The sequence below is a fragment of the Schistocerca nitens genome, chromosome 2, assembly GCF_023898315.1.
Source record: "Schistocerca nitens isolate TAMUIC-IGC-003100 chromosome 2, iqSchNite1.1, whole genome shotgun sequence".
Classification (NCBI taxonomy): Eukaryota; Metazoa; Arthropoda; class Insecta; order Orthoptera; family Acrididae; genus Schistocerca; species Schistocerca nitens.
In genome coordinates, this window is record NC_064615.1 from 202,552,186 (window position 1) to 202,691,012 (window position 138,827).

The window sequence follows — 138,827 nt, forward strand, 5'->3', positions numbered from 1 at the left end:
AACATGGTAAAAGAATAAGAGGAATAAAAAAATGCAAGTGAATATATATGAGCAAATGTGATGACCGAGTATATGAGTGGCCTATGAGCTACAAAACGCAATTAGTTTTTAAGTTCGTTATAACTTTTTTTATATTGCAGTGACCAGTGCATGGACATGGCGCAGAAGAAGAGATTTACGATGGGTCATATAAGTACCAATAAAAAACGGGCTGCACCTCAGAGAAATGATTTAGTTATTAGTATGTCTATGTGTATATTTTGGTCATCAAGCAAATGAAGAATAAGAATATACATTGCCGCAATACAACCATAAAACATTTTTCCTGTGCATACTGAATGCAAAACACACATAAACATGGAGGCATATGAAGGGCTTATTTCAATAGTGGTACAAGTCCATTTTTAGTCATTCAGTATATAAAACGTTAACCATTCAAAGGATTGATAAGTTTTACAGTTCTGAGGGAAAAATCTATGGAAAACATACTGTCACTTATCATGGAAAAAGTGTATTTTCGCATTGGAAAAAGTATATTTTTTAAATGGGATATCTGGGAATAATCCAGGATTTTTTTTCTTGTCCATGTATAAACCCTGGAATAAATTTGTACGAGATGTGCGGACGGTAAAGTGTTAATAAATTTTGCTCTGAGCAGCACTTACAAGCTTGTGCAATAGTAGTAGTGTTTCATGATAAGTCCTTTATAATAGTAGGTATATACAGATCACCTTCAGAAAATTTTAACTTCTTCATAAAAAATCCTGGAAGTCCTGTTGTCCTGTTTCACAGTAAAAAAAAAAAAGGAAGTAGTGGTTACTTGTCATTTTAATGTGGTTTTATTGAAAATCCCTGTCAATGAACAATTATCACAATCAGTAACACTATCATTCAATTTAGTTTACCGTGAACTTTGCTGCTAGGATATGTAAATGCTTTGAGACTGCTGTTGCCAATATCTTTGTAAACAAATCTAGGAAAAAACTTTTATCACAAAACCAATAGTAAATGGGCTATCTGCTCATGACATGCAGCATCTAGCGTTAAATGTTGAAACTTGTCAGTATAAAAAATCTGTTAAATCTGATTACAGGAGGGTCATAAATAAGTCAAAAATTGAGTAATTCAGGAAATTGCTCAAAGACATGAACTGGATGGATGTTTACAATATTTCTGACTCAAATGGAAAGTACAAAACGTTCATTAATAAAGTTCCCACCACTTTTGAAAATTATTTTCCCCTAAAGATAACTCAAATCACACATAACTCAAAAAATAAACCATGGATTACTCAAGGAATAAAGATGTCATGTGGGACAAAAAAGGAGACTATCTACTATCTAGGAACAGCATTGTAATGCATTATAAAGAATACTGCAAAATATTGAAGCAAGTAATCCAGAAATCAAAGCAACTTTATTATGATAAGAAGATAATTACATGGGGCCTCTAAATAAAAACTGTATGGGATATAGTAAAGAGAGAGACAGGTGGGGCCAAAAACGAAGAGGAACAGATAACTCTAAAAATAAATGAGACTTTGGTAACAAGTGTACATAGTGTTGAAAATCTCTTAAACAAGTACTTCATTACTGTTACTGACAGCTTGGTGTTATCAGGTTTGGTGAACAGTGCAATGAAGTATCTGAGACTAATCTTTAAAACTAACTTCAGTAAAATGAAAATGAACACATGTCTCCCAGAGAAGTAGTATCCATCATAAAATCTAAGTATTCTAGTGGGTATGATAACATATCGATGAAGTTAATCAAAGAGTATTCATGCGAGTTGAGTTCCAGCTTAAGTTATTTCTGTAATCAATCTCTTATCAGTGGAATACTTCCAGAAATTCAGCCTCTTTACAAGAAGGGGATAAAGAAAGATCATCAAACTATTGACCAATTTCACTTTTGCTGGCTTTCTCAAAAATATTTGAAAAGATTGTGTTCAAACATCTCTTTAAGCATCTGACTGCAAATAATATATTGTCCAAGTCACAGTTTGGATTTCTTAGGGGTTCTGATATAGAGAAAGCTGTATACACTTACAGTGAAAATGTACTTAATTCATTAGATAATAAATTAGAGGCTACTGGCATTTTCTGTGACCTGTCAAAAGCCTTTGACTGTGCAAACCGCACCATTCTCTTAAGTAAATTAGAATATTATGGTGTTACTGGCAGTGCTGCGAAATGGTTTGAGTCTTATCTAAGTAACAGAAAACAAAGGCACCTTGCCTTGGTTCGGGCGGCTCCCCCCCCCCCCCTTCCCCCATCGGAGGTTCGAGTCTTCCCTTGGCAAGGGTGTGTTTGTATTGTCCTTACTTGTAATTAAGAGTGGTTTGAAAATGAAATGGCTGGCCAAAGTTCGATTACATAGTGTGTAAACCTAGGGAGCGATGATCTCAGCAATTTGGTCCCATAGGAACTTACCACGAAGAGTGTCATTGTGAAATACCTGTGCAGTAAGCGGTCAGTCTTGTTCTGATTGGGAATTAATTACATGTGGTGTTCTTCAAGGTTCCATCTTGGGTCCAATGCTTTCTCTTGCATTCATTAACGACCTCTCGTCTGTTACATTGCCAAATGCTAAATTTATTTTGTTTACATATGATACAAACATTACAATAAGTAGCAAGTCGAGTACAGATTTAGAAATAGCTGCTAATCAAATTTTCACTGAAATTAATAAACGTTTTAAAGTTATGAAACTTCCTGGTAGATTAAAACTGTGTGCCCGACCGAGACTCGAACTCGAGACCTTTGACTTTCGCGGGCAAGTGCTCTACCATCTGAGCTACCGAAGCATGACTCACGCCCGGTACTCACAGCTTTACTTCTGCCAATATCTCGTCTCCTACCTTCCAAACTTTACAGAAGCTCTCCTGCGAACCTTGCAGAACTAGAACTCCTGAAAGAAAGGATATAGCGGAGACATGGCTTAGCCACAGCTTGGGGGATGTTTCCAGAATGAGATTTTCACTCTGCAGTGGAGTGTACGCTGATATGAAACTTCCTGGCAGATTAAAACTGTGTGCCCGACCGAGACTCGAACTCGGGACCTTTGCCTTTCGCGGGCAAGTGCTCTACCATCTGAGCTACCGAAGCACGACTCACAATGCGGCACGAAAATTTTGTTTTATTTCCATCTTTTTCCTCTCTAGTAACCTCTGTTGTTCGAATTGGATCATGGAAGTTGAAAGCAGATAGATGGATCTCTTATATTTCCACTTCATCATACTCAGGCCTGTATTGCTAGTAGCCCAATCATAGTCACCTCTTTTCATTTCTTGTCACATTTCATCATGGGTAAGGACTTTCTACTTGGATTCACCGTATCACAAGCATTCATATTGTACTCTATCAAATCTTGAAGGAGATCTGGGCTATTGAAGTAATTATCAAAATAAACCCTGCGATCCTAAATTTAATGTTTTCAGTGAGGTCTTTCACAACTATTTCTCCTAATTTCTTTACTACAGCATTATCTGTCTTTCCAGTGTAAATTTCAAGTTCCCAGGCATAGCCCGATTTGCCCACTAGTACCCAAACCTTGTAGTCTCTCTTGATAGGCTTGTTTAGCAAGTACTGTTTTGGAGAAGATCTGCCTTTAAATTTAATCATGGATCCGTTCACTGCCATGCAATCATTTGGATTTAGTGCTTTCTGAAAGATATGTGCAACATTTTCTAGGAAAGGACGCTACTTATGAAGTTTGTGTGCCATTGTTGTTGCATTTTACTGTTGTCATTCAAATGCAGGTTGGTGAGAAACCACTTGAAACATCTCCTTAACATTAGCTGACTCAGAAACTATCATGTAGGTCAGCACCTGACCTCCAGTAACCTCTGTAACTAGGAAGTGGTTTTATGCTCATCATGCTATTACATAAGCTTTACCAGTAGTCAGAGATGACTGTTGAGCATACAAGTTCATCTGAAATAAAATTAACTCCATAATATCATATGAATGCAGAATGCCAAATAACCAAGATGGTAATAGTGTACCTAACTCCACAGTAAAATCACTGAGACCACACTGGGAAGTAAATGCAGGGGCATCAGTAGGGCGTTCAGTTTTGCTCCACTTATGTTCAGTCTCCGATTGATCATCAGCAGTCTCAGATGGAGTCTGATGTGCTGTGACAGTATAGCTTGGCTCAGTGTTTGGTGGCCTAATCACTAAAACGGTAGCTAGGCACTCATCCTCAGAATCAATTGACGTATCAGAATCAAACAGAATATTTTTGGATGTGGTCACTGCTGTCATCATTTTCCCCAGTATCAAGGGCTTTCAAAATTTCAGACCCACTCAGTTTTCTGTGGACCCTCATTATCACGAAAAGTAAAGAGTAAGATCTACCCATGTTTGAAGTAGACTGAGTGTTATGATATTGTATGGAACTGGGGACCTAGACACTATGGAGAGGCCTCGTTCCTGCCAAAGCCCTCAGTGGTTCACAACCACACAACAGGCTACAGCAGTCCACTCATCCCAGCGCCGCCCCACACCGAACCCAGGGTTATTGTGCAGTTCGGCACCCAGTGGACCCCCCACCCCCCTGGAAACGCCTCATACCAGACGAATGTAACCCCAATGTTTGCGTGGTAGAGTAATTATGGTGTAAGGATACATGGAGAAAGTGTTTGCGCACAGTCACCGACATAGTGTAACTGAGGCGGAATAAGGGGAACCAGTACGCATTCGCTGAGGCAGATGGAAAACCGCCTTAAAAACCATCCACAGACTGCCCGGCGCACCGGACCTCGACGCTAATCCGCCGAGCGGATTCGTGCCAGGGACCTGTACACCTTCCCGCCCGGAAAGGAATGCATTAGATCGCACAGCTAACCGGGCGGCCGAGTGTTATGCTACGGCGGTACATATTTTGAATCGATGAATAATTAGCTACATTTTAATAATTTTTCATAGAATTAGTCTGAACAACACAAAAAATTGTAATAAACAAATGTACTTACATATTACAAATGAAATTTTGTTGGTAACTTCACTTAGCAGCTAGCAAAAAACAATGTTGCACAAACAATGCCTTCACAGTGTTCTTGAGCGCGACTGACGTAGATACACGAAGTACTAGCGCTGTTGCAAGAACTAAATTACTACTGCCATCTGATGCATACATCTTAAGAACTACACAGAACGTGCCCTGCTAGTAGTTCAAGTAATTTAGTAATCTGTCACGAGGAGTGTTGTTATACGCATCCAGAATGGTGGTACAAATACTGTACCAGAATCCAACTGCGGCCCAGCATCCTGTGATCCATTTACTAGATAACTAACATGTTGACAGAGGTGAGAGTAGAACTTTTGGTTTGGGCACCACGTTGGTGCGGGCATAAAGGGGTCCCATCTCTCTTCAACTGCGGTGTAACAAAGTGTGGTACACAAATTGTACCACCAGACTTGAAAGAGTTAACATGGTGACTGACGTCACGTGTCAAGCTTTGCTTCGCGTAGTAGTGTCTCTCCGGTTTAGTATTGAGCTCACTGTTTAATAATAATGTCAAAGCGTGAATATATTGAACGTCTAAAGGTCGCACTAAAGGGGGCATGTTGATGTACCGTTAGTACTAGAAATATGAACAAGCAGTATTGGTGGCATTCAAAATATTCTCTGTACTGTCAATACATACTGAATGCGTGAGGTCAAGTATTGACGGTTTGACAATATTCTCCATTGTGATGTTGACAGCTTCGTGTATCAGTCACGAGGCGTTTTAGTGTGCGCCTTTTGTTTTCAGTTCGCCTTTGTTCATATCATACATCAGATTCAATTTTTCAAGTGGTCTTTTAACATAAAACAAATTTAATAGACCTACGAGAGGCAAATCATAGCACATACCACTTTCGGATGGTGAACGGAGGGGTCTCTATGACACTGCTTACATTAGGACAGAATTACACAGCAGTTTGGAACAACGCTTCCGCTTCGAAAAGTACATCATATATCTGCAATTACTAGTATGAGGTGTGCGAGATACACTTCAATTTCACCAAATTATTACAAAATGTAAAAAAAATATGTTTTACGCCTGTTGTCAGAAAATATTTTTGCTAGTCGGGTATAATTATTTCACAAATTTAATAGAATTATAGTAATTGTGTTTCCTGACGTAGAACAAGACTTCGAGCATTCGAATGATCAGAACGTTCGCCAGAAATATCACATATACTCCTAATCTCTCGTTGACTGCGATTGCGTCTCTCATTTACGTATCTTGCTTCCCTGTTTTATCTCGTTTCAAAATTAATAACTTGTTGAGCCGATACGGACCAGGACTCGTCGGAAAAAGTGTGAAATCTTTAGGATATATGGTTCTGATTGTCAGTAAATTAATACGTGGCTAATCGCTCCTTTTTTCAGCCATTGTCGGATCCATTTCCTCTTTTACTCTGTCTTCTGTTGTTGCAAGTTATAGCTAATATAATTGCAACACACGCTTTCTTTTGGGTGTTCGACATCGTGGCCTTGTAATACCGCGTCGTCCATTGACAATTTTTGTCAATGTTATTGATGGTGTGAGGTCGCTTCAGTATAGTATTGTCAATAAATTCCGAACGTGTGCAGGCCCCTTAAAATACGAGTGCATTGTTGATATGGTTTATTTCTTGATCAGTTCTTTGACCATTCGTTAAAAGACACCGTGAAAATATATTAACGTTAGAAATGCAATATAATGGTGCTTTACATTCTGCCAACATTTCCCTATTCGGTACTAAGAACCACAAGATTTTTCATAGGCCATAACAAGCTAAAATAAAGTACATTACCGTCTCTAAATTGGTTACGACCTCCTAAATTTTCTCGCTAATAATGTATAGAGAAAGTGTAGAAGTCGTATAGGAAGGAAGGTACGCGCCAATAAAGTTTGTCTGTGGTATTCACCAAACACCCGCGGTAGACGGGCGTCTAAGTTTTCATGGAGTGAAATAAGAGAGGAAATGATGGTTTTGGAACCGGAAATTGATCCGAATTTGTGCCGACTTTGTGGTAAAGCAGATGGCCTTAAAGTTGATATATTTGATGAAAAACACAATTATCAGAAGAAAATCCATTCATTGCTACCAGTTGCGGTAAGGTTCTGTAATGTATGCCTTCTTTTGTTGTGGTAGGTGTCCTAGTTGTAAATGAAACAAAACTGAGTTTTATAATCCGTGCAGTGTAAAATTGCGATAAGTTCGAAAATATGGTCATACGTCGAGAGTTTTAAAGTAATTTGTCAGCTGTTTGCGAGATCATCGCCCTAGTGAAACAGGCTGTCAACACACTTTATAGTCAATAATTATGTACATTATATTCCCGAATACGGTCGCTCTAATGCCATTTTAATATCACCACACTCGAAAGCAAAACTCTAAATTCACAGTTAATTATAGCATTTATAGAATATTACTTTGTTCGTATATGACCTCAGCTTGCATTTGGTGGATATCACATTTAAATGAAATTGTAAAAAAGGCAGTGATAATTGTTTGTTCAAAGTCCACTTAGGATAAATTCGTGCCTAGCTACAACAGATCAGATTTTATTTGATGCGAACCAACAATACAGTTACACTAAATATTGCTCGTGGCAAAATATATAGTCAAATTAGTTGCACACGTGATTAGCACCAAAAATGAAATACCCATTAATTTTACACATTTACTTTGAATGTGGTATACATAATCTGAAGGCTTCGGGTGATACACTCTAAACAGTGACACTGTTTGAAATGTTGTTTATTTCTGAGAATTTATGTTATAGGTCCAGAAAGTTACATTTTAGCCCATAAATGATGTATGGAATAAGTATGTAGCTTTTCTGTGAAATAATAATTGACAGAATGTTCACATGTAGATTGTTTGGTGTCTGAAACTATATGTACCTGTTACATAACTGAGCATTGCTTAAGACAACCCTGTAGATACAAAAATGCCATCACATTGTAGTTTATTTAATAGGTTTCTTAAATCTGCTTGTGCAGGGCTGGTTCCATTGAGGAAGTAACAATTGTTGTTTCGTAGCCTTGTAAGTATTGGGCTTTAATTGATAATGTAACATACAAACAGTTGCTTCTCTGTTCCATACCTCAATCCACACCTTTGTTTTTTCTTCTTCATGCTGAGATCTACAAAACACAAGCGATGACTTACAAACTTCCACCATCAATCTTGATGAAAATGACGATGAGTCTCATTGGTAGTGCAAAATTCATTGCTTGTGTTTCATTGATATTAGTGCCAAGAAAAGGAAAAAAAAACCAAGTGTGTGGGTAGAGGCATGGAATGGAGACACAGCTACTTATATGCTTCACTATTAATTATACTTATTTAAGTATTCATATATGATGTTAATCAAGAGGGGAATGCTTCATTCTACTTGGAAGAAATATTAGCTTATTATGTACCCACATTCTTCAAAAAGCACAAGTTTGAAAGACAGTGATCAATGAATAGGCTGTCTCTTCCTCTAACACATCAGTATAAGGAGAATGCCACAAAAGAATTATGTAAACATTTAGAATTAGTAATCTGTAATGTTGCACTGGGAAATGGATGGGAGCACAGTGTGTTCTGAATGTCAAGAGTATGCATATTGGGTGTCCCTCATATAGGCCTCCCTTATCAGCCTCATATTCAAAAACTGTATGTCTGAGAGTTTTCAGCTAAATGTGTTTCAAGCAAACAGACAAATTGAATAACAAACCCTACATGGTCTGAAAGAAAAGCAAGAAACGAAGTTAATTTCAATTGGGCATCTTGGTTTAAAATATACATAGCTGAACAGAGCTCTCAGAATTAAACTTTTTTGGTTTGGAAAGCTTTTGATACTTAGAATTCTTATGAAGACAATATTATTGACAATGACAGATTAAATGATGACTAGAGAATAGCCTACAAAAAGTTTTATAGAATAATATATGTGCTTAAAAATTGTTTCTAAACTCACACAGAGGAAGAGGGGTTTTTAAATTCCTATTTTAAATAAATGTGTGTTACAATAATACATAAGAATTGTAAAATTTGATGTGTTCTTTGTCTTTTGTCTATTTGGCCATGATATGTTTGGTCCATTGTTTGGTGGCCAGCTGTAAATTTTTGTATTTCGTGTGTTGGTAGGAGGGGCCAGCCAGACTTTATGTGATTAGCCATGACCCTTTTTTGTTGAGGTGACAGTCTATCAGCAGTGATCAGCCATAAGAGTTGACATGACGAGGAAGCATGCTGGTCACTAGTAACTACAGAAATACATCTGGATACTAAAGGTGCCACAGAAGTGCACAGAACAAGATGTAAAGCATCTTATTTTGAAGATCTGAACAGTTAAAAAAAAGGGGGGGGGGAGGAGGAGGGATGAACTTAAATTTTCAGTGCAGAGTCAACTGTCTCGCCTATAGTGAATGAGGCAATATGGCTTGTGTAGACTGTTCAGTCCTTCAGTGTGCCTTGAAGAGTCATTTCCACTGATGACTTTCTTAATAGGATGAACTGATGTGTATGTGTTACTAATAATATTTACTGATACAAGTATTATGTACAATCTGACTTCTGTTCAAATTTAGCACAGTAATGCACTCATTGTAAATAATTGTTGTAAAATGATTTTTCTATGACAATGAAAATATTCAGTTATTGATAACATAATGTAAATGGATATATAAAAAATCTATTCACCGGGTGGTGGGAGGGGAACACACACAAAAAGGTTCAAGTTATACAAGCTTTTGGAGCCAGTGGCTCCATCTTCTGGGAGAAGAGTTTAAGGGGGAGGAAGAGGGGTGAAGGAAAAGGACTGGAGAGGTTTAGGGAAAGGGATACAGTTCAAAGAAGTTACCCAGAAGCCCGGGTCAGGGATGACTTACCAGGTGGGATGAGAAGGAAAGACCAATTGTTGGGAACTGCACCAGACAAGATTTGAAAACCTGAGAGCTTAAAGATGGAAGACAGGGTAATATGCACAACAGAGATTTCTACTGAAATATCGTGCACAAGTTTATAAGAGTGAAAAGCTATGTGCATTGTAAGTAACAAGAGGTGGGAGGGGGTATGGTAAAAAATAGAAAATGAAAGATGTAGAAAACTAAAATGGAGTGGAGAAAGGAGTAGTTACTATGAATAAATGCTGAGACAGAAGAAATTAACATAAACTAAGGCCAGGTGGTGGTGAGAACCAAGGGCATGTTGTAGTGCTAGTTCCCACTTGTGGAGTTCTGAGAAACTGGTGTGTGGGGGAACAATGTAGATGGTACATGTGGTGAAACAGGCACCAAGACCATGACTGTCATGTTGTACAGTATGCTCTGCAACAGGATATTGTCTCTCCTGGCTGATAACTAGGTGCTAGTCATGCTAACATAAAAGGCCAAACAGTGTTTACATATCAGCTGGTATATGACACGTGTTGTCTCACAGGTGGCTCTCCCCTTGATAGTACATGTTCTGCCAGTTACAGGGTTGGAATAGGTGATGGTAGGAAGGTGCATAAGGCAAGTCTTGCAGTAGGGATGGTCACAGGTGTAGGAGCCATAGGGTAGGGAGATCGGTGCAGAAGGATCATAGGGTCTGACAAGGATATTGTGGTGATTGGGAGGGCGATGAAAAGCTGTTCTAGGTGTGCTGGGCAAAATCTCATACAGAATGGATCTCATTTCAGGGCATGATTTTAGGAAGTCATGGCTTTGTTGAAGTTCCTGGTTAATATGTTCGAGACCAGGATAATACTAGGTGACAAGTGGTGTGTTCGTAAGTTGGTTTTTGGAGGGATCAACAGTACCAGGATTGGATATGATGGCCCAGGAAATCTGCTTTTGAACTAGCCTGTTGGGATAATTATGTCCAGTGAAGGCTGAAGTGAGAGTGGTGGTGTATTACTGTAAAGAGTCTGCATCTGAACAAATCCGTTTGCCTCAAATGTCAAGACAGTATGGGAGGAGCATTTGATGTGAAAAGGATGGCAACTGTCAAAATGTAAGTACTGTTGTTTGTTAGTGAGTTTGATGTGGTTGGAAGTGTGTAGCTGGCCCTCGGTGAGGATGAGATCAACATCAAGGAAAGTGGCATGGGATTCAGAATAGGACCACGTGAAATTTAATTGGGTGAATGTATTTAGACGTTCCAGGAATGTTAACAGGTCAGCCTCACCATGAGTCCATACGGCAAAGATGTCATCAAGGTATCTGAACCAGATCTGGGGCTGAAGGCTTATGGATCCTAGGAAAGCTCCTCCAAGCAACCCATGAAAAGGTTGGCATAGGAAGGAGCCATCCTGATTCCCATGGCCGTACCCCTGATCTGTTTTTATGTCTGCCCCTCTAAGGTGAAGTAACAATTTGTAAGTATAAAGTCTTTCCTTCTCATCTTGTCTGGTAAGCTTCCCCTGACCGATGTTATGGGTGACTTTTCTGATCTGTACCCCTTTCCCTAAACGTCTCCAGTCCTTCTCCTTCAGCTCCCTTCCCCTTCAAATCTTCTGCCAGAAGAAAGAGCCGCTGGCTCCGAAAGCTTATAAAAGTTAAACCCTTTTGTGTATGTGTTTCCCTGCTGCTGCTTGGCAAGTAGATTTATTATCTATCCATTTACAATATAAAATGATTTTTCTGTTTTTAATGATACAGGGCTACAATAGCCTAAGAATTATCACTTGCACTTCAGTGTATTGAATATTTATATGTTTTTTGAAAAGTTTGTTGTTTCCTTTTAGATGAAAACAACCTTAAGATTTTTTGACTTATTTCACACCAGTGAGTACCATTTCACTTGGTATCTGTGGAAGGTATATTAGTATATCCATTTGTCTTTGTAAACATTTATTGTGTATTTGTGTTTTCTGACATGTTTTACATCCTGGAGTAACTCTTCCCTATGTGTCTATCGGAACAAAAAATGCATCTAATCTAATGTAATCTATAATGTGTGTATTGTCACTTTACAGCAAGAAGGTTTGATAACGTAAGTTGTCGCTCCAGATTGTCACACATCACAGCTACCTGATGTGAACATTCAGCTGTTATCACGTGATGCACCACATTGAAGATATGCCTAATACTGGTCGTCCACACTCAACAACCCTAGTGAATGACTCTCCACTGTTCACAAACCACTCCACATGAGCAAGTTGTTCTCTAGGCATCCCTTACAAGTCCGCAGCACTTTAGTGCAAGAAGGGTGGGAAAGGGAACTACTGGAATAGAACCAGGGTCAGTGGTATTGGGGGGGGGGGGTAGTGCAAGAAAGGTGGGACAGGGGGAACTACTGGAATAGAACCAGGGTCAGTGGTATTGGGGGGGGGGGGGGGATTTATTCGCTGCCTGAGAATCGTCGTGGAAGAGAGCTTATAGGACCAGGTACCAGTTCGTGTCTCAGGCATGCAGTTTCAAAGGTTGAGCAGAAACAGTGGCCAGCCAGCCAGCTTATCATTTAAGGATGTTGTATATCATTCATTGCTGTCCTGATGAAAGCATCCTCCGGCATACTGTCAAGGCTTAAAATAGACGTATCGGTTATGGGTTATTCTTTCAATATAATGCACAACCACACTATGCACAGCTCATGAACACCTCCCTCTATGAGGTAGGATTCAGCTGAATGGAATAGCCTGTAGCATCTACTCACGTTAACCTATTTTAGCATGCATGGTAAATGAACACATTCAAAAGAGGCAGTATAGAAATTATTGTGAGCATTTTGTATGGAAACAAATAATTTCCCTGTATTACACCCCCACACAGGAAAGATGACTTCAGTAGCAAAATGACTAAAAGTGACTCTGCATTATTCATTATAAACAGGCATATCACGTCAGCTTTTCCACTCATTAACATAATTTAGAGATTAACTGTTTTCATTCATTTATCACAGAGAGTAACTGACGCACAGCATATTTCCCATCTCATGATTTTCTTTATGAAGAGGTGGTGTTTACAATATGCCGTGGGCTCCAGCAATAGCTGCCTATAGATGAAGTTCTCAACAGTCGTATTGCATCAGAAAACATTGTCTAATGAACAAAAGGCAAGTGATTCACCTTGGCCAGATGGTTGTTATTGGCTCTTTGACTGCCTCTCACATAGCACACAGAAGTCCTGAAACATGCTGGTGTTCAGACAGGGAACGTTCAGATTGTTGACTGACTTCATGTTGCAGCTTCCATTTGTGCAATAGTTGCGCAGCTTGATTGGACATTCGCTCAATTTTGTACCGTTGTATTTCCATTTGTTCCCCTCAATGATTAAAGTTTTCGACAACTGGTCAGATGCTAGATTCATATGTTTCTGGCTATGCATCCAGCCTATAGAATTCTATAAACAGGGCATTTGAAACTTGTTTCCGGCATGGAAAAGTTGTCAAGAGACTTGGTGTATTTGTTGAGACTGCTGCTTGTAGCAGTCGTGACATATCAGAATCGACTGTCACCTTTGCCTGCATCATCTGTATCATTATGATCCTCTCCTGGGGCCACTGTTTACGTGAACAGCATAGGCTTGTTTACATAAATATTACGCAATGTTAGGCAGTAGTATTTTTAATGCAGTACTACTTTTAATGTTGTATAGTGGGTTAGTTGATTTAGAAAATACAAGTAGCATGGAGCGTATGATATTCAGATTGTGTTTTGCTTTGGAAACTATTTGGAAATTCCACTGATTTGGTCAGATATATCGGTGGAAGCAGACATAGTTGTACTAAAAGTAAATTGAGTTACTGCTACTAATAATGGAAGTAGATCGATGCTGGCATATAAACAGACCTTAAATTTTTTCTAGACTGCTCCCATAGCCCGTAGGCTATTGGCTGAAATGTGTAGATTATCATCATCTTTTGTTTTCTGTTTATAGGGTCATTAATTTTGTATTGGAAAGTTTGATGCATGGAGAGCTGCGTCAAATCAGTCTCTAGACTGAAGATCTTAACAACAATAACAAAGTTTGATTTTTAATTTTTGGTTTCTGATCTTGTTTGTTCATTCTGGGTGATGAAAGGTTTTAAGTACTGTTGGCTACAAATTTATTGAAATAATGAAACAAGTTATATGGTGTAATTTTGTCCAACACATTTTTAGAATTGAACCAATTGTAGATAACAAGTTTAACAAAAACAGTATAAACAAATTTAAAAATTTTGAAATAATATATCACTTTTCTGTCCAAAACATTGGATGTCCTGATAATTAATTTCTATATGTAATTTTTTGACCATTCTTGTACTGTAAGTTTGGGAGATCTCAATTTAAGGTGACAGTAACTTAAAAGACAAATGATTGTCAATACAATGCATAAACGTGTGATAAAAAAGTAATGAGAATTTTTGTTTTTCTTAAAGAATATTTTTTTATTCATCAACAACAACTTTGTCCCCTTCAAAGTAATTCCCCTCAGATATAATGCACATGTGCCAGCAGTTTTTCCAGTCTTGGAAGCACTTCTGGAACACACTTTTCATCATGATGTTCAGCTCCACTAGTGATCCTGTTTTTACATCATCATTGGTGGCAAACTAACGCCCTTTCATGGTTCCCTTCAGCCCTGGGCATAGAAAGAGGTCGCAGAGGGTCATGTCCGATGAATGCAGTGCCTGAGGCAACATAATGGTTTTGTTTTTTTCCCCAAAAAATCCTAAATAAGTATTGAGGTGTGAACGGGAGCTCTGGCATGATGCGATTTCCATGAGTGGTTTTTCCCACAATTCTTGTCATTTTCTTCAGATTGGTTCATGCAAACGGCGCATAACTTTTAGGTAGTATTCCTTAACGGCGCATAACTTTTAGGTAGTATTCCTTATTGACAGTACAGCCTTAGGTCAGGAACTCATAATGTACCATCCCATTGTAATTGAAGAAAACAGTAAGAAGAACTTTCACATTAGATCGAACTTGTTGAAATTTTTTCGGTCTTGGTTCTTCAGGCAGTTTCCGCTGGGGCAATTGGGCCTTGGTTTCAACGTCATACCCATGTACTCATGTTTTGTCACCTGTTACAAGCTTCTCTAGAAGTTCTGGATCATTGTTGACTTCATTCAGGAATTCCTGAACAATGTCTATGCAACATCATTTTTGGTTGAAATTCAACAATTTAGGAACAAACTTGCTACTACGTTTCGTACCCAAAACTCCCCAAAACATTGCTTGGCAAGAGCCAGAGGATAGGGTGACATCATCAGAAACCTCTCTAATGGTGATTCGGCAATTTTCCCAAAACCGTTTTCTTTACACCTTTCACATTGTCATCGGTAATTGATGTAGTAGGATGTCCAGGGTGGTCGTTGTGCTCATCTTCTTGACTCCATTTGAAATGTTTATATCACTCTTAAATTCTTGTCATACTCATAGCAGATTTGCCAAAAGCCACAGGCAACACTACGCATGCAATATTGTACTTTATTCCATTTTCAATCAAAATTTAGAGCAAATTCTTTGATCCATCTTTTACAAAGGTAAAAATTCGCTGAACACTTGTAAATATACATAACCTTTCAGACTGTCAGCAATAAACTAAATATTCAAAACAGCTGAAAATGGCAGCATACACCAGGATCATGTGTACCAACAAGACTTTAAAAAAAATTTTGTGTGCAACCTGTGAAATTAAAAAATTTCCGGAATTAAATTTTAACTCTGCAGTGAAGTGTGCAATGATATGAAACTTCCTGGCACATTATAACTGTGTGCCAGATGGAGACTTGAACTAGGGACCTCATATTTGTTCTTTGAGTACACAAGTAATCCTCCTCCCAGTCTTGATGCAGGTTTCACTCACACACACACACACACACACACACACACACACACACACACACAGAGTTTCAGCACAATTTAGTCGGCTGGGACTATGTCACAGTTTTGAAATGTTTATATTCCATTGACTCTGAAGAATGAATCTTTCAAAAGCTAGAAACATTCTCAGTTTTCTTTATGTGTCTGTTGATGACTATCATGTCAGCTATTCCTCAAATTGTTACATTTAATCATGTGTTGCAGTTTAACAATGGCATTCGTAAGTAGCTGGGGATTGTGGGGCATAAATATTTGTCACTGTCACTACTTTTATTTATAACACAACCCACATAATCAGAACACATCAGCTTGAATAATGAAGTAAGAAACAGCAACGGCAAAAGGACACAGAAGTTTCACACACTTAGGTATTAGCAATACGCAGCCTCACCCTACTAGTGGTTGTTGTGCAACAAGAGTTCAGAATGGTATGTGGTGGGGGGCTGTGGAGGCATAAGTAATTACCAGCTTCAATACTTTTATTTATAATATAACCCATCTAATTAGAGCACATCAGCTTAATCCCGTAAGTGGACATTTTTCAAGCATGCTCCTCTGCCTCAGTTGGCAATTTCTGCTAGCACTGGCTAGTGCCATGTGTCTTGACCAGTCATTGAAACATTTCTTTCTTCATTTTAGTTTTTGGACCAGTACAGAAGACAGTTAGGTTGAAGTGCTATGGAATGAAAAAGAGAAATTAAATTTCATTTTTTGCGTTACTACAGATTGTTTTCTGTGTGAAATATTTTAAAATGTGGTGTTGCACGTAGGACTCTTAATGCATACTACATACATCCTTGTTGGTCTTTCCATCATTGTGCATGGCAAAACCTCTAGAAAATGCCTGGCTGCAAGACTGTTCACTTTTGGTGATTGAGATGCATGTCCAATTGGTAACCCTTGTTGTGGAGAGGATTCGGACAGATATTCCCCAAGATTAATAATGAATTCCAATCTGCTTTTTTCACTGCCATATTTTTTGTGCAGAATGTGTGCATTGAAACATGCAGTGAATCGCAAAACACACTCTGATAATATTTTTTCAGTTTGTTTCTAGTCATTTGCTGTCACTGCAACTGGGAGTCAGTGCTATTGAGCTCTCCCGTATCCCGTAATCCTTGATAACAATTGGCTTTATCTGATGGCATTCTTCAAAATTACTTCTTGAAATGTATCATCATGAAACCTCCTGACTATAACAATGTCCCTCTTGCTTTCCATACACTCAACATCAGTTTGTTTCTGTAGACAGTTCCCCCCTGGCGGGGCTCATGGTTCTTTTGTGAGTTCGTGCATGTTGCACATGGGGCTCTGAGCTGTTACGGCCCATTCTTCGCCCCCTGGCTGCAATTCCTTCAACCTGCCCCCTCTCTCCTTATCCTCGCTTCTTCCACGTTGCCACCTTCCCCTCTCTCGGTGTTTTGATTTATGTCGACCAGGCTATCCATCTGGTTACCTGTATTGGTTGCAATTTTGTTTCTCTTGCCTGTTCTTTCACCCTTTTGGCTTTTAGATCCCCACTTGAGGTTTGACCTCCACTTCAAAATTTCCTGTTTTTAGTGTGAGCCATATGGGGAAGAACTCCCTCTCTAGCATCTACGGTGTGGATTCCTCTCCCCCCTTCCTTCCCCTCTCCCTTCCCCACTGTAGCCCCCTTCCACTCTTCTAGGTCACCAGCACGTGTAGCCAGTCCATGTGGTGGGGCTGTTATTTACCCATATGGCTAAGCCCCCTGACAACACAGGGATCACACTACTGATACCTGAGCTGTTCCCTCCCCATGTATTCCAGGGAGTGGTTGCTTATCTTGTTGGAGCATCAGAACTCCCTGCAACGGCCACTGTGCCGGATGGCCCTCGCTGTGGGTGGGTGGAATTCGTGGGGAGAGCCCCTGATCGGAGTGGGTGGTATCATGGCAGATGCTTAGTGCATGAAGTGTATCGAGCTGCAAAAATCTGGCCATTCTCAAACAGCCGTCTCTTCGAATGCTGAATTATCATTAAATGCTGCTTCATATGATCCGGCAACCTTCCCCTCCTTGACTACACCATGGGAGGAGGGCCAGGCTCGCCGTCTTGGGATGAAACCCTTTTCCCGTTACTTTATCTGTACTAGGACGGTTGAGGACAAATTCATCACCACAAAGCCATTGTTTTTCGTGGGAAATATCGAGGACAAGTTTGGTAAAGTGGAGTCTCTTAGTGAGATGCGATTGGGCTCCCTGTTGAGCAAAGAGTCTTCTGCCACCCAATCTGCAGGTCTTCATGCCTGTGATAGTCTTGGCAATGTTCCGGTGTGTATCACTCCTCACCAGTCTCTGAATATGGTCCAGGGAGTAATTTTCCATAGGGACCTCATCCTGTAAACTGATGAGGAACTCCAGGCTAATCTGGAGCGGAGTGTTCATTTTGTTCGACGTGTGCGAAAGGGTCGCAGAGACAACAGCACTGATTCTGGTGCCTTCATTCTGGCTTTCGAGGGGGATACCCTTCCAGAGAAGGTCAAGGTTATGTGCTACAGATGTGATGTGAAGCTGTACGTCCCTCCACCTATGCGGTGCTTTTGGTGCTTGCATTTTAGGCATATGTCTTCCCACTGTATGGCGGACCCTTTGTGTAGTGACTGTGGCCACCACTCCATGAGAGAAGCCCCTGTGTTCTACCATCTGTGTGTGTCAGTTGTGCTGATGGCCACTCCCCTCGCTCGTTGGATTTCCCGGCTCACAAGAGAGAAAAGAAGATCCAAGAATACAAATTCCTGGATTGTCTGTCTTATGCTGAGGCCTGCCAAAAGAATGAGACACTCCATCCAGTGTCACTATCTTCAACTTTTGCCTCCGTTACTTCCTTTCCTCCTCCTCCTCCTCCTCCTCTCCCCCCCCCCCCTGTGTTCTTACTCCAGCCTTACCCCACTGTCCTCTCCCCCTCCCCTGCAGTTCCCATGACCTCACTTCAGGGAGCTGCTCCCCCTCCCTGGCCAAAGAAGTGCCCCCCTTCTTCGGCATCTGCCGGTGATCGGGCTCCCTCCTGGGACCCCTCTCCCCACCATTTCTCCTGCCAGAAGACTGTTACCACCACTCGGCCACGAGGTGCACAATCTGTGCACCCCAAGGTCGCCCGCTCTCTTTTGGTTCCCAATCTTGCAGAAGCCTCTACTCCCCCTGTGCCCCGCTCTCCTCCACCTCAGACAGAGAAGAAGAAGTAACATGAATCAAACGCAGGGGACATTGGTCCCCTCCCCCCTACCAGAGAAGCAACAGCCTCCTCCAGCTCCTCTCATGTGGAAGGGGTCCATTGGGACCCTCTCTCCCAAGGTCTCCACTAATGCCATGGCGGACACTCACCAGCGGCTCAAGGAGCCAAAAGATGCTGGACGAAGAGCTTCACAGTCTTGCTCCATGCCTGAAGCTGCTTCGGAGAAATCTTCCTAGCAAGTCCCTGAAGAGAAGTGAGAGAGCAAGCAAACTAAGAACAAGTCTGCTAAGAAACAGGGCCCTCTCATGGCTCCACCACCATGCCCTATCCATTCTGCATCTCAGGATGCAGTGGAGATCTTAGTGTCCCCTGCTGACGTGGAGCTCACTGATGCCTCATCCACCGTAGAAATGGCTACAAATACTCATTCAGAGGCAGCAGGTGACCTTGAGGCATAACCTGCCTCCTTGTGTGGCTTCCCAGCCTCATGATAACGTCATCCTCCAGTGGAATTGCGGGAGTCCGGCAATGTGGACCCCTGCCCTCCGTAGCTATAAGGGATATTACAGGAACCGTAACAACTATAATAGAGTGTCAGGTGTCTGTGTCCTGAACTCAATATGCAGTGAACCTGTGCCCCGTCAAACCCCTCTTGAAGCTGTGGCTGTCAGGTTAAGGACGATGCAGAAAATAACTGTCTGCAACATATATCTTCCTCCAGATGGTGTAGTACACCTGAATGCATTGGCTGCACTGATTCATCAACTCCCTAAACCTTTCCTACTTTTGGGAGATTTTAACGCTCATAACCCCTCATTGGGTGGCACAGTTCTTACTGGCCGAGGCAGAGATGTCGAAACTTTACTGTCTCACAGAATGAGATTTTCACTGTGCAGCGGAGTGTGCGCTGATATGAAACTTCCTGGCAGATTGAAACTGTGTGCCAGATTGACACTCGAACTCAGGACCTTTGCCTTTCGCGGGCAAGTGCTCTACCAACTGAGCTACCCAAGCACGACTCATGCCCCGTCCTCACAGCTTTACTTCTGCAGTACCTCGTTTCCTACCTTCCAAACTGTACAGAAGCTCTTCTGTGAACCTTGCAGAACTACCACTCCTGAAAGAAAGGATATTGCGGAGACATGGCTTAGCCACAGCCAGGGGGATGTTTCTAGAATGAGATTTTCACTCTGCAGCGGAGTGTGCGCTGATATGAAACTTGAGGACGGGGCGCGAGTTGTGCTTGTGTAGCTCAGTTGGTAGAGCACTTGCCTGCGAAAGGCAAAGGTCCCGAGTTCTAGTCTCGGTCCGGCACACAGTTTTAATCTGCCAGGAAGTTTTACTGTCTCAGTTCAACCTCTGCCACACATTTCAGTGTGGCACATGGCACATAATTGGCCATTGATCTTTCAGTTTGCAGTCCTGGCCTTCTCCCATCAATCCACTTGGGAGCACATGACGACCTGTGTTGTAGTGACCACTTCCCCATCTTCCTGTCACTGCCCTGACATCAGGCCTGTGGACGCCTCCCCAAATGGGCTTTAAATAAGGCAGACTGGGAAGCCTTCACCTGTGCTGTCACCGTTGAATTTCCCCCACATGCTTACATCGATCTGGTGGTTGAGCAGGTAACTACAACGATCGTTTCTGCGGCGGGAAATGTGATTCCTTGTTATTTAGGGTGCCCCCGGTGAAAGACAGTCCCTTGGTGGTCGCCGGAAGTTGCTGAGGCAATTAAGGAGCGTCAGCGAGCTCTACAGTCTCATAAGTGGCGCCCTTCACTGGAGCACCTCGTAGCCTTTAAACGGCTCCGAGCTCACATTCGCCAGCGTATCAAAAGGCAGAAACAGGAGTGTATGGAGAAGTGTGTGTTGGCCATTGGGTGCTATACGTTACCTTCCCAAGGCTGGGCAAAGATCAAACGAGTTTTTGGGTACCAGACCCCAACAGGTGTTCCCAGTGTTAACTTAAATGGCGTGTTATCTACCGATGCAAACGCGATTGCTGAGCACTATGCTCGTGCATTTGTGTCGATGAATTACTCCCCAGCTTTTCACACTCACAAACTGTGGATGGAAGGGAAAGTCCTCTTGTTCTCTACATGCCACAGTGAACCCTATAACGCCCCATTTACAGTGTGGGAGCTCCTCATTGCCCTTGCACATTTCCCCGACACAGCTCCTGGGCCCGATCGGATCCACAATCAGATTATCAAACATCTGTCATCTGACTACAAGCGACATTTCTCGTGATCTTCAACCGGATCTGGTGCGATGGCGTCTTTCCATCACACTGTTGGGAGAGCACCATCGTACCAGTGCTCAAGCTCGGCAAAATCCCACTTGATGTGGATAGTTATTGGCCCATCAGCCTCTCCAATGTTCTTTGTAAGCTGCAGAACGTATGGTGCGTCGGCGGTTGGGTTGGGTCCTGGAGTCACATGGCCTACTGGCTCCGTGCAAGGGCAGCGTCCGCCTGGGTCGCTCTACTACTGATAATCTTGTGTCCCTTGAGTCTGCCATCCGAACGGCCTTTTCCAGATGCCAACACCTTGTTGCCATCTTTTTTGATTTACGAAAAGTGTATGACACCACCTGGCTACATTATATCCTTGGCACATTATACGAGTGAGGTATCTGAGGCCTGCTCCCGATTTTTATCCAGAATTTCCTGTCACTTCATACTTTCCGTGTCAAAGTTGGTGCCTCCCGTAGTTTCCCCCCATATCCAGGAGAATGGCATCCCGCTGGGCTCTGTATTGAGTGTATCTATTTTTAGTAGCCATTAATGGTCTAGCAGCAGCTGTAGGGCAGTCTGTCTCACCCTCTCTCTATGCAGACGACTTCTGCATTTCGTACTGCTCCACCAGTACTGTTGTTGCTGAGCAGCACCTACAGGGAGCCATCCACAGGGCTGTAACCCACGGCTTTCAGTTTTCGGCTGCAAAGTTGTGTGTTATGCACTTCTGTTGGCATCGTACCATTCATCCGGAACCAGAACTTCATCTTACTGACGATCCCCTCACCGTAGTCGAGACGTAACGATTTTTAGGACTGGTTTTCGATGCCCGATTGACTTGGCTTCCTCACCTTCATCAGCTTAAGTGGAAGTGCTGGCAGCACCTCAATTCCCTCCGCTGCTTGGACAACACCAACAGGGGTGCAGATCGCTCTACGCTGCTGCAGCTATACAGAGCCTTTTTCAATCCCGCCTTGACTATGGGATTCTGGTTTATGGCTTGTCAGCACCCTCAGCATTGCATTTACTCAACTCTGTGCACCACTGTGGTGTTCGAATAGCAATGGGAGCTTTTAGGACGAGTCCAGTGGCCAGCGTCCTTGGGGAGGCTGGAGTACCTCCATTGCAGGTCAGGCGTGCACAATTGCTCACCAGTTACGTTGCACACGTTTGTAGTTCTCCTGCTCATCTGAATTACCAACTCCTTTTCCCACCCATGGTGGTTCATCTCCCGCCTCGGCAGCCTAGGTCAGGGCTTGCAATTGCATTTCATGTCAGATCCCTTCTATCTGAACTGGAGTCCTTGCCTTTACCACCGATATTCGAGGTCCAATCGCGTACACCTCCATGGTGTACACCAAGGCCGCAGCTTCGCCTGGTCCTTTCACACGGCCCAAAGGACTCGGTTCATCCCGCGGCTCTCCACTGTCACTTCATCTCGATTCTTGACATGTACCATTCCAGGAAGTGGTTTACACCAATGGCTCAAGGGCTGATGGTCACGTTGGCTTCGCATATGTCCATGGAGGACATATTGAACAGCATTTCTTGCCCGATAGCTGCAGTGTTTTCACTGCAGAGCTGGTGGCTACATCTCGTGCTCTTGAGCACATCTGTTCATGCCCTGAAGAGTCGTTTCTTCCGTGTTCTGACTCCTTGAGCAGCCTACAAGCTATCGACCAGTGCTACCCTTGTCATCCTTTGGTAGTCCATCTACGCCCCGGAACAGTCTGGTCGTTCAGTGGTATTTGTGTGGACCCCAGGACATGTCGGAATCCAAGGCAACGAACTTGGTGACAGGCTGGCCAAACAGGCTACATGGAAACTGCTTATGGAGGTTGGCATTCCAATAACTGACCTGCATTCATTTTTACATCGCCAGGTTTATCGGCTTTGGGAGACGGAATGGCATATTCTCAGTACACACTACAGACTGTGTGTCATTAAAGAGACTATGAATGCGTGGCAGTTCTCCATGCGGGCCTCTCGCAGGGACTGTGTGGTTCTCTGCCGGCTCCGCATTGGCCACGCTTGGGCGACCCACAGCTACCTCCTGCGCCGTGAAGACCCGCCTCAGTGTCGATGTGGCGCCTGGTTGACAGTGGGCCATATCCTGGTGCACTGTCCCACTTTGACTGCCCTGCGACGAAATCTTCTGTTACTGGACTCATTGCTGCTAATTTTATCTGACAACATCCCATTGGCTGATTTAGTTTTATGTTTTATTGATGAGGGTGGGTTTTATCATTTGATCTAAATTTTAGCACACGTCCTTTGGCCCTCTGTGTCCTTCATCATAGTGCTTTTAGGGTGGAGGCTCTAATGTGTTGCAGAGTGGCTGGCTTCTCCTTTTTATTCTTATGGTCAGCCAGCCATGGTAATCTGTTTTGTTGTTTTAATCTCTTCTACCTGTTTCTTGCGTTGCTGTGGTTTTCTTCTCCCTTTTCTCCATTTAAGTGTTTGTTGCTCTTCCATCGTTCTTGTGGTTTTTCCTTTCTGTCCATTATGTGTTGTCAGTCTTGCTTGTTTTATTCTCACCCTTGTGGCATTGTTTTACTCGGAACAAGGGACCAATGACGTAGCAGTTTGATCCCTTCCGCCCTCTTTTAAACCAACCAACCAACCAACCTTAGCTCTTCACGAGACACAGGCTGGATTCCATCCACAACCAGATGATCCAACACTTGGATGTTCCCCAGAGGCAACAGCCCCTCAGGGTCTTCAACTACATTTGGCTCACAGGTGATTTTTCTGTCACAGTGGTAAGACTGTATAGCTATTCCTGTCCTTAAGCTCGGGAAAAACCCAAAGTTTCTCGAGAGCTACCGCCCCACCCCCCACCCCATTTAGCCTTACGAATGTACTCTGTAAACTGCTCAAAAGAATGGTCAACTTCAGATTATGTTGGCTACTCGAATCTCAGGGCCTTTTGTCTCTGTAGCAGTGTGGCTTCCGGCTAGGGCGATCTCCAACTGACCATTTACTCTGATTGGATTCAGCCATTCGACAGGCTTTGACTCACTGCCAGCACCTTGTCGCAGTCTTCTTTGACCTACATAAGGTGTATGACAGGACTTGGCGCCATCACATTTTATTTACCCTCTATGACTGGAGCTTCCGTGGTCCCCTTCAGATTTTTATCCACGAGTTTTTATCTTCCGGGTTTGAGTTGCAGCGCCCACAGATTCAGCAGAATGGTATCCCACAGGCTTCTGTGCTAAGTGTCACAGTCTTCCTCATTGCCATCAGTGGGCTTGCGACCTCTGTTGGGCCTCTGTTTGCGCTGGCGTTGTACGTTGACGATTTTTGCATCTGGTGCAGCTCCCACTCAGTAACATCTGCTGAGCGCCAGCTCCAATGTGCCATCCGATGAGCCTCTGTGTGGGCCACTGCCCGTGGCTTCCAGTTTTCTCCCTCCAAAATGCAGGTTATGCATTTTTGTCATCGACCCACAGTGCACCTCGATCCAGAACTTTATTTTGGCAACCAGCTCCTCGGTGTTGTAGCACAGTCCCGTTTCTTGGGCCTTTCTGATAACAAGCTGACATGGCTTCCCCACATTCGCCACCTAAAGACTACATGTTTGCGGAAGCTTAATGCTCTCTGCCTCCTGGCCCACACATTTTGAGGTGCAGACCGTTCCACTCTTCTCCATCTTTACCGAGCACCGGTCTTGATCAGACTAGATTGTTATAGTCTGGTTTATGGCTCAGCAGCTCCTTCCAGTTTGAAACTCCTTGACCCTGTCCATCATTGGGGAGTGCATCTGGCTATTGGAGCCTTTCGCACCAGTCCTGTTGATAGTCTCCTCACAGAAGCAGGGATTCCCCTTCTACACATTCGATGGAGCCAACTCCTTGTTTCTTATGCAATTGCCATTCGCCAGGTCCCTGACCAACTTGTGTACCCTTTGCTCCTCGCCAATGAGAGATGTCTCCTTCCTAACACCCACCCATGGGTGGGATTGCTGGTTGGCATGCTTCTCACTTTTCTCTGTCGGGATCTCCATCTCCACTCCCTGGACTGCACCTTGTGTTTTTCCTCCCCTCCCCACCCCTCCCCTCCCCTCCCCTCCCCTCCCCTCCCCTCCCCTAGCCCACGGATTAGGACCGATCTATTCCAGGGTCCTAAGGTCTCTGTTGCTCCTGTGGTTTACTGGCGTCTTGTATGTGCTATCCTTGCAGAGTTCCAGGGTGTCACCATCTTTTACACTGATAGTTGTAAGACTGTTGATAAGGTGGTATATACTTTCACCCCTTCTACTGGCTTTGAGCATCATTTATTGCTGGGATCATGTAGTGTGTTCACAGCAGAGCTTCTAGCTATTCACAGGGCCCTCCTTTTTGTTTCTCAGGCCTCCCTGCAATGTGTTTTAATTTGTTCAGACTCCATGAGCAGCCTGCAGGCAATCAACCGATACTACTCTTGTCACCCATTGGTCTATGCTATCCATGACCTTCTCTCTGCCCTTGGGCGTGCCGCCTGTTCAGTCGTCATTCTCTGGGTCCCAAGTCATGTGAGCATCCCAGGGAATGAATTGGCTAACCGTTTGGCTAGAGAAGCAGATACTTACCCCCCATTTCCTTTCATGATTCCAGCTGCAGATATGCGGATCTACGTCAAATCTCTCTTTGCCCAACAGTGGAATGCCATCTGGACTGCTACTACTCATAATAATAAAACTCCACACAATCAAGGAGTCTACTGCAGTTTGGCGCTCTTCTTTCCGCTCCTCTCGGAAGGAGTCCACTGTTGTATACCATTTACGCATTGGTCATATCTGGCTCACCCATTGTTTCCTCCTATGTAACCACCCACCCCCAAAATGTGGTTGTGGAGCCAGACTGATGATATCTCACATATTGGTGGAATGTCCCCTTCTTTCAGCTCTTCGTGTTAAGTATAGTCTTCCTGATTCCTTAAATTTAATATTAGCAGATGATCCACAGATGCTTGACCTGGTCCTCAGTTTCCTCCATGAAAGTGGTTTTTATTTCAAGATATAAGGTTCTCCTTTAGTCTTGGAGCAGGGGCAAGTTGGTTGTGATTGGGACTACTTTTGCAGTCTTCTCAGTCTGTAACCCCATGACCGCGCCCCCTTTTTTCCCAGTTTTTAGATCTGGTCTCACTTTTTATGCTTTTACTGTGTGTGTTTAATGTTCATTATTTTATAATTTGAGTCCCTTGACTGGATCTGTCCACTTGTAGCATGACTGGATCTGTCCACTTGTAGCAGACACCCTTCCTTCTGTAACTCACTTTGGAACTGTGGGACTAATGACCTCTCCACTTGGTCCCATACCCCTCTCAATCAATCAGTCAATCTGTACACAGTTACGTATTCACCTCTTCAATTTTTCATTTTTCGTGAAATTGGGAAACTTCTTTGTGTGTCACCTCATTGGGCCATCAACTTCGGTGTTCTTACTCGTTAGTTTATCAACCTCATATAGTCTAGTGCACCAGTTTTCGAGGTAAACAGAGCACGCAGCAAATCAAGAGTAAGGTAGAGGGGGAGAGAGAGGGGGGGGGAGGGAAAGGGGGAGGGGTCGATAAGTTATTTTCTCTGCAAGAAAGACTGACAGAGTTCATGCCTTTGCCAGTATAAAAGCTGAATACTGTTATAACTTTTAATTGGTCAATAATGCATTGCCTCGACTGATAAGAGGTACCATATAGTACAGGAATCATCAGCTATTAGCATTATAACACATGCTGACCTGATCTCGTCATTCGCACAGGATGCTGTGGATGGATACATCCGACAAATCCACTGAGAATGAGAAGGCCATGGATGTATATATCTGTTATGTCCACTTAAAGGTTTAAATAACAAAATAAGGAAATATTACTTGCACATGACTCCAACAAACAAAAAAGAAGCAGTATATCTGATGTTAATGTTCAGATAAATCTTGATCATTTAAGTAAATGGTGCTTTAAGCTAAATTAACTTTATAAGCTGGAAAATAACTGTAATAAAACAAAGTTGCTGGGCACAAGCTCAAAGTAACAGGTGATGGGAGAGGACAGAAACATCCAAAAGCTAAGGCTAAATCTGCAAAACAAAACTAAATTAGGAGGAAATAGTTTCAACAGCACAGGAAAGTGCTTACACTACACTCAGCCTAGATATTAAAAAAGTTACCGAGTTAAAATAACATAACAGTAATATAAGACCATGCCCCCAGGGCCTAATTTGACACTGAACCTTCTGTAACTGCAGTGTATTTCAGGCAGGCACAACCTGTCTTTGCAGTGGCTCCACCATTAAGACAATAGTACACAGGAAAACACTAAATACTACAACTGTTAAAATAGCATAAAGGTGAATCACAGCTAAACCACTGGTGAATTCACAACTTATTTTTTTGTCGAGCACAACCGGTACAATACTCATCTAGTACACAGCTGTTCAAGTGCGCACACCATATGTGGTATTCAGTTATGTACGGTCTTCACTGGAGGCAAGATGCCAGGAACCCATGTCTGTGTGCATATAAGTTGCCATTAGCTCAGGCCTAAACTTCATACCAGTCTGCCCCACTGCTGACCAAGTGAACTTGCAGCTCTGTCCATATCACGCACACTGCTGTCTCTATTGTTCTCTTATTGAGTCTTCCGTCTTTGGCTCTCCACAGACTGACTGCTGCAGTTGAGCCTACCATTAGATTGATGTCTGAAATACTCCTCTGTGATACAGACAAGGGGGAGATTGAGTCAGTAATTACATCACTGAAGACTAAGGACTCTCATGGATGTGATGGAGTGCCTAGCAGAACATTAAAGTACTGTGCTTCACTTGGTAGCCCTATAGTTAGACGTACTTGTAATTTTTCCTTTAGGAATGGCCAGTTTCCTGAATGATTAAAGTAGTCAGTAGTAAAGCCACTGTATAGAAAGGGAGAATGGGATAATGTAGACAATTTAGACCTATTTGTATGCCATCAGTGATGCTAAAGTTACTGGTAAGGCTGTATGTAAGGATAATTGATCATTTTATATCACATAATTTGCTATCAAATGTACAGTTCGGCTTTAGAAGTCAGTTTAACAACTGAAAGTGCTATATTCTCTTTTCCCTGTGAGGTACTGGATGGGTTAAAAAAAGTTTAGAACGCCAGGATTTTTTTATTTTTTAGTTTTATTTATTTATTTTTTATTTTTATTTTTTTTTAACTAAGGCATTTGATTGTGTTGATCACAAAATATTGCTCCGGAAATTGGATCAGTATGGAACATGAGGAGTAGCTCACAATTAGTTCACCTCTTACTTTAACAACAGACAGCAAAAGGTCATTATTCACAGTGCTGAGAATGGCTGTGATGTGAGGTCTAATTGGGGCACAGTCAAATTGAGAGGAGAGGGGGGGGGGGGGGATGATGGTGCCCCAGTGATCAGTGTTAAGGCCATTCCTGTCCCTTATTTATGTAAATGATATGCCATCTAGTATTACAGGTAATTCTAAAATATTTCTGTTTGCTGATGACACTAGCTTGGTAAAGGATGTTGTGTGCAACATAGGCTCTGTTTCATATTGTGCAGTTCATGATATAAGTTAATGGCTTGTACAAAATAAACTAACACTAAATCACAGTATGACTCAGTTTTTCCTTTCTAACACACAATTCAACAAAACCCGACATTTTAATTTCACATAATGGGCATATGATTAGTGAAACTGAACAGTTCAAATTTCCAGGTGTTCAGATAGATAGTAAACTGTCATGGAAAGCCCATGTTCAGGATTTGTTCAAAGACTTAATGCTGCCATTTTTACTGTTCGAACAGTATCTGAAGTAAGTGATCGTTTGACACAAAAATTAATTTACTTTGCTTATTTTCATTCAATTATGTCGTATCGTATTATATTTTGGGCTAACTTTTCCCATTCTCAAAGAATATTTTTGGCTCAGAAACGGGTAGTTCAGGAAATAAGTGGTGCAAGTTCGCAAACCTCTGGTCGACCCCTGTGCACTGGTCTGGTATTCTGACTTTGGCATCTCAATTTATATATTCTTTACTGTTGTTTCTTGCTAACAATATCAGCTTACTCCCAAGAATTAGCAGCTTTCACCCAGTTAATACTAGGCAGAAATCCAATCTGCAATTGGATCACACTTCCTTAACTCATGTGCAGAAAGGTGTGCAGAATACTGCTGCATCCATTTTTCAATAAGCTACTACAAGAATTCATCAGTCTTAGCAGTAATCCACTCACTTTCAAATTGAAACTGAAAAATTTCCTCATGGTTCACTCCCATTCTGTTGAGGTGTTCCTTGAAAAATTAAGATGATTCTTATGTTATATTGTTGATTGCTTTACTTAAACTTATGGCTTGACTTTTTTTGGGTTCATAAATATTCTATTTACATCTTTATTACTTTTATGTTGTAATTTCATGTAGTGACACGTTCCATGACCTTGGAGATTTGCTGCTCTGTTTGGTCCTACAGAACTTGAGATGTGTAAATAAATAAATAAATAAATAAAAACACAGCTAGTGCAGGCTGGCTCTGTCAGCAAACTACCACATTTGACATGTCCATTTTAGTAGGTAGAATTCAATGTGCTGCATTCCACCAAGGACATTGCTTTACTTTATTTATATCCATTCTTTTTCATGCTGTTCAGCACTGCTATTTTGGTGAGTTGTGACATGTTCTCATAGATTATTTCAGAACATGAACTTTTCAATGGCAGTTCAGTTCTGATAATTAGAGACACAAAACATCTGAAAGTGTGTGAATTATTATGTAGACAATGTGATGATTTTTTAGTGAACAATGTTAGTTGTAAGAAAATTGGTTTTCCTAAAAACAACTACAATGTTGGTACATAGTCAAAACTCACCCACAGTATTTATTGTTGCAGATATACGAGTATGACCCTCTTCCAAAGAAAATGTGCCATCGCTGTATGTTCCAAGTTGATGGCTTTTATGAATTTAGAGAAAATTGTTTGAAGACTGAACAGTACTTAAAATTACAGCTTCCATGGATGCCACGTAAAGCAAGTAATGGGAGCACTGATGTGAGTTTCAATTTTTTTTAGCTCGTTTACTAACACTTTTGAGGACAGCATAGTCCTCTGTAACATAGAGCAAGATGGCTGAGGCAATGTTAATGCACTTACATTCAGGAGAAGTGGAGTTGGTATCCTTTGTGGCCATTTTCTACGGTTTTCCCAAGTTGAATATTGGGATGGTTCGATTGATAGCATCATGCCAGCTTCCTGCCCTATTCTCACCCTGTTGTATCCTAGTTTGTGTATGTTTTATATATGTGTGTATATTATTTCTGTGATATATGTGACATGGCATGTACTGTTGTGCCAGTTGGTGAAACAATGGATGGGTGGATGGATGAGTGAATGAATGAATGAATTAATTAATTAATGAATAAATAGATAGATAAAAGTACCACAAGGTGATTTTGTTGACAAGCTTCCATCATGTGATTATCTAACAAGTATTAAAAATGCACCAAGTTTGCCAAAGAGGACATTTTAATTCAGCAGTGAGGTTGAGACTTTTGCATGCAGCATGTTTCTATAAATACACATGTTAGAAATTCATTTTAAGTAAATTGTATTATAGGTCTTGAATGTTCTTACAGCTGTGAAAAAGCCAATCTCTCCACCAATCTGGTATTCCAAGAATACTAAATCTGTGAAGTTAGCAGGAGCCTCCGTTGAGGCTGGAATGGAAGGAGAATGATCATATAGGCTCACTCATATTTAAAGAAAGTGGATGACTTCAGGATACTGGGAAAATGCAACCAGTCTGCAAAGGTGATTGCTAACTAAACACCTGTGCAATCCATCCTAAGATATTGCTCAGGTGTGTGGGATCCATATCAGTTAGGACTAACAGGGAGCATTGAAGGCTCACAAAGAAGGGAACAACACATGTTTACAGATTTATTTGACTTATGGGTGAGCACTGTCGAAATGTTGAAAAATCAGAAGTGACAGACACTTGAAGACACAACCCCGTAACCCTACTTACATTTAAAGAACTTGCATTAAGCGAGGGATTTAAGACTATGCAACAGCTGCCTATATGACATTCCCCTAAGGACCTTTCTAGTAATTGATCAAACTTATTGACACCACCCATTATTTTGTTGTATACTGCCACAACTTCAGGACAAGAAATCTCTGTACTAGTACCATCCTTGTTTTTCCTTTTCACTGTGGCTGTTTCTCATGGGTCATGAATTGAGGACAGGAAAGTGACTGGATGGTTATCCGTCCATTTTACTGCAGAAATGGCTCCTTTTGTTTCAAACTGGAATTCTCCTCGTTCCAATTTTACGTTTTCCTTCATAAATTTGGGTAAATCAAAAGTATTTACCTTATATTATAGCTTTGAGAAAAAAATCACAAAATGTCACGCAAACAGCAGAGAAAGGCTCCTCTACAGAGCAACACTCAGCTATACAATGCCTGTGCGCGAAGGTACAGCAAAAATTGGAAGTAGTACCCTATACTAGGTGGTAGCACCGTACAGAGGTGGGAACTGTGAATCCCACGGGACTAGGAGCGAGTTCATTGTAGTGGGAAGCATGTTTCCCATGGCTCACGAAAGGGTTAAACTGGACTTTATGTGCACAGATCAGTAAGAGACATGTTAAAAGAATGCAAATCAGTAAACAGTTGAATCTCTTGTATAACTGTAATGGCCCAGATGTTTTGTATGACTTTTCTGAATATAAATGCTCCTTGTAACAATGAAGAAAAGCTAAGGGATCAGGTCTGTAGCCAAGTAGACTTATTCAAAACACAATGTTAAGATGGAATGTAATGCAACTACCATTGCTCAGGTGTCATATAGAGGTGGGCTACATACAAGTTTTAGTGGTCGCAGTTACTTATCTGTACTAACTGTCTGACCGAACCATGCCCGCTGAAAATCTCAAATACCAGTCACTACAAAATAAATTCCTTGACACACATGTATTTCACCTCCATTATACACATTCCATATTACAGCATATGACTTCAACAGAATTATTATGCACAGCAAGGTTCTGTGGTCCATGGAAAACCTCTGAGGTGGGTGAGTGTTTTCAAGTAATAACCGCCCCCAACCAGCAGGTGTTGATATGAAGTCCAAAACACTTACTTATAAAATAACAGATGCTTGGTCAGGGTCATGACGGCCCATTGTCGATTACAGAGACAGACAGAATAACACATCACTTTCTCCAAAGTGATATGTTAACAGCTCATATCCCCCCCCCCCCCCACTTAGACAAAGGATGCGACAATTCAATTGTGTAAATGGCTAAAAATATGTTTAACAATATTATGAAAAGGGTAGTTGCTACTAACTATATAGGAGAGATTCTGAGCTGCAGATAGGCACAATAAAAAGACTGTTGAAAAGTGAGCTTTCATCCAACAAGGCCTTTGTCGAAAATAGACCCCCCCCCCCCCCCCCACACACACACACATTTTCGGGGAAACACAACTCACAAACACATGACCACTGTCTGGCTGCTGAGGCCAGACTGCCAGCAGAGGCGCATGATGGGAGAGGAAAGGCAATTGGGGTAAGGAGGAACGTGGGGATGGGGAGGGTAGCAGGGTAGGAGTGGGGGATGGTAAAGTGTTGCTCGTGGGAGCGAGCAGGGACAAGGTGGAGAGAGGGTAGGGCACCTAGGTGCAGTCTGGAGGCTAGACAGAGGGCAGGGGGGAGGGGGTAATAGAAAAGGAGAGGAGTAAAAAGACAGTGCATTGGTTTAACAGAGGGCTATGTAGTGCCAGAATGGGAACAGGGAAGAGACTAGATGGGTAAGGACAATGACTAGCAAAGGTTGAGGCCAGGAGGGTTACAGGAACATAGAATATGTTGCAGGGAGAGGTCCCACCTGTGCAAGTTGGGAAAATCGATGCTGGTGGAAGAATCCATATGGCACAGGCTGTGAAGCAGTCATTGAAATGAAGAACTTCAAACTGGGCGATGTGCTCAGCAACGGGTTGGTCCAGCTATTTCTCGGCCACAGATTTTCGGTGGCCATTCATGCAGACGGACAGTTTTTTTTCTTGCCATGCCCACATAGAATGCAGCACAGTGGTTGCAGCTTAACTTGTAGATCACGTGACTGGTTTCACAGGTAGCCCTGTCTTTGACGGGATAGGTGATGCTTGTGACGAGACTGGATTAGGTGGTGATGGGAGGTTATATGGGACAAAACTTGCATCTAGATCTATTACAGGCATATAAGGCTTGAGGCAAGGGGTTGGAAGTAGGGGTTGTGTAGGGATGGACAAGGATGGTGTGTAGGTTCAGTGGGCTGTGGAATACCACTGTGGGAGGGGTGGGAAGGATAGTTGGCAGGACATTTCTCATTTCAGGGCACGACAAGAGGTAGTTGAAACTCTGGCGGAGAATGTAATTCAGTTTCTCCAGTGCTGGATGGTACTGAGTCATCAGGGGAACGCTTCTTTGTGGACTTTGGGAGGTGGTGGGTGACTGGAAAGATAAGGCGTGGGAGATCGGTTTCTGTACAAGGTTTGGAGGGTAGTTACGATCTGTGAAGGCCGCAGTGAGACTCTCGGTATATTTTGAGGGGGACTGTTCATCACTACAGATGTGACGGCTATGGGTGGCTAGGCCATACGAAAGGGACTTCTTGCTATGGAAAGGATGGCTGCTGTCGAAGTGGAGGTATTGCCGGTGGTTGGTAGGTTTTATACGGTCAGAGGTATTGACGTAGCCATCTTTGAGGTGGAGGTCAACACTGAGGAAAGTGGCTTGTTGGGTTGAGTAGGACAAGGTGTGGAGGAATGTGGATAAGGTGTCCCTACCATGGATCCAGATCACAAAGATGTCATCACTGAATCTGAACCAGGTGAGAGGTTTGGAATTCTGGGTGTTCAGGAAGGATTCTGTTAGATGGTCTGTGAATAGATTGGCTTAGGATGTTGCCATTCGGGTGCCCATAGCCGTACTCCGCAGTTGTGTGTTGGTAATATCTTCAAAGGAGAAATAATTGTGGGTGTGGATATAGTTGGTCATGGCGACTAGGAAGGAGGTTGTTGGTTTGGAATCCATCGGGTGTTGGGAAAGGTAGTGTTTGATAGCGATAATGCCATGGTCATTGGGTATGTTAGTGTAAAGGAAGGTGACATTAATAGTGACGTGCAGGGCACCTTGTAGTAAAGGAACAGGAACTGTGGAGAGTTGGTTGAGGAAATGGTTGGTATCTTTTGTGTAGGAGGGTAAGTTGCAGGTAATAGGCTGAAGGTGTTGGCCTACAAGAGCAGAGATTCCCTCAGTGGGGCCATGGTAACTGGCCACAATGGGATGACCTGGGTGGTTGGGCTTATGGATTTTAGGAAGCATGTAGAACGTAGGATTGCTGGGAGTGTTAAGGGTGAGGAGAGAGATGGACTCCGGGGAGAGGTTTGGGATGGGCGTAAAGGTTTAAGGAGAGACTGGGGATGCTGCTGTATTTTTGGGAATGGGGCATTGTGGCAATATTTGTAGGTGGATGAATCTGACAGCTGGCGGAGACCTTCTGCCTGTCCCATACAGCCTCCCACCACCACCACCACCACCACCACCACCACCACCACCACCACCTACTCCAGTCCAGTCACAAAAATCATGTATTCCATCAAAGGCAAGGCTACATACGAAACGAGTCATGTGATCTACAGGTTAAACTACAAGCACTATGCTATGTTCTATACTGTGTTCGTCATAAGAATAAACCTGATGAAAATATTACACTATGTATTTTTCTGTGTTTGCTTGAATCTCATTGGATTTCATTTTATGTGGAGCAGAAACCAAGCCATGTCCAGTATAGTCAGGTATGATCATAGGGATATGTTTTATGCTATGTTACAAGCACATAGACTGAGCTATAATTCGGGGTAACTTCGTTACTGGCACATTTAAATTGGACAGCACTGGCCGGCCACCTGGTCCAGCTGACCGGTAATAAACTGCGCAGTTGCAGTTCAGATATAAAAAGAGATGAGTAGAGAGTGTCATTTAATTGGTAAAGAGAATGAAATAATATTCGGCAAAATTGCAGCACTACCACACACTTCTTAAGTGTCTAAACAGAATGCATAAGATTCTTCATTCTCATCTAACATAGTATTTTAAGAAAGCATCGCTCCTGCGAAACGCAACTCACCCTTTTTTCACATGATATCTTGCGAACCATGGATGAAGGGTATCAGATGGATGCCGTATTCCTTTACTTCCAGAAAGCGTTTGACTTGGTGCCCCACTGCAGACTCCTAACTAAGGTACGAGCATATGGGATTGGTTCCCAAATATGTGAGTGGCTCGAAGACTTCTTAAGTAATAGAACCCAGTATGTTGTCCTCGATGGTGAGTTTTCATCGGAGGTGAGGGTGTCATCTGGAGTGCCCCAGGGAAGTGTGGTACGTCCGCTGTTGTTTTCTATCTACAGAAATGATCTTTTGGATAGCAATGTGTGGCTGTTTGCTGATGATGCTGTCGTGTACGGGAAGGTGTCGTCGTTGAGTGACTGTAGGAGGATACAAGATGACTTGGACAGGATTTGTGATTGGTGTAACGAATGGCAGCTAACTCTAAATATAGATAAATGTAAATTAATGCAGATGAATAGGAGAAAGAATCCCGTAATGGCAGTTGTGGGGAAGGCGGATAGTCATCTTCGGTTCATTTGTGGAATTTTGGGAAGATGTGGTTTATCTGTAAAGGAGACAGCTTATAAAACACTAATACGACCTATTCTTGAGTACTGCTTGAGCGTTTGGGATCCCTATCAGGTCGGATTGAGGGAGGACATAGAAGCAATTCAGAGGCGGGCTGCTAGATTTGTTACTGGTAGGTTTGATCATCACGCGAGTGTTACGGAAATGCTTCAGGAACTCGGGTGGGAGTCTCTAGAGGAAAGGAGGCGTTCTTTTCGTGAATTGCTACTGAGGAAATTTAGAGAACCAGCATTTGAGGCTGACTGCAGTACAATTTTACTGCTGCCAACTTATATTTTGCGGAAAGACCACAAAGATAAGATAAGAGAGATTAGGGCTCGTACAGAGGCATATAGGCAGTCATTTTTGTTGTGTCGATTCCCTAAGGTCTCGACACAATGAGTGGCTAGGTGCACGCGAAACTAACGCAGACGGGCGTAAATTCTGAAACAGGAGACTGGATGAAAAACTATAAAGAAAAGAAGAGAGATTGTCATCTACTTAACTTTTAATGATGTTCTTCTTGTTGAAATACATCTCTTGCATAGTAGTAAGCAATTAGCAATGATACACATGGCGCCTTGCTAGGTAGTAGCGATGGACTAGCTGAAGGCTATTTAATCTGTCTCTCGGCAAATGAGAGGAATACTTGGTAGGTCTAGTCGCAAGCTATGTCGTCCGTACAACTGGGGCGAGGTGAAGTCCGTGTCTTGTGACCTGCCCTGTGGTGGCGCTACGTTTGCGAATACACAGTGGCGACACGCGGGTCCGACATGTACTACAGGACCGCGGCCGATTTAAGTTACCACCTAGCAAGTGTGGTGTCTAGCGGTGACACCACATTCCTCCCCCGCAAATCGGCGAACGGTCGTGAGATAAGGCTTCCGCCCGCCGTGGGGAGGACCCCATGTTGACGTATGCGATGAGGTGGGGAGCCTAACAACAGGCGAGGCTGTGCCACCCGCACCCGGCCATTCGGTCCGAGGGGAGCTAGGAAACGCCTGCAAACCTAGTCCAGGGTGCACGTCAACATGAGGTGTTTGCGCACGGAATGATATAAGAGGAGCCGCGGGGTCGACCTCCATGTGGTCGGAGCACCCGACGGGCGAAGACGACATCTGGTCCGGAGCGGGCAAGAGGTCCATGGCGGAGGACGGCTGGTCACGGGAAGCAAGCGGCGGCGCGTGACCCAGGGAGGCGCGAGGCGGCTGCAGCGAAGCGTCCGCTGCTGGCGGCGCCGGCGGCGGCTGCGGCGGCGCGACGCCATGAGGCAAAATGGAAGGCATCGTCGGTAACACCTGGGGATGAGGCGAGCCAGTAGATGGGTCCCCAAGGCGCTGACCGGACGGCTCCGTCGCTGAAAGCAGACGGGGAGCGGCAGAACCCAGGCGACGACAGAGGCGCAGCTGATTGAGATGCCGACGCACCTCACCAGAGGCCCCCAAAACCAAATACATCGCGCGGCCGAGGCAGCGAAGAATGCGCCCTGCGATCCAACGCTGTGAACCGCGAGAGGTGCGATAATAGACAACGTCGCCAGGAGCAAAAGCAGGAGTCTGCCGCTGCACAGGAACCTGATGTGGCGGATGCAGCAAAGACATCAGAGTTCGATGAGGACGACCATGGAGCAACTCAGCCAGCGAGCGACCATCGCGGGGCTGAGAGCGATATGAGGACAAAAAGAGCAACAAAGCGTCCTCCCGAGAATGCGACTCTTTCAACTTCAACATCTGCGACTTGAAAGTCCGGACCAATCGTTCCGCGGCACCGTTTGACTGAGGCGAAAACGGCGCGGATGTCAGATGTTGAATACCATTGGCCTTGCAGAACGACTGAAATTCTGCGGACATGAATTGTGGGCCATTGTCGGAAACAATAGTCTGCGGAAGACCTTCAATGCAAAAGATAGCAGACAAGGCTTGGATGTTGGCAGAAGACGTCGTGGAAGACATCCGGACAACAAAAGGAAAATTACTAAAAGCATCGACCACAACCAACCATCGAGCATTCCAGAACGGCCCAGCAAAATCGATGTGCAATCGTTGCCAAGGGGAAGTGGCTTTCGGCCAAGCAAAGAATTTCCGCGGCGGTGCGGATTGGTGTTCGGCACACGCCACGCAAGAGGAGCACATATTCGTAATCGCAGCATCGATTCCGAACCAAGTACAGTGCTGACGAGCAAGCTGTTTCGTACGCACTATACCCCAATGTCCTTGGTGAAGAAGCTTTAAGACAGAGGACTGTAACGAACGTGGGACTACGACTCGAGACTGATCATTATCGGAACGCAACAACAAAACACCACGTCGGACAAAAAGTCTCTCCTTGTGAGCAAAAAAACGGCGAACCAAAGGATCCTCGATCCGTGACTTTGACAAGGGCCATTGCGTAGCAACAAAACGCAAAACAGTAGCAAGGACAGGGTCAGCAGCTGTGGCTGTAGCTACACGACGAAAATCAATCGGAAACGATGCGACCACGTCATCGGCTTCCGAATCAATGAACATGCAAGCAAGTTCGGAAGAATCGAATGCTTTATCCTCAGCAACAGGCAAACGGGACAACGCATCAGCGTTTCCGTGCTTAGCAGTGGACCGATACAAGATATCGTAGCGGTACTGCGAGAGAAAAAGCGACCAGCGAATGAATTTCTGCGCTGTACGTGGAGGTACAGGCTTGTTCGGATGAAAAAGCGATGTCAAAGGCTTGTGGTCCGTGATGATGGTAAAGTGACGACCATACAAGAAATCGTGAAACTTTGTTACACCAAACACAAGAGCCAAAGCTTCCTTCTCTATTTGTGAATAATTTCTTTGCGCAGATGAGAGCAATTTTGACGCAAAGGCAATAGGGCGATCATGCGAACCATCCTTGTGCGCAAGCACAGCACCGATCCCGAAATCCGATGCATCGACCATCAACAAAAGGGGTTTTCGGGGATCGAATGGCGTAAGGCAAGTAGTTGAAAGTAACGCCGATTTCAACTGACGAAAGGCGCGTTCGCATTCCGTCGTCCAGACGAACGGAACACCTTTACGGCGTAAGCGATGAAGCGGAGCTGAAATGGAAGAAGCATTGCGCACAAATCGGTGATAATAATTTACCTTACCCAGCACACTCGGTAGCTGTTTTAAGTTCTGCGGTGACGGCAAGTCCTGAATGGCACGAAGGTGCTCTGGACTCGGATGTATACCTTGGGCGGTAAGGACATGGCCCAGGTACGGTAAGTCACGAGCAAAAAACACACATTTGTCCTTCCTCAAGCGAAGACCATTCTGACGCAAGACCTGAAATAAGGTCCGGAGATTCTGCAAATGTTCGGCTTCTGTCTTTCCTGAGATCACAATATCGTCCAGATAGTTCGCAGCCGTAGGGACCGACGCACAAATAGTTTGTAAATATTGCTGAAATAAAGCAGGGGCGGATGCACATCCGAATGGCAGTCTTTTGAAGCGATACAAGCCAAGATGCGTGTTTACCACCAAGACGCGCTGGGAGTCTTCGTCCACAGGTATCTGCAAGTACGCATCTGCTAGGTCCAATTTTGAAAAATATTTTCCCGGGCACAGTTTGTCAAAAAGATCTTCCGGGCGGAGCAAAGGAAAAGTAGCAGTCACAAGTTGTGGATTCCAGTTGCCTTGAAGTCCACGCAAAGTCTCAATTTTCCGGAAGGTTTTGGCAAAATTACTAAGGGTGAGGCCCAGAGAGAAGCCTGCACACGTTCAATGACACCTTGAGATTCTAATTCGGCTAATGTTCTTGCGACTTCATCACGCAATGCGTGGGGAACATTGCGCGCTCTGAAAAATTTCGGTTGCGCGGTGTCTTTCAGTTCCAAATGCGCTTCATAGTTCTTAGCGCAACCAAGGCCCGGTGCAAAAATGTCTGCAAATTCTTCACAAAGACTAGAAACACTGGCGGAAGGCACAGTCTGATTCACTGATAGGACCTGATTCACTATAGACAAATTAAACAATTGAAACAAATCTAAACCAAACAAGTTCACGGCACTAGAGGAACGAAGAACATAAAATGACACAAGTTTTGTCTGTCCCTTGTATGTGGCAAGAAGGCTGCACTGTCCCAACACAGGTATATGCTGTCCTGAGTAACTAGTTAACGTAACATTTGCGGCACGCAATGGCGGGGCGCCCAGTTGTTTGTACGTGTCGTGATTGAGCAATGAAACAGCAGCTCCGGTATCGAGCTGGAATGGGATCACTTGTCCTGCAAAGTCTAAGTCCACAAAAAGTTTATTGTCTTGTTGACGACAAGAGCGACCGTCTCGTGCAATTTGAACTGATACAGGTCCAGAAGCACTTGCAACTTTACGGGATTTCCGGCGACGCCGACGCACACTTTGGGTGGGACGAACACAGTCACTGTTAGCTAAAGTGTCACTGGACGGGTGGGAATGTACTACATGGATGTCCATGGGTGAAGGTCCACGAGCCTGATTGTCCTGGGTTCGATTCCGGCGCGAAGCAAAGGGCCTGGAATTTGTGTGATTGTCTGATCTTAACTTTTTCTGGCAAACACTTTGTACATGTCCTTTCTTTTGACAGTAAAAGCAAATAGCTTGGCGTGACGGGCAATTTTCACGCGAATGTCTAGTTGCACACCGCGGGCAAGATTTCACTGCATTTGCTTGCTTACGCGGCGCACGTGGTTGCAAGCGAGGCGGCCGCAGCGAAGTCGGGCGCGAGGGCCGCTTAGCGTCCCGTGCAGCGGGCCCGGCGGGCCGATTAATGTGACACACTGCTGGCGAAGTTTCAAATGATGCCTGAGCAAAGTCAAGTGTGTCTTGCCTGTCCAATATGTCTATCACTTGTTGCAGGGAGGGATTAACTAGCTTCAAAATCTGTTCCCTTATGCGAACATCAGAAACGTTCTGTGCAATTGCATCACGCACCATAGTATCTGAATATGGGAGGCCACATTCACAGGCAAACGCGCAGTCTCTAGTAAGGCCTTGCAAAGTTGCTACCCACTCCCTGTTAGTCTGACCGGCCGTACGTTTTGTACGAAAAAACGTATACCGTTTGGCAACTACATTTACTGTTTCTTTGAAATAGGCATCCAAAGCAGACAAAATTTCTTCGTAGGACAGAGTTGCTACGTCGCGTCGGGGAAACAATTTCACTATCACACGGTAGGTAGACACACCGACACAAGAAAGCAAAAACGGCTGCCGCTCTTTACCTTGAATTCCATAAGCAGTGAGGTGGAAGTTGAACTGATCGGCCCACTCAGTCCAGCTCTCGTTATGGGCCTCAAAGGGCCTAAATGGCGGTGCGACAGCGTTGTGTGGCTGCGGTAGCGATGAAGCGGCTGCCGCCGCATCGGTTTGCAGCGCACGTTGACCCTGGACGAGCTGTCCAAGGGCTTCCAATAACGCCTGCGTCTGCTGATTCTGCAAGCGAAAAAATTCGGACAGTACATCTGGAGAATGCGGCGAAGCCATGACTCAAGCAAATTAGAGCAAGTAGAACACAAAGACTGCAACGTGGGCGCGGCACCACTCCTCGGCGCCAAAATATTGTTGTGTCGATTCCCTAAGGTCTCGACACAATGAGTGGCTAGGTGCACGCGAAACTAACGCAGACGGGCGTAAATTCTGAAACAGGAGACTGGATGAAAAACTATAAAGAAAAGAAGAGAGATTGTCATCTACTTAACTTTTAATGATGTTCTTCTTGTTGAAATACATCTCTTGCATAGTAGTAAGCAATTAGCAATGATACACATGGCGCCTTGCTAGGTAGTAGCGATGGACTAGCTGAAGGCTATTTAATCTGTCTCTCGGCAAATGAGAGGAATACTTGGTAGGTCTAGTCGCAAGCTATGTCGTCCGTACAACTGGGGCGAGGTGAAGTCCGTGTCTTGTGACCTGCCCTGTGGTGGCGCTACGTTTGCGAATACACAGTGGCGACACGCGGGTCCGACATGTACTACAGGACCGCGGCCGATTTAAGTTACCACCTAGCAAGTGTGGTGTCTAGCGGTGACACCACAATTTTTCCCTCGTTCTGTTTGGGAGTGGAACAGGGAGAGAAGATGCTAGTTGTGGTATGAGGTACCCTCCGCCATGCACCGTTTGGTGGATTGCGGAGTATGTATGTAGATGTAGATGTAGATGAATGGGGCCAACAATGACTGAAGAGAATCGTTCAGTGTGACAGAAGTGCATGACAGAAGTGCATCCCTTCCGCAAATTGCTGCAGATTTCAATGCTGGGCCATCAACAAGTGTCAGTGTGTGAACCATTCAATGGAACATCATCAATATGGGCTTTCGGAACCCTAGGCCTGCACGTGTTCCCTTGATGACTGCACTACACAAAGCTTTATGCCTTGCCTTGGCCTGTGAACACTAACATTGGACTGTTGATGACTGGAAACGTCTTACCTGGTCGGATGAGTCTCATTTCAAATTGTATCAAGCTGATGGACGTGTATGGGTATGGAGACAACCTCATGAATCCATGGTCCTTGCATGTCAGCACGGGACTGTTCAAGCTGGTGGAGGCTGTCTGTAATGGTGTGGAACATATGCAGTTGGGGTGTTATGGGACCCCTGATACGTATGGATACAACTTTGAAAGTTGATGTGTACATAAGCATCATGTCCGATCACCTGCATCCATTCAGGTCCATTGTGCATTCCGACAGCCTTGGGCAATTCCAGCCAAAAAATGCAACACCCCACACATCCAGAATTGCTACAGAGTGGCTCCGGAAACATTATTCTGAGTTTAAACACTTAAGCTAGCCATCAAATAACCCAGACATGAACATTAATGAGCATATCTGGGATGCCTTGGAAGGTACTTTTCAGAAGAGATCTCCACCACCTCATACTCTTACGGATTTTTGGACAACCCTGCAGGATTCGTGATGTCAATTCCGTCCAGCACTGCTTCAGACCTTAGTCGAACCCATGCCACGTCACATTGCGGCAGTTCTGCATGCTTTTGGGGGCCCTTCACGATATTATGCAGGTGTACCAGTTCCTTGTACTTCTTATATTCCACAGAACTAGAAAATTTCCCATGTGCAAGCAATTAATCCCCTTATAACAGATAGTCTGCCTACTAAGACACATATATTCTCTAAACTAAAAACTCCTTCCGAACAGGCCTTGGAAGGCCCAACGGTACCGACTGGCTGCCGTGTCATCCTCAGCCCACAGGCGTCACTGGAAGCAGATAGGGAGGGGCATTTGGTCAGCATACCGCTCTCCCGTCAGTTTGCGAGACTGGAGCTGCTACTTCTCAATCAAGTAGCTCCTCAGTTTGCCTCACAAGGGTTGAGTGCACCCCGATTGCCAACAGCACTCGGCAGACTGGATGGTCACCCACCCAAGTGCTACCCCAGCCTGACAGCGCTTACTTCAGTGATCTGAAGGGAATCGCTCTTACCATTGTGGCAAGGTCGTTGGCATATATTCTGTACATTGGATAAAATAAAACTTAGTAATTCTTTATTATTGAGGTAGGTTTGACCCCAGATGATTCCCTGAGATGTGCTCTGCAACATATACTTATGGAAGTATAATTGAATTCATTATTGCCCTGTTCTCAGTTCAGGGGTTTTAAATGCTGATTGGTATTTGCATACTTTTAGCGCTACTGATTCACTTTATGCCACGATTGGGTAACAGAGATCAGATGCCTGCCTCTTCCTTTTTATCTAACTTTTTCAAAGTTACAGACTGTCAGTTAGTCCAACTTCGTATTTCCATCTGTTCATTCAAGAGCTTGCTAGCTAGCAAAAAAAAAAAAAAATTAATGGTGGTGTACTACCCTTATAAACAGTGTTAAATACACTTATTGCAGAAAGATACTTATCATTCTTTACAGAGATAGTGTCCCCTTCACTCCTCTTTTGGTGTTGGTCATCCTTTTGGTCCATGTCCACTTTTCTCTTACACAAATATAGTGTATATTATCTCGTGCCATATGAAGCATCTATCTACCTTGCATTTTATGTAACCTAGACCCTACTCCTTTTGGTATCTAAGACCCACTACATCTTGAATTTGAACATCCACTAAGGCTGCTCAGGAGCAGACCTCCAAGTGTTAAGAAACTGGAATCTCGGATATTCATACAACTTCTTCATTTGAGTGTAGCTTGGATGTTACCAGGCCATTAGCTATGGTACATGCTTCTATTGGCCTGTGTAACCCTTCTCTGTTTTATGTGATGTCAGTAACACTTTTTTTTTTGCCCCCCCCCCCCCCCCTGTGAACACATGAATAACAGCCAAGTATTATTTCAAAATTGTTAAGGCTTTCGTGGCCACTTGTTGACAAACTGCCTATTAGCTTCTGTCTCGGGTTCTTCGGCCGACGTTCATCTAAGAACCCGAGACAGAAGCCAATAGGCAGTTTGTCAACAAGTATTATTTGTTTCTTAATTGAACTGTGCATCTGGGATACAGTGGCAGGATTATATTTTGCATTGTTAATATCTAAAGTTAAATATCATGTACTTTCTAAATTAAAGTTATTCATAGATTTGGCTGACGCTGTTTGTGTAGTTAGCTCATTAATTTTATGCAATTCATCTTATTCTTACTTTACTTTTTTCATGATCTAATAGCAGTATCTAATATAATGTAGTGTGTAGAATATGTTGAAGAAACAATACTATTTTATCACCAGTTAAACCATTAGTTTGCTAATGGCCATGCCGCAGTGGCAACACTGGTTCCCGTCAGATCAGCCAAGTTAAGCACTGTCAGGCTGGGCTAGCACTTGGATGGGTGACCATCCAGTCTCCTGAGCGCTGTTGGCAAGTGGGGTGCACTCAGCCCTTGTGTGGCAAACTGAGGAGCTACTTGATTGAGAAGTAGCGACACCAGTCTCGCAAACTGACATACGGCTGGAAGAGCGGTGTGCTGAGCACATGCCCTGCTGTTTAACAATTTTCCACTTATTAGTAATAAATCGCATATGTAGAGCGTGTGTGTGACACAATGTGGGTAATCCTTGTTGAATGTTCCCAAAATTTAGCTAGTGACCTAGAAAATGCCCAAAAAATACTTTGTGTTTTCATCTCCCTCCAGTTTTAACTCTGGAAATTTGCTTGGAAAACTTGTTCCATTTCCTAGTTGCAGTTCCTCAATTAGTTCTCCTGGCAGTCTGCTACTCCTCTTTTGTTTTTGAAAGCTTGTCCCAGATTTTCTGGAGTTCCTCACCGTGCCTATCTGAGAGTACTTGCATACTGTGTTGTATTGACAGTTGATTCGATTTTCTTTTGTGCTTTGTGCTTTTCTAAGTCTGTTAATTGATCCTCCAAAATAGCAAAGGCGGAACCGGGAATAACTGTTAAATTTGATTATTTGGTTTGTTCTAATGCAGTAAACCTCAATTGTGTGTCTGAGATTTGTTGCTGTACTGTTTTAAATTGCTCCATCATAAATTCTTGCATTTTCATTATTTACTTCATGAAACTTCATTGACCTGTCTTACTAGATCGAACTGTTTATGTATATTGTCATGTAACTCCCCACTTAACATCCTAATTTCAGTTTGTAACTATGTAAGATTGAGAACAGCACTTGTCACCCCAAGTTGTCAGTGAAAAGTTGATACGCCAGACGAGGCAGACCATGTCGCCAGCTATTAGTCATTTTGCGACTGCAGCCTTGGTGGAATTTTCTGCCGATGCAACTGTGGTTGACTGCAGGTGTGTTGGCACTGTGCCAAGGAGACGATAGCAGCATACAGCTAATTCATATATTGTTCTTCCCATTTGTGTACTTATTTGTTCCTTTAATGAAGTCGCTCTTGAGGGATTCAGCAATATCCCTGCAACATATTTATTTTTTGTAGAATTCGTTTATTTGCAGCACAAACAACAGTTTATACACTGTCGGAAATCCAAGTTGTTGCCTCCATTGCTATGGTCAACAGCATCATGTACTGACAACACTGTTCTTCTTTGATCCTTTTTTTGCATTTTAAATCAAACATATTCTTTTTCTTTCAATTAAATCTTCTTATCCACTGGCATAAGCCCATCCAAAAGTCCTGTTTCAAAAGGTGCCAGAATGTCATAAAATGAGCCAACCGTTGTTCAGGTGTCTTATCGAGGTAGACTGTGTACAAGTTTTTGTGGTCACTATTACTTACCTTTAATAACTGTTTGGCTGGACCGTGTTGCTGTATCTTGAGGCAGCAAACTCTTGAAAATGCCAAGTCCGTGCCAGCCGGTAATCCCAAATGCCAATCACTGCAGAATAAATTGTCGTGTTCCTTCTTTATTGTGTGTGATTTCACCTCCATTACATACATTCCACGTTACAGCATACAATTTAACAAGGTTCATAATACGTATTAGCCTTTGTCATATCCGCTCTGTATCGCGTCTCTGAATTTCCCTGACAACTGATGTCATGATCATTGTCATGCATGTCAAGGTTCTGTGATTTGCAGCGAACCTCCGGGGTTGTACATTGTTTTCATGGAATAACTGCCGTGACCAGCAGGTGTGTCTATGTGTTGGAATCCTTGTGCTCATCGCCCCTACCTTGCAGATATAATTTGCTCACGGTTGCTCTCAAATGACATGTGCAAAAGAAACAGAAAATTTTGTGCATAATCTGCAGTCCAAACCAACACTTCACTTTCTCCAAAGTGATATGTTACGTCTCAAGTCCTGCCAATTGTAGGGAATGCTAGTGTCCATTAAACTAGTAGTGACATTGGCATTCAGCTAATTAGCTTTGCAATAGATAACAACAAGGGGATCCGTAATGTCCGCCTGTGGGCATACTTTTACATGGTAGATGATATTTCAATTCAGAAACTGTTTCTCTAATAGCAAAATTCATGTCGTAATTTACAGAAGTGCATACTGTGATATATGTGTCTTGAAAGAGTGAAAGGAAATCTGAAAAGAGCTGGTGAGTAACTTTCCAGAAAAGTTAGGTGTGAGTTACTCAGCTTCAGCAACCTGTAAGTTCAAGTGTGTTTTGAGGATGACAGAATCCTCCATGTAGCTAATAGAGAGAGGGAGATTGTGAAAAAGACGTAAACCTCAGCAGAATAGAAATAGAAGATGTAATTTCTGGAGTAATCATATAGTTGTGGAGAGATGAAAAATACCTAACAAAGTATAGGTCAGCTAAAATAGGAGTGATTAAAATTTAGTTTTGAAATTCACCTGGCTGTAATAGATTTCAGAATGGCACAGCAGAACATTCCAGTTCCCACTAAGATAATTCTACTAGCCATTGACAGTATTATGAAAAGGGTACATTTCTACTCACCATGTTGAGAAGATATTGAGTCTCATACAGGAACAACAAAAAGACTATCATTGGATGCTTAGAACATTCTTCAGAGTTAGAACCAGCGGGGGAAACTTAGAGTGTTGAAAGTCAAAACATGCCTCACAAAAAGAGGAACATTATCCTGAGTTCTACTCAGTTTAGAGCTAGAAAGAAACTGAGTGAGAATTTCAGAATGCCAACCAAAATGAGTAAAAGCAGGAAGAGTAACTCTATTCCACTTCGCCGAAGCTGATGATGACATTGTACTAATAAATGAAAGTAGACCCAGCTTCATGAACGTGATGTTGAAGACAGGACTGTAAAGCAGTGAAGGGAAAATAGAGTACATGGTCATCAGTAAGAGCGACTATGAAAAGCATCCGTAGCAGTTAGTGATCTGACATAAAAACATATTGCTTTAAATAGCTGTGAAAACATAATTAAAGCAAGACTATCAGCAGCTAATAGAGCATGTTTTGAATTACCTCATATGCTAAGAAATGGATCAGTGGACTGAGTCATTAAAATGACTGTGCTAATTCTCTGTTCAACTAGTATCCTGTATTCAAGTGAAAGATTAACCTTCAGAGAGGCAATTGGATATAAACAGGCAGTTTCTGAATGAAAGTCTCCCAGGGGGAGGGGAGGGGGGGGGGAGGTCTCTGTGGGGGACCTTGTAACGCTAGTAGAATATGTTGTTGTTGTTGTGGTCTTCAGTCCTGAGACTGGTTGGTTTGATGCAGCTCTCCATGCTACTCTATCCTGTGCAAGCTTTTTCATCTCCCAGTACTTACTGCAACCTACATCCTTCTGAATCTGGTTAGTGTATTGATCTCTTGGTCTCCCTCTACGATTTTTACCCTCCACGCTGCCCTCCAATGCTAAATTTGTGATCCCTTGATGCCTCAAAACATGTCCTACCAACCGATCCCTTCTTCTAGTCAAGTTGTGCCACAAACTCCTCTTCTCCCCAATTCTATTCAATACCTCCTCATTAGTTATGTGATCTACCCATCTAATCTTCAGCATTCTTCTGTAGCACCACATTTTGAAAGCTTCTATTCTCGTCTTGTCCAAACTATTTATCGTTCATGTTTCACCACTTCCATACATGGCTACACTTCATACAAATGCTTTCAGAATCGACTTCCTGACACTATACTCGATGTTAACAAATTTCTCTTCTTCAGGAACGCTTTACTTGCCATTGCCAGTCTACGATTTATATCCTCTCTACTTCGACCATCCTCAGTTATTTTGCTCCCCAAGTAGCAAAAATCATTTACTACTTTAAGCGTCTCATTTCCTAATCTAATTCCCTCAGCATCACCCAGTTTAATTCGACTACATTCCATTATCCTCGTTTTAGTTGATGTTAATCTTATATCCTCCTTTCAAGACACTGTCCATTCCGTTCAGCTGCTCTCCCAGGTCCTTTGCTGCCTCTGACAGAATTACAATGTCATCGGCGAACCTCAAAATTTTTATTTCTTCTCCATGGATTTTAATACCTACTCTGAATTGTTCTTTTGTTTCCTTTACTGCTTGCTCAATATACAGGTTGAATAGCATCGGGGAGAGGCTACAACCCTGTCTCACTCCCTTCCCAACCGCTGCTTCCCTTTCATGCCCCTCGGCTCTTGTAACTGCCATCTGGTTTCTGTACAAATTGTAAATAGCCTTTCGCTCGTTGTATTTTACCCCTCCCACCTTTCGTATTTGAAAGAGAGTATTCCAGTCAACTTTGTCAAAAGCTTTCTCTAAGTCTACAAATGCTAGAAATGTAGGTTTGCTTTTCCTTAATCTATTTTCTAAGATAAGTCATAGGGTCAGTATTGCTTCACGTGTTCCAACATTTCTACGGAATCCAAACTGATCTTCCCCGAGTTTGGCTTGTACCAGTTCTTCCATTTGTCTGTAAAGAATTGCGTGTTAATATTTTGCAACTGTGACTTATTAAACTGCTAGTTCAGTAATTTTCACATCTGTCAACACCTGCTTTCTTTGGGATTGGAATTATTATATTCTTCTTGACATCTGAGAGTATTTAGCCTGTCTCATACATCTTGCTCACCAGATGGTAGAGTTTTGTCAGGACTGGCTCTCCCAAGGCCATCAGTAGTTCCAATGGAATGTTGTCTACTCCGGGGGCCTTGTTTCGACTGAGGCCTTTCAGTGCTCTGTCAAACTCTTCACGCAGTATCGTACCTCCCATTTCATCTGCATCTACATCCTCTTCCATTTCCATAATATTGTCCTCAAGTACATCACCCTTGTGTAGACCCTCTATATACCCCTTCCACCTTTCTGCTTTCCCTTCTTGGCTTAGAACTGGGTTTCCATCTGAGCTCTTGATATTCATACAAGTGGTTCTCTTTTCTCCAAAGGTCTCTTTAATTTTTCTGTAGGCAGTATCTATCTTACCCTAGTGAGACAAGCCTCTACATCCTTACATTTGTCCTCTAGCCATCCCAGCTTAGCCATTTTGCACTTTCTGTTGATCTCATTTTTGAGACGTTTGTATTCCTTTTTGCCTGCTTCATTTACTGCGTTTTTATATTTTCTCCTTTCATCAATTAAATACAATATTTCTTCTGTTACCCAAAGATTTCTACTAGCCCTCGTCTTTTTACCTACTTGATCCTCTGCTGCCTTCACTACTTCATCCCTCAGAGCTACCCATTCTTCTTCTACTGTATTTCTTTCCCCCATTCCTGTCAATTGTTCCCTTATCCTCTCTCTGAAACCCTGTACAACCTCTGGTTTAGTCAGTTTATCCAGGTCCCATCTCCTTAAATTCCCACCTTTTTGCAGTTTCTTCAGTTTTAATGTACAGTTCATAACCAATAGATTGTGGTCAGAGTCCACATCTGCCCCTGGAAATGTCTTACAATTTAAAACCTGGTTCCAAATCTCTGTCTTACCATTATATAATCTATCTGATACCTTCTAGTATCTCCAGGATTCTTCCATGTATACAACCTTCTGTTATGATTCTTGAACTAAGTGTTAGCTATGATTAAGTTATGCTCTGTACAAAATTCTGCCAGACGGCTTCCTCTTTCATTTCTTTCCCCCAATCCATATTCACCTACTATGTTTCCATCTCTCCCTTTTCCTGCTCTCGAATTCCGGTCACCCATGACTATTAAATTTTCGTCTCCCTTCACTGCCTGAATAATTTCTTTTATCTCATCATACATTTCATCAATTTCTTCATTATCTGCAGAGCTAGTTGGCATATAAACTTGTACTACTGTAGTAGGCGTGGGCTTCGTGTCTATCGTGGCCACAGTAATGCGTTCACTATGCTGTTTGTAGTAGCTTACCCGCACTCCAATTTTTTTATTCATTATTAAACCTACTCCTGCATGACCCCTATTTGATTTTGTATTTATAACCCTGTATTCACCTGACCAAAAGTCTTGTTCCTCCTGCCACCGAACTTCACTAATTACCACTATATCTAACTTTAACCTATCCATTTCCCTTTTTAAATTTTCTAACCTACCTGCCCGATTAAGGGATCTGACATTCCACGCTCCGATCCCTAGAACGACAGCTTTCTTTCTCCTGATAATGATGTCCTACTGAGTAGTCCCGGCCCGGAGATCCAAATGGAGGACTATTTTACCTCCGGAATATTTTACCCAAGAGGACACCACCATCATTTAACCATACAGTAAAGCTGCATACCCGCTGGAAAAATTACGACTGTAGTTTCCCCTTGCTTTTAGCTGTTCGCAGTACCAGCACAGCAAGGCCATTTTGGTTAGTGTTACAAGGCCAGATCAGTCAATCATCCAGACTGATGCCCCTGCAACTACTGAAAAGGCTGCTGCCCCTCTTCAGGAACCACACGTTTGTCTGGCCTCTCAACAGATACCCCTCCGTTGTGGTTGCACCTACGATATGGCCATCTGTATCGCTGAGGCACGCAAGCCTCCCGACCAACAGCAAGGTCCATGGTTCATTGGGGGTGGGGGTATTAGAATATATTAAAAAACAAAGGACTGTTGAATCAGCAGTCAAGTCCCAGCATTGTAAATAAAGTGAAATAGTGTTGATATAGTTAGGCTGGGTGCATATTGAGGATGCCAGAAAACAAATTTGTACTATTGACATTTAGAGGAGCTGTGGATGGGAACAGGAGACACGGAGGCCTCAGACGATGTGGAAAGACTACATTGATGAAGGTAAAAAAAAAAAAAAAAAAACATGGACGACAACGATTTAGATCCAGCATATGATAGATAGTCTGAAGCAGCTAGTAAGAAGAATAAGAAAGAAGGGTTGGACACAGGTTTTAAAAACAAGCTTAATTAAATTTGTGAGATTTAATAAGATTTGAAGTCGTCACATATTATGGAGCAGTGTAAAGGAAGTGAAAAACAAGTATCTCATGTTCTTCCCTTTGTCGTTGTTGTTCCTAACCCCCTCCCCCAGCCCCCCACACCTTCTCTCTCTCTCTCTGTCTGTCTGTCTGTCTGTCTGTCTCTGTCTCTCTCTTGGCCCTTCCTCCCGCTTTTCTTGCCATCCAGTTTTTCCCTCTTACTATATTTATCAGTCCCTCATATGCTTCCTGCCCCACTCCACATTCTGCCTCTTTACCCCCGGCCCCCTCCCCCCTCTACCTTCATGCTCTGTTCATCACTTCTGATTTTCCCATGTACATTATTCCTCATCCTCCCCTCTTTTTCTCTCATACCATATTTATCAGCTCCCATCACAACCCTCCACCCCCCCCCCCCCCCCACCAACCATATTACCAAACGCCTTTCTTGCACTCTTTCTCCAATTGCCCTTCTCTCTCACCTGCAATCTCAAACTGTAATAATATCAACATAAGACTAGATGCACATTTCAGTTCATACGGTTTTATTTACTACATATAGTATCTGAATATGAAACCTCATGCTGTGAATGTTGGGTATTCTTACTATTTGGTGAATAATTATCATTGAAATATGTTTATTTAATTTTTCATATCATGATGATGTGAATAGAACAATATACTGCTTTGAAGTTTATTATTCAAATTATAGTACTTTGATTTTGGTATATAATGTTGTTACAGGATTCAACACTGAATAAAGAGCCAATGGTACACATAAGTTCACCAACACTGAATGCGTTCACCATGGACCAGTGGTTTGTTGCTCGCAACATGATAGAGGCCGATGATGATGATGTTCAAATAGTGGATGTATTTTGCCGACCTCGTCAATCTAATGATAGGACTGCCAGTTCAGACCAACCCGAGGAAAGGCAGCTAGACGCAAATGGTTCAAGACCTACCAGCAAAACTAATGATGGCAAAGCTGGGTATGAAATTATGTCCAGTTCATCTCTATTTGAGGTTGTTAGTATTAAGCGAGGGTATTATCTTAAAAATAGCATTGTTCCAAAGATGAGTACATATATCAGATTGCAGCTGATTCTTTTAACAGTAATTGCCCTAGTGTAAAAGGTAAAAATATATTCATAAGTTATTTTGCGCACCAAGTGTCAGTAACTTTCTTGAAGGAAATTTGAGTAGGTTATTTCTAAGTATCTAGTACTTCTCACACTGACAGTAGAGTAAACTTTACAACACAATACAATACAATACAAAAGAACAGAAGCTGTTACCAAGTTACAGGAGCTTAATCAACTCTAGGATAGTTGTCCTGGCTGTAGAGTTACCATTATATTCTGTAAATAATAATGTTCACAAATTCATTAATGTATTGGTTTTCATTCATAAGTGATACAATTTCATGACATGATTAAATGCCTTTCTGCTAAGAAAGTGGTTTAGTTGCCACTCCTCAAAAGATTGGAGATCCTCCACAACAGTTAATAGAATGTTTATTGAAATCAAATGCTGTAGTTGTCAGTTAAGCTCAAATTTTATTCACATAACTAGTTTCAATTAAAATACAAATCATTCTCGTGTGTATTATGCACAGCCACACAGCAGAAAGTATGAAATAGAATTAAATGCCTTAGTTTGAGGAGAAGTAAAAATCATTTTAGTATGTGACTACTGTTCTTTGCATACCATTGAATACACTTCAGAATGATTCATAACTCTGCCAAAACTGGTTTTGTGAGTGAAATTGTCACTTAATTAACAACTGGAGCCTTTGATTTCGATAATTATGATTTAAGTAAAATCTATTATCCATACAAAAAACTTGCTTACAACTTATCAGCTGGGAAAGGTGTGGGTACAGCAACTTGCAAGGTTCTACTTGATTCTGTTGGTTTGATGACCATGGCCTATGACTCTAAGACATAGCCTATTTACAACCACCCTGTAATAACTCCCACACAAGTAGATTCACACAACTCCTCATAAGAGAAATGTCTCTAAAAGCAGTTTCAGTTGTAATGTCTTTCCCTTCATTTGAAGAGATTTAATTAACATTAGAGTGAACTGATTTTATTGTCATTAATATTTAAATATTCTCGACATACTGTTGGTTAAAAAAGGGACCAATACATTTCAGAAATAATAGTTGTAGTTTTTTGTTTTGCCTATTGACTACCTCTTTTGGTACACAGACCCTCTTCAGGCCATCCCCTGGCATACATTGTCACACTTTTTGACGAAAATAGGATGGATCCTCAGTAAACACAAAGTGAAAGTGATTTTTCACCCTCCATCAAAGACTGCAGCTCTCTTGGGTTTCGTTAAAGTTGATTTGGTGCTTCGGAAGCCTGGGGTTTATAAGATCTCCTGTGAGTGCAGCCGTTCATACTTCGAACAGACGACACATACAGTCCAGGAGAGATGCACAGAGCACCGCAGGTACACCCGTCTCTTACAACCTTATAAATCTGCGGTGGTGAAACACTATTGACACTGGGCACTCTATGGTGTGTGATAATGTCGAAATTTAAGCCTTGACTTCATCTTTATGGAACTCTGTAGTGAAAGAAGCAATTGAAATTTGGTTGGTGACGAATTTAATTAATAGAGATAGTGGCTTCAGCTTGGACAAATCGTGGAATCCGGCAATTTTTGTAATTAAATCACAAAGATGTCATGATGGTACAGCTCTTCGTGACACATCGATATCACCGTGTGGATAGACTGTGCAGCCATAGATTTAATTTCCATGCATATGTTACACCTCTTTGCTGCCTATCTACATCTCTGGCACCTTGTGTATCTTTGCCCAGATACGCAGTGGTTCGGTCCTCGGGTTTAAAAGGACGGAGCAAGTGCTGGAGCGCTAGTCACCTTGGCTCACTCCGAAGATGGCTGGGCGGTATTCAGCCTAAATATTAGAAGAAGAAGCTGAATTTATACAGCAGCATGCCCAAAATTTTATGGAACACTTAGAACAGTTTCACGTGATCCTCTGTCCCTACCATCCATCATAATCACGACTCTCCTAGTTGAACTGGTATGTTAAAATTTCCACTTAAAAATATAATGTGACCAGGAAATGTACATGAAGTATTCTTGAAGTTTCCCATCAACTCTTTCACCACTACTGCTGGCGAGGCAAGAGTCTATAAGAGCATCCAATGACCATGTTTGATCCGTCTTTAACACTTGTTTTCACCCAAGTTATTTCACATTTGGAATCTGTACTAATCTCGGTAAATATTATCATATTTTTTTGTGGTTATAAACATGCTTCTGCTACCAGCCTTCAGCCTATTCCAGTTGGGATTTAGAATTTTGTTGCTGCTGAATTCTGGTTTCAGCCAGCTTTCTGTCCCTAGTAGTCTGTGGGCATTGTTACTGTTAATAAGCGAGATTAGTTCGAGGACCTCTCCATGGGTGCTCCTACTGTTAATTAATACTGTGTTAACATTTTCTTTTTCCAGTATGCTGTGATGAATGCTACTCTTTCTGGACTGAGAAGACATCTCATCAAGGCTGTCAGGGATTTCACTATCCTTAAAAAAAACCACATGTGCTCACCACCTACACTCTACTACCCTCATAGCTACTTCCTGCATGCAGTGTATGTGTGACCTATGAAAGAGAACCTGACAGCTCTGCACCTGATAGTAGAGGTCAAGAAATTTGCATCTGATGTAATTGCAGAATCCCCTTAGTCTCTGGTTTACTTTCCACTCTGCTCCAAACCAGAGGACCGCAATCAGTTCTTGGAACAATGGTGCAAAACAATAGCTTTGCTTCCACCCCATGTGCGAAGCTAGCTGTCTTCACCCATACAGTCAACCACGTGTGGGAACAGAGGATGGCCTCTGAACTCAGACGGTAGTCATCATTTGTACTTATGTGAACTGCAGTTTGCTGCTAGCTGCACCCACATCCTCCACATCTTGGATAAGACCCCCCACCACCACCACCACCAACGGCTAGCATACAGAGTGGATAATGGCCTTCTTTCCTGATCAGCCCACTATTTTCCTGAGGGGGCTCCATCACCCACCTAAAACTGGAGTTTCCAGTGACAGGCAATCACACCCTGTGAGGTGTCCCATGCTGGCTCAGACATACTTTCAGCAGTAGGCAGTAACTCGAACCTTTTTTTTTAAGACTTAAGGGGTACAGCCATGTGGCTGGTACTTATGTTACCCTACAGCCCACAGATTCGCAACCCCACCTCTCATCACAAATCACTGTCAAGTAACCTACAAATCCAGATGTTAAATGGTAGCTATTCAGACGCATATTTTTGTAGATACACCAAATTGTCACATAAATGTCAACTGAGTGATTACTGGGAGCAGAATTGATGTAGGTGTTGTTTGTTTACTTGTTGACCAGGACTCTCACAAAGGTGTTAGTATGTTCACATTTGGCAACTGACTTTCACAATGAAGATGTTATGCACTTCCTTCCCGACTACAGACCGACTATTTTGGACGATGTCGGCTGTTTAAAGAGTAGGGTATGAACAAATAGTTGTTTTGCAACTACACAATCATTTCAAATACTGCTAGGTTACATTTTGCTACTCACAGAAGACTGTAACTATTAACAATAAATATGTTTATGAAATATTTCATGGTCTAGAAATTTAGAAAAGTTTATGAAGCCATTTTATACTTCCACATTGGGAATACTCTATCCACAAGTACAAGTGCCATATTGAAAGTTATGGTTAATTATGCAAAACTCGTAACCCCATGTCAGAGGTGGCCAGGAAATTATATCACCAATCCATTCTGAAGCAAGCATGGCAATTATGCTTCTCACCTTTGAGTCATGATGTGTAACATTAAGTTAAATTTTCTGGAGTAATAGCCCCACAGTTGGATCTCTGGGTGGGAGCAACTTTGATGCCCAAACACCAAGATGTGCTGAGAAAAAGATGCAGATTTTTCAAGTCTGTACATATAGGTGTTGCTCTCTAATAGGCAACAACAGACTAGAACAGATCAAGAAAGAGCTTACAAAAATCAACTGGAGTGTGGTTGGTTTAAGCAAAGGGGAAGACTGTCTCTGTTTGCACTCCTGCAACTTGTTCTACTTTTATGGCGACCCAGAAGAAAAACTCAATGGAGTTGGGTTCTTAATTAACAAGAATATCACTGATAGAGTATCTATCTTAGAAAGAACTTCTAAGAGGATAGCTCGAATGGTCCTTAAGGTGTCGAATAAGTATAAAATACAGATTGATCAGTTGTAAGTGCCCACCTCAAGCCACCCTGACGAAGAAATAGAATCTTTTTATGAAAGCCTGGATAGCACCTGTAAAATAGGTAGCGATTGTCACTTCCAGATGGTTATTGGTGATTTTAATGCAAAAGTTGGCACCAAGAAGCAAGGTGACACAGTGGTGGGCAACTGTGGGATTGATGACCTAAACGATTGAGGTGAGAGATTAGTCCAGTTTGCTGAGTACACCAATATGTCCATCATGAATATGTTCTTTAAGAAGCAGCCTGACCAAAAATGGCCGTGGAGGAGTCCAAATTTCAGTGTCAAAAATGAGATAGACTTTATTCTGTCAAACATTCTGCAGATTGTAAAAGACGTATTGGTGGTAAATCAGTTCAACACTGGCAGTGATCACTGTCTGGTGCAAGCAAGGAACGAACTCAGTGTAAGAGATGAAAGGAATAAACTTATGAAAGGGAAGGGAAGTGTAATCAACCTCAAAAAGCTGGAAGAACATTCGTCTAAATTCCAAGAAGTCCTCCAAAGCAAGTTCCACATAACTAAAGATGGAGATTTGGCAGAAATGATTGTTTCAAGTGCACATGAAGTTGGTGGCCTATGCCAAAAGAAAAAACAACCAAAGAAATTCAGTGCCAAAACTGAAAACCTGTTACAACAGAGGAGGAAAATGAAAATCCAAACTGATCGCGACATGGTAGCGTATTCCGAACCATGCAAGGTATTGTGAAGAGAAATGAAAACTGACATACAGAAATTCAGTGAAGACACCTTACGCGCAAGCTTATAGAACAAGACAAGTTTAAAGTCAGCCAAATGCAAACTCACAATTGGTAAAAAGCAAATTATTGCACTTGATGGAAATGACAGTCGAATCACTGAAAAGGAGATGATTTTGAAGTTCACCAGAGACTTTTATAGCAATTTGTATAGCAAACCAAGGGAAAATTAGAGTGTATCTAAATTAAATGATGTACCTAGTGTTCCAGATATACTCCCATTGGAAGTCAGGTGTGCTCAAGATAGCATGAAGAAGGGAACAGTGACGGGTGGTGATGAGCTCAGTGCTGGCATAATGGAACTGGCAGGAGAGGTAACAATAAATCACTTGGCAAAGGTATTTACTTCCTGCCTGCACTATGCTTCAATCCAACTATCGTCGAACAAGGCAAAGATTATATTTATACACAAGAAAGGAAGATTCACAATAGCAAAAACTATCATCCTATCAGCTTGCTCTCAATTTTGTACAAAATTTTCACAAAGATCCTGTTAAATCGAATTAGTTCCACCCTAGACTCAGCCCAACCTATAGAACAAGCAGGATTCCGAAGCAGTATTAGCACTATTGACCACATTCTGACAGTTAGTGAAGCGATAAGCAGAGCAAATGAATAACGACTGCCCCTCTGCATTGCTTTTGTTGATTTTGAAAAGGCGTTTGACTCCGTTAGACATATAGCTGTCCTCCAGGCTTTGAGTGAGCAAGGAGTGGGGGCAGCATAGATTGAAGTGGTCAGCAATATCTACGAGACTTCTTCAGCTTATGTTAATATCAGCGAATCAACTCAAAAATTCCGCATTATGAGGGGTGTCAAGCAAGGTGATCCTGTCTCCCCAAAATTGATTTCGGCTGTACTGGAAATGGCTATGTCAAAGCTGAGCTGGTAAGGTAAGGGAATTAGAATTAATGGAAGAAGGCTTACCAACTTGAGATTTGCTGATGATATTGCCTTACTAGCCAACGACTTTGCAGAGCTCCAAAACTTAGTTGCAGATCTTGCGTCGGAATGTCAGTTGGTTGGTTTGAACATGAACCTTTTCAAAAGAAAAGTAATGTTCAACAAATGGGTCCCAGCTGGAGATGTGAAAGTCAAGGACAGTCCATTAGAAGAGGTCAGTGAATATATCTACCTTGGCCATATTATAAATATGAAGGGAGATGTAAAGCCAGAAATCAAAGCTTGGCTGGCAAGCATTTGGGAGGAATTCGACAGTATTCAGATAAAAAATGCCAGTAAATCTGAAGAAAACAGTATTTGATCAATGCATTCTTCCTGTTCTGACGCATGGTTGCAAGACATGGACACTGAACACATTTACAGAAGGGAAACTTAGGACAGCACAGAGAGCCATGGAAAGATCAATGCTGGGCTATACAAGAAAGGATAGGAAAAGGGCTGATGACATCCGTTCTGTGACAAAGGTTAAGGACATCTTAGAGACAGTAGGCTTCTTGAAATGGCAGTGGGCTGGCCACATTGCAAGAAGAAAAGACAGCAGATGGACGAAGCCAGTACTGGAGTGGAGTCCGAGAGACCATCTGGGGCCTAGAGGAAGACCACCGGACAGATGGGGCAAAGATATCAAGATCACTGGTAGCACCTGGCAGAGAACTACCCAAGACCATTCCACTTGGAGAGGACTGCTGAAGGCCTACCGTCAAATGGGGTGATATTGGACACCGGGGCGAATTCGGACAGTATGGCTTATTTGCTCTTTGCCACTACATAGAAACAAAGAGTTACTTATTTTAACGTTCGAGCACCAGTTATTTTAAGCACAAGATTGCATTTATTGCTTTCCACAACTTTTATTTTGCGTCAATTGTTTCCCTAGGTGAATAATTGACGAACAGTCTCAGTGTTAAAAATCCATGCATTATTGTAAAGTGGAAACTTTCTATTGTTGCGCCTAGTGGGAAGTTATTGTAACCGTAATTGTCGATGTGCTCAGTAGCTAACAGCATTGAGACAGTTTCTGTACAAGTTTGTCGAGTTTCTCGTGCAAGGTTATAAAATAACGATGGTTTTTGTAAAACTGTGTACGGTGTGGGGTGATTTCAGACAATGCCAAGAACGTACAAGAGGGGGAGACGTGCTACAGTACGGTCTAATTATGACCCAGAACTTTTAGATAAAGCTGTTCGTGATATTCAGTGTGGTAAATTATCATACAGAAAAGTGTGTGATTTGTATGGAATACCTAAATCAACCCTACAAAATAAAGTGCAGGAAGCACATCCGAAAAAATGGGAGGACAGCCAGTGCTAAATGAAGAAGAAGAAGAAGAAGAAGAAGAAGAAGAAGAAATGTTGAAGCAAGGTATCTTGAGGGCTACACATTGGGGATTTCCCTTCACTAAACTGGATATTAGATATTTAGTTAAAGGCTACCTTGATAAATCTGGCCGAAAAGAGAAGAAATTTCATAATAATTTGCCAGGAGAAGAATGGGTGCATTTATTCCTCAAATGACAGTCAGAAGATCTTTCCGTTCGCTTAAGCGAAAATATTAAACAAGATCATGCAGAAGTGAACAAAGAGACTGTTAGGATGTTTATCTCCAATATCAAGGCAAAGCTGGAAAATCTCCCACCTAGCAACATGATCAGTGTGTAAAATGTCACCAAAATCAAACAAAAAGCATGTAGAATTTAAAAAAAAAAAGGCAGTAAATGTCCGAATTCACCCTCTATATACTGTAACTTCGGACAGAGATTTAAAAAACACGTGTCCGAAATCACCCCAATCGATGGGGTGACTTCGGACACTTTATTTAACTGCCTCAGATAAATATACCTACACATACACTTTCTGGTTCTGGGATATTTTATTCATTACACATATACCCTACCACTTCCATAACAATCAATTTAATTTAACAATACATACAGAAGTTACAATCAAAATAACGACAAAACCATCTGAAATCACCCCGTTTGACGGTACCTGAATCCATGACTCAAAGAGGTCACATCATTTAATGACTGAATTGGCTGATGATGATGATGATGATTGCAATAGAAAGATCAGTTATCCATATATTATAATTTGCAAGAAGATCTCCAGTAGAACTTCCTCATTTGACCACAACATGGAATCAGGGCACTGTAGCACCTGCAGCCCATCACTGGTGTAAACCTCCCAACTATCTCCAGTACATCACTTACTGTGTAAGAGTGACAGACACGCTGCCCTCTGTGGGCGCAGAAGGTAAACACTTTTGCTGCAAGTTAGCAAAGAGAGTAAGAGAAACTATAGATCCTGGACCTTGCACAGATCAATAGCGTACCAGCAGTTCACTTCAAAGGTACAACACAGTATTGCCATAATGCCTAAGGGTCATTCCATGTCAAAGGGACCAATATTAAAAAGTGTCTCCATTCGACCATCTCCAAATTTAATGAAATTTGGTGTGAAGGTTCTTTACGGTCTTTGATGGTTATATACCAAATTTCAGTCCAGTATCTTCAGTGGTTAAATTTTTAGGGGTTTTTAAAGAGAGGCTACTCACCCTTGCATCATGTACGAAGGTGCAGATGCGCCAAGTTTGCTATCCTTTTTTTAAAGTGCTAGCACACATTTGGTCACTTGCTTTGACATACATTGACAACTTTTTATGCTGAATCACACCATGGCAAAAGTTTGGGATTTAGCTACACCTAAATATAGATATAAGCCTCTAAAGTGGTTAAAAAATTCGTCGTGCTATTCTGAGAGCCAAGGTTTGACCGACCATTGCTACTTTTCATATGAAGCAATCACACCAAAAACTTCAGAGGGCTATTCCTACCTATGATGTCTGTATGTGAATCAAATTAATTAACACTGGATGCCTAGAAGGAAACATACACATCTGCAAAGTTAGCCAAAATTTTCTATGTGCAAATTTTAGGGTATTTTTGGGGGGCAATATCTCAACTGTGTCTAATTCAATCCTCTTTTTCTTGCCACAGCTGGAAAGAGAATGCTTTAAGCTTTCAAAGTTATATTGTTTAATTTCTGGATCTTGCATATTGATGAGTAAGAATACCTGTTCAAAAGTAGGGAAAATGGATTATCGATAAATACAAAAAAATTAATACAATTTGAAATTGTAAATTAAAAAATGTGTAAGTGTGTCTTTTGATAGTACAAGATTTGCCTGCGGTTTATGGAATGTTGTTGTTGTGGTCTTCAGTCCTGAGACTGGTTTGATGCAGCTCTCCATGCTACTCTATCCTGTGCAAGCTTCTTCATCTCCCAGTACCTACTGCAACCTACATCCTTCTGAATCTGCTTAGTGTATTGATCTCTTGGTCTCCCTCTACGATTTTTACCCTCCACGCTGCCCTCCAATGCTAAATTTGTGATCCCTTGATGCCTCAAAACATGTCCTACCAACCGATCCCTTCTTCTAGTCAAGTTATGCCACAAACTTCTCTTCTCCCCAATCCTATTCAATACCTCCTCATTAGTTACGTGATCTACCCACCTTATCTTGAGCATTCTTCTGTAACACCACATTTCGAAAGCTTCTATTCTCTTCTTGTCCAAACTGGTTATCGTCCATGTTTCACTTCCATACATGGCTACACTCCATACAAATACTTTCAGAAACGACTTCCTGACACTTAAATCTATACTCGATGTTAACAAATTTCTCTTCTTCAGAAACGCTTTCCTTGCCATTGCCAGTCTACATTTTATATCCTCTCTACTTCGACCATCATCAGTTATTTTACTCCCTAAATAGCAAAACTCCTTTACTACTTTAAGTGTCTCATTTCCTAATCTAATCCCCTCAGCATCACCCGATTTAATTTGACTACATTCCATTATCCTCGTTTTGCTTTTGTTGATGTTCATCTTATATCCTCCTTTCAAGACACTGTCCATTCCGTTCAACTGCTCTTCCAAGTCCTTTGCTGTCTCTGACAGAATTACAATGTCATCGGCGAACCTCAAAGTTTTTACTTCTTCTCCATGAATTTTAATACCTACTCCGAATTTTTCTTTTGTTTCCTTTACTGCTTGCTCAATATACAGATTGAATAACATCGGGGAGAGGCTACAACCCTGTCTCACTCCTTTCCCAACCACTGCTTCCCTTTCATGCCCCTCGACTCTTATAACTGCCATCTGGTTTCTGTACAAATTGTAAATAGCCTTTCGCTCCCTGTATTTTACCTCTGCTACCTTCAGAATGTGAAAGAGAGTATTCCAGTTAACGTTGTCAGAAGCTTTCTCTAAGTCTACAAATGCTAGAAACGTAGGTTTGCCTTTTCTTAATCTTTCTTCTAAGATAAGTCGTAAGGTTAGTATTGCCTCACGTGTTCCAACATTTCTACGGAATCCAAACTGATCTTCCCCGAGGTCCGCTTCTACCAGTTTTTCCATTCGTCAGTAAAGAATTCGCGTTAGTATTTTGCGGCTGTGACTTATCAAACTGATAGTTCGGTAATTTTCACATCTGTCAACACCTGCTTTCTTTGGTATTGGAATTATTATATTCTTCTTGAAGTCTGTGGGTATTTCGCCAGTCTCATACATCTTGCTCACCAGATGGTAGAGTTTTGTCATGACTGGCTCTCCCAAGGCCATCAGTAGTTCTAATGGAATGTTGTCTACTCCTGGGGCCTTGTTTCGACACAGGTCTTTCAGTGCTCTGTCAAACTCTTCACGCAGTATCTTATCTCCCATTTCATCTTCATCTACATCCTCTTCCACTTCCATAATACTGTCCTCAAGTACATCGCCCTTGTATAAACCCTCTATATACTCCTTCCACCTTTCTGCCTTCCCTTCTTTGCTTAGAACTGGGTTGCCATCTGAGCTCTTGATATTCATACAAGTGGTTCTCTTCTCTCCAAAGGTCTCTTTAATTTTCCTGTAGGCAGTATCTATCTTACCCCTAGTGAGACAAGCCTCTACATCCTTACATTTGTCCTCTAGCCATCCCTGCTTAGCCATTTTGCACTTTCTGTCGATCTCATTTTTGAGACGTTTGTATTCCCTTTGGCCTGCTTCATTTACTGCATTTTTATATTTTCTCCTTTCATCAATTAAATTCAATATTTCTTCTGTTACCCAAGGATTTCTATTAGCCCTCGTCTTTTTACCTACTTGATCCTCTGCAGCCTTCACTACTTCATCCCTCAGAGCTACCCATTCTTCTTCTACTGTATTTCTTTCCCCCATTCCTGTCAATTGTTCCCTTATGCTCTCCCTGAAACTCTCTACAACCTCTGGTTCTTTCAGTTTATCCAGGTCCCATCTCCTTAAATTCCCACCTTTTTGCAGTTTCTTCAGTTTCAATCTGCAGTTCATAACCAAGAGATTGTGGTCAGAATCCACATCTGCCCCTGGAAATGTCTTACAATTTACAACCTGGTTCCTAAATCTCTGTCTTACCATTATATAATCTATCTGATACCTATTAGTATCTCCAGGATTCTTCCAGGTATACAACCTTCTTTTATGATTCTTGAACCAAGTGGAATGTAACTGTGTTAATAAGTGTATTGTACAATATTTTACAGTATAGAATATAAATGTAATAAAACCTCAGAAAATGCTCTTAAGATCATAAAAACTAGATGAAAGGAATGGATGTTTAGGATGTTCTAACCCTACAACGCATGGTGGTGCATTTATGCATTGTCACTCAATTTCCATTGACATTATAAAACAGCAGTAGTATTTAAGGCTCGATTCTCGCAGCCGTGATACATTGCTGAAATACCACTTTCAGTTTTTGCTTTCATTATTGAAAATTTTTGCTTGTCAGTCTTCTGTGTCGTGTAATCTCTAGTGTTGACATTGTACAGTCTTAGTGTTGGGTGCTGAGTGTTTGAATAATCAACAATTATTGTTGTATCTGAGGGTAAGCACTAAAACAATATGTTTTGTATGGTCTAATTTATGTCTTTTATGTACAAACTAGACTTAATCTTCAATGCTTCAAACCCAGATATTCATAAGCTTTCAAAATCACTTGTTATGGATTAAAAAACTATTGTATAAAATGAACCAAGAGACCCTTTTACCAGTTATTAGGGTGGAACAGATGGAGCTGATTGCCATAAGTCATCACCATTCTAGTATGACAAAAGTCAACTACAGTCAGTTAAGAAAATGTCACCAGTAGACAAGGAGCTTCTATGGCTTAGGTCTGGACTTGATTTTAATGAAAATGCCCCAATTTGTCCATACCATAATGCTTTGTTGATGGCAAAACTTCAGTTCCTGCAGAAAATCTGCTGCAACACATGTGTTAAAGAAAAACACGCAACAAAGAAGGCTTGAACAGCAGTAATCATTGCAATGTCTGATAGGCTGAAGTTACTGACTAATGTTTTTAAACCTGGTCAAAAAATTTGTACCAAATGTAGACAAGAAGTGGCCCAAAAAGAATCATTCCACCAGGATAAGCAAGAATCACCATCCACTGAAGACATGGATGTTGTTGATGCTTGCTTTACTGCTAATACTTCATTATCATCACTTGGAGAGTCACCATTAAAGGTTCAATGTCTCAGCAAAAGGGATTCAATGGGGTACATGAAGGCAAAGTTCTGAAAGCCCAAGGCAGAAAAACTAAGGTAATTGCCACAGCTGCTGGTCGATATTGCTCAAATACTGATGGAAGAGTGCCAAAAATTTAGAGATATGGATATCTTAATTGAAGATAAGCTTAGGGCTTCAAGAAACTGCAGTTAAGTTGAAATTTAGACCCTGGCCCCAAATAGCTGGACTTCTCAAAAAACAGCTAAAGAATTTGCTGTTTTGACTAAAATGGAGAAGTAGTTGAGGAAACAAAAGATGGAAGATGGGATTTTGGCAACATCTGCAAACTGGAAAGGCAGAAATCTCAATGATGAAGTAGAACAAAATGTCCTCACTTTTTTTAAATTTTTTAAATTTTTTTAAATTTTTATTTTTTTTTTATTTTTTTTTTTTTTTTTTTTTTTTTTTAGGATGATGGTGTTCTCTTATTTATGCCCAGGCTAAAAGGGTTGTGTTACAGTAAAAATAAATGGGAAAAAGATTCATAAGCAGAAACATCTGCTCCTTTGAAAGTTGAAAGAAATGTTCATTGTTTATTGTAAGTAGCATGGAAAACAACTGAGCTTCTCAAAATTTTGTGATCTCAGGCTGAAATGGTGTACTACAGTTGGTGTTTCTGGATCACATTCAATATGTCTATGTGCAAATCATCAAAACGTCAAATTAATGTTGGCTTCAGAAACATCCATCCAAGATGATTACAATATTTATTTTTTTATGGGAGGGGGAGAGGGGGGGGGGAGAGAGAGAGAGAGAGAGAGAGAGAGAGAGAGAGAGAGAACTGTATGCAGTTTGGAATCAAAAGATTGTATACTACAATATTGCGAGGAATGTCCACGAAAAATACAACTAAATGTTTTTCTTCAAAATGCTTTTAAAGACTCTGAGCCTGAAGAAACGATGCAATACCAACAGTAGGTCCATACTGGCAAACATTGGAGACGTGTCAGAGAACTGTTCAAGATTTCATGAGGCACTGATTTTGAAAAGTACTGGTTTAAGAAGTTATCACTTCATGACAAAACACTATAGTTTATACCTTAAGCAGCTAAAAAGAAATCTTGCAGAAATTGAATTAAATTATCGATGGATTTTGCTGAGAATTATTCATTTGTTGTTCAAGATGCTGTGCAAGGATTTCATTGGGAGAATAGTCATTTGTTATTTATTTTGATGGCAAAGAGTGTCAGAGTATTAGCATTTGTATGATCAGCAACTGTCTCTGTCATGATACCATTGCCTTGTGACGACATTAGGAGAACAACAGAAAACTAGCAGCCTGTGCTAGTTTGCCGAGGCCCTTAAATAACCAGGTATTGACTCCGTATGATTTGTTCAAATTCTGTGATGATAGTATTCCAGGAATAAAGTATTTTATGTACCAAAAGAAGATACTGAAAAAAATCCAGGTTTGCTATGGGCCATACAATATCTGGAACAAGAGAAAAACATCAGTTTAAGCAAATTAATTGTGATCCCATCAGAGTAGGCAGAGTTTCCAATGGTGCTCCAGCATTCACAGTTAATGGCTCTGAAGCAGATGAAGAAATTCCAGCAACCTCGATTGTAAGTTTACAACCGGGATAGTGTGTTGCATGTATGTATTGACAATTTTTGTGGGTTGGAAAAGTGTGTGAAGTTTTACATGAACAACAAGATGTCCTCAATTGCTTTATGCACCCACGTGGTTCTGCCCATTCATTCCTTTGGCCAGCTGCTAAAGACACCTGCTAGATTCCTGAGCAACATATTGTCATGACTTTAGAAGCACCATCACCATCATCATGAGGAAGACAATACAGTTTTCCTGTCTGTCCTTGACAAATTGTAGAACTATTTAACCAAAAATGGAACTGAGTCTTAAGTGTTTTTGTTTTGCAAATTTGCTGTGTTGCGTATTATGCTTGTTTTATGGTATATGTTAAATTAACGTTTGAAACTGATTTATATACTAAAAAAAATTATTGTGGGACGTAATGAACAAAATATTTCGCTTTTCAATCTCATTGAAGTGCTAAAATAATAATTTTTGAATTGTATTCTTACCCAGCTGTGGCAGGAAATAGAGGATTGAATGAGCCACAGTTGAGATTTTGTCCCCCAGTCTTTTCTTCTAGGCATTCTATGTTAGTTAAATTTGATCCGTGTATAGACATCATAGGAAGGAAGTTTTGGTGTGATTGCTTCATATGAAAAGTGGCAGTGGTTGGTCAAACCTTGGCTCTCAGAATAGCATCATGAATTTTTTAGTCACTTTATAGGCTTGTATCTATGTTTAGGTGTGTCTAAATCCCAAATTTTTGCCATGGTGTGATTCAACATAAAAAGTTGTCAATGTATATTAAAGAAAATGACCAAATGTGTGCTAGAACTTTAAAAAAGGCCAAAAAAACTTGGTGCATTTGCACTTTTGTATGCAATGTAAAGATGAGTAGCCTCTTTTTAAAAGCCCCTAAAATTCAAACACTGAAGATAGTGAACTAAAATATGGTATATAACCATCAAAGACTGTAAAGAACCTTCGCACCAAATTTCATTTAATTTGGAGATGATCAAGTGGGGACTTCTGGTCCCCTCAATGTGGAATGACCCCTAATTCACTTTTGTGGCTTATTGTATATTCCAAAAAGAATGGTAAAGTAAACTCCAAATTACAGGTGGGTAGGGCAGACCGATAGATCAATACAGTGCATTATAATTCACTGCTGCTGAACTCACAATGTTCCCCATGGTTCTCAAATACTGCCACCATCCGTATTGCCCCACCATCCAACAGCATCTGCTAACTGCTTCCAAAACAGCTCTCTCTTCCTCACAACTTGCAACCTCTCTCCCCATATGTACTGTTGCTGAGACCCACTTGACTTGCTCTCTACTTGCCTGCGAGTGCTGCACCAATATCAGGGCTAAACATACTGACCATTCCCTGTAGGGGGCGCAGTACGGACTTCCTTCAAATGATTGGCTGAGTGGCAGATTCCAAAAGTGTGGGCAATCAGCACAGTGCATAGAATCTTGCTGTATGCATCTCCTAAGTCTTGCACTGTAAAATTGTAACACTAACTTCATCTGTAGGTCCATAGGTTTGAGTAGAGTGCCTTGCTTGTCTGTCTGATAATCACATAGTCATGAATCACACTTGTAATATTCATAATATTTTTGTCTGGTGTCTATTCCAGAACTCCTGACTGTGAACAAAATATGCCAGCAGAACCAAAAACATTATTAGCTATAAAAAGCAGAATTGAGAAGAGGCAGAAGAAGAGCAAAATGCAACAACCGAAAGATTTATCAGATACAGATGCTGTGGTACAGGAAAATACTGCAAACAGCAGCAGTGATTGTACAATGGTATGTCAGTCAAAACTCTTTATCAGGAGGATACTGATGCAGTTTTTAAAATAATTACTGTGTCCTCAGGTAACCTTAGTACCTGCACCAGCAATTTGCTGTGTTCTGTCACTGAGCATGCTGTGCATTATAAAGCAATGGCCGTGGTAACAGTTTTTGCAACACCTGTGATTTGTATTCCACCTTTGAATGCCATAATTCCAAACTTTGCAGAAGGCAAATGCCTATCCAATCAGTGTGAGTGATTTAATTAATGATTCACAGGTTGCCAACACATAGTATTAGATAGCCCAACTATTGTGAAAATTATGCAAATTACAGTAGAAGACACGAGGAAGATGCAAGTGTTTTGTCTTGTCCATAGCATCCTCTATGTTAGCCAGAAATGGACCTGCATGTATCCCTGATATAGTGACCGTAGAAGATTGAAGGTTGTACCATAGACCATAAGACTGAAATTTTACATGGCTAAAAGGTAACAGAAATCAGTATTGCTCTAAATGAAGTTTCAAGTATGCTAATGGTAGACTGTAGTACAGTGTCTCACCGGTCTAATTATTTTTGTGGTGTTTGTGTGAACATAGACAGTAGTACAGGAAAACTGCAAACATAAACAGATAAATGTAGTTTAGGTGCACTTGATGAAGATTGTTGTGCGACGTGCAAAGAATTTGTAAGACTACAGGGAGTCCACTGTTAGGATTATAGGTTAAACATGATGGATCCCTCACTGCTTGATAGCTCAACTGATGAAGCAACTTGAAATCGTGCATTGCTCAGGTGAAGTTACGGCAATAAAACCATAGTGTTCTTGCTTTGAATTGTCACTATTGATGAAATAAGAGTTAAATGCCTCGAGCAGAATGTGAGATGACAGTCGAATGAATGGAGAGATACAACTACCGCACAAGAACAAAAAGAAAATAAATAAAATATTTTCAGGGCAGAGATAAAACAAGTGTTTTCTGTGTGGAATAAATGTCGTTGTAGCAGTGTTACGACTTACATGAAGAAAAATGTACTAAACAAGACCTCGGTTGCTAGAGGCAAGACTACTCATTCTCAAAGACAACACTCTAAAACCGTAGAAATACTGCCTGTATGAAAAACTGTGTGATCATGGGTGGACAGTGTTAACTCCTGCTCCCCAAGTCCGAACGTGAATCAGCTACACTGAAGCATGAATGAAAATGGTATAGGCATGTGTATTCAAATACAGAGATATGTAAAGAGGCTGAATACAGGACTGCAGTCGGCAACACCTATATAGACAACAAGTGAGATTGGTTATGCTACTACAATGGCAGGTTAACAAGATTTAAGTAAGTTTGAACATGGCGTTATAGTCAGTGTACAAGTGATGGAACACAGCAGGTAGCGATGAAGTGGTGATTTTCCTGTATGACGATTTCACGGTGTACCTAGAATATCAGGAATATGGTAAAACATCAAATCTCAGACATTGCTGCAGCTGAAAAAAGATCCTGCGAGGACGGGACCAACGATGATGGAAGAGAATCATTCAGCGTGACAAAAGTGCAACCCTTCCACAAATTGCTGTGGATTTCAATGCAGGCTTTCAAAGCTGGAGGCCCACTTGTGTATCCTTGATAACTGTACGACACAAATATTTTCATCTAGCCCTGGGCTCATTAACACCAACCTTGGGCTATTGATGACTGGAAACATGTTGCCTTGTCGGATGAGTCTTTTTCCAAATTGTATCGAGCAGACGGACGTGTACAGGTATGGAGGCAACCTCATGAATTCATGATGAATCCATGGACCCTGCATGTCAGCAGGGAACTGTTCAAGTTGGTGGAGAGTCTGTAACGGTGTGGGGTGTGTGCATTTGGAGTGATGTAGGACCCCTGATACATCTAAATGTGACTCTGACAGGTAACACATACATAAGCATCCTGTCTGATCACGTGCATGTGCATCCATTCACGTCCATTTTTCATTCCGATGGTCTCAAGCAACAGGACAATGCAACACCCCATACGTCCAGAATTCCTACAGAATGGCTCCTGCAACACTCTTCCGAGTTTAAACACTTCTGCTGGTCACCAAACTCCCAAACATAAACATTATTGAGCATGTCTGGGATGCCTTGCAACGTGCTGTTCAGAAGAGATCTCCACCCCCTCATATTCTTACGAATTTATGGACAGCCCTGTGGGATTCATGGTGTCAGTTCCCTCCAGCATTACTTCAGACATTAGTCGAGTCCATGCCACATTGTGTTAGGCACTTATGCACGCTCGCAAGGTCTCTACACGATATTAGGCTGGTATACCAGTTTCTTTGGTTCTTCAGTGTATAATTCAGTGTATTATCAGAGCTGGACAACCTGTGGATAAATGTCTTGTCCTCCTCTGGAAGAGTTTTCTGTCACCATTACTGAGTCATGTGACAAATGAACAGAGAAAGTGTACCAGATGGAACACTAGAGTTTCTGAGATATTGGAACATGGCGATTGAGAGGCAGTATATTGAAGAATTGTAGAGAGATACCAGAAAATAAACAAACAGTAAGGTAAACAAAAAAGTGTGCATTAATTATGAAATATCTCTCTCTCTCTCTCTCTCTCTCTCTCTCTCTCTCTCTCTCTCTCTTTCCCTCCCTCCCTCTCAACCTCTACCTCTACACACACACACACACACACACACACACACACACACACACACCAATCAAACATTTCCAATTTAAATATTTCCTTTTTTTGTTATTTTTGTTCGTTTCCTTTAGACATGGTCCATTATTTTCTGAAGTGACTTTGTATTGTTTACATTTACACTCTGTGATTTCATTCTAATTTAGAAGCATATACACCCGATCAATTACATATTAATAATAATCTAGAATGTGAATGTGTTGGTATTTAATTTGTTGTTACTATAGAACCTATTTCCTGCACTTTGTGTTGTTTACACTTGCACTCTGTGATTTCATTCTAATTTAGAAGCATATTCACCCTATCAATTACATATTACATATTAATAATAATCTAGAATGTGAATGTGTTGGCATTTAATTCGTTGTTACTGTAGACCCTATTTCCTGCGCCTTGAGCTTGCCCTGATTCACAGTTGGATACAGCTGTCCTTCCCACCAGTACCTGCCATCTCTTCCTATTGTATTTCATACTTTTTGTTCCTTTTCATCTCTTCTTTCAATGGGAGAAACAGATAAAGGTTTTGAAAACTAGTAGAGAAATATGCATTTTTAATGTTATTATTTATTTTCATATTGTTGATTTTATTTAAAATTGTGCTGCCTTTTCCACAGGCTATAAACACCTTGGCTGAAAAATCTACAACACAGAGCGTTATCACCAAGGTTGTTAATGAAACGGAAAATTCTCTCTCAAATAACTCTAAAAATGAACAGCAGCATGTACAGGAGCAGCATCAGAATGTACTTGTCTACACAGTGTATGATGAACAGGAAAATGAAGTGCCTTGTATTGTTAAACAAAAGGGTAGATTATTAAATAAGGAAGATCAAGGGAAGTGTAAACTAGTTGTGAAAAACCATAAAGAGCAAGAACAACACCAAAAAGCTGAAGAACAGCCAGGGGAACAAGTACAACAACAAAAACTTAAAGGTGGCCAGGAACAAAGCGCTCTACTAACACAGACCCAAAAACCACTGGAGTGTGATGTGGAGGACAGAACAGTATATACTGACGCATTGCATACGACCTCTGTTTCTGAAGATACAGCATATCTCAGTGAAAGGTGAGCTGATATACTTTTAAGTTGTTGGTGCATATAATTCACTCTTGAGTTTTGCTGGAAACAACATGGACATAATCATCTAAAGAGACAAATTCACAGTTTTCCATGTCAATTCAGTAGTCCATTTACACCTTTGAGGAGAAGCAGATAATTGCCTTTTGGAGAAGACACCTTTTTTTTAGTTAAGTGGGTATTGCTGATGATACTGATAATTACCTTAGATTTTATTGACCACTATGATGTGCATATCTTCACACCATGGAGTGTTGTGCCAGCTTTTGAACTCTTGCTTTCTGAACAAATACTGGGTACTGGATCTCAGACCGGTAATGTAGCAATCTGCTTCTTCTCAGTTGTATGTTCAGTTTGAGTTGTTTTATTTTCACAATTTTATTTTGCGATATTGTTGTTTGCCTTCTTTTTCTTTGTCGCAATGATGAAACTTCTTGGTTTTCCTAATATTCAGTTCATATTTATGATATGTTGGATTTACATCTTGTATCATGGACTGCAATCTTATTTCATCTTCATGTGAAACTGCTAAGTGAAATTCCAAAGTTTTTACATCAAAGTACTTACCTGCAGTGAACATTTCTTACAGTCTCTTCTAAGTAAGTATTGGGTGGGTAAGAAGCAGGCAATATTTCTTATCTGTGGCCTGACTGTCTGCTCCGTGTATAGATTCTTATTAGTTTACCACAATATTATTGCACCTTGTGTGAGGGTACTTCAGTCGATGTATCTTGAATTTTGTCATTATATTTCACAAGGACATGCTGAACTGCATGATAGTACATTCCATATGAAATTATTTACCATGCGATGCGTTTTCCTTTCTCGTCACTGTACTTGTTTACTATAAAATCACAGCATATTTCCGATATGGCCACGGGAGGACAGATGGAATAATATTATGGTCAGGCAGTAATTGAATATCTTTCCTTCCAACCCATTCTCTTATCTCTCAAAACCAATAACTCAGTAAGATCTTATCTTATTCTGCTCTATCAAATTCTTTTTCCCAGACAACACAGACAATATATACTTGACTGTCCTTGTCTGGATTTCTCTCTCTCCTCTTATTATCAATCATCCAGTTACATCTCTTGCTCTCAATGCTCTTTAAATCATTCTGTTTATCATCATTACAGCTCCCTATCTTTGGGTATATTCTCCTATTTATCAATCTCATTAGCACTTTTACTGCACTTATTACTAGGCTGACGGTTGTGGAAGATTCACTTTTTTTGAATCATTGCAGTTGTCAAGAAGTCTTCTGGCCACTCCACCTTTTCTATATTTCATTACATACACAGTGTTCCTCCTTGTTAACCCCACACAAACCCTGCCTATCTGACCTCTTCAAATTGCCAGATCCCGCCCAGACCTCCAGTCTTCAAAATTTTTCTGAAGGAGTCTCACACATTTTGGCCTTTATGTGTTGGTCTCCTGTAGGATTTGACCTCCATTCTTCAAAATTTTTCCGAAGAGCGAGCCAATTGGGGAAGGGCACCTTACATGGTGCATCGTATCCATTGTGCATTGAGATCTTTAACCCACTTTCTCGTCGTTGCATTGCAGTGCCGCCCATTCTCCGTCTTTTGGGCGAGGACACCTTTCTGGGTGCGTTTTCCACCATGCACTATGCAGTGTCGTTTCCTGCACTGATGATGACCATGGACTTCTTTGCACCTGATATCCAGCATGGTAGCCACTCAGTGGTGGGGTGGCCACCATGTACCCTGTTGATTGTAGCCCCCTGACAACACAGGGATCGCTCTGCTGATGATGCCTGCGCCGTTAATTCCCCATGTATGCCAAGGAGTAGATGCCAATCTCCCTGGGGCATCAGGACTCCCGGCGATGGCCATCCTACCAGGTGGCCCTTGCTGAGGCTGGGTGGCACCTGTGGGGAGGGCCGTTGGTCGGAGTGGGTAGCATCAGGGCGGATGACATGCAATGAAGCGTGGTACGTCATCCCTTGCTGGTGGCAACCCACTAGCAGTCTCTAAGTGTTCCAGGACTCAATTCAATGCTCAGAAGTATGACTCCAAATCGTTTCCCTCCCTGGTCACACCATGGGAGGAAAGCATGGCTAAGGATGGCAGTGAAGCTTATTCACCCTGGTACCTTGCCTGTGCGAGAGTTGGTAGGGACTCATTCATGTCAACGAAGCCTCAATTTTTTGTGGAGCATTTAGAGGACACATTTGGGGAGGTGGAGAGCTTGTCCAAAATGCGCTCTGGATCAGTCTTAATAAAAACAGCATCCTCTGCCCAGCCACGGACATTAATCGCCTGTGACAAGCTGGGGTATGTTTCTGTTTCCAACACACCCCATAAGATCTTAAATATGGTCCAGGGTATTATATTCCATAGGGACCTTCTTTTACAGTCTGATGATGAGATGCACACCAATTTAGAGCGGCGAGGTGTTCACTTCGTCTGGCGCGTTCATCAGGGTCCGAGGGATAATCAGGTTGCCACCAGTGCCTTCATCTTGACCTTTAAGAGTGACACATTACCCGAGAGGGTTAAGGTGATGGTCTATCGCTATGATGTCAAGCCATATATCCCTCCCCCAATGCGGTGCTTTAAGTGCTGAAAATTCAGTATTATGTCTTCCTGCAGAACTTCCAGGGCCACCTGTCGAGATTGTGGATGTCCTTCCCATCCCAATACTCTATGTGCCCCACCTCCCATCTGTGTCAACTGTGGAGAGCACCATTCCCCATGCTCGCCGGACTGTAGGATTCTCCAGAAAGAATGTAAGATAATGGAATACAAGAACCTGGACCGCCTGACCTACACTGTGGCTAAGTGAAAATACGAGAGGCTCCATCCTGTGCCTATGACATTAACCTATGCCGCCGCTATGACGATTCTACCATCTCCCATTTCGCCACGTACAGTTGGCTCTCAAGAGTCGTCAGACTCCACGTGCCCCCTTGATGGTGGGGGGCACTTCCTCCCTGTTGCTCCTGCACCACCTACTTTGGGAGCAACCTCCTCCCCCAACCATCGGGGACATCAGTCTCCACTTCTCGGCCGAAGAAGCATAAGTCTTCTTTGGTTCCTCTTGCCAAGAAGGTGTCCCTTGGGTCACTCTCTTCCCAGGTTCCGACCAGTGGAAAAGCGGATACCCACCAGTGGCTGAAGCAACCAACTCCTTCAGCACTTCATGCCTTCCCATCCTAACATTGACATCATCCTCCAGTGGAATTGCGGCGGGTCTTTCCACCACCTGGCTGAGCTATGGCAGTTGTTATGCTTTACACCTGCTTTCTGCATTAGCCTCCAGGAAACCTGGTTCCTGGCAATATGAACCCGTGCCCTCTGCAGCTATAGGGGATATTACAAGAACCATAGCGAATATAATAGGGTGTCAGATGGCGCCTGCGTCTATGTCCTGAACTCGGTGTGTAGTGAACCTCTAACCCTTCAAACTCCTCTTGAAGCTGTGGCTGTCAGGATAAGGACGACGCAAGAAATACCTGTCTGCAACTTACATCTTCCTCCAGATGGTGTCGTACCTCTGAAAGTCCTGGCTGTACTGATTGATCAACTCCCTAAACCTTTCTTACTTCTGGGAGATTTTAATGCCCACAACCCTTTGTGGGGTAGTACCGTGCTTACTGGCTGAGGCAGAGGAGTCGAAAATTTACTGTCCCAACTTGACCTCTGCCTCTTAAATACTGGGGCCGCCACACATTTCAGTGTGGCTCGTTGTAGTTACTCAGCCATTGATTTATCCCTTCTATCCACTGGAGAGCACATGACGCCCTATATGGTAGTGACCACTTCCCCATCTTCCTGTCACTTCCCCGGCATCATGCCCATGGACGCCTATGTAGATGGGCTTTAGACAAGGCAGACTGGGAAGCCTTCACCTCTGCTGTCAACATTGAATCGTCCCCACATGGTGCCATCAATGTTGTGGTTGACCAGGTCACCGCAACAGTTGTTTCTGCAACAGAAAACGCGATCTCTCGTTCTCTAGGGTGCCCCCGGTGAAAGACAGTCCCGTGATGGATGCTGGAAGTCACTGAGGCCATTAAAGAGTGTTGACGAGCTCTACAGCGACATAAGTGGCACCCTTTCCTATGTACTGGTTGTTACCTATCTCGTTTCTTAGATAACTCAAAAATTGTGGAATTTTATGTGGTATATTGTGGTAGGACCACACTCTCACCACGTGTTTTTGAATGAGAATAATACGAGTAGTTCCAGCACAATTTCAGCAAGACTTATTTATTAGTAGCTGCTGAAAGATTACACACTGCAGATCTCATTTGTCTAGGGGTTCACGAAGTTTTGTCTGCAAAATAATCGTTCCAACAAGCATGGCCTGGGTTTTCTTCTTGTTTGAAATAAACACTACCAGATCTGAAATACTTTCAGCTAAAAATTATATTTATTCATACTTTTTGTTAGTAACTACACCATTTTCACTATGAACATTGATACCCTAAATGCATTATACTGCACTTGTCACATAAACACGTCCATCTCCCTCCAATACAGACAAAGAAGTGGCGGGCAAGCCAACATGTGCCCGGAAGTTGCAGACATTCCAGATTCTTTGGTCTACTGACCTTAATAAACTCCGAAGATACATATAAATATACAACATTTAACATCTCAAACGAATCCATTATTTATCATAAAAGAAAATATTCATAATTAAATAAATTAAACATTTTCTGGCAACATAATGAAATTACCTTAATTCTTTACTGTGGGCGTCGTAGTTTTCACATGAGATAAACTTTATCTCCGATAGTTAATTACATTACAATAGCCCACCAGGACTTACAAGTGTACCCTGGTCCACTTGTCAGTCCGGTACAGAACTTGCATCACTGTCTTGGCTTGTATACAACTTTTTATCACAACTCTAGTAAATTGTTTATTCTTACATCACCCTTTGACTTCCTCCTTTGTCTCACAACATAAAGTAAATAAACACAGATATCGGTTTGTTGCCCATAAATTTACTATAAAATAATACTAAAGTTATAACATTTTCTCATATTAGAATAAACATAGCACTAACTCCTATATCATCACTGAGGTTACAAAAAGTTTTTCAGTTCAACAATACTATTCTCTCATGAGCCGTGTAGATTATGTGATATCAAAATTAAGAGGCAAAATAAGCCAACATAATGTATCTGTGTTGTGTTATCAACACAGCTGAATAAAAACAGTTATCATGGTGAGCATGATGTAAAACAAAAGCAAACTTGCATATACAAGAAAATATAGTCTATTAACTATACAACATTTTTATTTTACAATCATTATGGTCTATTTACTGTATTTACTCGAATCTAAGCCGCACCTGAAAAATGAGACTAAAAACCAATGAAAAAAAATTTTCTTGAATCTAAGCCGCACCTGAAATTTGAGACTCAAAATTCAAGGGGAGAGAAAAGTTTTAGGCCGCATCTCCAAATCGAAACAAAGTTGGTCCATTGTAATATGAGACACAATTCAGGTCGAATGAATGACGATACAGTTACAGTAGTTAGGTTCGAGTCGTAACCTTAGCAGTTAAGCTTTACCAGGTAGCCATTGCTATGCGTCATGTGCTTCGTCCGTATTTATACGGGTACCCTTCCTTTTTCACGTGCTTCGTCTGGTTTGAATTGATTGCTTATTTTTCTTTGATCTGATAAGCGCAGTTTTCTTTGTTATAGGTGTTTACGTCAGTCTAAGCTGAAAATGCATTACTGTACTGTGTCATGCATTGTTTGTAGTATTCTGATTGTGCGTGTTTATCGCCTGTCGCCGCTCATGGCATGGCTTGCTTTTGTGCTCACTACTGCGGCTTACAATTCAAAAAAAAAAAAAAAAAAAAGAGGAATTGTCTCATTGGCGAAACAATGGCAAGAGACTGCTATTTGTTGTTACTTACACTGCTGCTTTCTTTGATAATGATCAACAAGAACCAAATAATACACTGCGTATGATAGACGATGTTCTGAATGACAGTTTAGCGAAAAATTTTCTCTGTTTGAAAATCTTTGCTGGCGCCTCTTTAGTACATTCCATTCTGCACAGAAATTAGAGTCATCTTAGATTTAAAAATCTAGTCAATTGCTGTGCTTCATTTATGACTGTATCACTATTAGGCATAAGAATAATACGAATATAAACATGACATGATATGTATATTCTTCCGCATTTGCTGTTGTCTCACTCTAGTTTCGTAGTTTATTAGGCAGACAGGATTTAAATGAGATAGCAGCAAACATGTAACAATACATGGCAAAATGTTTATATTCGTATTATTCTTATGGTGAAGAGAATACTGCATGTGATTCACAATTCATAGAAGTTCCTATTTATTTATTTTATTTCAGAACGTAGAGTTGGCCATATGGACAAACATCCCAGTCAGTCTTGCAAGTCAGATTTTTGTAGTACATTGAAATGCTGCTACATTCGAAGATGAACAATACGGAATTTGTATTTACTTCGTTGGATAATGTATGAAAATGCAGTGTCGAAACCCGGGGTGGAGAACAAAAGCTCATCTTCCACCTTTTTTTTAAAATTTATTTACTGACGCAGAGGATTTGGTGCCAGTATTTATCTTTGTGCCTACAAAGCATGCATGTGTAGCGCTACATATATTCGATGGCAGGAGTTAGTTGTGGCGGCACCCACCAACATTTCTCAGAACTTCCGCTTGCTTTGCACTTGATTCTAAGCCGCAGGCGGTTTTTTGGATTACAAAAACCGGAAAAAAAGTGCGGCTTAGATTCGAGTAAATACGGTAATTGAATGAACAAGATTTCAAAAATTATAAGATTTGCTATTCTCAAACTGTGGGGGTGGGTGACATGTCTCCTAGCATCATCAGTAACATAAAATCCCTCATTTATCAAGTTTAAGTATTTTGCAATTCATTAAATACTGTACAATTACTTAAACAAGTATGTAGGAATCATGAAATCTAATCTTATAATAGAATTAAGTGACAGTCAGTCTAGATACAACATTGTTTTGCATGAGATATGTTACATGGCGTAGTACGGTGACTGCAATTTTTTCCTGTGACTTTATCTCACAGCATTTTGATTTTTTCTTCCAGTAAACATTCTTTCCAGATAAAGGCATGTTTGTAGGCTCAATTTGTTCTTTTCTTGATATATGGCTTCAAAGAAACAACATTCCTAAGACCAAACACCTTTCTCGACTTGAGATATACTACTGTATTTACTCGAATCTAAGCCGCACCTGAAAAATGAGGCTCGAAATAAAGGAAAAAGAAATTTCCCGAATCTAAGCCGCACCTGAAATTTGCGACTCGAAATTCAAGGGGAGAGAAAAGTTTTAGGCCGCACCTCCAAATCGAAACAAAGTTGGTCCATTGTAATATGAGACACAATTTAGGTCGAAAGAATGACGATACAGCTACAGTAGTTTTGTTCGAGTCGTAAGCTTAGCAGTCAAGCTTTACCAGGTACCCACTGGTATGCGTCAGGCGCTCCGTCTGTGTTTATACGGGTACCCTTCCTTTTTCACGTGCTACGTCTGGTTTGAATCGATTGCTTATTTTGCTTTGACCTGATAAGTGCCGTTTTCTTTGTTATAGGTGTTTACGCCACTCTAAGCTGAAAATGCATTACTGTACTGTGTCATGCATTGTTTGTCGCATTCTAATAGTGCGTGTTTACGGCCTGTCAGCGCTCGCGGCATGCCTTGCTTTTGTGCACGCTACTGCCGCTTACAATTTAAATAAAAAAAAAAAAATAGAGAGGAATCGTCTCATTAGCGAAACAATGGCAAGAGACTGCTATTTGTTGTTACTTACACTGCTGCTTTCTTTGATAATGATCAACAAGAATCAAATAATAGACTGCGTATGATAGAACATGTTCTGAACGAGAGTTAGGTGAAAATTTTTCTCAATTTGAAAATCTTTGCGGCCGCTTCTTTACTACATCAAATTCTGCACAGAAATTAGTCATCTTAGATTTAAAAATCTAGTCAATTGCCGTGCTTCATTTCTGACTGTATCACTATTAGGCATAAGAATAATACGAATATAAACATGATACGATACGTATATTCTTCCACATTTGCTGTTGTCTCACTCTAGTTTCATAGTTTATTAGGCAGTCAGGATTTAAATGAGATAGCAGCAAACACGAAAGAATACATGGCAAAATGTTTATATTCGTATTATTCTTATGGTGAAGAGAATAGTGCATGTGATTCACATTTCATCAGGTTCCTATAAGCAACCATCTCTTCTCACAGGTAGGAAAAAATTCAGAACGTAGAGTTGGCCATATTGACAAACATCCCAAACAGTCTTACCAGTCGTATTTTTGTAGTACATTGAAATTCTGCTACATTCGAAGATGAACAGTACGGAATTTGTATTTACTTCGTTGGATAATGTATGAAAATGCAGTGGTCGAAACTCCGGGCGGAGAAAAAAAAGCTCGTCTTCCACCTTTTTTTTTTTTTTACTGCCGCAGAGGTTTTGGCGCCAGTATTTATCTTTGTGCCTACAAAGCACGCCTGTGTAGCGCTACATATATTCGACGGCAGAAGTTAGTTGTGGCGGCACCTACCAACATTTTTCAGAACTTCCGCTTGCTTTGAACTCGATTCTGAGCCGCAGGCGGTTTTTTGGATTACAAAAACCGGAAAAAAAGTGCGGCTTAGATTCGAGTAAATACGGTAATCGGTATGCATTTGGGTGGGGGTTCTCAATAATCTCAAATGGCCCAATGTAAATATCAAAGAACTTCTTGAGTTCTGCTGTTAGTAACTTCGATCGTTCGTGGGATTTCACTAAGACATGGTCACCTACTCTGAATGTGGTAGCTTTTATTTTCCTATCATGTCTGTTTTTCCTAGCTTCACCTAGTTTCTTCATGGTTTTCTTTACAATCTCTTCACGTTCTTTCATTGATATTAAGCTCCATTGTGGAAAGTCTATTAATTCAGAAATAAGATTCGCTGGTCTGAGATGAAACATAATTTCATATGGTGAAAATCCAGAAGACCTATGCTGCAAGCTATTCATGATGTCCTCAAAGTTGTTTACATGGTCGGACCAACTAGGGTGTTTATGACTACAGTATGTCCCGCAAAGTCTCCCTATTTCCCTCTTGTACCTTTCTGCTGGGTTTGAAGATGGGTTGTACACGGATATAAGAGTGTTTTGTGTTAGTTTTTTTCCATGAATGCTTTCCAGTTTTTTGAAACAAATTTTGAACCATTATCAGATAGTATGCCTTTAGGTTTCCCTACGCTCTTGAAGTAACCTCTCTCAATCTTTGTAATGATCTCTTTACTTGTAGCTTTTCGAACAGGATAAAGTTTAATTAGTTTGGAAAATACATCAACCATGACGAATATAAAACAATGGCCACCTTTGCTTTTAGGTAAAGGACCATAAAAGTCTACAGCTACTAAATCTAATGGCTTACCTGGAATGATGTTCTGCATTTCTCCCTGACATGTTCTGTTTCTTACTTTTACTCTTTGACATTTGTTGCATGTTGGTATTTCATTCCTCACCTTCTTTACCATGTTATAAAAGCAGATATTTTCTTGTAACTTATTTACACATTTCTGTATTGCACAGTGACCATAGCTCTCATGGGTGTACTTTATTAACTTGTCTGCCTCACACTCTGGCCAACATAGCTTCCAATTGTCAGAGTCCACATCTGTTCTTCTAAAGAGTGTTCCCTTAAAGACCTTATAGTATTTGTCAAGTTTATCATGCCCTCTTTTGCCTAAACAGTCCTTAATCAATTTCCAATTAGGATCGTTATTCTGTCCCCCTCCTGATGTTATTGCAAAGTGTCCTTATGAGCTTTTCATCTTGGATTCCCTTCATGTATCTTATTTTAAATTCCTTTTCTTCCTCTTGATCAAACATTTCCTAATCTCCTCCTACTGGTAACATGGATAAAGCATCAGCTACTACATTTTCTGACCCTTTAATATACACAATTTCGTAGTCAAACTGTTGCATGAACATTGCCCACCTGGTTAATCTACTGTGATATAGCCTACACTCCTGCAAGTAACTTAAAGCTTTGTGGTCTGAATACTCTTTTATCTTGTGTCCTAACAGGTATGTTTTAAATTTTGTAAACACCCAGTGTACTGCGAGTAATTATTTTTCTGTGACTGTGTAAGTTCTCTCATGTTTAAGTAACATTCTGCTGGCAAATGCAATAGTACAATGAAGATTTTTTCCATTCACAACTTTCTCCTGAAATAGTTCTGCTCCTAGTCCATAATCACTACTGTCAGTGTGAAGACAAAATGGCAAACTAAAATCTGGTCTGTGTAAAAGACTGTCCTTACAAAGTTCATTCTTAATTTTATCGAATGCTTTCTGACACACTTCAGATCAATTCCATGTAGCATTTTTTCTAAGTAAGTTGATTAAACATGTTACATTAAGGCATTGTCCATTTATATATTTTCGATAGAATGCACAGAGTCCATAGAAAGATTTTAATTGTTTTTGGTTTCTGGGAGATGGAAAGTTTACGATAGATTTTATTTTCTCAGGATCTGCACTTATCCCTTCCTTAGTAATGACATGACCTAAAAATTTGAGTTTGACACACCAAATTTACATTTTTCCAGTTTTAATGTCATTCCCCCTCTTCTGAGTTTCTCACACACCTTTTTCAATAACTTCAAATGACCCTCCCAACTTTGATTTGACACTAATATATCATCTACATAAATTGTTAATTCTGACACAACTTCTTGGCCAAGTACATAGTGTAGTGCCCTTATAAATTCGGCGACTGATGAGTTTAATCCGAAAGGCACTACACAATACTGGTAACATCTCCCATTGTATAAGAAAGCAGTGTACTTTCTAGAACTAATTGCAAGAGGTACTTGATGAAAACCTGAAGTTAGGTCAAGGCTTGACATAATTTGGATATTTTTAAATTTGTATAACAACTCACTGATGTTCTCTGGGTGGTCAGTTTATCTGTATAAACATTTGTTTAACTGTCTGGAATCTAGTACTAATCTGATTTGCCCATTAGGTTTATTTACAATGACTAAAGGATTATTATAAGGGATTATACTCCTCTCAATGATTTCACACACTTCCATCTTTTGTATTTCTTTCTCCACTGCTACCCTTTTCGAGATTGCAATACTGTACGGTTTTGTAAAGAAAGGTTCATGTGGCTTAAACTGTAAAGTACATTGGTATCCAATTACTTTACCTGGTATTTTGCTAAATACATCACTATATTCCCACAAAAATTATTTCAAATCTTGTTTTTGGTTCTCAGTTAGTTCTCTAGCTTCGGCTACTTTTTCATTTACCAACTTTTCAAACTCTATCTCATCTGTATCAAAATCTGTGACATGGCTTTCAATGTACTTACCTTCTTATGTAAATTCAATACTGTTCACAGCCTTATCATACACGACACAATTGATGCAATAAGTTTTGTAGTGATGACTTCACCACTTGGTAGAGTCATCATTAATTTCTGTCCTACCCAATCAAATGCTGCACTTGCTTTTGTTATCCAAGACATGCCTAGGATAAAATCCTCTGTGAGACCAGGAATGACGAGACACCCATGTGACCATGATACTCCTTCAATTTAAAAAATAATAAAAGCCTGACTCCTTATTGATATACTGTGCTTCCTGGTAGCACCTAGCACCTCTTATTTTAATTCCTACTACAGGTAACTCAACATAATCCTTATTAGTTTTCAGTTTTTTACTTAATGATTCTGATATCCCAGATACTTGACTTCCTGTGTCCACTAAACACTTTCCTTTCCATGATCCTATCTGTACATCAATAAATGGACTGCTTACATCAAAGTCAAATTTTTTGTTAATATGAGACCTGAGTGTCTCCTGGCGTATACAACTTTCAAATAACTTCCGGGAATTCAGCCAGGTAACACTTTCAGCGACCGCCGATATTTCGGCGGGAGAACACCCCGCCATTTTCAAGGCAAACTGCAGTTTGCCTTGAAAATGGCGGGGTGTTCTCCCGCCGAAATATCGGCGGTCGCTGAAAGTGTTACCTGGCTGAATTCCCGGAAGTTATTTGAAAATTTTTGTTAATATTCTCGTGTAATAAGTCATCTTCAATTTCACTAAATCCATATCCCTTTCCAATGTCCTTACCTGTATCATTACTACCAGAGTTATATGCTGTTATTACCCTAATTGTATTTTCTTTGGCCTGATTACTATTCCTGAATATTTCATTAATCCAACTACATTCATTTGTTTCCAGAATGAGATTTTCACTCTGCAGCGGAGTGTGCGCTGATATGAAACTTCCTGGCATGTCTCCGCTATATCCTTTCTTTCAGGAGTGCTAGTTCTGCAAGGTTCGCAGGAGAGCTTCTGTAAAGTTTGGAAGGTAGGAGACGAGGTACTGGCAGAAGTAAAGCTGTGAGTACCGGGCTTGAGTCGTGCTTCGGTAACTCAGATGGTAGAGCACTTGCCCGCGAAAGGCAAAGGTCCCGAGTTCGAGTCTCGGTCGGGCGCACAGTTTTAATCTGCCAGGAAGTTTTACATTCATTTGTGCTATTATGTGTCTCTCCTTCATATTTATCTCTTAACATTTGTGCAATGTGATACTTAATTCTATGCCACCATTCTGGATACAAAGTTTCGCATATATCAAGTGTTACCTTTCTGAAATTTTCATCATCTTTAATGGCACTACTGTTAATCCATAATCAAACAAAAATTGCTCACTATCTTACATTTCATCATCTACTCCCCTAATGCTGTTAAGATTACCTGCTGTCAATTCCTTCTCGTTTTTCTTACATGCATCGAGATCAAATAACCCACTGACTAAAATTCTGGCATCCTTATCATTCAAATTGTCAACTGTGTTTATGTGTACCTCGCTAATTTCATTACTATCCTCTTTTATATTAGTAATCCCTAAAGCTTCCAACTCCTCACTTACACCAATAAAACATCTTTCTTTACTACTATCCTCAATCTCCTTTTCTTCCCAATCAACATCACAAAAATTATCCTCTTGATCCTCTACACCCTTACCTTTAGTATGCAACTCCAAAGATACATATAAATATACAACATTTAACATCTCAAACGAATCCATTATTTATCATAAAAGAAAATATTCATAATTAAATAAATTAAACACATTTTCTGGCAACATAATGAAATTACCTTAACTCTTTACTGTGGGCATCGTATTTTTCACATGAGATAAACTTTATCTCCAACAGTTAATTACATTACACTTAGAGCACCTCGTAGCCTTTAAACGGCTCTGTTCCCGCGTTCTCCAGCTTGTACGAAGATGAAACAGGAGTGTTGGGAGAGGTATGTCTCAACCATTGGGTGCCACACGTCACCTTCCCAAGTATGGACGAAGATCAAACATCTTTTTGTGTACCAGACCCCAACGGGTGTCCCTGGTGTTCACATCAATGTCATGTTGTTTACCAATGCAAATGCAATTGTCGAGCACTTTGCTGAGCATTATGCTTGCGCCTCTGCATCGGAGAATTATCCCCCAGTCTTTCGCGTCCTCAAATGGCGGATGGAAGGGAGGGTTCTGTCGTTCATTACACGCCACAGTGAACCCTATAATGCCCCATTTACAGAGTGGGAGCTCCTCAGTGCCCTTGCATGTTGCCCCGACACAGCTCCTGGGCCGGATCGGATCCAGAATTAGATGATTAAACATCTCTTGCCTGACTACAAGTGGCATCTCCTTGTTGTCTTCAACTGGATGTTGTGCGATGGTGTCTTTCCATCACAATGTCGTGAGAGCACCGTCATTCTGGTGCTCAAACCCGGTAAGAACCTGCTTGACGTGGTTAGCTATTGGCCCAGTAGCCTCACCAACGTACTTTGTAAGCTGCTGGAACGTATGGTGTGTCAACAGTTCAGTTGGGTCCTGGAGTCACGTAGCCTCCTGCCTCCATGCCACGGTGGCTTCAGCCAGGGTCGCTCTACCACTAAAATGTCATGTGACTAGGGCCTCCCGTCAGGTAGACCATTTGCCAGGTGCAATTCTTTCAATTTGACACCATTTCGGTGACTTACATCGATGGGGATGAAATGATGACTCCGTTAACCCCACCGCTCTCCGCTGTCACTTCTCCTCAATTCTTGACGTATTCCAGGGCTCTGACATGGTTTACACTGATGGCTCAATGGCTGATGGTCACATAGGCTTTGCATATGTTCATGGAGGACATATTTAACAGCACTCCTTGCCAGATGGTGGCATTGTTTTCACTGCAGAACTGGCGGCCATATCTCGTGCTCTCGAGCTCATCCGCTCATGCCGTGGCGCGTCATTTCTCCTGTGTAGTGACTCATTGAACAGCCTACAAGCTATCGACCAGTACTACCCTCGCCATCCTCTGGTAGTGTCCATCCAGGAGTCCATCTATGCCCTGGAATGGTCCCGTCATTCAGTGGTGTTTGTGTGGATCCCAGGACAGGTTGGAATCCCAGGCAATGAACTTGCCGACAGGCAGGCCAAACAGGCAATGCGGTAACCGCTTCTGGAGATGGGTATCTCTGAAGCTGACCTGCGTTCTGTCTTACACCGCATGGTTTTCCGGCTTTGGGAGACGGAATGGCATAACAGTATGCACACGAAATTGTGTGTCATTAAGGAGACTACAAATGTGTGGAAGTCTTCCATGCGGTCCTCTTACAGGGAATCAGTTGTCCTCTACCGGTTCCGCATTGCCCATACACAGCTAACGCATGGTTACCTACACTGTCGCGAGGACCCATCTCTGTGTCACTGTGGTTCCCAAATGACAGTCGTCCACCTCTTGCTGAGCTGCCCACTTTTAGCCGTTCTTTGGCAGACTTTTAGCTTCCCAGTTCCCTACCTTCTGTGTTGGGTGACAACGCCTCAGTAGCAGCTATAGTTTTACATTTTATCCGTGAGAGTGGGTATTATACTTCTATGTAGGTTTTAGCGCATGCCCTTTGTCCCTCTGTGTGCTCCACCCTAGTGTTTTTAGGGTGGAGGTTTTAATGTGTTGCAGAGTGGCTGGCTTTTCCTTTTTATTCTCGTGGCCTGCCAGCCACTGTAATCTGCTTTCTTGTTTCATTCTCTTCTGTTTCTAGCGTCTCTGTTGTTTTCTTGTCCTCTTTTGTTCCCTTTAGTGTTCGTTGCCTATTCTGCGTTCTTCTCATCTTCGTTTTCTTTCTGTTTTGTGTTATATGTCTCGTCCATTTTATTCTCACACTTGGGGCATTGTTTTATTAGGAACAAGGGACTGATGACATCTTAGCTCAACCAACCAACCATGCAAAGATATACTCTCCTTCTCCCAGTCCCTGTAATAGAAACACATCTTTGCCCACAACCCCTTCAACCAAACCAACTTAATCCTAATATTGAACCCTGCCTCTCCCAGTTCATACCACCATACAAATCTGATACTCCCCCCTCCCACCTAACCAACCTCTGGTCACTTTCCAGGAAGTCCTTACCTCCAACTTGGCCTCACCATCCTTCCCCAGGTCCCGTACTCGGAATACCAACATTTCAGCAGAAGAAAGGACAGCAGCAATATACCACCTCAAGACAAATTCTGACCTAATCATCCTACATGCAGAAAAAGGTTCCAACACTGTTGTTATGAGTCGCAGTGATTACCTGGCAGAAGGCCTCTGCCAATTACATAACCTCCAGTCCCTGTTTGAAGCCTAAAGCCCTTCCCAGAACCTCTCCCCTGAATCCATTTCCCTCCTTACCCTCCGCCCCCCCCTCCCCCCCCTCTCTCTCTCTCTCTCTCTCTCACACATACACCCCCCCCCCCCACGCACACACACCTTCTACATGCTCCCCAAAACCCAGAAACCTGACAATCCTGGATGCCCCATTGAAACTGGTTATTGTGCCTCCACTGAAAGAATTTCACTCCTTGTTGAGTAACATCTTTAACCTATTGCCTGTAATCTAGCCTCCCGTGTCAAAGATATCAACCAATTCCTTCACTGACTCTCTGCCAACCCCACCCCTTTACTTCCTGGGTCCCTACTTGTCACTGTTGACGCCACCTTCCTATTCACCACTACCTTTCCCAACATCGTTCAGACTCCAAATCCACCACATCTTCCTCATATACCTCACTAATTGTATCTTAAATCACATCTACTTCTCCTCTGAATGGAAGACAGACAAACCAATCTACATCACAGCCATGAGCATCTGCATGGCACCCTCCTGTGCCGACCTGTTATGGGTAATCTAGAAGAGACCTTCCTAGGCTCCAAAACGTCAAACCTCTAGTCTGGTCAGGTTCATTTGTAATATCTTCATGATCTGGATTCAGGGCTAAGGTGCCCGACCTTCATTCCTTCACAACCTCAACACATTATCCCTCATCCACTTCACCTGGTCCTCCCCAACTCAGTGTACCACCTTCCCAGATGCTGACCTTCTCCTCTGATTGCTCCACCCACACCTCTGTCCACATTAAACCCACTAACACAACAGTACCTACATTTCGGCAACTGTCACCCCTTCCACACCAAAAAAATCCCTCTGATACAGGCTGGCCACACATGGATCGTGAAACTGCCGTGACACGAACTCCCGTGCTCAGTATTATGCTGAAAGTCGTACTAAGGCCTTCACGGACAGGCACAGCTCACCAGACCTAGTGTGCAAACAGATCTCCTGTGCCATTTCTCTTCATACCCATATCACCCCCAGGAAACAGGTGCAAAGGAGTATCGCCTTCATCACCCAATACCATCCTGGACTGGAACAGTGACCCACATCCTTCGCCAGGGCTTTGCTTACGTATTATCTTGCCTGGAAGGAGAGCGTCCTAACCAACATCCTTCCGACCCCTCCTCCCACCACCTCTGTACCTCACAGGCTCCTGACACTATGCCTGTTGGCATCCTACTCCCTGCACGCTCTGCCAGATAACACTGTTCTCTCCACCACCCATATCCTGCTATCCCTTCCTCTTCCCCTTCCCCTTCTAGATTGCTGCTTATGTTCTACATGACAGTTGCATTCGGGTCTGAGATGCCGTAGATGGTGGTCAGGTGCGTGCGTGTTGTGTAAGTGCTTTCTCATTGTGCTTGTCTGCAGCTTAGCATGGCATCTATACTGTAAGTAGCAATTTTATTTTTTCCTTATATTATTATTTATATAATGGTATACTTTCCTTTTTTTTGCTTAATTCCAAGACTGCTAAGTACTTCTGCTTAAGGTCATGCACACCAGTTGTTTTTCATATGTTCATTTCCATAAAAACCATTATTACCTCATTTTGTAGAATATTATGTGTTTCTTATCTCTATCCACCACTTGTTCTTCTTTAATAGGTAAGTGCCTTGTATCATCTTTTTACTGTGTTTATTCCATCCATCCAACACTTCTTATTGACCAATTATTGTAATTTCGCCCTTTGAACAATTACCATTCTCTTTGTGTATGTTTTCTTCCTACAGACACTGTCTCCTCAGTTTTCATGCACATAATTTCCTACCCCCATTGCTTATCTAAGTTGTATGTTCTTCGTCAGTTACTCTTCAACCACTTGTCTTTTATTTATCCAGTCTCCCTTCTAAATAAATTATTTCATGATTTGTACATTATTCTCCCTCCATCTGTGTCTTTGTCTTTCCCAAACCATCTGTGTCTTTGTCTTTCCATGACCATCTCTCTTCCGTCATCTTAAACATTGCATTTCATCAGTTATTCACTTGCATACCTACCAGGTCTCCCAATTAAGATGGGAAGCTTCCTATTGTCCATTTTTTCTCATGCCTATTGGTTATTCCATTATTTCTCGTGATCTTTAAAACTAAACTGTGTCCGAACAGGCCTTGGAAGGCCAATGGTACCAACTGGTTGTCGTGCATCCTCAGCCCACAGGTGTCACTGGATGCAGATATGAAGGGGCATGTGGCCAGCACACCGCTCTCCCGGCCATATGTCAGTTAACGAGACCGGAGCTGCTACATGTCAATCATGTAGCTCCTCAGTTTGCCTCACAAGGGCAGAGTGCATCCCGATTGCCAACAGCGCTCGGCAGACTGGATGGTCACCCATCCAAGTGCTTGCCCAGGCCGACAGCACTTAAATTCGGTGATCTGACGGGAACCGGTGTTACCACTGTGGCAAGGCCATACGCTCTCATGATCTTTAGCTACTCATAATGATCAACAAACCTAAGATTTTTTTAAGAAACCCTGCATTTCAATTATCTTTGGACAATGGCTGGAGGTCCTTCACTAATTAGTCATTATTAATCGATATACATATTGAAGTTCATAGAAATCAGTAAGTCATGCACGACCTGTTGTATATTGTTTGTTATTTTTTTCTCTTTCCCGAACATATTGTAGAATGTATACTTCTGCTGGTAAGTGTTATGCTCTGTTTGGACCTAAGATTGTGTGTTGTCATTGTGCTTAACTGAAGTCATTTATTATTGAACTTACATCATCTTCTTCCTTGCACCCTATGTCCTCAATTATTTTTTGTGTCTCCCAATCTCTGTTTTCCATTACAGAGTGTACCTTCTACACCTCCCTCTGGTACCATAGAGGTTATTCCTTGATGTCGCAACACGTGTCCTTCCGTCCCGTCACTTATTCTTGTCAGTGTTTCTTACCTGAATCCCTGAACAGCTTTATTTTTGTGTAAGAGGTTGTTTCACATTTGTTTTATCCATAATAATCTGAAACAATGGAAAGTACAGGATGGAACATAACAGTGTCATTAACACTTTGGGTCCTGAGCCATTGCGCGCGGGTGTCTACCATAAAGCCTGGCTGATTTTAACGTACTTTAAACTACTATAACTCATGAAAGGTTTCAGTTATAGCAATAAAATTACTCTTATTGAAAGACCTAGACTTTCTTGTTTAAAACCATATAAAATACCTTTCTCTTGAATTAATACATACTTTTGAAAAGCGTTATAATAATAACATTGTTTTTGAAAAAAGGAAAAATTGGTCAAGGGTATATTCACTGTATTTTCTAGAAGGATTTTTTTTTTTTAAATTTTACACAGAAATTGTAATTATGATGGATACAGTATGTCTTATCTACAGTAACTTCCTGTAACTATTTTAGGATGCAGTTTTGCTCTTTGTGTCGTAAATTTTGAAGCATGGCATTTTGCACAATGCTACTTTACATTCATTACACTGGTAGCTTGTGTCTTTTCGCCACACTTTTCCAGTCAGTTTTTTTCCTCTCAGAGAACACACTACACACTGTTTTTGTTTCTGTTTCTTACCTACTTCTGTCTCAATCTTTTCCAGGAAATGATTTCCAGTTGATAGTCTTGAGAGTCCAGATGGACCAGGTCAGGGTTCAAGATCTTTGCTTTGTGCACGATCTACACAGATAACTGTCATGAAGTGAGATGTTGTGAGGTGTTTTCCAGTAACCTTATTATATAGTATGCAGGAATTTACAACCACCATTAGTATAACATGGAATGCCAACTTTCTCCACCACTTCACAGTTCGATGTTCAAATGCGCCGTATGACAATCGCTGATCTGATAAGTCGACACAAAACTTGTTTTTATTGTAGTCCACTACACAGGCTGGCTTTGACTTCTCTCTTCCTCTCTGATCAGTGAAAGTGACCATCTCAGCAGTGTGCCTTATACTTATCATATGCACATTTCTTTTGTCCTTCCAACACAGTGCTAACATATTTCCTTTACACCTGAAAATAAGTTCACCTCGCTGAAGGTTCGGATCTTTTATAGCACAAGGCAATCCCTGCAGAGATTTTCTTGTTGTTCCCACAAGAGCAGTTTTTGCAGCTTCTAGTTCTGAAGCAAGTATTGGACTTGTGTAGAATCTGTCCGTAAACAAAGTGTAGCCTTTTCCTGACAGATTTGCAAGCAATGTCTTTACCATGAGTCACTGTGTCAGACCTTTTACCTGCGTAAACAGAGAAATTCCAGATGTAACCTGTGTCAGATTCGGATAACATGTACAGTTTGATACCGTATTTATTTGGTTTTTGTGGCATGTACTGTTTTTAAATACACACTACCTCGAAATTTACACATGCCTTCATCTATTGTAATTTTTTGAGATGGTGCATACGCACGCTGGAAATTAGCACACACATTATCTAGGAGGGGTCTCACCTTGTGCAGTGGATCATAGCCAGTTTCTCCTTTCCTCTTAGCTAAGGAATTATCACTAATGAGGAAGTTTCTCAAAATAGAAAGAAATCTGTCACAGCTCAAGATGTTTGGACAGAAATTACACGACACAACAGGGTTCTTGGACCAGTGCTCTTGTATACGTGGCCTCACACTTACACACATATGGACTACAATTGCCAGAAACTTCCTTATTTCCATAAGTGTAACTCCTTTCCACGTTGATAATGAGCAGGTGGGTGAAAGGGAATTCGTGCTTCGTAATTTCCTGATGCATTGTTGAGCATACAGATTAGTTTGTTCCTTTATATATTTCATCGTACTGTCTGTGAGGAAATATGAGAAAAATTCTATAGGTGCACTGTTCTGGTCTAAACTGACAACATTGCATATTCCGGATTGTCCTGAGAATAAATCGATGTTTGGTGCACGATCAGTAGTCGTCCAACCTTCCTCAGAATCGATGCGGCGCGCAGGTCTCGGCTTCCCCCTCGCCGTCAGTCTCGCTCGTTTTTCAGGCACAATATCGACGGGATTACTTGCTGCTGAATTGCTTGGACACCTGCTCTCCTCTTCTGAATCTATCAGAAGAGTAGTATTTGCAAATAAAATCATAATTATGTACTGAGAGTTTTTTCAGTGAAAATCTGAACAAAAATTATACATGTTTTGTTGTCAGAATTCTTTACCTGAACTACCAGAAACTTCTTCTTGAACATAGTCCACATCATCATCAGAGTCATCTGCAATATCTTCCTCTGACAAATCAACATCACTTTCTTCTAAATCACGATGTAACTCGCGAGCAATTTCCTTGTCCGTCAAGCCATGCTTCGCCATGTCGACGCCATTGAGACCGCACGGGAAAAAATCGCCGCTCACAAAACACGACAAATGAAAAGGGAAACACACCCTTCCAAAGCATGCCCACACCATCTAGTGACCAATACTCGAACTACAGTCCATGCAGTGCCTCCCAGACAAGTGGGAGCCGTAAGAACACACAAAGGAAGGAAGGGGAAGAACGAGAACTCGCGCCCGTAAAATTACGGGTGCCGGACTTTCGGGCAGGCCGCGCACGCCCGTATTTTTACGGGCGTCGGCGCCTAAGTGTTAAAAGGATAGTTGCTACTCACCATATAGCATAGCCACTGAGTCACAGATAGGCACAACAAAAATACTGGCAGAAAGTGAGCTTTCAGCCAATAAGGCCTTTGTCGGAAATAGGCAAAATACACATACACACTTCTGCAAATGCAACTCACACACACATGACCACAGTCTCTGGTTCAAGAGGCCATGTTGGCCGAAAGCTTACTTTCTGACAGTCTTTCTGCTGTGCCTGTCTGAAACTCAGCTTCTCTGCTGTATGGTGAGTATTAACTATCATTTTCACAGTATCATAATATTCTTAGTGTTTTTATTTGATGTTTTGTTTTTCATTATACCAAAAAATATATAACTCCATTTTCTTGAAATAGATTTCATAATAGTTTCCATGTATTATCAAATCTAGGAAAGGTCCATTGTTTGCATTTTGTGCTCTTTACAGATGTCGTGTTTGTATGTCACATGGTAGAGAAAGCATGTTTCAAAAAACATGGAAACAAAAGAGCACCAAGAAAACATTAAGATGTGAATAACAATAAAGAACTGGAATGTTGGAACAAGTGAAAGTGATGGGATGATAAAAGTTGAATGCTTATTTAAATAATTTATTTTAAAACACAATTTGCCATTCAGTTGCACTGGCCTTGTGAGTCACATATTTGGAAAAAGTGTGCAAGAACAAAAACTGTTGCAGTTATAGGAGAAATGGCAAAAAAGGAACAAGAAGAAATCATAGAAACTTTGAAAGACAGGCCATTTTCTATTTCAACTGACAGTACCAACAAACAGTGTTCTAATTTATATCATATATTCAGAATGAGATTTTCACTCTGCAGTGGAGTGTGCGCTGATATGAAACTTCCTGGCAGATTAAAACTGTGTACCGGACCAAGACTCGAACTCGGGACCTTTGCCTTTTGTGGGCAAGTGCTCTACCAACTGAGCTATATCATGTATTTGTTACCATTTGTAATAAGACTACCCAAAAATTGAAAGCAGCTTTATTAAAACTCGTAACTCAAAAGAGTATTCCACTGATCTTGATGTAGGAACACTCCTTAGCATTCTGAAGTAGGGTAATACGTAGACCGGATTATATGCATTGGCATGTTGCATATGCATTTGCATATTTGGCTCCTTTTCACTGGTTATTGCATATTTTAACAAAAAACTAATGGTGATGCGTATTTTCACTCTGTGTTTACAATATTTTAAAAATTTAGATGGGTGGTCTCCAACTCAGTGTAGTTTGGATGTCACACAGATTGACCGCGACCTAGAACTGCAAGCAATCAATCGCTAACCAAGAGGCCAGTGCCTAGCGAAATCATTACAGGAGAGGAACAGGAACAAGCAGACAGAATCAATGCTCCTACACCCGCACCCCCGTTAATCGCCTTTGCTGTCATACTGTATGCATCGACAACAATTAAATTAAACTATGCAAGCTTTTAGCCACACATTCATTGTTTCTGTTTAGCTTTCTATTTACTTGTACACAGTTGAACATGTTTACGGTATGTAGTGTGTAACGCATTGTGTGCCATGCCACCCAAAAAAACAGAAATGATGTTTCGTGGCTAGCTGACAATCCTGGAACTATTACAAGTTTCAAATAGACGAGCATGTCAAGACAAGACTTCATATCGCAGGAATGCAGAAGAAAGGACCATGACAACAACTTCTGATGACAACTTCTGACAACAGCAAGTTGCAGTAGCAGGAATTCGTCCAAAGGTAAACAAAAAAGTCGGTGTAACATGGATCTATGTGAAGCATTCACTGCAAGAAATATTCATACCAGATTAATCAACACTGCATAAAAATTACATACTGACAATTTATGTAAATGTTTTGGAAGAAATACACAATGAACTCGAGGACAGCATGATTATCAGGCTGTAGTCCGTTGACTGAAGTTGAGAAAGAGCTTCATCGCCAGGACTCAACCACTAGAGGGAACACCAGAGTCTAACCACATCACTGGGTGGATGTGCAAGCTACCACCCGATATCCCTGTAAAGGAAGAGCTAGCTCCAGGAAATGACTTGCCCTACCGTATTTGGAGATCGCTCAGTCATCTTAGGGTGGGTGTTCCTCTTTGCAAGACCAACATGCGAAAATGGGGCATTCTTACAGCTGATAGAGATACATCCTGCAAGTGCGGAACAACACAAGACCCGGCCCACCTGCTAATTTGTCCTCAACTTGAACAACCCTGCACAACACAAGACCTGATCAAGGGAAACAACAAGGCCATCGGAGCTGCTACCTCCTGGAAATGCTCACCGGACACAGAAATGAATGAACGAACGAATGAATTACACTGCAAATTTAATTGTTGGTGCTTTAAAAGAAGAGCTTTCTTCTTCCTATTTAGCAGCCTCCAAAGAACTTGAAAAAGTAAATCATTATACGATTGCCAGATTTCTGAATGAGGGTATTGGAAAAATATTTCCAGCATCTTTTGCAGATGAAAGGGTGTTTGTGTTTATTTCACATGCTGCTCCCCATATGATCAAAGCAGGAAAAGCCCTCCGAATATTTTATCCCAATTTGATTCATGTGACATGCTTTGCTCTTAGAGTACGTCGCCTTGCTGAAGAAGTACGTTCCACATTTGTGAATGTAAATAAACTGATTTCATCCACAAAGAAAGTGTTTCTAAAGGCTCCTGCTTGCATCAAGACATACAAAGAAAAACTACCAAATGTGCCTTTACTTCCCTGTGGTAATTCGTTGGGTTACATGGGTTTGTTTTACAATGAAAATTTCGAGGCCATTAGAGGGGTAGTATACAACTTCAATAGTGCAGAGGCTTTGGCAGTTTGCCAGTGCAAGGAAGATTTAATGATGCCAGTATTAAAAAAGACATTGCTGTGATTAGCACTCATTTTTTCCATATGTCTGCAAGTATTCAAAAGCTTGAAACTCAAGATTTGGCGTTGAATGAATCTATTTGGTTTATGAATAAAATTATTCTAGTGCACTCCTCATTGCCGGAGGTGTTCCCAATAAAACTTAAAGAAGTTTGAAAACATTTTAAACAATAACCCAGGCTTTGAACCCTAGTGCCAAATTGATAGTTTTATTAATGGGACGGGTGAAGTTTTACCAGAAACAATAAGTGCCGACATAGCACCCAGATTCAAATACTGCCCAGTTACCTTAGTTGATGTAGAATGGTTCTTTTCTGCTTATAAAAATATTTTGAGTGATTGAAGATACAGTCTTACTACCAAACATTTGGAACAGTACTCGGTCATTTATCTTTACAGTAGTAGAAAACTGTAAAATAAATTGTAAATTATGCTTTGGTCCAATAGTATTAATTAAAAGTTAATGCTGTTCAAAAAAATTCATGCTTGAATCTTGTCTTTTAAATAGAGTTTTTAAGCATACCCCTCTGTGTGCGATCTCAAAGTTGGTCCTGTGCATATCAATTGTTTTGCTGCGACTCACTCGCATCACATGCTCTTGTTACCGACAACAATAGCAAAGAAGGAACAATTCTTGAAACATGGTGTACGTCCTCATTTTGCAGATTTTTAGAAAAAATCCCAGAGATTCCTAACCTCTACAAGAAAGTATTCAGAAAATGATATCAGCATTCTAAATATACTGATTTTTTGCGTGACTGGTGCTCTTCCTTGTAATTGATATGCACAGGTTTGACTCTTATAATGCACACAGTAGCTACCATGTTTTTTTTATTATTTGATCTTGCATATTTCGTCACTCTTCAGGCATTTTAAGTATTTTTTGTGCATATTGTAAGGTTTTTGTAATGCATATAATCCAGTTTCAATAATATGTCACTCAAGCCAGTTGTAATAATGCACCTGTAATGGTTGGAATGAGGAATGGAGTTGAAGGCATGTTGAAAAATTATATGCATAATGCCTTTGTTGTTGGATGTCCTTGACATTTGTCAAATTTGCCTACAAAATAGGGAGCTACATGTCTGCCATTCCAAATTGATGATTATTTAGTGGACATAAACTGTTTATTGCAAAGGGGTACAAAGAGAAAGGAGAAATTGAAAGAATTGCGGAAATTATACAGGGTGAGTCACTAACTATTGCCACTTAGAATAACTCCGAAAGTATGATAGTAGCTGAAAAGTTTGTGGGACAAATGTTGCATGGGACAATTGGGACCATAATATGACATGGGTTTTTTGTTGCCAGGCGGGGTTGCGTCAAAGATATAAAGGTCAACTTTGTTTTTTTGAATGGGATGCTATAGTTTGGTACTTATTTTCTGATAGGGGTATTGAGAAAATTCCAGTGATGTGTAACAGTAAGATCTTTGAAGGTCAAAAGGGTGGCATGAATGTCCATTTACAGAAGGTGTTCGAAGTGGTGACCATTGGTATCAGTGCAGTGCTGCAGTTTTCTTATCATGGATTCAGTGGTATTTCTTATCACTTTGGCACTTATCGAAGCACGTGCTCTGGCAATTCTCTCCTGTATATCATACAAATAGTAATTATTCGCTGAATACCGTGTATCCATCTAACATGCCACTGACATGTAAACACCATTTGATGGTTTTGCAGTACAACACTAATAGGAATGGTAAGACTAGTATCATTGAAATAAGTGAATGTGAATGATATATTCCTTCGAAGAGCAAGTTGATATGCTTCTCATTTACAGAGAATGCCAACAAAATTCAGTGAGAGCTGGAGACTTTTACGCTGAAAGATATCCTCAACGTACTCACCCTACACGTCCACTCGTATATTTAAATATGTGTATGATATATTGAGAACAATGTATCTTTAACGTATCGGAAACATATCTGGCAAAGGAAATTGGTACTCTTGCCACTGTGGTTCAAGATCCTTGTGTTAGTTCACATCAAATCGCAAGGGAATCTGGCATGAGCCAGAGTAGTGTTGTTAGTGTTCTGCATCGCCATAAATATCATCCTTACCATATCAGTCTCCACGAAGATTGTATGTGTCGCATTGAATTCTGCCGATGGTCTCAACTTCAGATTCAGAGGGATGACACATTTATTTATTTGATTTTAACTACTGATGAGGCTACATTCACGAACCATGGAAATGTTAATTTGCGTAACATGAATTATTGGGCAACTGAAAATTCATGTTGACTGCAGTAAGTTGTGCACTAAAAACTGTGGTCTGTGAATGTATGGTGTGGGATTCTGGAGGACAGAATTATAGGCCCCTATTTCATCAAAGGAAATATTAATGGTAGGAAGTACACCACATTTCTGCAAGAAACATTAGGTCTGTTATTGGAAGAAATACCTTTAGGAACAAGGAACAAAATGTGGTATCAACACAATAGGTGTCCGCCACATTTTTTGCTGATGGCTAGAAATGAGTTGCAGAGACAATCCCCAAATTGTTGGGTTGGACACAGAAGAGATGTGTCGTAGCTTGTCTCATTCGCCAAACTTTACGCCTCTGGACTTTTTCTTTAGGGGATTCGTAAAAGACGTTGTATATATAGGTGTTCCAACTACACCTGAAGATATTCGAGAGAGAACTGTCTGAGCATGAGCTTTGATAAGTGCCCATGTGATAAGGAATACCACTCAATCCATAATAAGAAGATTGCAGCACTGCATTGATACCAGTGGTCATCACTTCTAATACCTTCTGTAAATGAACATTCATGCCTCCTTTGTGGCCTTTGTTGACCTTCAGAGACCTTATTGTTACACATCATTGGATTCGTCTCGATAGCCGCTATCAAAAAATAAGTACCAAACTATAGCATCCCATTTAAGAAAACAAAGTTGACCTTCATATCTCTGATGCGACCCCACCTAGCAATAAAAAACCAATGTCATATTATGGCCCCAGTTGTCCCATGCAACTTTTGTCCCACAAGCTTTTCAGCTCCTGTCATACTTTCGGAGTTATTCTTGGTGGCAATAGTTAGTGACTCACCCTGTATAATGTCAAGAATAGAGAAATTTTTGAAGAATGTTTGCACCCATTGCTTCCGTTGAGCAAATGTTTATTTTGATTATTGGAACAGTGGAAGCCTCTGTCCAGCCTGTTCACTTATGAACTGAAGTCTGGTAAGAATGATCAGTTGGACGACTCCAAACTTATCGTGTACCGGGGGAGACAATCTCGACTGAGAGTAGTGTGTCTTCAAGAAAAAGAACTAGTTACACTGGTATCACATGATGAAAACTGACAAAGATATAGATTCAGTTCATCACATCAGCTAACAGTTGTGATACAATCACTTCAGAACTGATGAGCTCTTGCAAATTAAACAGTAAATGTCGCAATGAAAGGGCTGAGCAACATCTGCAAAATTAAAAATGAACCGTACTTGAAATAATAATATGTAACAGTTTTCAAGGAGAAATAATTCCATTTATTAACAGAATTTGACCCACATTTCGCATAGAGAAATAAATGCAGAGTCACTGCATAAAACAATCCGGTCATTATGAAAATTGCTTCAGTATCCATCCTAGTAGTGAAAGGAAAAAAAATTTGCGTTCTTTTATTGTAAGCTAAGGGAAAGTTTTTTTTGAGGTTACTAGTACTTCAGTGGCATGAGAACCATAAATTAAAAAAAGGCTTACATTTTGACATGATATTGAATCTCAGTAATTATGTTTCATGTGATAGAATGAAACACTGAATTCAAGTTGTGGGTGCATTCTTATAAATACATCTCTCTGTACAGGGGCATTGCACATGTGAGGAAGCAGATGAAAGAGCAGCAGAAGAAATCCCTCCAGGTCAGCATTGGCTCAAGAAGGACTAGTGCTAGCAGAGAAGGATGCCCATCTGGCTGTCGACGGCGAAGACCTGGTGCTCAGCAGGCTGACATGTCTGCCAGTGCAGCTACAAAACTGTCAAAGATAAATCGAAAACATGGAGGATCATTTTTTATATCACAAGAAAAAGATACTAATTATGCAAACAAGCCAGATGAGGGAGAAAGAAGAGTACTAGCTCCTAAAAATGTTTTAAAAATTACCATTCCAAAGAATCGTCTCACAGATGGAGCTTCTGACACCAGCGAAGATGTTTGTAATAATATTTGTAATTCTCAAGAAAATCGGGATTCCGATAATGGAAATGTAAACAGAAGCAGTAAAGAATTCCATAAATCGTCAGAACTGACAAGTGAACCATTAGAAGAGAATAAGACAATGGAAGAGCGGCCAGGCATTATTGTCACACGTATTCCAGCTGCGTGTGATATCTACACTTGTGAAGCTTGTGAGCGTATGTTTGTGACTCGGGAGACTGCATATAGCCACATGTGTGATGAAGGGGGAGAAAGTAATAGCAGTGAGACAGAAACTGGTGGTGAGGTACGATTCAAAGCAGGTACATCAGCTGGGGATTCTGAACGGTATAGTTGTTGCGTCTGTGGGCAGCGATTCTCACGCAATGCTACCCTGGTGGCTCACCTCAAGGCACACACTAAGATTTGGTCTGAGAGTGATGACAGTGATGGAACTGGCGTTCTCAGAGATATTAGTACAGACAGTGATGACACTGAAATCCGTGGAAAGGGAAACAGAAGACGTCGCAGAGGAAGCCGCAAAAGTTCTACATGCCCTAGGAAGTCTGTCAAGCTGTCATTACCTGTTGTTGTTTAGGTACCTGTGTGCTTTGACTGTACTTTCCATACATTAAGCTATTTTTGTCATTTATCTGTCATCAGCAGTAATGAATGACTTTTTAAGGGCATATTATAAGTTCTTGAAAGGCATATATTTATTTTTTCTGTAACTGATTTTTGTATCAGGTTTTCTTACTTGTCTTATGTAAATAATTTGGTAAAACCTTGCCAAATGCAGTCTTTTTATGTGTATAATACATACAAATTCTGCAGATGCGTAAAAACTTATAAATAGTTCATTTAGGATGGCCTGTAATGGCTAATAATGATTGTGTCCACAAGTAAGTGTATTGCACTTAAGTGTGACTGGTACAGAGCCCTTAAGTTTCTGTTGTTACCAGTTATTTTATTCAGAGATTTGTGGTCATTTGTTATGTGTACAAATTTTTGTAATGGTTGTTATTTTTTTTTTATTTATGATTATTCTTACATAAGAGTTTTATCACTGTTACATAGTCATAGGTTTAATTATATAGTCTTACAACACAAAAGATAATGCTTGCTTTCCAATTAAGCTTTTGAATGTGTATTGTGTGTTTTACTGTCAGTAGTTCATATTGATTTCGTCTTTCTCAATTACCAATTACATTTTGTCACTTTCTAGATTACACTGTTTGCAGAAATTGAGGACAAAATGTATGGTATGCTTATCATGAGATTTTATACTGCCAAAGTGTGTGTATTTATTAATTTTTTGAACATTTGATTACTATATATGTGTGTCGAAGTGATATGAGTTTCCTAGTGCCACTATTAGGATATGAAACTGAGATAAGTTGAGATATTTTAAAATAGCCCAGATACAGATTTTTGAAAAAATCTAAGAAGTTTTGTATTTTCTATAAAATGGAAAAAATGGGAGAAATCATCATGAGTGTGTAGCCAGTTTTCAAAAATTGGATGATGATGATGATGATGATGAGAAACAAAGTATTTACATTATTCTTCCACAATTGTCTCTTTTACAAAACAACCGTTATAATACAACTGTTGTCTTCAGTTTTAGTGATGTCTTTTCTCTCATTTGCTTTACAAGTGAATACACGAACATGAGAAAGTTGAATCATGTAAGTTAACTTTTTAATGAGTAACATAGGTCCACTGCAGCACACGAATGAGACTCATTCAGCAGTTTGTGCAGCTTTGTCTGTGAATTTTATATCTGAATGAAACTGAAGCTTCCATTGACCATACCTTGCAGGCTTTCACAAAACGTTATGCACTGAGGCATGCCTTAGATTGTGGCCTAATGACCATATAATAAAAGTCACCAAGTATGTAAAGCTTCCATTATTTGAATTCTGTAAACTTTTCATATGTGAAATGATTATTTACAGGAAGTATCTAAAACAGAAAATTTTTAGTACGTCAAGTATATTTTTGAGAGTCTCTTAAAATGCCTGTATTTATTTAATGTGAGAAGTTGTCTTCCGTTGTAATTTGAACAGTTTTTTTTTATCATGATCAGTAGTGTATTAGTGTTCCTTTGCCTTTATTTCTCTAAAGAACTAGAGATTTGTAGATGGGAAGAACAATGTTTACTTGCCCATTGAAGATAATGAGTAAATCTACATCTACATGGATACTCTGCAAACCACATTTAAGTGCCTGGCAGAGGGTTCATCGAACCACCTTCACAGTTCTCTAGTACTGAACAAAAGTTGAAGATGGACTACAGTCGTCTTGCAGATGAATCTCGGGTAGCATGCAGGCACACCTAAAGGGTCACCTCAGTGTGACACAGTAGTCAGACTGAATCCAAAGGTCCAGGATCCAGTCCTTGGTTGGTCATGGGATATTTTTTCCTACCAGTTATCACTTCTTTCACCTGGAAATGATTTATTATATGAAAATTGTAAGTTTGTATTGTGATTTAGAGTCTACTTTAATCTGTAGGTCCCTCTTTTACTGTCTAGGTCAGTCAGTTCAAAGATCAGAGGGAGGCAAGGACATACCACTACAGTAGGGACATACCACTACAGTAGAACCTTTCTAAAGCACTGCCACATTCAGACCAACTTTCAGGTTGAGAACTACTTTACCTTGTAGTGCAATTCTATGGTTTTTATTTTTTTCAATTTTAGTGTGCCTAAGCGTCATCCTTCATTCATCTGCTTATGAATGATTGACTTGTAATTTTTTATTACCTTCTGAGAATTTCTGGCATGGAAATTGTCAATTTGTAGTGTAAAAGGAGGCAGTAGATGCAAATGAATTTGAAATATTTGTGACATGTTGAAATTGTTTGCTGGACTGGGACTTAAACCAGAATACTTGCTTCTGCCAGGCAGTGGGCTGAATTGCATTAATTGTGCATGCCTCACAGACTGATTTAAGATTTTCATTTCTTGCATGTTTCCCACCTCTTCCAGGTTGAGAATGCTAGTCTGGTATAAAAATTTAAGTTTTCACAATTATTTCATCACTATTAATTTCAGCTAAGAGTAGGGAAACTTTTATTTCTCAAAAGATGGTAATTAAAATTTACTTTATCTGTTAAAATCAGGAACTCTTGTTGACTCTTTTTGTTATCCAATATATAATGCTGTCATGGTGTTTCTGGTTTTCTTTTCATAATGTTTGTATAAAGTTGTACTGATGTTGTTCAGTTATTTTTGAAAGTTTTTGTAAAAGAACAAATTGTGCACTTATCATTGTTTAAAGAAAATTACTTGTTTGAACCACACTTAACAGCATAGGAGGTTCTGCAGTGGTTTTACCAACAGTGCTCAAGAAATACTAAATTATTATCAATGAATAAATTGCAACATAAAGCTTCCAATAGCTTAAGTGTAATGACTTTTTAGATGTGTATTTGATGATCTCTTTTTCTAGTTATGTATAGTCACTTTTTGAATATTATATAATCTCTTTTCTAATAAATGTGTATACAAAGAACTTTGAATTATTATTTCGATTTTGTGACAGAGACTACAGTTCAGCCATTGATAGGGGTAAGAGGTTGTGTTGAGGGGAGAAAGGAGGTGGGGAGCAGTGTGATAACATGGAGTAGTGCATTATAAGGGAACGACAAAACAGAGGAAGTGGAGGCTATGTGGAAGACGTTGTGGGTGCAGTATGAGCGGAGTTAGGGTCCTCTGGCACAGTATAGGTCTGTCATGTGGAGGTCGACCTGTGCCAGAGAACTAGAGGAGAATGAGTCCAGAAGGCTAATGGAGAATGAGTCCAGAAGGATAACGGGAACAAAGGATGTGTTGTGAGGATAACTCCAGTCTGTGAAGCTGAGGGAAGGGGAAGGGGGAGGGGGGCGGGGGGTGAGATCCAGATGGCATGGGTTGTGAAGTATGTGAATTCTTTGTTCCAAAGGGAAATTTTCATAACAGAATATTTGTTGCCATGGGCATTCGGTTTATTGATGTTACTTCCAACAAACTATATTCTCAATCTATGGTCAACTGGCAAGAAGTGATTTTGGAATAGAGGCTGTAAATGTGTCGATTGGCTTTGTACTGACCATTGCTGTAATGGCTCCTTCTTAAGTGGTAACAGTGTCTGAGCTAGTTGGAGAGAGTAATAAGGACATACATTATACTATAAAACCAGTGTGAACAGTCTCTGAGCTTATGCTATGTTAAGCATTAATGTAGCATATTTTGTCCAAGTTGTAATTTAATGGGATGTATCTGCCATTTAAAATAAATTTGGATCACAAATCTAACAATTTAGTTTCCAACACAGGGCATATATCAGAGCTATGTTTTCACATCACTCTCAATTCTCGGTCTTAGACATTAAAGTTCAGGAAGGTGGTGCTGCAAAGTTTTCATTCAAAATTATTCTGCTGCCTCATTAAACTGTCAGCATTTGTACACAGTTGTGTAGAACACGTTGACGTTGTGGTCTTCAGTCCAGAGACTGGTTTGATGCAGCTCTCCATGCTACTCTATCCTGTGCAAGCTTCTTCATCTCCCAGTACCTACTGCAACCTACATCCTTCTGAATCTGCTTTGTGTATTGATCTCTTGGTCTCCTTCTACGATTTTTACCCTCCACGCTGCCCTCCAATGCTAAATTGGTGATCCCTTGATGCCTCAGAACATGTCCTACCAACCGGTCCCTTCTTCCAGTCAAGTTGTGCCACAAACTCCTCTTCTCCCCAATTCTATTCAATACCTCCTCATTAGTTATGTGATCTATCCATCTAATCTTCAGCATTCTTCTGTAGCACATTTCAAAAGCTTCTATTCTCTTCTTGTCTAAACTATTTATCGTCCATGTTTCACTTCCATACGTGGCTACACTCCATGCAAATACTTTCAGAAACGACTTCCTGACACATAAATCTATACTTGATGTTAACAAATTTCTCTTCTTCAGAAACTTTCCTTGCCCCGTAATTCACACCATCGTGTGATACAATGATATGCCATTGCCGTTGACGTCTCCATCTTAAGTCCGAAGACGGGTGTGACATGGTTCTCCATTTTAGTCTATTCTGTGCAAGCTTTTTCATCTGAGAATAACTACTGCATCTTACATCCATTTAAACCTGATTACTGTATTCATACTTAGGTCTCCCTCTACAATTTTTACCTCCCACACTTACTTCCACTACCTAATTGACAGTTCCTGTATGCCTCACAATGTGTCCTATCAACTGACCCCTACTTTTAGTCAAGTTGTACCATAATTTTTTTTCTCTAGTTAGATTCAGTATCAACTCATTAGTTACTTATCTATCCATGTAATAAAAGTTCTGCTATAGCACACATCTAAAACGGTTCTACTCTCTTCTTGTCTGAACTGCTTATCATTCCCTTTTCGCTTTTGTACAAGGCTGCACTCCAGGCTGTGTCTTCAGAAACAACTTCGTAACATCTAAAGTTAAATTCAATGTTAACAGAGTCCTCTTCTTCAGTAATGCTTTCCATGGAGCAACCAGTCTGTTTTTCATGTCCCCTCTGCCTTCACCATCATCAGTTATTTTGCTACCCAAATAGCAAAACTTGTCTACTTAGTATCCCATTTCCTAAACTAAGTCCCTCAGCATCAACTGATTTGACTATACTCCATTACCCTTGTCTTACTTTTGTTGATGTCTCTAACACCTGTTTTCCACTGATTCTGTGTATTGAATATAATAAATATGGATTTAATGAAATTGAGATCATATAATCTCTTTTTGAGACACTATCCTTTCTGGTCAACTGCTTTTCCAAGCACTTTATCGTTTCTGATATAATTAAAATGTCATTGGCAAACCTCAAAGTTTTTATTTCTTTTCTATGAACTTTAACTCCCTTATCAAATTTCTCATTTGTTTCCTTTGCTGCTTGATCAGTGTACAAAAGTTGAATAACATGAGGGCTAGACTACAACTCTTTCTTACTTGCTTCTCATCTACTGCTTCCCTGTCATGTCCTTTGACTCTTACAGCTGCAATCTGGTTTCTGTACTAGTTGCAAATGGCTTTCTGCTCACTCTATTTTTTCCCTACTACCCTCAAAATTTCAGACAGTGTAGTCCAGTCAACATTGTCAAAAGCTTTCTCTAATTATACAACATAGGTTTGCATTTCTTCAAACAATCTTCTGAGATAAAAATTAGGGTCAATATTGTGTCGTGTTCTTACAGTTCTACAGAATCCAAATTGACCTTCCCCGAGTTTGACTTCGACCAGTTTTTCCATTCTTCTGTAAATCATTTGTGTCAATATTTTGCAACCATTATGGGCGAAATTGAGAGTTTGATAGTGTTCACACCAGTCAGCACCTGCCTTCTTTGGAATTGGAATTATCACAATTTTTCCTGAAGTCTGGGGGCATTCCCCCTGTCTCATATATAATGCACACCATGTGGAATTTTGCTGTCATGGCTGGCTTTCTCAGGATCTCATTAATTCTGAAGGAAAGTATCTACTCCACTTAAGTCTTTCAGCGCTCTGTTAAGTTATTCTCAAATGATTTCTCCTGTCCATGTTCACCTACTTATTCTCTTTATACAATATTGTCCACAAGTTTGATTACACTATATGGGTCCTTATATATTCCTTCCACCTTTCTGCTTTCTCTTCGTTGCTTAGTATTGTTTTGCCATTGGAGCTATTGATATTCGTACGTGTGGTCTGCTAATGCTGTACTTACAAGAAAATGAAAATGAGTAAATGAAATTAAGTGAACAGTTGAAATTGGGCACTAGCAATAAACTGACACCCTCCGTGGAAAGGAATAGACCATTTTAGTCAACCAGTGGACCCAAGCATGGAAAAAATTAAGTTTATAAAAGCGGAATTTATTTAACAAGATGACAAAACTAACTTCAGTGCCCTGGGGGCAATTGTTTGCTTTGCTAATAACATGGTAATCTGAGAATTAATAAAAGTTAACATAACAATTAATCTATTACTTTGGTGTGTGATATCTTTTTTAAAAATCACAGTCCGCTTGCGATGACGCGATTTGTGATATTTTGTAGTGTTAATATTCAAATATTGCTTAAGTTTTATAAGTGTTGAAACAATTTCATGAACCTTGTCACTGCCACCAGAGCTCTGTTTATTATAAAATTGATGAAATTGATTTGGAGCACCATATTTTTGGATGCGTGTGAAGGAAAACGCCTGTGAATAATTTGTGCCCATAATGTGACCTACAAAAATCGAGGGCCAAAACTAGAAAGGAAACCTTTCTAGTTTTTTTTTTTTTTTAAGTCATCATGACCCAAAATATTAAAGAGAGTGATTGCGAAACACCAATGCAGGGACCGTGTGAAATAGGACTTGCGGGCAATATTGAACCTGTCCTATACAGAAAAGCACTGCATGAAAGGTCACAGGTTTGTTTGACTTACAGGAGAGCATCAAAGAAATGGTGAAAATTCTAAATTGGCAGATGATTGACTAGGGACACTAGCTGTCCAGCAAAAGCCTACTCGAACCCCGGTTCAGGGGAGACGTACTAGACAAGATGTGAAAGAAAGAATCTTTCCTGCTGCCACTTTGTGAGTAGATTTTTTTTTATCCATTCGTTTACATTATACAGTATTATGAAGAATATATTCTTCAGACCCCTACATATTGCTGGTCTCTGACTGACACGTCTTTGTGCTCTTCCCTGCAAGGCTAGTTTGTGCTTATGCCATTAAAAACAGAATGGTACATAAGATCATCACTATGTCCAGTCCCTTGGTGTGTCAAAGACCTTGTAGACTACTGCTGACGACCTTCTGAAAGTTCCTGTGCTTCACTCGTCAAATTGGTTCCCAAAGAAAGATGGATCTATCAGGTTGTATGGTGATTACAGAGCTCTCAATGTGCGCATTGTGCTGGACAAGCACCTAGTTCTGAATACCGGTAACCCCGATTTCACAAACATTTTGACGAATGCCTCTGTGTTTAGTGTCATTGACTGCAATACCTGCAAACCACTATGAATCCTGACGATATTCATGAAATGGCTATTATCATGCCTTTGGGCTTGTTTGAGTTTGTTTATGCTGTAAAGACTTAAGAAGGCTGCTCAAACAAGGCAGCACTTTATTGATGACATGCTATTCAAGTTTTGGTTCTGTTACGCCAATTACCCTAATTTTCCCACCAGACAATGAGGCCCATAGTTTGCATCTCATACAAATGTCAAATGCTAGTATAATAATAAGTGGCGTAACTGTCAGAACATTGAATGCAAGCATGCAAATGTGCAGGTACTGTGTGGTACAGGTAATGGATACCAGTTTTTGGGATGGAGTTCCATGACTATTGCACTTGGAGGATGATTAATGCTGGTTGTGGTTGACAGTGGAGTAGTTGTCCGATGATGTCCCATAAGTGCTTGATTGGAGACAGATCTGGTGACTGAGCAGGCCAAGGCAACATGTTGACACTCTATAGAGCATGTTGGGTTACAACAGCGGTATGGGCGAGCATTATCCTGTTAGGAAACACCCCCTGGAATTCTGTTCATGAATGGCAGCACAACAGGTAGAATCTCCACATTGACATACAAGTTTGCAGTCAGGGTGTGTGGGGTAACTGTGAGAGTGCTCCTACTGCCATACAAAATAGCATCACAGACCTAAACTCCAGGTGTAGGTCCAGTGTGTCTAGTACACAGTCAAGTTGGCTGCAGGCCCTCAACTAGCCCCCTTCAAACCAACACACGGCCATCACTGGCACTGTGACAGAATCAGCTTTCATTGTAAAAGACAAGACTTCCACCCTGCCCTACAGCGAGCTCTCATTTGACGTCACTGAAGTCGCAAATGGCGGTGGTTTGGGCTCAGTGAAATGTGTACTACAGCACTTCTGGCTTGGAGATGTCCTTGAAGTAACCAATTTGTAACAGTTAGTTTTGTCACTGTGGTGCCAATTACCACTCATATTGCTGCTGCAGATGCAATACGATGCACTAGAGCCATGCTGAACATGATGGCCTTCCCTCTCGGTAATGCCATGTGGCCGTCTAGAGCATTGTATGGTAGTGAAACATGGACTCTTGGAAAACCAGAGCAGAAGAGAACCTAATCATTTGAGATGTGGCGCTACATACAAATGTTGAAAATTATGTGGACTGATAAGGTAAGTATTCTTGTGGCGGTACATTCTTGTCACCACTGCTGCCAGCAATCACGTACAGTGGCTGTATTGCTGCCAAGCCTTTCCACAGAGTTGCAGAAGGAACATCCAGCTTTTCGTAGCCCTATTACATAACGTCATTCAAACTCAATTGAGGTGTTGATAATGGTGTCTTTGTTGCCTAAAGGCATTCTTGACTGACATCAACTCACCACGTTCAGTCTCAAAGGTAATTAATGCTCATGACCGTCATAGGGTGTATTTGAAGCAAACTTGATTTGCATCCACATAGTGGTGCTACTAGCACCACTCTTGTGTGATTGGTGCAAAATTTGAATAGACGTTAGCTTTCAGGTGTAGAAACATTTCTGCCTGCTTTTGTTTATGTCACACAACTACTTCTCAGTGTTGCGATTCTTTTCCTGTCGTCATATCTGAAACATTCCTATTCGGGAAGGGGTCTAACTGCATCCAAATGTACATACCGCAATTGTGCAAATGGTATGTTGAAGTGACCAAGGGCTGGGTGTGCATGACGCCCAACCTCCCTGCATTGGCACGTCAGGCAGGTCTGTGTCCAAGTAGGACAGTCCCATTTGATACTAGGCCACACAAATTGTTTAGTCATCGTGGGTTGTATACCCAGGTGGACCAGGTTGTGAATTAGCTCAAATAGTGTGCAGTGCATGGATGCTGGGAAGAGGGGTCACACCCAATTTTGTCAGATGTTGCTTAGTAAATGGTTTTTGGTGCCTGCCATAGTATGCTACTCAACACTTAACTTTGATGAACTGTTATTGATGAAGTATGCAACTGATGGGTCAAGCGCTTGGTCATCAGCGAGGGCATTATAGTCCATGTGGAAGGAAATTATGTTAATGCATGAAAGGTAGTCTGCAAAAATCTGCATAGATATTCCGCAAGCTATGGTATGGAACATGGCAGAGGGTACCCTGTACCACTACTAGTCATTTCTTAAGTCTGCAATATTATCAGCTCTGCAGAAATGTCAGACATTGGTTGTATGTTGAGAGATGAATCACAAGAAACAGAAGCATGAGGTGTGACATCCTGGACAGGTTGTGTATCACATCTGCCAGTGGTTTATGGTCCATATCTGTCACTACCTGTCTGCCTTCGATATCCTTCCAGAAGTATAGTACTACTGCATACATGGCTAAGAATTCACAGCCAGAGGCAGACCACTTCGATGTGAGGTTGTAAGTTTTTTCAAGGAAAAACAAAGGAGTTAATGAAGAACTGCACTATTAGCCATAGCGCTTGTGTCTTTCCTGACCATGAGTGGTGTATCTGGGAAGGGACGGAGGTGCACCATTGCATGGTCGAATGCAATTTACACTTGTGATGTACATAACAATTTCTTCTTGCCATGTGTGTTTGGTCCAGCAGAGTGTCGTGATTTTTCTACATTTATGACAACCTCGTGTGTCCGAAGGCAGCGAGAACTAGGTCAAGGTCATGGTCATAGTCTTGGTTGTTGTTGGAGAAGATCAGGATCTCGTCAAGATATGTATAACAACAGTCTGATTCAAGAAGATACTGTCTATGTATCTCTGCCAAGTTTGGGCAGCGTTTTTCAGACCATAAGGCATGAACAGGAATTCAAACAGGCTGAAAGGGGTAATGATCACTGTCTTAGCAATGTTCTCTGGGTTCATCTGTATTTGCAGGCATGCCATTTTGCAGTCTGTCACAGTGAAGATTGTCGCACCCGCAAAGGAATACGTAAAATCCTGAATGTTGGGGATTGGGTAACTATCATATATAGCTTGAGAACTGAGCACTCTAAGTAGCCACAAAGTTGGAGAGAGCTGTCTTTTTATGGAATGAGTTATATGGGTGATGAACAATAACTGTCAGAGGGGCGAACAACCCCAGACTGAAGGAGGTCATTGATCGTCATCTCAGCTGCTCGCAGCAGAGCAGGAGCTAAGCAATGTTCCTTGTGGCACATGGGCAGGCCAGAGGTAGTAAGAATGAGATGTATTGTGCTGTCGTGAATAGCTCATTGGCGAGCACTTGTGCACATCACAGAGAGAGTGGAATGTAATGTCACTGGACTGGGAGACGGGGCCGAAGGCGATAGACTAACCTGTATTTGCAGTGTTGAGTTCAGCTCATTGGTGGTGCATCTGCCTGGCAGTGGTACAGCATGTAAGTGGGCGTCTGCAAGCATGTTGCACTGCTCAAGTCTGTGTGCGAGTTCTTGTGAAATGTTCTGGAGGTGTAGGTTTTCATTATCTATGTGAAGAATCTCTGGTTCTTGATAAGTGTCGAGGTACTGCTGATGTGTCATCACAATCGCATCAATGGCTGTCACACATTCTTCAGTGATAGCTGAGCTTTCATTGTTGAAGGAGCTGGACGAGTGGACCCCAAGAGGGTGTGTGCCAGTGAAGGGGGTACCAGAGCAAAAGACCCAGGCATGAGGTGTTGCATCATACAGTGTGAGAGAGCTGCCTGTCTGAGGTTAGTTGAGAGACAGAAATGTCAAAGTCGAACACCTAACATTAGTAGGTTTATGTCGGTAGTGAGGAAGGTCCAAGGGCAGTGGAGATTTTTGCTGAGTTGTAACACATGGTCAACCATTCCATGTACAAAAATGGTAGAGTCATTGGCTGCCCAGAGTTGAATCAAAGATGTCTCGTTAAACTTTCTGAACATCTCGTTAGGGACTGTTACATCACCGGAACCAATGTCCATGAGAAAGTATGTGCCTCAGTTGTAACTGATGGTATATAGTTGGCTGTATTATAGCTTATTCATTGTTGAGGATGTGTGTCTGGCTTGGTACATGTAAAGGTGGCTTGTCATTTGCGCGCGGGGTGATGTGCCTACTTTAGTCTGTGCTTGGTGTTTGGGAATGAGTGGGGAAGCCGGCAGTTCTGTGTGGTATCACCGATTTGTGTACAGTACCAGGACAGCTGTGTACAGCTGGGCCACAGCCAGAGTCATGACAGTGACATCACTGTCGACTATTCCTGGCTCCATTTAGAGTGGCTCAGAATGTATTGTGTGTTGTAGCACTCTATGTTCTGTGATGGTATGATGTCTTTGAAGTTTACATAGTGACGATCTTGTAGGACAGTAAACAATCTATCTGCTAGGGCAAATTTTTGATCAAGCAACTCCGCTTTGTGCAGAATCAGTGCTAATTGCTGAGGAAGTTTGACTGTCCAGAGCATATTGGTCTCTAGCAAAGTTCTCAGCTGGCACCACAACTGTGATGGTGTTTTATCTCCCATCTGTTCATCATATATGACCTGTCACCAACTGTTATTCGGGAACGTGCCAGCTGTTGTCATAGGCAGATTTTGCTGTAATGTATTTATCACACACAGGAGGTGTGAGGTGACATCGCTAATGATCTTGGCATGTTCAACCAGGTGGCAGTTCAACATGACAAATTTGGAACTGTTGTCCAGTATTCCCAGTGATGCAAAGATGCAATCCGCCAATGCGACCCGTAAGGCTGATTGCTCAGGGCGGAATGGAGGGAGTTTGGGTTGTTTAGGAAAGTCTTCAGAGGGTAGGCATGGTGTCCAGTTGTGATCGTCCATGAAACGTGTAAAGTGGAATGATTGTGGAAGTGTCCTGGAGCACTCATGGCACAGATGTAGAACACATAATGGCATCTGGTATGTGATACCACTGGTGTCATACATTATCCAGCATGGCAGAGTGTTCGGCTGAATTTCACAGTCCAGTTGCTGCAACTGACTCAGAATCGGTCGGAATGTTTTAACATCGAGAATCAAGTCCCAGAAACAACGTGTGCAATGTTGGATCTTGTGCTAAGTCTAATAACAATAAGTCACACGATGGGAACCATTGGTATGATGTGATAGTTGCGAGGGCTTGGGCCTGTATCGTTTGCACACATGAATCACTGTTCCATTATTAAAGCACTCACTGCACTAATAGCGCGCATATTGGGGCAGAATCTGTATCGTGTCATCACGGGGAACAGTTTATGTCTATGTCATAAATAAATAGCACAAAATGGCTGCATTGATAGTGGTAGTAGAACAAAGCATGTGAATTTCAGTCCGGCTTGGTTGTCGTATTAGTTTTGGGTCACCAATGTAGTAGATCTCCACTATGGATAAGGGGAGATGCATTAATGACGTGGTCGATATAGTGAAGAGTTAACAATTATTCGTTGCGATGCAAAGCTCTGAACCAAACTATCTTTGACTCTCTGTCCCACAGGCAAGTACTGACTTGACCCGTAGTTTATTTTACCAGATGATGAACGTGTTTTGAATATTTTTTCATATTTCTTGTTTCGTGTGTAATTTGTAAATTATTAACAACGATAACTCACTCCTGAGAAAGAGAGAGTGCACTCTATATGTACATAACATCAAATACTACAGACAAATTTCTACTAAATTAATAAGGGAGTCCCAGGACCGCTTAAAAACGTGAAGAAGAAGAAAAATTTGCATATGACAATAGGACGCAAAACAGCTACACAACTGCATCACAGGTAGTAATTTTACACTTATAACCGCTATACCACGAAGAACAAGAGAAATTTTGATCTCTTTACTACAACGTACATCTCTTGAAAGCTTTACCCGCTGATGTATCAATATGTGACGTTTAACTACAACAAATCGTTCCAAAAAGACGTGTTTTAGAAAGCTACAATGTATTGTTGTTTTCAAATGGGGTACTTTCTTAATATGCAAGTTAGGATGCGAAATTACGAAATCCGGTATGGTGTGTACCAAGACCCCGCACTGAACGCTAAGGAAAGTCGACAGCGGTTACTGCTGTCTTTATTAACTGTGTGTGACATTAAAATGTCACGTTTTCACAAAGTCTCGTTAAATGTAGGTCAACGCCACCTAGAACAGGCCAGACATTGTTAATCATGCCGTTACCGCGTTTAGTACTCCTCCTTCCGAACTCGTGCTACGCAAGATGACAAACTGGCTGTGAAGTTTTGCTATGTAAAATTATGGAAATATCTCTCGTTCATTTTAGTTTTACCTTTTCACTTTTGTGTGTAGTTACATAGAAAAATAAACTTCATATTTCTCATATAATGTTAACATGCAAAAACTAACGTAAATATCTCATTAGTAAGCATGAAACTATGACGTTTCATTTCAAAAATATAATTGCACATTTTTAAATTACAAGGAATGACCTCAGTAAACAAATGAATGACACTGTGTAATGTAAGGCAAACAATTATTGTTTATTTTCTTTACATAAAAGGTAACATTTTAGACAAAGACTCTTGTAAGAAATTTTTGGAATATTATGTACCATTTTTACACAAAGAAATGAATATTTTCGATACCATACTTTCTTTTAAATAAACATTGACACTGTGAAATGTGAACTTCATTTCTCCTCTTGCTCAAAATTTGGTACGTCTATATTTCAGCTGTGTCAGGCATGGTTTTGCCTTTACTTTATCAGTTTCGATTTAGCGAAATTGTTTAGCACAACATCACTTGCAATGTGCACAATTTGTTCCTGGATCACACTAACTGAATGAGCAGGGCAAGATTGTCTCCAAAAAATGCTAGGCAAACACCTTCCAGCCAAAATTTTTAATGCTCTGTCTGATTCACTCTTTGCAAAAACTGTACCCTGAAAGAGTAGAGTAACATGTTCATCGCAGCATATACACTAGATGTTCCACTATCTACTGCAGCAGTTGAACTATCGCATGACATGTTTCCTCTTGAATAACTCTGTGCTGTCCTAAATACTGTATAGTAACTGCCTATTATCCACTTGTTCAAAATGGAAATGAACGTAAGGCCTTGTGGGCCGGGAGTCCCACATTCGGGGAAGTTCGGTCGCTGAGGGCAAGTACTTATTGCATCCGACGCCACATTGGGCGACTTGCACGTCGGAGATGGGGATGAAATGATGATGAAGACAGCATAACACCCAGTACCTGAGCAGAGAAAATCTCCTGCCCCAGCTGGGAATCGAACCTGGACCCCTTCGCGTGGCATTCCGCCGCGCTGACCACTTTTTTCCCTCCTCATTTTGTTCGATATTGTTCGTTGCATTTGCTCGGTGCGGATGCCCCCATGACACCCGTTCAAGTTCGGTGTTGAGCCGTTGACTTAGTTTTTTATTACAGAGGGCAGATGATGCTGGCGTTGGATGTCCTGCCTGAGAGCGACCATTTCGCGCTACAAGATGGCTGCTTAGAGCCAACTAGCTGTTTTCTATAAAACGTCGTCCCTACCCTGTAGAATACTGTAGCTGGAGAGTAAGGCTACAGAATTAGGTTTACTTAAGAAAATAAAATGAAAAGGAATGCTGTGCATAAATTTACAAAGGGAGGAATCTCCATGGAGAATTTCATAAATATCATCAACTATGAAGATCACCAGACAAATTCTTCGAATACACGTGAATGAGCAGAGGAGCATTCAACTACCTCATCAATAAATTAAATACGAGTGTTTTTTACATGATCAAGAACTGTTAACGGCCAATAAATGCGGAGGAATGACTAATACATTACTAACTACGCTAAATACAAGACTTTACTGAACAGAAGCTACCTGCAGTGTAGGGGTAGCACATACACTTCCTGATTACGTGTTAGGATAAAGTCCTGGGTTTAATTCCGGTCTGTTCTTTTGTTTTTACTGACTCCATTACAATTCTGTATACTAAGTTTTATGTATACTGTTTACACTGCATCGCTAAGTATATTTTTAAGGTCTTGCCAAAGAACTTGATCTTCACAACTATCCCAAATATATCACACACATTTAATTCCTAATAAATTACAATGAACCATGAAATTTTACAGATATTTAATGTTGCAAACGTAATTCATCAGCAGTCAATGTTAAGGCCAAGCGTTTCAATTCCTCTAAATATAATGTAAAAGTAAAGCTTACAAAATTTTTGAAAAGAAAGTCAAACGTTTTGTGTAATGAATGATTTGTCTAAAAGTATGAAATAAACAAAAATAGGGAAACGTTTGGTGCACCTCTTTTTCTGTTCATGATTTCGAGCATCATTCAAAGGCACACAGAATGTTTCTCTGATCTGCTTATTTCTTTTACACAAATCATTTCATAAAATATTTGACTTCGTTTTTTAATTTCAAGTTTTATTCAGAAAGCATGACTCCTCGTTTGCTCTCCTAACATACTTGATTTGAAGGAAGCCTTTTTGACATTTAAATACCGCAGCAATGTGTCTTTTTTATGTGCAAAACAGCTAGGTCTTGAACAGATGAAATTTTTGACACTTAATTTACATAGCTTGGCAGCAGCTTTCCGTGAAATATTTCAATTTTTCCTCAACTTATTAATTAAGTTTTCTTTAGTTACCTTGATTACTTCCAAGCAGTTAAATGTTTTCATGCCAAACATGATCTCATGCTGGTCGCTTTGATACCCCGTTTACCTGTTTCTCTCCCTTTGTTTGGCTATGAAAATTTGGACAAAAGCTCTTGGTGTAAGTTACAGGGGGTCTTGTTTTCGTTCTGCTCACGCGTTTACAAAAACGTATAGAGTGTTAATCATGTGATAAAATAGTCCTTTCTGCGTGTTGGCATTTCCAAAATTCGTCTTTTCGATATCTTTAACCTTTTATGAGATACGACGATTTTTACGACCACTTGATTCCGAGGTGCAGGGAAGGTTCGGACGCGCCACGAGCGACCCGTCCGCTGATATAACAATCAATATTTCAAGAATGAAAAGAGATGTCATTCCGGTCTCAACTTTAAATACAATTTAGATATATTGGTTACATTTCATACGCAATAATGTATGGCCATAAATGAACTACACAGAAAGACTACACAATGTGATTTTACTTCTGCAAATTCTAAAAAATTTCGTGCAGCCATATACTCATTTTCGTGCGGTATAGTAACTTCCCCCATGAACCATGGACCTTGCTGTTGGTGGGGAGGCTTGCGTGCCTCAGCGATACAGATGGCCGTACCGTAGGTGCAACCACAACGGAGGGGTATCTGTTGAGAGGCCAGACAAACATGTGGTTCCTGAAGAGGGGCAGCAGCCTTTTCAGTAGTTGCAGGGGCAACAGTCTGGATGATTGACTGATCTGGCCTTGTAACATTAACCAAAACGGCCTTGCTGTGCTGGTACTGCGAACGGCTGAAAGCAAGGGGAAACTACAGCCGTAATTTTTCCCGAGGACATGCAGCTTTACTGTATGATTAAATGATGATGGCGTCCTCTTGGGTAAAATATTCCGGAGGTAAAATAGTCCCCCATTCGGATCTCCGGGCGGGGACTACTCAAGAGGATGTCGTTATCAGGAGAAAGAAAACTGGCATTCTACGGATCGGAGTGTGGAATGTCAGATCCCTTAATCGGGCAGGTAGGTTAGAAAATTTAAAAAGGGAAATGGATAGGTTAAAGTTAGATATAGTGGGAATTAGTGAGGTTCGGTGGCAGGAGGAACAAGACTTTTGGTCAGGTGATTACAGGGTTATAAATACAAAATCAAATAGGGGTAATGCAGGAGTAGGTTTAATAATGAATAAAAAAATAGGAGTGCGGGTTAGCTACTACAAACAGCATAGTGAACGCATTATTGTGGCCAAGATAGACACAAAGCCCATGCCTACTACAGTAGTACAAGTTTATATGCCAACTAGCTCTGCAGATGATGAAGAAATTGATGAAATGTATGACGAGATAAAAGAAATTATTCAGGTAGTGAAGGGAGACGAAAATTTAATAGTCATGGGTGACTGGAATTCGTCAGTAGGAAAAGGGAGAGAAGGAAACATAGTAGGTGAATATGGATTGGGGGGAAGAAATGAAAGAGGAAGCCGCCTTGTAGAATTTTGCACAGAGCATAACTTAATCATAGCTAACACTTGGTTCAAGAATCATAAAAGAAGGTTGTATACCTGGAAGAATCCTGGAGATACTAATAGGTATCAGATAGATTATATAATGGTAAGACAGAGATTTAGGAACCAGGTTTTAAATTGTAAGACATTTCCAGGGGCAGATGTGGATTCTGACCACAATCTATTGGTTATGAACTGTAGATTGAAACTGAAGAAACTGCAAAAAGGTGGGAATTTAAGGAGATGGGACCTGGATAAACTGAAAGAACCAGAGGTTGTAGAGAGTTTCAGGGAGAGCATAAGGGAACAATTGACAGGAATGGGGGAAAGAAATACAGTAGAAGAAGAATGGGTAGCTCTGAGGGATGAAGTAGTGAAGGCAGCAGACGATCAAGTAGGTAAAAAGACGAGGGCTAATAGAAATCCTTGGGTAACAAAAGAAATTTTGAATTTAATTGATGAAAGGAGAAAATATAAAAATGCAGTAAATGAAGCAGGCAAAAGGGAATACAAACGTCTCAAAAATGAGATCGACAGAAAGTGCAAAATGGCTAAGCAGGGATGGCTAGAGGACAAATGTAAGGATGTAGAGGCTTGTCTCACTAGGGGTAAGATAGATACTGCCTACAGGAAAATTAAAGAGACCTTTGGAGAGAAGAGAACCACTTGTATGAATATCAAGAGCTCAGATGGCAACCCAGTTCTAAGCAAAGAAGGGAAGGCAGAAAGGTGGAAGGAGTATATAGAGGGTTTATACAAGGGCGATGTACTTGAGGACAGTATTATGGAAATGGAAGAGGATGTAGATGAAGATGAAATGGGAGATACGATACTGCGTGAAGAGTTTGACAGAGCACTGAAAGACCTGAGTCGAAACAAGGCCCCGGCAGTAGACAACATTCCATTAGAACTACTGATGGCCTTGGGAGAGCCAGTCATGACAAAACTCTACCATCTGGTGAGCAAGATGTATGAGACTGGCGAAATACCCACAGACTTCAAGAAGAATATAATAATTCCAATACCAAAGAAAGCAGGTGTTGACAGATGTGAAAATTACCGAACTATCAGTTTAATAAGTCACAGCTGCAAAATACTAACGCGAATTCTTTACAGACGAATGGAAAAACTGGTAGAAGCGGACCTCGGGGAAGATCAGTTTGGATTCCGTAGAAATGTTGGAACACGTGAGGCAATACTAACCTTACGACTTATCTTAGAAGAAAGATTAAGAAAAGGCAAACCTACGTTTCTAGCATTTGTAGACTTAGAGAAAGCTTTTGACAACGTTAACTGGAATACTCTCTTTCAAATTCTGAAGGTGGCAGGGGTAAAATACAGGGAGCGAAAGGCTATTTACAATTTGTACAGAAACCAGATGGCAGTTATAAGAGTCGAGGGGCATGAAAGGGAAGCAGTGGTTGGGAAAGGAGTGAGGCAGGGTTGCAGCCTCTCCCCGATGTTATTCAATCTGTATATTGAGCAAGCAGTAAAGGAAACAAAAGAAAAATTCGGAGTAGGTATTAAAATTCATGGAGAAGAAGTAAAAACTTTGAGGTTCGCCGATGACATTGTAATTCTGTCAGAGACAGCAAAGGACTTGGAAGAGCAGTTGAACAGAATGGACAGTGTCTTGAAAGGAGGATATAAGACGAACATCAACAAAAACAAAACGAGGATAATGGAATGTAGTCAAATTAAATCGGGTGATGCTGAGGGGATTAGATTAGGAAATGAGACACTTAAAGTAGTAAAGGAGTTTTGCTATTTAGGGAGTAAAATAACTGATGATGGTCGAAGTAGAGAGGATATAAAATGTAGACTGGCAATGGCAAGGAAAGCGTTTCTGAAGAAAACAAATTTGTTAACATCGATTATAGATTTAAGTGTCAGGAAGTCGTTTCTGAAAGTATTTGTATGGAGTGTAGCCATGTATGGAAGTGAAACATGGATGATAACCAGTTTGGACAAGAAGAGAATAGAAGCTTTCGAAATGTGGTGCTACAGAAGAATACTGAAGATAAGGTGGGTAGATCACGTAACTAATGAGGAGGTATTGAATAGGATTGGGGAGAAGAGAAGTTTGTGGCACAACTTGACTAGAAGAAGGGATCGGTTGGTAGGACATGTTTTGAGGCATCAAGGGATCACAAATTTAGCATTGGAGGGCAGCGTGGAGGGTAAAAATCGTAGAGGGAGACCAAGAGATCAATACACTAAGCAGATTCAGAAGGATGTAGGTTGCAGTAGGTACTGGGAGATGAAGAAGCTTGCACAAGATAGAGTAGCATGGAGAGCTGCATCAAACCAGTCTCAGGACTGAAGACCACAACAACAACATAGTAACTATCACGAACACGAAAATAAGTTCAGACTTTTATCGTTTAAAGATATCAAGCTATAGGCTGGGGAAAAATCAAAATTTTTCACCGAATAGTTTTCTGAAAATCGGATGGTAAGTAACCGTATTTATTAACATGGTGGAAAGTGTTAACTGCGAGTGTATTAGCTCTACAAATATAAACGTAAATTGAACGCAAAATGTACGACATACGTAAAAATCAGTGAATACTGCAATCGTAAATGCATTGTGCGTGATATTACAACTCAAGTGTCCGGAAATTCGGTCTAGAAGTAGTGAACTACTGGAATGTATATGAAGTCAAATGAAATGGCACACGAGTGTGATGTGCGCAATGTTCTACCACGCGGAAATACAGCCGTTGAAAGTGAAAATATTCCATGTAACAAATGTGTAACAGATATTGAACATTTAAAAGAGTGTATCATAAGCATACAAACAGCGATTAACTCTTTAAAGAATGATTTTACGAAACTTCGAAATGAAAATACCGAACTGTTAGGTTATCTGAAATCGAGTGCACCAATCAAAACAAAACTGACAAAAACTGTAAATAGTGAGAAAGAAAAGCAGCATGAATGGATCAGAAGCAAAAATACTACAGCGAAGGACTCATGTGCTTGTGTTATGAAGTGCCCTGACAAAACCAACAGCGTTAATAAAAATGAAAACTGTAAAAAAAGCAATCGACCAGTGCTCCAAAAAATGATACACAGTGATAACAAGAAACAGAACGTATTAACTCTTTCTGACAGTCATGGTCGTCACTGTGCGAAAATCATGAACAGTTCTCAAAATCAGAAACACTACCTCTCTTCTGTAATAAAACCTAACGCACAGTTAAAGGACGTATTTTTAACATAGACGGGAAGACGAAAGAATATACGAAAAATGACAGTGTCATCAATCTAGGTGGGACAAACGACATCCAAAAGAAATTTCAGGATTTCAAATGTGCCTTAACAGATTCTCTTCATAAGAAAATCCGCACAAAAGTTATCTTATGCACAATTCCGTACAGATACGATGTACCAAAACTGAACAACAGAATCTATGCTGCAAACGAATTCTCAACGAGGATAGCAAAAAATTATGAGCATGTAATGGTAGTGGACGTCAATACATTCCTCAGTAGAAGCGATTATACAAAGCATGGACTTCACTTGCGAATGGAAGGCAAAGAGAAATTATGTAGACATTTACAACTAGCAGTAGGTGCCAATCTGCAACTACCGGCTCTAACATACATACAATGTGAAGACCTTTCTGCAAATATGACAGTGAAAACACAAGAAAAATCAGCAGCAGAAACGGACTTATCCAACTCGATAGTTATGAAAGATAAACGAGGAGGCGCAAAAAAGAACTGTACTACACCTTCATCGCTCAAAGAAGACACAGCAAAACAAAACTACCATCGTCTAAACCAGGCTGTGATACCGGCATAAGCATTTAACCCAAAAGAAGTAGAAGAACCAAGTTCCACACCCGAAGATATTCAAGATACAACAAGAAGAACTGGGCACTGGCAACCGGAAACAGTACCTACAGGAGACCCACTAAGGACATCAGCCGATCCAGTCTCAAAAGTATCTCCAAGGACAACTAATTTTACATGTATCAGTGAACACCAACAATCAACTACTACCACCCCAGCAACAGGAGGAAGTTCAGCAATTCCAGTGAGAAGAAATGTAAGGCGACCATGTCATCTACAAGATTTTTTATTCACAAAAAGTCTCAAGACCAAATTAGGATAACTAGTGCACCTATCAACACCACCTCCAGTAGCAGTCCTTGCAGCAAAAACAGAAACCACCTCAACATCGACCACACAAGTAAAATGACCAGAGAGATGGAGAACTGCCCCTTTTCACCATCAGGACATTTTCTTATGACCAATGGCAAAAACCAACTCACGCTTCTAGATGAGAATGAAGATTTCTCACACAATTTAAATTCAGGAATAAAGGTAAGTGGTCAACCAAGTACAATCAGAACAAACCTAAAATCTCACCAGGTTACTCTTCTTCATCAGAATATACAGTCACTTAGGAATAAAGTAAGAGAGCTTGAAATCTTGCTATCAAGTGAACTCAGATACGTTAATATACTGTGCTTAACTGAACACTGGCTGAAAGGAAATGAGTTAAGGACAGTGAAAATAACTGATTATGTGTTAGCAGCACAAACGTGTAGAAATAAGTTTACACATGGAGGGAACTGCATATACATAAAGAAAGATATCGAATTCAATAACTTTGACAATGTTGAATCCTTAAACACTGAGAAAGATTTTGAAATATCAGGCATAGAAATTCCGGCATTCACGTTAATTGTAATACGTTTATATAGATCTCCAGATACCCACCTAAAAAAATTCAATACTCAGCTTGATACTTTACTAAATAAAGTAGTAACAAATCGAAAAACAGTTCTTATGTGTGGAGACCTAAATGCAGACTTTAATAAGCGAAGCAATTCAAAATCAGAGCTGATGAAAATATTAACAGCCAATAACTTGGAGATTACAATCCACTCCCCTACACATGAAATTAATCATTCTAGCCTGACCATAGACCAAATAATAATAAGCTCCAAAAGAAAATATAAATCAGTTGTAATTAAAGCTGTACTGGCAGACCATCATGCACAGGCTATAAGCTTTTGTGTAAACACTAATCCATCCTATAATTATATGAGGAAGACTACACACATGGGCAGAACTTTCTGTAATACTCCAGTACAAACATTCCAGAATTATCTCCAACAAGAATCATGGGAGATAGTGTATAGTACAGAAAATATTTCTGATAAGTTTCAGACGTTCATGAATATTTTTAAATATTATTTTAATCTTGCTTTTCCATTGAAAGCCAAAACAACGCAAACCGCTAAAAGCAACAAGTGTATTACTTGTGCTAAGGACAGTGAAAATAACTGATTATGTGTTAGCAGCACAAACATGTAAAAATAAGTTTACACATGGAGGGAACTGCATATACATAAAGAAAGATATCGAATTCAATAACTTTGACAATGTTGAATCCTTTAACACTGACAAGGGAACCTCCCCATCGCACCCCCCTCAGATTTAGTTATAAGTTGGCACAGTGGATAGACCTTGAAAAACTGAACACAGATCAATTGAGAAAACAGGAAGAAGTTGTGTGGAACTGTGAAAAAATAAGCAAAATATATAAACTGAGTAGTTCATGGGAAGATAGGCAACATCAAGGACACTCGGACCGCAGGAGCGCCGTGGTCTCGTGGTAATGTGAGCAGCTGCAGAACGAAAGGTCCTTGGTTCAAACCTTCCATCGAGTGAAAAGTTTAATTTTTTATTTTCAGTTTATGTGACAAACTCTTATGTTTTCATCACTTTTTTGGGAGTGATTATCACATCCACAAGAAAACCTAAATCGGGCATGGTAGAAGAATCTTTTTACCCATTCGCCAAGTGTACAAGTTCGGTGGGTCGACAACATATTCCTGTCATGTGACGCACATGCCGTCACCAGTTTCGTATAGAATATATCAGACGTGTTTTCCTGTGGAGGAATCGGTTGACCTATGACCTTGCGATCAAATGTTTTCGGTTCCCATTGGAGAGGCACGTTCTTTCGTCTACTAATCGCACGGTTTTGCGGTGCGGTCTCAAAACACAGACACTAAACTTATTACAGTGAACAGAGACGTCAATAAACGAACGGACAGATAATAACTATGCAAAAATAAAGAAAGTGAAATATTCACTCGAGGAAGGACTTGAACCAAGGACCTGTCGTTCAGCAGCTGCTCACGCTGCCACGGGACCACGGCGCTCCTTAGCTTACATTGTCCATGATGTTGCCTATGTAACCCATGGACTACTCAGTTTGTATATTTTGCTTATTTTTTTTTCATAGTTCCACACAACGTCTTCCTGTTTTCTCAATTGATCTGTGTTCAGTTTATCAAGGCCTATCCACTGTGCCAACTTATAACTAAATCTGAGGGGGGTGCGATGGGGAGGTTCCCTTGTGAGAAATCTTGTGCTGGAAAACGGTACCTTCACAGTATTGCAAGCAGCTACAACACAACTCAGGAGTTTGATAGTTACTTTAAAAAATATAAATCTATCTTAAATAAAATAATAAAGGAGGTAAAGAAACGAGACAATGATAAATACATAGAAGATGCTTCAAAGAGAACCAAAGGAATCTGGCAAGTTGTAAAAAAAGAAACCAAATCTTACAAAAGTAGAGTAAGTAATATAATATTAAAGGCTGGCTTGGAAAACATTAATAACCCACAACAAGTAGCTAATATCTTAAATAACTATTTTATAAATGTAGCAGAGAAACTACTACAACAGACTTCTAATAGAAAACAGCATACAGAAACGGAAAAAGTCTCAAGCAGATCACTTTTTCTGTACCCAACAAATGTAGAAGAAGTACAAGTTACAATAAAAAGTCTCAAAATGAAACACTCTGTAGGTGTAGATGATATAGCTGGTTTCATTATAAAGAAGTGTGGGGACTTGATTACTGAGCCCTTAACCTTCTATGTAACCTATCTTTTGCTACAGGAACTTTTCCTTCATGTTAGAAAATAGCAAAAACCAAGAGATTATACAAGAAAGGAAACAAAGATGATATTTCCAACTACAGACCACTGGCATGTCTGTTTTCTCAAAAATATTAGAAAGGCTTTTCAATAAGAGGCTAACAGACTTCTTAGAGGTAAATGGCATTCTGTCAGAATCTCAACAAGGATTTAGAGCAAACCACTCAACCGAATCTGCAGTTCACTCCTTTCTATTAGAGGCACTGATAGCATTAGACAACAAAAAACTTACCATGGGCATATTTTTAGATTTGCCAAAGGCATTTGACACCATAAATCATGACAAATTGCTACACAAGCTAGAAAATCTTGGCATTAGGGGAACAGCTAACAACTGGCTCAGCTCTTATCTTAAGAACAGGGAACAATATGTGGAAATAGATCAAGACAGGGACAATGTCATTAGGAAATATAATTCCAAGCTACTGACCGTTAAATATGGAGTGCCACAAACATTACTAATGGGTCCTGTTCTGTTCTTTTTCTAAGTAAATGACCTAAACATAAGCAATGACAACAGTAAAATATTTCAATTTGCTGATCTTACGAGTGTTCTAATTAAAGGAAACTCAGAAGAAACTCTTGCAAAAAACATAAAAGAAGCCACTGACAGGGTAACATGTTACTTTGATGACCATGACTTAATAATAAACACTGAAAAAACTGTGGTGGTGGTGGTTAGTGTTTAACGTCCCGTCGACAACGAGGTCATTAGAGACGGAGCACAAGCTCGGGTTAGGGAAGGATTGGGAAGGAAATCGGCCGTGCCCTTTCAAAGGAACCATCCCAGCATTTGCCTGAAACGATTTAGGGAAATCATGGAAAACCTAAATCAGGATGGCCGGAGATGGGATTGAACCGTCGTCCTCCCGAATGCGAGTCCAGTGTGCTAACCACTGCGCCACCTCGCTCGGTTGAAAAAACTGTAGCTATGGATATACACACAGCACAAACAAAATATCTGATATCATCCAATCTAGTGCTATACGGACAGACAATTACTAAAACAGCCTTTACCAAATTTCTTGGACTTCATCTATAAGACAACTTGAAATGGAAAGCACATATTTAGAAAATGAACAAAAAATTAAGTACTTCTTGTTTTGTACCACGTACATTAAAAAATTGTACCAGCTACAACACCCTTCAGTGTGTATCTTATGCAGTTGTACATTCTCCCCTCCGGTATGGGATTATGTTCTGGGGAAATTTTGGAGATGTCATCAAAACATTCAAAATTAAAAAAAAATTATAAGAATAATGGAAGGGGTAGACAATCGCAAATCATGTAGACCATTGTTTCAAAAAAGGATGATCCTGCCACTTCCTTGCATATATATACTTGAAAATATAATGTATTTAAAGCAAACCTTAGATACAAAAAGAGCACTCATCACTCAAAATCACACAATACACAGCTATGATACAAGACAAAAATTGGATGTACATGTTCAATGCGCCAACACAAAGCTATTTCAAACCAGGCTTATCCATCCTAGTATCAAACTATACAATGCCTTACCAGATACCATTAAACACATACAAAACATTGGTCACTTCAAATCTAAACTGAAGTCGTACTTGGTTGATCACTGCTTTTACACAGTAAATGAATACCTACAAAACTAATTTTTTGTGTGTTTACCCAATGTAGTCTCATTCAGCAGAACATTTGTATTTTATCTCTCTGTATATAGCTTAACAACATTTATTTAAGTATTCATCATTAATTGATATAATAATGTGTGTTGTTATGTACAAAGGTATATTATAAGTAAAACTGTTAATATTAACAAAAAAATCCAAATATCTCTTACACATTGTACAGCTGTAGATGAAAATGGATCAATAAATCAATCAAATCATAGCTGCCGTCGCGTTCCATCCACTGCTTTGCTGAGAAGACATGTGGCTGTCGCTCACTGTACCGCGTGCGGCAGTGACGAGATTCAAACACGTTTGAATTCAAACGTCGCCAGTGGCAGCAGGAGACAGGCAGTGACAGATGTTGCTCCCATAGGACACTTTGTCACCTGAAGTTGTCGTGCACTGTCGCTCACTTCTGTCTAGGACACAGCCTACCAGGGTCGGACATCCACTTGTTAAATACATAGGAACAGTATCCTTCTTTGTAATAAAAGAGAGGCCACATTTCGTAATAAATTTCACTCACATCACATCCATCTACTGTACAGGAATTAAACCCTGACATATGTGCCGTAGGATGAAAAAATTGAAGAGTCACCTATGTCCACCAAGCCAGGAATTCTTATTTTATTTTCTACCTCCAAAACATGGCGAACTAAAATATTATAATTTGAACTATGCCAGCTGTTGATACTAGCCAAATCAAGCCTACAAACTGTGTGTTTGGCCTCTTCCTAGAGGAAAAAAGTCTCCACAATCAATAAGCCAATGCTTGGACAATTGCATGATAGCTTCTGCTAAATGAGACAAAGCAAAATGTGTCATTTGTCAGTCTAGTATTTAGTTCCTTCCGCTTCTTCAGCCACTGGAGAAACTCCAAAGAAATACTAACTGAGAAGAATTTTTTGTGATACGCTCTTGTAATGGGTTTCTCAGCCTCTTTCCATTCCATAATATTTTAAAGATAATCACATACCACGACTTACAGAGGACCTCTATGAATTAAGCAGGCTGAAAAATGTCTGAGCTTCTGTAAAGGCCCTAACCTTCTTAATGCTACTGGGATACATTCATGAAGTATTCTTGAACCCAGAGAAACGTTTTGTCTTCCAAAATACGATGGATACAATGCTTTCAGAGAAAGAGACACTCAGTGTTTTACAAGTCAGTTTTTCCCAATTGAATGCAAACATCTAAAGGTACCAAAGGATGCCACTGCTGCAGCAGTCCCTTTGAATTCTAGATATATTATTTCTTTATCAGAAACATTCAGCTATGAGTTTCGCAAACACTTCAAAATACGAACTGGATCAATCATAAAAAAATAATTTCATGTTTGGGTCCTTTGGATGCGCATACTGTGTCTTCAGTTGGATCACATAAATAGGATGTAGCCTTTCTATTTTCAGCACTATCATCAACTGTAGTAGCAAGAACTGTGAATATTGTGTCTTCCAGTCCAATAACAACAAGTTTTGCTCTAGAGCAGAACTGAATATAATCAGCGTTTGCAAATGGTGCTGTATGGGCAACATCCTTTAATTTTTTTTTTTTTTTTTTTTGCTAGCTCACTTTTGTGCACAGTAGAACCTACACTAGTGCCCAGCTTATGACCATTTGTGGCTTTACATGAACTTCATCCATTAATAATAAGACTAATTTTTCTTCCTGAACCAGAAATAGAAATTTTCTCTTTACATTGTGTAGAAAATTTTCATTCTGCTTTCTTTGAGGACCTATGTTTAATTCACAGCACACTGATCTAAGTGTCATTGGTGAGAGAATAATGATATTACCAGCGCTCCTGAAAGATTTGTATGCATGTGATGAAGCAAAATATACCAGGGAGGTAAAAAACTATTGTCTCCTAGTAGTAATATATCATGCTCACCTTGTTTGATAAAATCATTTGTTCTTTAAGGAAAGCCAAATCATTATGTCTTTCACGAAATCTTTCTCCAGAATGATTAACTGCTTTTTCCAATGCAGCTACACAATGGTCAACTTGATGCTTACCAGATAAACACTCTACAAAGGCTTGGTGTACAGTATATTCTGGACCACCTTTTCACCTTGTTAATACATGACACAGCCACTGGAAATCTATTGTCCGATGCACGTTTTACCCCAGATTATCGAAAAAAATTGTTAATCTAAATGTTTACTAGTTTTGACACAGCTCCTCATTACTGGGTGAGGTTCCTCTCTTATAAATATTAATTATAACACTTTTCTTTCTGCGTAAAAGTCAGTTAGGATATATGTTTTGAAATTTAGTTTAATTTTTAATTCATTAATATCTCGAACAGTATCTTGCCGATGAGCTCCAGACAATATTTCCTCACTTCCTCCAAGTTCAAAAACTAGCTGTTCATTTTCTTTCCTTGTTCTTCTAATTTCTGGATCCTCCTTGGTTGCTGTAATCTTTGACATGTACACTGAGATGACAAAAGTCGTGGGATAGCGATATGCACATATACAAATGGCGGTGGTATCATGTACACAAGTGCACTGGCGGAGCAGTCGTATGTACTCCGGTGAGTCACATGGAAAGGCTTCCGCCATTATTATGGCCATATGTGGGAATTAACAGACTTTGAAAGTGGGATAGCGGGATGTATGGGACATTTCACTTTGGAAATCGTTAGGGAATTCAATATTCCGAGATTCACAGGGTCAAAAGTGCGTTAAGAATACAAAATTTCAGGCATTAACTCTCACCATTGACAATGCATTGGATTACGGCCTTCACTTAGTGGCAGAGAGCGACAGTGTTTGTCTAGAGTTTTCAGTGCTAACAGACAAGCAACACTGTGTGAAACACACTCATCAAAAAAAGTTTTGCATCACACTGGTTTCCAGAACTCCTGAAGGTAGACACTGATTGTGGAAATTGTATCACAGACACAGTCCCTTTGACTGTTCAGAGATGTCACTAAACCCGCCCAAAGATGTAAACAACCATGAATTAGCAGCGCCTATTAGACAGAGGGGGTGCGACAGCCGAACAGTTCCAGTCACTCCACCAGGAAGGAGGTACATGGCTCGTGTTGCCTGTAGTTCAACTATGCCTAGACAGTCAACACCGCGGTTCGATCGCGTCCGCATTGTTACTTTCTGCCAGGAAGGGTCTCTACAAGGGAAGTGTCCAGGTGTCTCAGAGTGAACCAAAGTGATGTTATTCGAAAATGGAGGAGATATAGAGAGACAGGAACTGTCGATGACATGCCTCACTCAGCCCGCCCTAGGGCTACTACTGCAGTGGATGATCGCTACAATGTTGAATAATGCTTTTCGTGCAGCCACAGGATGTTGTGTTATGACTCAAACTGTGCGCAATAGGCTGCATGATGTGCAACTTCACTCCCGACGTCCATGGCAAGGTCCATCTTCTCAACCACGACACCATGCAGTGTGGTACAGATGGATCCAACAACATGTCGAATGGGCTGCATCACGTTCTCTTCACCAATGAGTGTCGCTTATGCCTTCAACCAGACAATCGACAGAGACGTGTTTGGAGGCAACCCGGTCAGGCTGAAGGCCTTAGACACACTGTCCAGCGAGTGCAGCAAGGTGGAGGTTCCCTGCTGTTTTGGGGTGACATTATGCTGCTAGTGGTCTTTGAATGCGCCTTAATGGCTGTACAATACGTGTATACAATTCTCCGACTGATAGTGCAACCATATCGGGAGCATATTGGCGAGGCATTCGTCTTCATGGACGACAATTCGCACCCCCATTGTGCTCATCTTGTGAATGACTTCCGTCAGGGTAACGACATCACTCGACTACAGTGGTCAGCGTGTTCTCCAGACATGAACCCTATCAAACATGCCTGAGATGGATTGAAAAGGGCTCTTTATGGACGACGTGACCCACCAACCACACTGAGGGATCTACGCTGAATCGCCATTCCGGAGTGGGATAATCTGGACCAACAGTGCTTTGAACTTGTCGATAGTATACCATGACAAATACAGGCATGCATCAATGCAAGAGGATGTGTTACTGGATATTAGAGGTATTGGTGCGTACAGCAATCTGGACCACCACCTCTGAAGGTCTCGCTTTATGGTGGTACAATATGCAATGTGTGGTTTTATTGAGCAATAAAAAGGGCGGAGATGATATTTATGTTAATCTCTATTCCAGTTTTCTGTACAGGTTCCAGAACTCTCGGAAACAAGGTGATGCAAACTTTTTTTGATGTGTGTAATTATAGTTATTAAGGTTGGACATACGACAAACGTATTCATTGGGACAGTGCAGCGAAATTTGGGATTAATGGGCTATGGCAGCAGACAAACAACGTAAGTGCCTTTGCTAACGCCACGACATTGCCTACAACACATCACCTGGACTCGTGACCATATCAGTTGACTCTAGATGACTGAAAATCCTGGCCTGGTCAGATGAATACCGATTTCCGTTGGTACAACTGATGGTAAGATGGACACAAGTTGTCAACAAGACACTGTGTAAGTTGGTGATGGCCCCATAATGGTGTGGGTTGTGCTTACATAGAATGGACTGGGTCTTATGGTCCAAATGGACCGATTATTGACTGGAAATGGCTATTTTCGACTACTTGGAGACAATTTGCAGCTAGTCATGGACTTCATGTTCCCAATCAACGATGTTATGTCACTAGGCCACAATTGTTCGTGATTGGTTTAAAGAACATTCTGGAAAATTCGTGCAAATGATTTGGCCAGCCAGTTCGCCCGACATGAGTCTTATCGAATATTTATGAGACATAATCGATGGCTATAGAGGCAGCATGTCAAGCTGCTGCACTACGCTGGGCAAAAGGAGGTCTGACACGAGTTAGGGGGTATCCCATGACTTCTGTCACCTCAGTGTATAATTGTCATTTTGGAAACTATGATGGTACAGCTGCAACAGCCTTGCCACAGTGGATACGCCGGTTCCTGTGAGATCACAGAAGTTAAGCGCTGTCGGGCGTGGTCGGCATTTGGATGGGAGACCATCCAGGCCGCCATGAGCTGTTGCCATTTTTCGGGGTGCACTCAGCCTCGTGATGCCAATTGAGGAGCGACTCGACCGATTAGTAGCGGCTTCGGTCAAGAATACCATCATAACGACCGGGAGAGTGGTGTGCTGTCAGATGGTCCCGGTAGGCCAGTCGTGGCCTGAAGACGGAGTGCTGTGATGGTACAGCTGCTGTAACAACCAACATTACGTAACGATTTCTTTTGGACTATTTATAAACAGTGTGCACAAACCAAGCAGACCTAGCCGGATCAATTCTAGCGTCTGATTCCATAACTCGACTTTCACCAATGATATAATGTCTGATGTTATTTTGTTTATGCCGTAGATTGTAGTTATGAATGTTAAATGCTTTCTCTGGATTTCCTCGTTACGAGCGTATATTAAAAATCCGATGTACATTGTTTTTTTTTCATATTGTAATTTGTTTTTGGTATCTTTTGTTGATGAAAGTAGTCGTGGTTTAATAAATCTTGATTTCTCACGCAGTTGCTTTTCATTATGTATGAGTCAGGTGTGTTTACAGTGGAAATTCTCCTTGAGAAAATGACTGACGTAAATCTAGTATAAGATTTTTGCAATCATTGGACGTTATTGCAGAATTTTGCAAGTGCAGTGTTTGTGGAAATTATATTGTGTTGACAAAGGTTCCATCTTCACGAACGTCCAATAAATACATGTGGAGGTGCAGAAAAAATAATATATCGAGGTCTATATACAGGGGGACCTGGTTCGAAAGATCGAAGCTTAATTTAGAAGTAACAGTCACGTTAACTTACCATTTTTGCTATCAATATTCTTGTAAATCTGTCATGCATGTAGGAAGGGATTCATGTGGCACTGCAGGTGACTGGTTTTCATTTTGTAGAGAAGTCTGCGGGGAATTTATAAAGTATAGGGGATCGCTGAGGGGGCGGGGAGCAGGGTTTACAGTTGAAGTAGATGAGTCGCATTTTGGAAAGAGAAAGTACAAAAGAGGGCATGAGGTGTTTGGGCTTTGGGTTTTTGGAGTAGTTGTTTCAGGAGGGGATTGTGCCAATGTTGTATTGAGGCATGTGCCAAATCGTACAAAGGAAGTGTTGACATCTTTAATAGAAAAATATGTGGAAGAAGGTTCCATAGTCATGTCAGATGGGTTTGCTTCCTAGAAGGGCTTGTTGAAAGGGGTTATCATCATTTAGTCATGAATCACAATATTCCGTTTAAAGATTACAAAATGAGGGCATGTACCAATACTATCGATTGGTATTGGGGGAATATATAAGAGATCAATTACGTTTCCAACTGTTTGAAGGTTCATTAATTGAATATTTTTTTTCAGGAGTTATATCAAATGTAATCAGATTTTTCCCATCCGTAACTGGTCTCTGAATTACTGCGAAACAACTACAAACATTGGAATCAGTAGCTAGAATAGACTTATATATGAGGTCAATTCTAGTTACCGATTCTACCTGTGCGTTAGATCATTAATTAGATTCTTTTTTCCTATTCGATGGTTCATTAACAAGATCTTTTTTTTAGCAGATGTCTCAAATGTATTAAGATTTTTCCACACGTAACTGCTCTCCGAATTACCGCAAAACAGCTACAAACATTGCAATCGGTAACTATAATTGACCTCTTATATAGATCAAGTCTAGTTACTGATTCCACCTAATCCATTGTTCATTAATTAGATCCTTTTTTATATAGGATGGTTCATTAATTGGATTGTTTTTTTCAGCAAATGTCTGTTCTTGATATACATTAATGACTTACCTTTCCACATTGATGAAGATGCAAAGATAGTTCTTTTCACTGATGATACAAGTATAGTAATAACATCCAAAAACCAAGAACTAAGTGATGTAATTGTAAATGATGTTTTTCATAAAATTATTCAGTGGTTCTCAGCAAACGGACTCTCTTTAAATTTTGATAAAACACAGTATATACAGTTCCGTACAGTAAATGGCACAACTCCAGTAATAAATATCTGTAGCTAAGGTAGAATTTTCAAAATTTTTAGGTGTGTCCATTGATGAGAGGTTAAACTGGAAGCAACACATTGATGGTCTGCTGAAACGTCTGAGTTCAGCTACGTATGCTATTAGGGTTATTGCAAATTCTGGTGATAAGAATCTCAGTAAATTAGCTTACTATGCCTACTTTCATTCACTGCTTTCACATGGCGTCATATTCTGGGGTAATTCATCGTTGAGTAGAAAAGTATTCATTGCTCAAAAACGTGTAATCAGAATAATTGCTGGAGCACACCCACGGTCATCCTGCAGACGTCTATTTAAGGATCTAGCGATCCTCACAGTAACCTCACAGTATATATATTCACTTATGAAATTTGTTGTTAATAATCCAGCCCAGTTCAAAAGTAATAGCAGTGTGCATAGCTATAACACCAGGAGATCTTCACTATGCAGGGTTAAATCTGACTTTGGCACGGAAAGGGGTAAATTATGCTGCCACAGAAGTCTTTGGTCACCTACCAAACAGCATCAAAAGTCTGACAGATAGCCAACGAACATTTAAAAATAAGTTAAAAGAATTTCTAGATGACAACTCCTTCTACTCATTGGCTGAATTTTAAGGTATAAATTAAGGGGGGGGGCAAAAAAAAACAACTTAAACATTAGTGTCACGCAATATTTTGTGTAATGTAATATCTTGTACAGACATCTTTTATTAACCGACACGTTCCACATCATTACGAAGTGTCGTATTCATGATCTATGGAACAAGTATTAATCTAATCTAATCTAATCTACTACTATCCAACGGAATGCATATCATCCTAGCTTCCAGAACTTAACAACAGATCAAGTATCAAACCATCAGATTACTTCTAACTCTACAAAAATGACCGAGAAAATAATAAAAGTGATTTATATGACAATACAAGACATGAGACAAAATAGCCACATGAAAGAAAAGACATCAGACTGTTAAGAACAGGCAATTTCAATCTCATTCACTTTTAAACATGAAATCTTTCAAAGACAGGCCACTAAACTCTAACAGAGAAAACTTACAAATGAAATTATGCATCAATCAGCCTGATGTGTATTCAGCTACAGAGATATGTAAACAGGCAGAATATGGCGCTGCAGTCACCAAAGCCTATACAGGGTGTTACAAAAAGGTATGGCCAAACTTTCAGGAAACATTCCTCACACACAAATAAACAAAAGATTTTATGTGGACATCTGTCCAGAAACGCTTAATTTCCATGTTAGAGCTCATTTTAGTTTCTTCCACCTACGCTCAATGGAGCATGTTATCATGATTTCATACGGGATACTCTACCTGTGCTGCTAGAACATATGCCTTTACAAGTACGACACAACATGTGGTTCATGCACGATGGAGCTCCTGCACATTTCAGTCGAAGTGTTCGTACGCTTCTCAACAACAGATTCGATGACCGATGGATTGGTAGAGGTGGACCAATTCCTTGGCCTCCACGCTCTCCTGACGTCAACCATCTTGACTTTCATTTATGGGGGAATTTGAAAGCTCTTGTCTGCGCAACCCCGGTACCGAATGTAGAGACTCTTTGTGCTCGTATTGTGGATGGCTGTGATACAATACGCCATTCTCCAGGGCTGCATCAGCGCATCAGTGCTTCCATGCGACGGAGGGTGAATGCATATATCCTCGCTAACGGAGGACATTTTGAACATTTCCTGTAACAAAGTGTTTGAAGTCAGGCTGGTACGTTCTCTCTGGGGGACTGATGACCATAGATGTTAAGTCCCATAGTGCTCAGAGCCATTTTGTACGTTCTGTTGCTGTGTGTTTCCACTCCTTGATTAATGTGATTTGAAGAGAAGTAATAAAATGAGCTCTAACATGGAAAGTAAGCGTTTCCGGACACATGTCGACATAACATATTTTCTTTCTTTGTGTGTTGAGGAATGTTTCCTGAATGTTTGGCCGTACCTTTTTGTAACACCCTGTATAAGACAACAAGTGTCTGGCGCAGTTGTTAGATCGGTTAATTGGAACGTGGTGTTGGCACATGAGCGATGAGACACAGCATCTCCGAGGTAGCATTGAAGTGGGTACTTTCCCATATGACCATTTCAATAGCGAATATCAGGAATCCGGTAAAACATCAAATCTCCAACATCACTGCAGCTGGAAAAGATCCTGCAGGAACGGGACCAATGACTACTGAAGAGAATTAGTCAATGTGACAGAAGTGCAAACCTTCCACCTGAATTCTCATCTTGTTGCATTGGGAGGAAACTGGACTGACAGAAATGGTTGTTCTTTGATGAACGTTATAGAAGATTATAACTTGGTAATCGTTAACAATGGATCTCCCATTAGATTTCTTCTCCATTCTGCCGACCTGCTGCTATTGATATAACACTCTACTCACTATGCATCACTGATATTTCTGACTGACATGTCAAAACAGATACCATTGGATCCAGTCACTTGCCAATAGAGTTTCAAATCAATGTACGGGTTAGAAAATACTATTTTATACTGACAGCAAATGGAAAATTAAAGAAGCTAATAGGAACTCTAATTGGAACACATCTAGGTACACAATTAAACAGTCATTTGAATATTTATCAAATGACATATGGAGGGTAGAAGATTATCAAGCATTAACTGACTCTACAGAAACACTTGCTTGAGTCAGCATACCACAGGAAACAGAGGTCGAGGTCATGAAACAATGTTCCTATCCTTGGTGGAAGCCAGCATGTGCATGGAAAGTAGCAAAATGCAGATTACCTCTGTGATAGTATCGTCAGTATTCGACTATAGAGAACTTTCTGGAAGTATGTGGGTTAACAGATTTCTAAAAAAGACTAAAAAGAAAAATTGGATCAAATTCTTCTCATCACTCAATAGGTCACCCAGCACAGTGAATATAGGGAATAAGATTATGGCCTTTCCTCCCAGCAAACTGCCCTCACCAAGACCATCTACTAATCTGTGGCTAGAAAATTTTATTGATGCGCTTGCTCCTCCTTTGGCTCCATACTTGAATTTCCTACCTCCAGTGAAATAGATAGTGATCATAAATTACTTCTTATAGATTATGTTGATTACTTGATGCTAAAGAAAATGATAGGAAAAGAATGCTTCTGAACATTTATAATCATTTCTGGGTGATACAGGATCTGTAGCTGTCCTGGACAATCCAAGTAATTTTACCCATATAAAAAACCGGAGAAGATAATTTGTACTCCAACTGTCAACCGGTTGTGTATCACAAAAGCTCCAGAGCATATGATTAAAAATAGACAATAATGGTGGCTTGTAAACTCCCAATTAATACCCAACATTCAATATGGATTCAGAAAAGGGAAGGGAATCATAGACATTTCAAATACGCTTACAGCTGCATTATAAGAGAAACAAACAGTAGTTGTGACGACTCTCGATGTCAAAAGAGTATATGACTTCGTTCATATTCCCCTATTCTTAGATAAATTAGCTTAGCTTGGTGTATCATCTAGTCTGATATATGGTATTTGCTTCCTGATCGCTGAAGGAAAAAATTACATTAAATTCAGAGGTTTAATGTTTGGAGCCTTTCTAGTTTCCCAGGGTTTGTCACAAGGAATAATTTTAAGTCCCTTACTATAGCTATATATACTATGATATATACTATGCTATCTATGAAAATGCACATTAAGCTTAAATCTACCAATAAGAGTGGAGCAAGACAGCTAAGACTCACAAACAAGGAATCTATTGGCAAATTTGGTGAACTTGTAAGAGTAAAACTTCACAAGATCAGATTCAATAAGGAAGCATCAAAAATATGGGACCGAATGAAGAATGTTGTTTCTTCGTCACTTCCGACATCAGAACAATCGCAGAGTGCAAAACAACCCTGAATATCGCAGTTCACACTACAGTTCATTGAAGAGAGAAGCCATTTGAAGAAAATTGGTATCCACACTACCCGGGATCAAGACAGATACAAGAACCTGTGCAGAGTAATACAATAGAATTGTAGAAAGGACGAAGGTCATTTCATTAATGATATCTGTAATGATATAGAACAGCATCATAATCACAATCAGGTATGTGATCTCTTCAAGAAAATCAGCAGCATCACCAGTGAATTTAATCCTCGTACATGGGTGATACATGACGAGAAGGGTAACTGTATTGGAGACAATGAAGACGTTGTTGCGAGGCGGAAACAGTTCTGTGAAAAGCTGTACTCTAGAATTAACAACAGTATGGACAATCAAGCAGTTGAGCACTTACTTTGGAACCTACAATTTTACGCAGTGAAATAGTGAATGCAATTCAACATCTGAAGAATTATAAAGCCCGTGGTGTAGACGATATATCTGGAGAAATGATCAAAGAAATGGGAGAGGAATGTATTGATTTGCTGCCTTCATTATGTAAAAGAATATGGGAAACTGGGGAGTGGCCGGATATCAGGTCAAAGTCTCTCTTCATCCCCTTAGACAAGAAAGGGTCTATCAGGAACTGCTTCAACTTCCGAACTATTGCCCTCATATCTCACACAAGTAAACCTTTGCTCTACATTCTGAACCAATGTTTGAAGCTGTACATTCAGCCTCATATATCCACAGAACAAACAGGTTTTGTTGAAGGGAAAGGAACTCGTGAACAGATACTCAACATAATACAAATAACATAAAAATCGCGA

General features: G+C 40.9%; 1 protein-coding gene across 1 annotated transcript; it reads left to right on the forward strand.

The window, feature by feature from the left end:
- The first annotated feature begins 6,629 nt into the window (after nt 1–6,629).
- Nucleotides 6,630–103,990, forward strand: LOC126235904 (uncharacterized). Its single transcript, XM_049944851.1, has 6 exons — nt 6,630–7,093; nt 30,079–30,237; nt 52,273–52,520; nt 68,299–68,470; nt 71,763–72,214; nt 100,196–103,990. The coding sequence occupies exons 1-6, from the start codon at nt 6,962–6,964 to the stop codon at nt 101,121–101,123; spliced, it is 2,091 nt and encodes a 696-aa protein (XP_049800808.1). The 5' UTR covers nt 6,630–6,961; the 3' UTR covers nt 101,124–103,990.
- The last annotated feature ends 34,837 nt before the right edge of the window (nt 103,991–138,827 follow it).

Coding starts and splice junctions, on each gene's coding strand:
- LOC126235904 (XM_049944851.1), top strand. CDS start 6,962: ATGATGGTTTTGGAACCGGAAATTGATCCGAATTTGTGCCGACTTTGT. Junction 68,471..71,762: donor GCAGCAGTGATTGTACAATG/GTATGTCAGTCA, acceptor CCTTTTCCACAG/GCTATAAACACCTTGGCTGA. Junction 72,215..100,195: donor ACAGCATATCTCAGTGAAAG/GTGAGCTGATAT, acceptor CTCTCTGTACAG/GGGCATTGCACATGTGAGGA.